Source organism: Staurois parvus, unplaced genomic scaffold (genome assembly GCF_062004578.1).
Source record: "Staurois parvus isolate SC_StPar_1 unplaced genomic scaffold, SC_StPar_1.0 ptg000704l, whole genome shotgun sequence".
Taxonomy (NCBI): Eukaryota; Metazoa; Chordata; class Amphibia; order Anura; family Ranidae; genus Staurois; species Staurois parvus.
Window position 1 is genome coordinate 7021514 of NW_028318500.1, and position 140650 is coordinate 7162163.

Sequence of the window (140650 nt, forward strand, 5' to 3'; positions counted from 1 at the left end):
TTAAATACCACCAAAGAAAGCTCTTTTTGCATGAATAAAAATTATATAAATTTCATTTGGGAACAGTGTCCAGGATCCTGTGGGGTTTGAAGACAGAAAAGAGAACGGGGACAGGGAGGGCTGTTGCTTTCTTTTATAGAATCATATTGGTCTTGTGGGTTGGAAGTGAGAAGAACAACCAACCATGATTATGCTTCCATGGATAAGCACTAGTAAAGGAACATTATGATAAGGTAAGTAGGTGTTCAATTCTCCATTTTGAGATCAGCCCAGCACAATGCTGACTTAATGCAAGACTGTGCTCTTTCAGCTCACTACACCCTTTCTTATCTCATGTTTGAGTTGTGCTTATCAGGTCCTGAACACCTTTGAAGCAATCTTTTTAATTGTTACCATACCTTTCATAGGGTTATTTACATTTTAATGATCTTTTTCACATACATAACAGCCATAAAAAAAAAAAAAATACGCCCTTCTTCATGTTTCTTTGTTACAGTAAAGAATCAAAGATCAAACTCTGATTCCTGCTGTGATTGTTCCTGCATAATCAGTCAGATCAATATAGGGATTCTCATTTAAAAAACACTGTTGCCTTGTCTATTCAGAGTATAATGACAAGGGCTTTCACACTGGTTTGGGGGCAATGCAGTGTATCTTCGCTTTTCATACAGGTTACCTGTGCTTTCCCATAGACTTATATTGTGTCCTGAATTCTTGGTGCGTTATCTGAAAGCTCACTAAAGATGCAGCATGCAGTACTTTCGGTGGACTTTCACAACACAAACTAAAAACACAGGACATAATTGCAGTCCATTTGAAACCATGGGCAACCCACATGAAAAAGGCAGGTGCACTGCGCTGCACCCACACTGTGGCCAAACCGCAGTGGGGCACTGTGAAAGCATTCTAAAGCTCACCCTATAACCTATGTATACTTGTTATCTTCGTGCTCCCATGTTATTCATTGCTCTGTTGCAGACACCACAAAATATTAGGCATTAGCTGGAGCTGAAGTTTAAAAAGGCCATGGTGTCATTTCTTCTGTCATGTGCAAGTTTTCAAGTATATTAATTAATTATTATGAGCACTGCATAATAGGAAATGGCCACAGACTCCCCCACACTCAAATGCACTGGGTATTTTGTGCTGCACTGTAAAGGGGAGTATAACTGAGTTGGGGTTGTGGGCTTTACAATGATGTCAGGATCTCTTTAAGCATTTACACTATTCAGTACATTGCACATGGTGGATATATGGACTCTGCACTCCACTCTCCTACATGCTGGGTGAGGGGGGCCTGGTGGCTGAACAGACTCTGCACCCAACTCTCCAACAGGTTGGACGGGGGTGTGGTGGCTGAACAAACTCTTTACCAGGCTGTGCAGGAGAGGACAATGGCAGCTGAGAAGACTTTGCACCCCACTCTCCTACAGGAACAGCTGGGGGGCGGGTGTGGCAGCTGAGTAGACTCTGAACTCCACTCTCCTTCAGGCTGGGCAGGGGAGGGACATGGCGGCTGAGCAGACATTGCACTCCACTCTCCTACAAGTTGGGCATAGGCAGCGTGGCAGCTGAGCAGAGTTTATACTCCACTCTCCTATAGGTTGGGTGGGGAGGGCATGGTGACTGAGTAGACATTGCACTCCATTCTCCTACAAGTTGGGTGGGGAGATATGGCAGCAGACAAGATTTTGCACTCCACTTTTCTACAGGCAAGGCAATGGGTAAAGTGATGGCTAAGTAAATATTGCATTCCACTTTCTTACAAGTTGGATGGAGGGGTATGGAAGCTGTGCAGACTTTGCACTCCACTCTCCCACAGGCAAGGAGTAAAGTGGTGGATGTTTAGACTTTGCACTTCAATCTCATACAAGTTGGGTGGAAGGGCGTGGTGGCTGAGTAGACTTTGCACTCCAGTCTCATACAGGTTGGGTGAAGGGGCGTGGTAGCTGAGCAGACTTCATACTCCACTCTTCTACAGGTTGGATGGAGGGGTCATGGGACAGAGCAGACTTTGCCCTCCACTCTTCTACAGTTTGGGTAGAGGTGTGGTGGCTGAGTAGACTTTGCATGCCACTCTCCTACAGCTTGGATAGAGGAGTGTGGTGGCTGAGTAGATTTTGCACTCTACTCTTCTACAGGTTGGGTAGAGGAGTGTGGTGGCTGAGTAGATTTTGCACTCTACTCTTCTACAGGTTGGGTAGAGGGGTGTGGTTGCTGAGCAGACTTCGCCCTCCACTCTTCTACAGGTTGGGTAGAGGGGTGTGGTTGCTGAGCAGACTTTGCCCTCCACTCTTCTACAGGTTGGGTAGAGGGGTGTGGTTGCTGAGCAGACTTTGCCCTCCACTCTTCTACAGGTTGGGTAGAGGGGTGTGGTGGCTGAGCAGACTTTGCTCTCCACTCTTTTACAGGTTGGGTAGAGGGGTGTGGTTGCTGAGCAGACTTTGCTCTCCACTCTTTTACAGGTTGGGTAGAGGGGTGTGGTTGCTGAGCAGACTTTGCCCTCCACTCTTCTACAGGTTGGGTGGAGGGGTCTTGGTGGCTGAGCAGACTTTGCTCTCCACTCTTCTACAGGTTGGGTAGAGGCGTGTGGTGGCTGAGCAGACTTTGCATTCCACTCTTCTACAGGTTGGGTGGAGAGTTGTGGTGGCTGAACAAACTTTGCCCTCCACTTTTCTACAGGTTGGGTGGAGGGGTCTTGGTAGCTCAGCAGACTTTGCACTCCACTCTTCTACAGGTTGGGTGGAGAGTTGTGGTGGCTGAACAGACTTTGCCCTCTACTCTTCTACAGATTGGGTGGAGGGTCACAGGGGCTGAGCAGACTTTGACCTCCACTCTTTTACAGGTTTTGTGTGTGTGTGTGTGTGTGTGTGTGTGTGTGTGTTTGTGTGTGTGGGGGGGGAGGGCATGACAGCCACACAGAGTTTGCACTCCACTCTCCTACAGGTTAGGTTGGAGGGGTGTGGCAGCTGAGCAAATTCTCCACTCCACTCTCCTACAGGCTGTGTGGGGAATGTGGTGGCTTAAAAGACTACAGAAAATACAGGCAATATGTGCTTATGAATTATATAAATGATGAAGCGCTCAACTTATATCCTTCAAAATTAAATAATAATCAATCTACAAAAATCTAGTGCAAAATCCCCCACATAAATTATACACCCCCTAGTGGTCAATAGTAATATTCAACAGAATGACACTTAAAACTGTGCAAAGTAATAAGTATTATACAAAATATAATGCAAGATCAAAATTCAAAATTATTAGTGATGCCACACTGTGTAAAATAATAAAAGTGTTCAATACACTGTGGTTATGATTTCACTCCATGCTGCAATTGTGCTCTTCGTGACTCTTGAAGTGACTCCCCTCATTAATAGCCAAAGTGCCCCCTCACCTTCAACATTCGACCCTTGCGGGTCACAAGGCTTTATATATATATAATATATATATCTGCCAGGATATTGATACTCCACTGCCTCCACCGACTTTAATCAAGATCCTCCTCCAAGCAATGGGTTCCTCTGAAATACCTTCCCTCACAATACGGGCTCAAAAACAGGGCGCATATGCAAGAGAAGAACAGACCTCCATAGTGCAACACTGTTTTAATGCACTCAAGGTTAAGATAACAAAAACGCACTCACATATCCTACAACAGAGAGAAGCAATTTCCCATGTGCTATGGGTATACTCAGGTGTACCAAGATGGCGTCTGAACCCGGAACCGGAAGTACGTCACCCCTATGACCGGAAATACGTCGACGCGTTGCGCCAGGATCAGGATCCTGAAGAAGCCACGTGATCGTGGCGCAACGCGTCAACGTATTTCCGGTCATAGGGGTGACGTACTTCCGGTTCCGGGTTCGGACGCCATCTTGGTACACCTGAGTATACCCATAGCACATGGGAAATTGCTTCTCTCTGTTGGAGGATATGTGAGTGCGTTTTTGTTATCTTAACCTTGAGTGCATTAAAACAGTGTTGCACTATGGAGGTCTGTTCTTCTCTTGCATATACGCCCTGTTTTTGAGCCCGTATTGTGAGGGAAGGTATTTGAGAGGAACCCATTGCTTGGAGGAGGATCTTGATTAAAGTCGGTGGAGGCAGTGGAGTATCAATATCCTGGCAGATATATATTATATATATATATATATATATATATATATATATATAAAGCCTTGTGACCCGCAAGGGTCGAATGTTGAAGGTGAGGGGGCACTTTGGCTATTAATGAGGGGAGTCACTTCAAGAGTCACAAAGAGCACAATTGCAGCATGGAGTGAAATCATAACCACAGTGTATTGAACACTTTTATTATTTTACACAGTGTGGCATCACTAATAATTTTGAATTTTGATCTTGCATTATATTTTGTATAATACTTATTACTTTGCACAGTTTTAAGTGTCATTCTGTTGAATATTACTATTGACCACTAGGGGGTGTATAATTTATGTGGGGGATTTTGCACTAGATTTTTGTAGATTGATTATTATTTAATTTTGAATGATATAAGTTGAGCGCTTCATCATTTATATAATTTGTTTGCACATATCTGGAGGTATAAAGAATAGGTGATAGCAGCTCACTTTTGATCACTAGGTTCTGTGGAGCGCAGGGGGATTTTTTGTATATTTAATATGTGCTTATGCACGCATCCTGTACCTCTGGTTGGCAAGCCCAGGGACATAAACTGACCGTGCAAGCGCAGATCTGCCTCTGTGCTCGGCGTGGTAAGTTTAGAAAAGACAAGAAGGGGGACTGGTGGGATCAACCAGGTGTTTCTGATAGATAGAGTCCATGAATATGTCAAACTACTGTTTGTGAGAAACACATATTATAGCTTAGATTATATAATTTAGATTTTTGAACTACATCTATCTCAGTACATTTCATGATCTCACGTATGTCATTCAAAAGTACTTCAAAATTTACTTTGCTTTTAACATTTGAGTTTGAAATGAATGGGCTTTCCTGAACAAAAAACACAAACACTGTTACAAATTTGTTTGCTCAAGAAAAAATTTCCAACCTGCTCCTTTATATTTTCTTGTCACTGCGATCAAAAACAAATGTTCATTTGACCCCTTTAACAATTATAAATGTGATTAAATGAAACAAAAAGTTTCAAACAAAATTCTACTAGTATGTGGACAGTTTTAGTAGACACAGGGAACCTTGGAACCAGGGAATCTTAGCAAGCGCAAAATATTCATTCACACTTTTAATGGAAATGCTGTTTTTAAAATTTGCACAAAATCTATAAAGCTCTTTCATTGAGCTTTAGAAATTCAGCACCAGCATGTCAAATTCCCTGTATACATCAATTCAGGCAGACGCTGGACCGGTTCTACATTATGCACTCGCACAGTCACCAAAATTCCATGCGCAGTAGTGGTGTTCTTTATGTTTTGACTACTGTTTCAGCTAGTGTTTTCCCTGTGGGGCCTTCAGTGGAACCTGAGCATTTTTTAAACATTGGCAACACGCTTGGTCATAGGAAACTGCAATGTTTTCAGCTGTAATGGCTTCATTCACACTAATGTGATTTAAAAATTGCACATTTTTCATTGCGACTTTACAGTGCGACTTTGATGCAACTTTAATGTGACTTTGATGCGACTTTGGATGAGTACAACTTTGGTGCAACTTTTGCTTTAACCAAGGATGATGGTTTGTGCTCTGCAAAGTCACACACAAGTTGCACAACATGTTGCATGTATATCATTCAGATGCGACTTTCATGCAACTTTGGAGGGTTTACATTGAAGTCTGTGGCCCTCAAGTCGCATGAAAGTCGGAGCAAAGTAGTGCAGGAACTACTTTCAAGTGGCTGCGACTTGAAGTCACACGGATATGAATAGTACTCATGGAGAAACATGGGGTGCGACTTGTCATGTGACTTTGGACCCCAAGGTTGCATGACAAGTCGCACAACTGTGAATGTGTTCTAATTGTTCATACTAGGTTGATTATCTTAAAGAATAACCCTACCTTTAGCACTCTGTTGCATACTTTTTTAGGAGCATGGTGCACTTTTCAGAAGAGTGGTAGTCCTTGCTGCAATGTAAATGAGCCCTAAATAAATAAACTATAAGTCCCGCTATCCAACGTGGCAGACAGACTTGTAGTTCTCAATGCAATACAAGTGCAGTAATCAGCGCACTCGTAGTCCATGCACACTTCCTCCAGTCCTCTAGCTCAGGGGTCTCCAACTTTTCAAACAAAGGGCCAGTATACTGTCCTTTAAACTTTAGGAGGGCCGGATTAGGGCCAGTGAGGATAGAAAATGTCCTGGCCCCAGCATCAATGAGAATAAACATGGCCTCAGGGTTGTTAGTAGGAGGAGGAGTAGTGCCCCACCATTGGTATTAGTGTGAAGAATAGTACACCATCATTGGTTTCATGGGAAGAAGTACTGCCCCATTGTTGGTCTCAGTTGGAGGAATAGCGCCCCAAGGGTTGGATAAAGGGTAGCAAGGGGCCACATCCGGCCCTCGGGCCGCAGTTTGGAGACCCCTGCTCTAGCTGAAAGCCTGTACCTCGGTACAGACGTAGAGCTGGATAAAGAGTCTGCAGGAGATTGGCAGTGCACCCGTGATCCAGCTATTATGGTTGCAATGCTTTGCAGGCCCTTTTTGCAAACAAATAATACTGTAGATGTGCATTGTTTTTCTGCAAATATACTGTATGTGTATTCATTATTATTATTTTTTTTTTTAAAGTCTTTAGTCATACTCAAGTGTCCGGTTCCTGATGCTGCCTCTCACCCATATCCCTCGACTGAAAAATGAAAGGAGCAGGGCAGGAAATTGTTGACTGAATCCAATCAAATGCAAGCACTGTTTGGTTGCCTTGGCAAATGGTTGTGCTGGCTGTCAGAATGCAATACCTGCATTCATCCACCCACGCTGTGTAGCATAAATAAAGGAATCTTTTTTTTTTTCCAGAAAAAAATCAATGTGTGTATGGCCAGCTTTAGGGGCGATTTGATAGTCTCCAGTATGTAGTATCTTCACTTAAAATTATGGCCTCATGCACGCGGGGCATCTGTAAAAGCCCCTCTGAACACAAGAACTCCTGGCAGGAAAATGCTACTTAAAAATGCGCAGCTTGCTATGAGAGTACCCGAGCAGGCTCGCTCCAGAGCCACTGCTCTGTGTGTCCATTCACACACAGACGCAGCTCGGCCTGCCGCTGCTCTCTCCTCATTGGCTCACTGGCTGTGATTGACAGAATCGAGATGGGGGGGCTGCTGCACACAGAAGGTAAAATTCCTGAGCCTTTACAACCACTTTAAGTTATTCTGACCATTGGAATGCATTAATGCTTAGAAACGTCTAGCATTTATGTGTTCTTAGACATGTTTAGGTTCATTCTGCTTTTTTTCTGTTCTTTGGCTCTTCTCCCGAATATGCCTTTGGTGTTTTTTCTTCTCTGCCTGTAAATGGTCTTCTAATACACCTGTGAATGACTATTTGTGCATGACACATAGGGGTTGATTTACTAAAGCTGGTGCAGCTCTGCATGGAAATCAATCAGCTTCCAGGTTTTAGCCCTAGTTCCACCGGTGCAATTTGTCATGCGATTTTACAGTTCCAAATCACATGACAAGGTGCACCTTATTGTCTTATTATTAGTCCCTGTGTGCATAAGGCTATGGGATCCACATGGTCAGGGGGACGTGAGGGGCCAATTGGAAATATACACTATATTGTCAAAAGTATTGGGACGCTTGCTTTTACACACACATGAATTTTAATGGCATCTTAGTCTTAGTCCGTAGGGTTCAATATTGAGTTGGTCCACCCTTTGCAGCTATAACAGCTTCAACTCTTCTGGGAAGGCTGTCCACAAGGTTTAGGAGTGTCTATGGAAATGTTTGACCATTCTTCCAGAAGTACATTTGTGAGGTCAGGTACTGATGTCAGATGAGAAGGCCTGGCTCACAGTCTCTGATCTAATTCATCGCAAAGGTGTTCTATCACGTTGAGGTCAGGACTCTGTGCAGGCCAGTCAAGTTCCTCCACCCCAAACTCACTCATCCATGTCTTTATGGACCTTGCTTTGTACATTGGTGTGTAGTCATGTTGGAACAGGAAGGGGCCATCCCCACACTGTTCCCACAAAGTTGGGAGCATGAAATTGTCCAAAATGTCTTGGTATGCTGACACCTTAAGAATTCCCTTCACTGGAACTAAGGGGCCCCTGAAAAACAACCCCACACCAAAATCCCCCCTCCACCAAACTTTACACTTGGCACAATGCAGTCAGGCAAGTACTGTTCTCCTGGCAACCGCAAAACCGAGACACGTCTAACGGACTGCCAGACAGAGAAGCGCGATTCATCGATCTAGAGAACGCGTCTCCACTGCTCTAGAGTCCAGTGGCGGCGTACTTTACACCACTGCATCTGACGCTTTGCATTGCACTTGGTGATATAAGGCTTGGATGCAGCTGCTTGGCCATGGAAACCCATTCCATGAAACTCTCTGTGGACTGTTGTTGTGCTAATTTGAAGGCCACATGAAGTTTGTAGGTCTTTAGCTTTTGACTGTGCAGATAGTTCACAACCTCTGCGCACTTTGCTGACTCCGCTTGTCATTTTACATGGCCTACCACTTAGTGACTGAGTTGCTGTTGTTCCCAGTTGCTTCCACTTTGTTATAATACCACAAACAGTTGAGCGTAGAATATTTAGTAGTAAGGAAATTTCATGGATGGACTTTGCACAGGTGGCAACCTATCACATTACCAGGCTTGAATTCACTGAGCTCCTGAGAGCGACCCATTCTTTCACAAATGTTTGTAGAAGCAGTCTGCATGCCTAGGTGCTTGATTTTATACACTTGTGGCCATGGAGGTGATTGGAACACCTGAATTCAGTGATTTGGAGCAGTGTCCCAATTCCTTTGGCAATTAAATGTATGTTAGGAATACTCATCCTTCTTCCATACTCTATTACACCTTCTCATAATGGCATCTGGTCTGGTCTTTCATCTAACTTCTCCCCTTACTTTATGGGAGGAAATGTTATATGAGGCCACTTGTTTGGATGTTGCCATTTCTTGAACACGTGATCTAAGCTACATTTTATACTAGATTCTAGAGAATTTGAGAACTCCCTTTCATCAAAGGTCTCTTCTGTATGCCTCCCCGCAGCCCGGATGCATATGATTGCACCTTGGTACTATCCATATTGTTTTTAGATTTGATGGATATGTGTCATACTTGAGTTTAATGTTTTGAAGAAGCGGTAGTTACCGGGAAACATGTTAACAAAAACAACAAGTTTAACTCTGTATTATGAACAGTTTATGCATTTTTATTGATGAGTTGTGCACATATGTGTTTTTATTGTATGTTTAATAAAAGTAAAGATTTTTCATACTGGATTCATGTTTGTATTTCAATGTTTTTATTCATTTATAAACAGTTTAAGAAGACAGGAGCAATAAAACACGCCCACGCAGGGGCCATCAATTGCACATAAAAAAATAAAGAAAACAGTGCTCTAACACCAACAGAGCAAAAGGTGCGCCCACGCAGGGGCTATCAATGGCACATAAATGATAAAAACATTGGTATAACACTGACAATAACTCAAACCAAAGGCAGCTATCCACTGCCACACCAAAAACAAACAAAAAAAGAAAAGGAAAGTGGAGTACAAAAGGAAAAAGATGACAAGACCAAGAGCAGGGTTCAGAGAATGGCAATACTGAGCAACATCACAACCCCAGACAAGCCAGGGGGAGCGTGGGAAAGGGATATTGCAACCACGGCTCCCATATTTTCAAGAATTTCCGTTGGGAGTCATTACAGATACTTGACATCTGTTCATTGAGCATCATAGTGGTCATACGGTCCCGCACCCCCTGAAGAGGGACAAACGGGGTCTTCCATGCCTGAGCAATTGTTCTAGTGGCTGACAAAAACAAATAGGAAGCCAACTTCTGCTGGTGAGCCAAGAGGCCCGGTATGGATTCATGTTTGAGAAACTGACTTCTTATATGTACATGTAGATATCGGTGGGTCACCCTAGAACACCCTTTTTTCTTTCTTTTTTCTAGCCTGAAATCTATGGAGCTGCTCAAAAATCACTTGTAAGGTATAAGGAAGCACTCACTATAAACACTTTTTCCACGCAAATATGCTTTGACACGTTTGTAAAATGTGTACAGTTCTTGGAAATTCTATTATATATTTATTCTTATATATTAGTATATCTCTAGAATGTTATAGCGCAGCTGGTATTAGCGGACAAGGCTGGGCAGGGAAAAAAGAACGTAGTGCAGTAACCAATATCAACCAATTCATAATTTCACATTTTATTCGTTGATAGAGAATCAGTGACTGTGTTACTTTTACATTTTAGTTTCCTTTGTTTAATATATATGTTCATATTTCTCCAACATGACAAATTAACTACTAAGGAAAGTTCAATGTAAAGAAAGTGATATATGTTTTTTTCATGCTTCCTGTATGCTTTCTTTCTAGCAATATATTATGTAAAAATACTGCTCACCAGATAGGTGTTATCTCACCCGGTGACATCTTTGCTGCACTCAATTACCTTTTTTTTTAAGGCAGACCAAGCTGATAGTCAATCAGTGGTGATACACCTTGCAATTTCTAACAGGATTGTGAAAAGTGACAAGCCATTGACACTGAAAAACAGAAGCAATGGCTTAAAGGGGTCTGTAAACGTAATTGCAGGTACAGATTACATAAAGACAAATTTGTAAAACTATGGTTGAATGGTTTACTACAAAACTACAAAAATGTTCATCAGTCACTCAGTAACTAGGACACCACGTGCCTTGCTCCGGGGTAGGGATATCACACATACGTGTTAAGAATTTACTATGCATGAATGAACTGTACTGTACATTTTGGACATTTAAAAAAAAAGCACTGAAAATATATTTTTACAATGTCTGCATTATCGTTTGCTTCTCATTTTGAGGCTTAATAAAGACCATAAGGAAAATGGTTTTAAGGAAATACATTTTTAAAAAGTAGGAAAAACTTCTCACATTGAGGTGGTACAAACTGCCCCGAGCTAGTCTTGTAAGTGGCCAGACCTGAAATGGTCATGCTTTTTAAACAGATTTTGGTTTAGATTTAATGTTAGACCAACAAATATTAACTGTATAATGTGAGGGTATAGATCAGCTTTTCTTAGCATTTTTACCCCAGTGGAGGTTTTACCAGCTGCGCTATAAAATTCTAGAGATGTACTAATATATAAGAGTAAATATATAATAGAATTTCCAAGAACTGTACACATTTTACAAAAGTGTTGAAGCATATTTGCATGGAAAAAGTGTTTATAGTGAGTGATTCCTCATACCTTACAAATGCTTTTTTTCCATTTCGCTTTGTGTTTTTAGCATTTTTTTTTTGGTAAAGAGGAAATGTTTTTATTGCAGGGCAGAGTAAAAACACAAAATGTAGCAAAAACACGGCAAAAATGCACTACATGTGTTTCAGCAGCGTCTCCATTGAACTCTGTTGTAGCTGCTTTTTGCGTTTAAAAAAATGCAGCTTCTTAAAAAAGCATAGATGTGAACGTGTTCCACAGGAAACCATGTTCATGGACTGTAATGCGTTAATGCAAAAAGCACATTAAAAAAAAACGCATTGGTGTTAACCAGGCCTCAAAATTGATTTTAGATCTAGGGGAACCCCTGCTAAAAAGTCCATCAAGTATAAGGCTTGGTTCACAAATATGCATTTTGTGTTTGATGCTTTCTCTAGTGCTTTTTGCAGCTTGTTTTGCGTTTTTCTACACGTTTTTACCGCATTTTGTTCAGGTCTTTTTTTTTTTTGTTAAAGTGGAATTTTTTTGTTGTTGCTGGGCAGAAGAAAAATGCAAAACATGGTGAAAACGTGGCGAAAACTCACTACCATGCATTTCAGCAGCTTTTCCTTTGAACTCTATTGTAGCAAAAATGCTGCTTTTTGCTTTTAAAAAAGTCCCTGACCCTTTCCAAAAACGCAGCAGCCCAAATAAGCATAGATGTGAACATGTTCCATAGCAAACCATGTTAAATGGACTGTAGTGCATTTTTGCAAAAAGCACTAAAAACGCATTGGTGTGAACACTAAAAAAGGCTTGGTTCACACCTATGCTTTTTGCTTGTGATCCATTTTCTAATGCTTTTTGAATTGAGCTTTGCATTTTTACACATGCGTTTTTGCCATGCTTTGCATTGTTTTTTTGTTAAAATGAAACATTTTTGGTTGCTGGGCAGAAAAAAACACACAAAAATACACTACATGCCTTTTTAGCAGCTTCTCTATTGAATTTGCTGCTTTTTGCATTTAAAAAAGTCCCTGACCCTTTCTAAAAACTCAGCCGCTCAAAAAAGCATAGATGTGAACATGTCCCATAGGAAAGCATGTTAAATGTTACCTATAACGCTGCCACCTCCTCTTCACTCCCTCTCTCTGTAGGGGTCCCTCAACGTTCTGTCCTTGGACCTCTTCTCTTCTCCATCCCTTGGTCCCTTGGTCACTTAATAAAACTCCCATGGCTTTAAGTACCATCTCTATGCTGATGACACGCAAATCTACCTCTCTACCCCCCACCTCACCCTTTCAGTCTCCATTCGCATCGCAAGCCTATTAAGTGACTTATCAGCTTGGATGTCATTCCACTTCCTCAAACTCAACCTGTCCAAAACTGAGCTCCTAGTATTCCCCCCAGCCCGTGCCACGTCCCCTGACTTCACTATAAATATCAATAACACAATCATCAGTCCATCCCCTCATGCCAGGGTATAAGGTGTAATCCTAGACTCCCATCTGTCCTTCCAGCCCCAGATCCAGTCGCTGACAAAATCATGTAGAGTTCACCTCCACAACATCTCCAAGATATGACCGTTCCTAACCCCGGAAACCACTAAGCAACTTATTCACTCCCTTGTCATATCACGCCTCGACTATTGTAACTCCCTCCTCATTGGCCTACCTCATCGCAGGCTATCCCCTCTTCAGTCTATCATGAATGCTGCTGCCAGACTCATCCACCTTACTAACCATTCTGTATCTGCCACCCCTCTCTGCCAAACCCTCCACTGGCTCCCAGTTGCCCAACGGATAAAATTCAGAACACTAACAATGACATATAAAGCCATCCACAACACTGCCCCAACTTACATAACCGATCTTATCTCTAAATATCACCCAAACCGTACACTCCGCTCCTCGCAAGACCTCCTACTCCCTTATCTCCTCCTCCCATGCTCGTCTCCAAGACTTCTCCAGGGCGTCACCCATCCTCTGGAACTCCCTACCCCAATCTATCAGACTATCACCTACCCTACTTACTTTTAGTCAATCACTGAAAACCTATCTCTTCAGGGAAGCCTATCCCACCCTCTGCTAATACTGGAATCCTCTACTCTTCCAACCACTCCATCCCCCACAGTTATTACCTATTGTACCATTCACCCCTCCCTCCTAGATTGTAAGCTCCAAGGAGCAGGGCCCTCAAATCCCTCTTGTATTGTATTGTTACTGTATTGTCTCCCACTATAATGTAAAGCGCTGAGTAAACTGTTAGCACTATATAAATCCTGTATAATAATAATAAATGGACTGTAGTGTGTTTCTGCAAAAAGCACTAAAAAACGCATTGGTGCGAACCAGGGTTCGTGAGAAAAATGCACCTTCCATTGAAGATCATTGGGAAGATTGGCTCTCTTACACAGGCGATTAGAATGCCACTCTTGAAGACAACTAAAAAGATCGTTGGTGTCATACCACTGGCTCCTCCATCGGTGCTGGCCCCAGAACTATGCTGGCACCATCAAATGGGAAATCAATCAGACAAGGAACTTGTAGCAACCTCTGGAGGAACCCTAGGGCTCCAGAGAACCCAGGGTGAGAATGGCTAGTATAGATGATCATGTGTCTTCCAAACATGATGTACAGAGAAATATTTTTCTGCCCCTAAACAATTCACGAGAGTGCAGGGACTGCCTTGGTACCTGGAAAATCATAATCTCTATAACCTTACAATGATATACTGCAATAGTCCATTCAGTTCTGACTGACCCTAAGCCAAGAGTTCAACTTTCTGTTAAAAGGTGCCCTTCTGTGCTGTACTTTTTACTATGTGAGTTGAGTGGATTATTGTTTTCGGGTCTTTACATAACACATTAAAAAAATGTGTCCTTGGCTTTATTAACCGCTTCCCGACTGCACTATAGCAGAAGTACTGCTACAGGGCGGCAGGGCTGCATAAAATCTATATTATATATATATATACGTGATTTTGTATTTCCGCGTAGGGGGCACAAGCCTCCTTCCTGCCCAGTGTCATTAGTACAGTGTCAGTGCTTTATATTAGCACTGATCACTGTATTGGTGTCACTGGGGATGTCAGTGGCAGTTAGTTCCCCCCAGTGTCAGAATGCCCGCTGCAGTCCCGCTATATGTCGCTGATCACCACCATTACTAGTATTAAAAAAAAATATATATATATATATATATATATATATATACCATGGTATATATACCACCATTTGTAGACGCTATAACTTTCACGTAAACCAATTAATTTACACTTCTTGGAATTTTTTTTAGCAAAGACATGGAGCAGAATACATTTTGGCTTAAATGTATGGCGAAATTTGATTTTTAAAATTTTTTTATAGCAAAAAGTCAAAAATATTGTTTTTCTGTTTATAGCACAAAAAATAAAAAATGCACAGGCAATCAAATACCACCAAAAGAAAGCTCTATTGTGGGGAAAAAGGACATACATTTCATTTGGATGCAGTGTTGCATGACTGCGCAATTGTCAGTTAAAGTAAAGCAGCGCTGTCTCGCAAAAAATGGTCTGGTCAGGAAGGGAGGTAAATCCTCTGGAGGGCAAGTGCTTATAATTGAATCTTAAGAAAAATGATTTCATACAGTATCATGAGCCTTTAAAATCACACCATACAATCACACACATCCTACTGATTAACTGTCTCCATCAATATGGACAAAGAGAAGGCAAATGTATTTAATACCTTCTTCAGTTCTGTGTATACAAAGGAGCATGGGGAGCTCTTGTCCATAATGGGCATGGTATTAACACAGCTCCAGATAATCCACATTGGCTCATAACTGATATGATCCAGAAATATTTAGACAGAATAAAGGTGAATAAAGCACCTAGACCAGATGGCATACACCCACGGGTCCTTAAAGAATTGAGCTCTGTCATTTCAAAGCCATTGTTTCTCATTTTTAGGGACTCTTTAATGACTGGCATAGTATCACAGGATTGGCGTAATGCCAATGTGGTGCCAATATTTAAAAAGGGATCAAAATCTTTACCAAGTAATTACAGACGTGTTAGTTTAACTTCTATAGTTGGGAAGATACTGGAGAGTTTAATAAAAGACCACATACATGAGTTCTTGCTGGAAAAAAATATTTTAAGCAACAGACAGCATGGATTCATGAAAGACAAAAGTTGTGAAATAAATCTGATTTCTTTTTATGAGGAGGTGAGCAAAACCTCGGACAGAGGGGTGGAGGTGGACGTGGTATGCTTGGATTTTGCAAAAGCACTTGACAAAGTTCCCCACACACGGCTAATGTGTAAGGTAAAGTCTATGGGCTTGGACAAATCCGTATGTAAATGGATAGAAAACTAGCTAAAAGATTGTATTCAAAAAGTAGTGGTTGATGATTCAAACTCTGAATGGTCTAGTGTCATCAGTGGTGTACCCCAAGGTTCAGTGTTGGGACCCTTACTTTTTAATATATTTATAAACAATATAGGTTCTGGGATTATAAATCCCATTTCAGTCTTTGCAGATGACACCAAGCTGTGCAGTGGAATAACGTCCTTATCGGATGTCTCCAATTTACAAGCCGACCTCAATGCACTGTTTAATAGGGCAAGTATGTAGCAAATGAGGTTTAATGTTGATAAATGTAAGGTTATGCACTTGGGGGCTAAGAATATGCATGCATCATACATACTAGGGGGAGTACAACTGGGGGAATCAATGGTGGAGAAGGATCTGGGAGTTCTGGTAGATCACAAGCTTAATAATGGCATGCAATGCCAAGCTGCGGTTTATAAAGCGAGCAAAATCCTCTCTTGTATTAAAAGAGGTATAGACTTCACTTTGATGTACAAATCATTAGTAAGACCCAGGGGCGGACTGACAACTCATGGGGCCCCCGGGAAATAGATCATGGGGCCCCTATGTCCTTGCCCAAACTCAAAAAAGCCTATGAAAAAGGTACCAGGGGCATCTCATGGGGCCCCCTAATGACCCCAGGCCCTCGGGCAGTGCCCGAGTTTCCAAATGGTCAGTCCGCCCCTGGTAACACCTCATCTGGAATCAGTTTTGGGCACCAATTCACAAAAAGAACATTGGGGAACTGGAGAAAGTACAGAGAAGGGCAGCCAAACTGATAAGAGGCATTGAGGAGATCACCTATGAGGAAAGATTAGAAGAACTGAATTTATTCTCTCTTGAGAAGAGGAGATTAAGGGGGGATATGATCAATATGTATGAATACATCAGTGGTTCATATAGTGAACTCGGTGTGCAGTTATTCATCCTGAGGTCATCACGGAGGACAAGGGAGCACTCTTTATGTCTGGAGGAAAAGAAATGTAATCTTCAAACACGGAAAGGTTTCTTCACAGTGAGAGCTGTGAAAATGTGAAATAGACTCCCTCATAAGTTGGTTCTGGCCAGCTCAGTGGATTGCTTTAAAAAAGGTCTGGATTCTTTCTTAGATACACAGAATATAACTGGATACTAACATTTATATATAACATTGATCCAGGGAATATCCGATTGCCTCTCGGGGGATCAGGAAGGAATTTTTTTCCCTGCAGGGGCAAATTGGATCATGCTTTGGTAGGTTTTTTGCCTTCCTCTGGATCAACTGTGGGTGTAGGATTATAACTTTTTTTTTGTTTAATGGTTGAACTGGATGGACTTTTGTCTTTTTTCAGCCAGACTAACTATGAAATATCAGCTGGCAACTATGTGTTTTTTTTTGTTTACAGCAAATCTATCAATAAAAATCATAATTCACGTGAACGAAGTTGATGTGTCTCAGCATTACTAAACCACATTAATATACTGAGTTAATAAGTACCACTCTTCTATTTAGCCCCCGTTCACACCAGTGCAATTTGTCATGTGATTTGACAGTTCAAAATCACATGACAAGTCACGCCCTTTTTGTGGCTATGGAATTGTTCAGATCGTTGCAACTCCGACTTGCACCAATTTTGAAAAAGGTTCCTGCACTATTTTTTAGTGATTTCATATGTGACTTGCATTAACATCTGTGCGTGACGTCACACAGATGTGGGCAAGCCGCACATGAAATCACACTGATCAGCAGCTTTGAAATTGAGCTACTTCAGCTGAAGTAGCACAATTTCAGAGCCACATTTGGTACGAGTACCGATACTTGTGCTCAAGTACTCGCCGATACCGAATACCAATACTTTTACGGTGCAATTTAAACCCATGCAAAATGAGTGGCTGAAATCATACCGCACCTGCATGAAAAACCATATATTACTCAGACAGGAATCACACTGCTACTTCAGCTGAAGTAGCAAGATTTCAGTTCAAATCACATGCGATTCTTTGCAGTGTGATTAGAGCGAATTCAATTTGTATAGGCTCAAATCGCACCACAAAGGTATCGGTTTCAGGTACTGGAGCATTTGCAGGCGTACGAGTACTATTGCAAGTGCTTAGTATTGGCACTGATACCAGTATTGGTGTAACACTACAAATAAATGACTTTGATTCATAATACTCGTGTAATTTGAAACCTAGGCAAAGATTGCATTATCTCTAGCTACCAGAGCATTGTGGTTGTTTCATATCTTTGAAGACTGCATAGAAACCTAGGCAAAGATTGCATTTTCTCTAGCTACCAGAGCATTGTCGTTGTTTCATATCTTCAAAGACTGCATAGACAGTTCTGGTTTGGTAGACTGGTAGTAGGATCATAACATCATCATCATTCTATAGTACTGAAGTGAACTGGGTTGGGCTGATAACTGATAGGGCTAGGAAAAGCAGGACAAGCACAAGACGTGAAGAACTCACTGAACTTCTGGCATACCTTAATGGTATGATATATTGGTATATTCAATGGAGAAGATTGGGGTACATAAAAAAACCAAACATCTATACTCACCTCTATGCTGCTGTATTGAAGTGATGCTGCAGTTGTCCCACATCAGCTCTAAGACTGAGAACTGAGTGATTACATCACCACTGATCACTCGGTTCTTAGTCTGCTCATAGCTGAGAGCAGTGACTGTCACTTGAGCACCGGGCTAGGAGAGGGGTAGGCATAGCTGGCTTTGGAGCCAGCTTTCATTCAGACAGCTGGGTGGATCCTGACAATATGATCAGGATCCTTGCAGAGCCTGGACTGACTGTGACGTTTGTTTTATAGCGATAGCCTAGCAATATCCTACTCCCTGGCTCTCGTCCGGCCCCTGGTTCCTACACAAGACCTCTGCGGCTGGAGAATTTTTGGATGGGACAATATACTCCTCATGCACAGGAGTGCCACATAACAGATTTTTGATTATATGTGCCATTTCTTCCACACCCATGTGAGTTGTCAGTTTTGAGTGTAGCTGCTATTGTTGTGTATGCTGCACTTAGTTTGTCCCCCTTTGGTGTCCCCTCAGTTTCATAGGTATATCCACCCAACAGCTCCGTGGACTACCCCCTGAACTGGACTCTGACTTCCTTCTGTCCTGAAACAAAATGATATTTTGACCGACAAATCGTTTGGAATTCGACCCATGTATGGCCTACATTGGCTTTCCTGGCATGCCAGAAATGTAACTTTTTTTTTAAATTGTTTAATCAATGGGTTTAGTTCTGCTTTACAGTGATAATAAACTTAAAAACGTTTTTTTACCTTAAAGTGTTACTAATCCCAGGACCCTGCATTCACTATATCTGGTCTCCCACAGTACACACAACATAGAAATGCAATTATTTTAGTAACTATAAACTGCTAAATATCTTTTCTCATCAGCAGTTAGAGCAGTCTTGTGACTTCAATCAGTGTCCAGCCGAACATTAGTTAAAGCTTGTAGGAGGAGTTTTCTTTCTGCTCTAGGATGCAGGACCCCTGACCTCTGTCTGGACAGTGCTGATTGGCCTTGTGCTGATCACTTGCACTCTCCCAAGAAAAAAAAAGCCTCTCTAGCAATACACATCAAACTGGGCATGTGCAGAGTGACTCCACAGGATATGTCTTATCAGGAGATAAGACGGGACACTGAAAGAAGGGGAGGATCAGAGAAGACAGGATCAAACAGCCTTTATACACAATGCAGAGGATTAACCCCTTAGGTTCCACAATGAGTATAATAAGCATGCTCTACTGCATATACAGCCTAATTTTACTGTTGTGGATTTAGTAACACTTTAATGCATTGCTTGCATTAAAGCGGAACTATACTCACCTCCAATCCAGCGATGCACCATCCTGGAGCTAAAAAAAAAAAATATTGCCTGTGGCGCTCGTTCACAGATATGGTGCTGTTGATGAATTCAGTAAAACAAATTGCTGGTGTTTGAGTAACAAAGTGGTCTACTCATTGACTGACCTTGGAACAACTTACCAACTTTCCCACCGCCCTATAGTAGAAGTACTGCTACAGGGCAGCAGGGCTGTGCAAAATCACATATATGTATATATATATATATATATACATATACATATATATATATATATATATATATATATATATATATATATATACATACAGGTGAAACTCGAAAAATTTGAATATCGTGCAAACGTTCATTTATTTCAGTAATGCAGCTTAAAAGGTGAAACTAATAAAGGAGAGAGACTCATTACATGCAAAGCAAGATAGTTCAAGCCGTGATTTTTCATAACTGTGATGATTATGGCTTACAGCTCATGAGAACCCCAAATCCACAATCTCAGAAAATTAAAATATTGTGAAAAGGTGCAATATGCTAGGCTCAAAGTGTCCCACTCTAATCCGCTAATTAAGCCATAACACCTGCAAAGGGTTCCTGAGCCTTTAAATGGTCTTTCAGTCTGGTTCAGTAGGAATCACAATCATGGGAAAGACTGCTGACCTGACAGTTGTGCAGAAAACCATCATTGACACCCTCCATAAGGAGGGAAAGCTTTAAAAGGTAATTGCAAAAGAAGTTGGATGTTTCCAAAGTGCTGTATCAAAGCACATTAATAGAAAGTTATGTGGGAGGGAAAAGTGTGGAAGAAAAAGGTGCACAAGCAACAGGGATGACCGCAGCCTGGAGGATTGTCAGAAAAGGCCATTCAAAAGTGTTGGGGACTTTCACAAGGAGTGGACTGAGGCTGGAGTCAGTGCATCAAGAGCCACCACACACAGACGGATCCTGGACATGGGCTTCAAATGTCGTATTCCTCTTGTCAAGCCGCTCCTGAACAACAAACAACGTCAGAAGTGTCTTACCTGGGCTAAAGAAAAACAGACCTGGTCTGTTGCTCAGTGGTCTAAAGTCCTCTTTTCTGATGAGAGCAACTCTTGCATCTCATTTGGAAACCAAGGACCCAGAGTATGGAGGAAGAATGGAGAGGCACACACTGCAAGATGCTTGAAGTCCAGTGTGAAGTTTCCACAGTCTGTGTTGATTTGGGGAGCCATGTCATCTGCTGGTGTTGGTCCACTGTGCTTCATTAAGTCCAGGGTCAACGCAGCCGTCTACCAGGAGATTTTGGAGCACTTCATGCTTCCTTCCGCAGACGAGTTTTATGGGGATGCTGACTTCATTTTCCAGCAGGACTTGGCACCTGCCCACACTGCCAAAAGCACCAAAACCTGGTTCAATGACCGTGGGATTATTGTGCTTGATTGGCCACCAAACTCGCCTGACCTGAACTCCATAGAGAATCTATGGGGCATTGCCAAGAGAAAGATGAGAGACATGAGACCGAACAATGCAGAAGAGCTGAAGGCCGCTATTGAAGCATCCTGGTCTTCCATAACACCTCAGCAGTGCCACAGGCTGATAGCTTCCATGCCACGCAGCATTGAGGCAGTAATTGCTGCAAAAGGGGTCCAAACCAAGTACTGAGTACATATGCATGCTTATACTTTTCAGAGGTCCGATATTGTTCTATGTACAATCCTTGTTTTATTGATTGCATGTAATATTCTAATTTTCTGAGATTGTGGATTTGGGGTTTTCATGAGCTGTAAGCCATAATCATCACAATTATGACAAATCACGTCTTGAACTATCTTGCTTTGCATGTAATGAGTCTATCTCATATATTAGTTTCACCTTTTAAGTTGCATTACTGAAATAAATGAACTTTTGCACGATATTCTAATATTTCAAGTTTCACCTGTATATATGTGATTTGCATTTCCGGGTAGGGGGCGCGCACGCTGTTGGCAGCTAGGGATGTCAATCACTGGGTACCAGCCTGCAATTTCCAGCCGGCACTCGGCAATTGTCGGGTAAAGCTGACAGGAGAGAGAGGCCTGTGTGTAAACAACACAGGCCTCTCTCCTGTCAGCATGGACATGCTGTTTTGTATCTCTCTACACAGCAGATAGATACAAAGCAGCATGTCTCCAAGGTAAAACAGCACAAAGCACAGTTACGCTTTGATCGCCCCTCGTGTTAACCCCTTCCTGCCCAGTGTCATTAGTACAGTGTCAGTGCTTTTTATTAGCACTGATCACTGCCTTAGTGTCACTGAGGATGACAGTGGAAGTTAGTTCCTCCCCAGTGTCAGAATACCAGCCGCAGTCCCGCTATAAGTCGATAAAAAAAATTAAAAAAATAAAAATTCCAGTATATATACCGCCATTTGTAGACGCTATAACTTTCACATAAACCAATTAATTTACACGTATTGGGATTTGTTTCTTAGAAAAGAGATGTAGCAGAATACATTTTGGCCTGAATTTATGAACAAATTAGATTTTTGTAATTTTTTTATTGGATATGTTTTATAGCAAAAAGTCAGAAAACATTGTTTTTTTTTCAAAATTGTCAGTCTTTTTTTGTTTATAACGCAAAAAATAAAAAACACAGAGGTGATCAAATACCACCAAAAGAAAGTTCTATTTGTGGGGTAAAAAATGACATAAATTTAATTTAAGTACAGCATTGCATGACTGCACAATTGTCAGTTAAAATAAGGCAGCATCATACTGCAAAAAATGGCCTGGGCAGGAAGGAGGGTAAATCCTCTGGACGGAAAGTGGTTAAAAGTAAACCCACATGGTACAATGTAACAAATTCTTCATACTGTAACACATGAGAATAAACATAATCCCAGAGGTAAGACTGTATAACTAGACATATATACAGACACATTAGGGTAGATTTACTAACACTGGTTCCCTCAGAATCTGGTTTAGCTGTGCATGGCAGCCAATCAGCTTCTAACTTCAGCTTCTTCAATTAAGCTTTGGCAATAAAACCTGGAAGCTGATTGGTTTGTATGCAGAAGTGCACCTACTTTTGTACTCTCCAGCTTTAGTAAATAAACCCCATTGGGACCAGGCTGCCGACTCCAATCTGGCTTGGGAAAACTAATATATGAAATGAATAAATGGGGAAGAGGAGAGAGGCGCCCAAGGAACCAATATAGTGTAGTATGTCAATTTATTAAGATTATTAAAATGACATAATATTGCACTCACAAGGGTGAAGGATTTGCAGGCATGTCATTATGACAGAAGTCCATAACCGCAGGCAGAGGGATGACTTGATCCACCGGAAACTGGATAGAGAGGCAGCCACTGGAGGTGCAGGGAGGATAGGCACCTTAGAGAGCGGAATGCAAAGCCAGAAGGGTAGCAAAAAGTGCAAGAGCTTCAGCCACTGTTTTCACTAGTGAATCAGTGGACCGGCCGCTCGCTGGAACCGAAAATTAGTTGGAAAGGACGGTCGTGCAGGAAAGGATGAGCAGCCTGGTAACACCACCGAGATAGTGTGTGTGATTAGGGAATGCATTTTCAAAAGAACAACAAACTTCCTGCATCAGCATGTCCCCATAGCAAACTGCTTGCTATGGGGACACACAAAGAAGAGGAGGAGCCAGGATCACCAGTGGGGGACCTGAGAAGAGGAACATCAGGGTCACTCCATGCAATACCACTGCACAGAGGAGGTAAGTATAACATTTTTGTTATTTAAAAAAAATGCCTTTAGCTACACTTTAAACACCTGCTGATCGTGCTGTAGCTGAATGGTGGCTACAGCGTGGTTGTCCAGTTTTGGGAGGTTGTCATTAGACATCCTCCCAGAATCACACCTCCACTGCAGCGCACACCCGATATGGTAAAGGGCCAATCAGCGACCGTTTACCACATGATCAGCTGTGTCCAATCACAGCTGATCACGACCTAAACACACTTGCTGGTTATCTGCAGTACTTTCCTCACGCTGTCACAACGTGAGGAGAGGAGAGCTGGTAAGTGTGAAAGGGGCCATCTAAATTGATAGTCAGGGCACTGATTATCAGTGCAGCCCCAACAGTGCACATCAATGCCAATCAGGGCCCATCAATGCTGCCAATCGGTACCCAGCAGGGCTGCCAATGACCATCAAGGCTGCCAATCTGCCTATCAGTGCTGCCAGGCAGTGCCACCTATCAGTGCCTGTCAGTGCTGCCTATTAGTGCCCATCAGTGTTGCATATCAGTGCAGCCTCATTGGTACCTCATCAATGCCCACCAGCACTGCCTCATCAGTGCCCATCAGTGCAGCCTATCAGTGCCCATCAATGCAGCCTCATCAACGCACATGGTGATTAAATACCACCAAAAGAAAGCTCTATTTGTTGGAAAACATTTATAAAAATATCATATGGGTTTAGTGATGCATGACCGCGCAACTGTCATTTAAAATGCAACTTCACTGAGAAAATTGGCCTGGGCAGGAAGGATGTGAAAGTGCACAGTACTGAAGTGGTTAAGGTAAGAAACTTTCAGACTTTAGAACCACTTTATCAGCTTGCCCTATAGTAGAAGTACTGCTACAGGACGGTAGGGCTGCTCAGAATCATGTATATTATTATACAGGATTTATATAGTGCCAACAGTTTGCGCAGCGCTTTACAAGATGAAGGCAGACATAACAGTTACAATACAATTTGGTACAAGAGGAAACAGAGGGCCCGGCTCGTTAGAGCTTACAATCTAGGAGATATACGTGATTTGCATTTTCGGATAGAGGGTGCCTGCGTGCACGCGCCATCCTACCCGCGCCATCATTGGCAATAAGGGATGTCAATCACCGGGTCCCAGCTGGCACCCTGCGATCATCGGGGAAAGCTGACAAGAGAGAGACCTGTATGTAAACAACAAAGGTCTCTCTCCTGCCAGCAAGGACATGCTGCTTTATATCTCTCTGCACAGCAGATAATTACAAAGCAGCATGTCTCCAAACAGCACACATAGTAAATCACACAAAACACACAGTTAACCCTTTGATTTCCCCAGATGTTAACCCCTTTCTGCCCAGTGTCATTATTACAGTGTCAGTGCTTTTTATTAGCACTGATCATTGTATTAGTGTCATTGGGATGTCAGTTAGTCAGTTCCCACCCAGTGTCAGAATGCCTGCTGCATGCTGCCATTACTATAAAAAAAAATAAATTCCAGTATATATACCGTGTGCAAAATCACGTATATATACACATAATTTTGCATCTCCAGGTAGGGGACACACATGTGCACTGGCCATGCGCACACCCTACCTGCGCCGCCATTCATGGCCGCAGCTGTCAATCACTGGGTCCCAGCTGGTGATTACTCGCCGGCGCCTGGTGATTTCCGAGGATCTCCGACGGAGAGAACTGTTTTGTTTCCTAACAGTTCTCCTCCCTGTCAGCTTGGGCACACTTCTTTGGATGGCTGTGCACAGCCATTCAGAGCAGTGTGATTACAGTGAAGCACACTGACACAGCCCCCTAGTAAAACACTCCCAGCACACAGATAACAATTTGATCGCCCCTCATGTTAACCCCTTCCTGCCCAGTGCCATTATTACATTGTCAGTGCTTTTCTTTTAGCACTGATCACTGTATTGCTGTCACAGGGGATGTCAGTGACACCAAGTCAGTTACCCCCAGTGTCAGAATGTCTGCCGCAGTTGGTGATCGCCACCATTACTAGTAAAAATATTTTTTTTCTAAATCCCAGTATATATATTGCCATTTGTAAACGCTATAACATTCAGGTAAACCAATTCATATACACGTATTGAGAATTTTTTTTTAAGCAAACACATGTAGCAGTGGCTAAGTGGTTAGCACTTTTGCCTGGTAGTACTAGGGTCGTTGGTTTGAATCCCAACCATGGCACCACCTACCTGGAGTTTGCATATTCTCCCTGTGCCTGCGTGGGTTTCCTCTGGGTACTCCGGTTTCCTCCCACACTCCAAAGACATACTGGTAGGTGAATTGGATCCTGTCTAAATTGGCCCTTGTATTTGAATGTGAGTCACGGACCTTAGATTGTACGCCCCTTGAGGGTTAGGGACTGATGTGAATGTACAATGTATATGTAAAGCGCTGCGTAAATTGATGGTGCTATATAAGTACCTGAAATAAATAGCAGAATACATTTTGGCCTAAATTTATGAAGTAATTTGATTTTTACAATTTTTTTATTGGATACGTTTATAGCAAAAAGTAAAAAATATTGGGTTTTTTTCAAAACGGACTTTAATGTTTATAGTGCAAAAAATAAAAACCACACAGGTGATCAAATACCACCAAAAGAAAGCTGAATTTGTGTGGGAAAAAAAGGCCGTAAATTTAATTTGGGTGCAGCGTAGCATGACCGCGCAATTGTCAGTTAAAGTAATGCAGCGCTGTATCACCAAAAACGGCCTGGTCAGGAAGGGGGGTGAATCCTCTGGAGGGCACGTGGTTAGGGACCACATATTTCTATGCTGCACCCAATATAAAGGAGGATTTCCAGATGCTAGATAGTAAGAGCCTGCATCACAGGTATTGTCCTGAGCTCCCCCACACCAGACTAGCCGCCTTCTACACAGTAATAGACGATGATACGGGAACTATGGTGCTCTGTTTATCTGCCCGCCGTGTGTGCGCACTTCTCCCGCTGACATCATGTGGGAGAGGGACAGAGAGCGTTAGCAGCGCTCCGCCCACTCTGATCACCTGACGCACTCCCCTCTCACAGCGCGTGCGCGCTCTTCTCCGTAGCTGTCGGGAGTGCGCTTGGTGTTCGCCAGTCACGAGCGCGCAGCCGCGGCCTCTCCGCCAGTGCAAGTTCGGTACCTGCTGGCCGTGTGTCATCTATGTGCCATGGGCTTACCTCTCCGGGATCTCAGCCCCTCCTCACCGTGAGGCCCGGACGCCATGTTGTGTGAGAAGCTGCATAGCCGCCGCGGATAGACCCAGGGCCCGAGCCCCGACCCCCCGGAGGAGCAGCAGAAGCCGCCGCCATGGCTGAGCAGACGTATTCATGGTGAGGGAGGCCGGTGCTGGGGGGATTTGTATGTGTGCGGTGTTATGTAGGACGGGGCCGCCGTGCTTTGTTCGGGCCCCGGGGGTGGAGGGGGATGTGTAGGGAAGGTCGTTGTGGCCTCGGCTCCCAGTCTCAGGCAACCTCGGCGGTGTCTGGTGAGGTGACCCCGGGCGGATGTGGTGGAGGTGGGGAGGGGGGTGATGGAGGGCTGTGGTGGGAGAATGGCGTCTGAATCGCACTGATCGGGATGTGGATTGGATAGGGCTGGCTGTGCGAGGCTGAGGCTGGGCTGATCCCTCACCGAGATCGGCCGATAGATTTGTAAACAAAGGATAGACATGAATGGATGAGCCGTGCCTTCTCCCCGGGGGGCTGCCTCCACACTGCTGGCCTCTCCTGGGGGGTGGATGGACACAGGACAGCCTGCTCACACACAGGCAGGGGGGCACACAGGATGGCTGTAGATTAGGAAGTGTCTGTGTATTTCTAGAACATGGAACAATGGCTGCCTCGGGTGATGGCACTTCATACATGCTGGATGTACATCCATCCTGTGCCCCATCAGACAGGCTGACCCTGGACAAGATCCTTGTTGGCTCAGGGGCCACACAGTCACATCACAGGACTGTATTCTGCTTCTCAGGGTCTTGAAGTGCAGTATCCATCACACCACAGGTGAACCTACCTGTCATACGCAGTACATGGGCTTACTTTGTTTATTGTGAGGTATAAAGCAGTATTCAATCTGTTATGTTAAAGGGATAATAAAGGCATATTGTTTTTCAAATACCATGTTATACTTACCTGCTCACGGCAGTGGTATCCGTATGGGGGCTCCAGAGGCCTGCTGTGCTGGCTCCTCCTGTCTGTCCGGTGCCCCCATAGCAAGCAGCTTGCTACGGGGGGCACCCTCTGCTCCCTGTGTCTATTCACTCACAGCCATGGCCTGGCCCCTCTCCTCATTTGCTCACTGTCTATGATTGATAGCAGTCGGAGCCAATGAGGAAGGAGAGTCCCTGGAGAGCCAAGGCTCTTGTTCGAATTGCTGGATTGAGATGGTGGTCTATTAAAGTGGTTATAAATGCATGAAGGTAAAAAAAAACTTCTGTGTGCAGGAGTTTCCCCAGCACCCTCAATACTTACCTGAGCCTCATCTTGTGGTTGTTCCAGCGATGTGAATAACAGCCTCGGCTGTCCTGGGTCTCTGCCTCCTCTTTGGCTGAAACAGCAAGCGGGAACCATTGGCTCCCGCTGTTAATTACAGCAAGTCAGCCAACGAGGGGAGAGGGTGGGACGGAGCCAAGCGTGTGTGAATGGGCACATGGAGCAGCGGGTGCCCCTGTAGCAAGCTGCTTGCTGTGGGGGCACCCGACAGGTGGAGCCAGGAGAGCCTGCGGGGGATCTGAGGAGTATGAAGGCTGCTCTGTGCAAAACCACTGCACGCAGCAGGTAAGTATAGACGTTTGTTATTTTACAAAAAAATTAACCGTTAGATTCGCTTTAAGTATTAGGGGTGGCTGTGGGGGTAGGGGGGCCGCACACAGGTTTTTTTACCTTCATACATAGAATACATGAAGGTAAAAAAAACCTTGAGCCTTTACAACCACTTTTAAGATTCAGCCCTGGGTTACACTGGTGTGATTTGTCATACAATTTGCCAGTTCCAAATCGCTTGACAAGTCGCAGCACATTAGTGGCAATGGAACTGCTCAAATAGCCACAAAATATGTCGCAACGACTTTGAAAAAGGTTCCCGCTCTACGTCTCTGTTTCATTGCAACTTGCATTGACTTAATTTACTGTTAAATGAAAACGCAAGCCAAAGTGAAATCGGTCATCTGCGGCTTTAAAATCACACTGAGGTAGCACTATTGCTATGAAAGCTGCACTGGTGTGAACCAGGGCTTAAGCCGTGCCAAAGGAACGTCCTATGGCTAGAGAGTCTTGGGTAAAGTTTGGAGGATAAAGCTGGCCATACATGGATTCACTTTCAACCGGTTTAGCAGGGACCCACCAAATTTGGATTCACGTGTGAGGACAGGGGTTGTACAGCAAGTCAACTTTTGTTCAACCAGCCTGTCGAATAAATGCCGTTCTATTATCGCCTCTAGCTATAAAACACAATAGCTCAGTGGGAGTGATTTCCTCAATCCATTTCCAATGTGTGGTTGGGGGAATCAGTTTTTTTCATTTAATCCGCTGGTTGAATGAAAGAAAAAAAAATAACAAATCATATTTGGGCTGCTTCGGTTCACCCAGGCCCATTCACAACTGAGCATTTCGGGAATGTGCATGGAGCTTGCAGTGTCATTAAATCTTACTGACACCCAAACGCAGCTAGCGCACAAAATGCACCAAGCTCTGTAAGTGAATGGGTGGCCTATGCTTTTGCAGGGAAAAAAACTCGCAAACACACATTCTCACCACATGTAGATGTGAATGGGGCCCTTGGATGGGGGTGGGGGAGAATAGTAAACATATTTTATAGTATATATTTTTGCAAAAAAATAATAATTCCCCCCAGGCAGGCATGGCCTCCAGCATTCTTACCTGTACCACTGTATGGGCTTTCTGTTGGAAAGCTGGAGAAAGTATCCGTGGACTAGAGTGTTCATCAGCACCCTTGCAGTCCATTGAGAGCTGCAAGTCATTTGACATGGCAGAGATGCACAAATTTTAAAATGTTACAGCGGCTACAGGGGAGAGGTGGAGCATGTTACCCCCTAAATAACAGGTGTAATATGTTCCAAACATGAACTTAGCCTGTAAGACAGCAGGGAAGGAGTACCTACAGAGGTCCATGTTTATTCCCACGATTTGGTGCCAGTTCACACAGTACAGAGGTACAATCTGATTGCAGTGTGTTCTTTAGCCACTTGCCCTCCAGAGGATTTACCCCCCCCCCCTTCCTGACCAGGTAATTTTTTGCGTTACTTTAATTAACAATTGCGCGGTCATGCAACACTGCACCCAAATGAAATTTATGTCCTTCCCCCCCCCCCCCCCACTAGTAGAGCTTTCTTTCGGCGGTGTTTGATCACCTTTGCGGTTTTTATTTATTGCACTATAAAAAAAAAAAGGCCAACAATTTTTTTACTATTTGCTATTAAATATGTCCAGTAAAAAAATGTAAAAAATCAAATTTTGTCATAAATGTCTATGCTAAAAATAATTTCAATACGTGTAAATTATTTGGTTTATGTTAAAGTTATAGCGTTTACAAATGGCGGTATATATACTGGGATTTTTTAATTTTTACTAGTAATGGCGACAATCACCAACTTATAGCAGGACTGGCGGATATTCTGGCACTGGGGGGAACTGGCTTGGTGTCACTGATATCCCCAGTGACACCAATACAGTGTTCAGTGCTAATAAAAAGCACTGACGCTGTACTAATGGCACTGAGTAGGAAAGGGTTAACAGTGTGCTGTTTTATTAGGGGCTGTGTATGTATGCTTCACTGTAAACCATGCAAAGCAGTGTGCAGGAGCTGACAGGGGAGAGAACTGTTTTGTTTACAAACAGTTCTCCCCCCATTCTGAGATGCTCGGCAATCACCAGCCGGGACCCAGTGATTGACAACTGCGGCCATGAATGGTGGTGTGGGTAGGGTGCACGTGCCCCCTACCCGGATATGCAAAATTGCGTGTGTGTGTATGTATATATATATATATATATATATATATATATATATATATATACAGTCATGGCCGAAATTGTTGGCACCCTTGATATTTTTCCTGAAAATCAAGTATTTCACACAAAAAAGGTATTGCATTAACACATGTTTTGCTATACACATGTTTATTCCCTTTGTATGTATTGGAACAAATATAAAACAGAGGCAGAAAAGCAAATATGACATAATGTCACACAAAACCCCAAAAATGGGCTGGACAAAAGTATTGGCACCCTTAACTTAATATTTGGTTGCACACCCTTTGGAAAACATAACTGAAATCAGTCGCTTCCTATAACCATCAATAAGCTTCTGACACCTCTCACCCGGAATTTTGGACCACTCTTCCTTTGCAAACAGCTCCAGGTCTCTCTTATTGGAAGGACACCTTTTCCCAACAGCAATTTTAAGATCTCTCCACAGGTGTTCAATGGGATTTAGATCTGGGCTCATTGCTGGCCACTTCAGAACTCTCCAGCGCTTCTTTGCCATCCATTTCTGAGTGCTTTTTGACGTATGTTTGGGGTCATTGTCCTGCTGGAAGACCCAGGATCTTGGACGCAAACCCAGCTTTCTGACACTGGGCCCTACAGTGCGACCCAAAATCCTTTGGTAATCCTCAGATTTCATGATGCCTTGCACACAGTCAAGGCACCCAGTGCCAGAGGCAGCAAAACAACCCCAAAACATCATTGAACCTCCACCATATTTTACCGTAGGTACTGTGTTTTGTTCTTTGTAGGCCTCATTCCGTTTTCGGTAAACAGTAGAATGATGTGCTTTACCGAAAAGCTCTATCTTGGTCTCATCTGTCCACAAGACGTTTTCCCAGAAGGCTTTTGGCTTACTCAAGTACATTTTGGCAAACTGTAGTCTTGCTTTTTTATGTCTCTGTGTCAGCAGTGGGGTCCTCCTGGGTCTCCTGCCATAGCGTTTCATTTCATTTAAATGTCGACGGATAGTTCGCGCTGACACTGATGCTCCCTGAGCCTGCAGGACAGCTTGAATGTCTTTGGAACATGTTTGGGGCTGCTTATCCACCATCCGGACTATTCTGCGTTGCAATCTTTCATCAATTTTCCTCATCCGTCCACGACCAGGGAGATTAGCTACAGTGCCATGGGTTGCAAACTTCTTGATAATGTTGCGCACTGTGGACAAAGGCAAATCTAGTTCTCTGGAGATGGACTTGTAACCTTGAGATTGTTGATATTTTGCCACAATTTTGGTTCTCAGGTCCTCAGACAGTTCTCGTCTCCTCTTTCTGTTGTCCATGCTTAGTGTGGCACAGACAGACACACAATGCAAAGGTTAAGTGAACGTCTCTCCTTTTTATCTGCTTTCAGGTGTGATTTCTATATTGCCCACACCTGTTACTTGCCCCAGGTGAGTTTACAGGAGCATCACATGCTTGTAACATTCTTATTTATCCGCAGTTGTGAAAGGGTGCCAATACTTTTGTCCAGCCCATTTTTGGAGGTTTGTGTGACATTATGTCGAATTTGCTTTCTTTCCTCCCTTTTTTTGTTTTGTCCCAATACACACAAAGGGAATAAACATGTGTATAGCAAAACATGTGTTAATGCAATACGTTTCGTGAGAAATACATGATTTCCTGGAGAAATATCAAGGGTGCCAACAATTTCGGCCATGACTGTATATATATATATATATATATATATATATAATGTGTGTGTGATTTTGCGCAGCCGTGCCGCCCTGTAGCAGTACTTTTGAAGCGGTTAAAGTAGTGCATGCACTACCTTTGATGCGATCCAGTGCAATTCAGCCTGTTCAAAAGAAATTGGTTCAAGTCACCCTACACTGGACCGCATGTGAATCGCACAGGAATGTGCAGTGCGTTCCTGTGCGATTCCTGGTGTAAATCAGTCCTTTCAGCCCAGCTCCAGGCATAGATCTCTCTGTATCTATCGCGTGTGTGTGTGCGTATATGTATGGAGATATATATATAATTTTTAAAGAGGACCTTCACACCCTGTCTATTCCACAATTGGACAGTTACAGTTATTTATTTAAATAACTTTTTGGGGATAACCTAACCCATACATTCAGATTTATTGTCATGCTGCCTCCTGGGATGCCTGTTATATCTCAGGGTGGCATTCTACAGTGCTTGCAGCACGGTGCATTAACAGGGACCCTGCAGTCCCTTCCTGGTTCTTAAAGTTGGCCCACTGATGACATACATGTACAGCAGCATGCAATCAGGAGGCTAGCTAAAAACCAGGAAGAGATAGTTGGCTCCAAGATGACATCAAAACACAGGTTACTGCAGAGCATTGCTGAGTTTGCTGGGCATTTGAGTATGTTTATGAAGGACAGCCCAGGAGAAAAGTTTAGGTGGGATTTAAAAAAAAAAACCGGAGGGGTCTGGGGTGGTGTGGCAGTTACGGTTCTCCTAAATACTCCCTACTGAATTGGAATGGGGTCTATAATCGACGACAGATCTGGTGTTGTGCCTCCACCCCCTTATGCTGCTGTGCCGTTCACAAAGCACAGCGCACAGTGATGACATTTGTGTTGTTTGGCACAGTAGAGTGAGGGGGTAGAGGCACAACACAGAAACTGGAGTCCATCATAAACCCCATTCCGATGCAGTAGGGAGTCAGAAGTGCGGTTCCCGCTTTACGTATCAGTAGTTATCAGTGTAGCTTACACACAGCTACTGAAGTAATTAAGGATTTAAACCATTTAAATAAAAATGTATTGAAATATAAGATGGCAAATGGTGGTATATATATTTTGGATTTTTTTTATTTTTACTAGTAATGGCGGCGATCAGCGACTTGGAGCGGGACTGCAGGGGGCATTCTGACATGGGGAGAACTGACTTGGTGTCACTGACATCCCCAGTGACACCTATACAGTGTTCACTGCTAATAAACTGACACTGTACTAATGGCACTGGGCAGGAAGGGGTTAACATGTGGGGCGATCAAAGGGTTAACTGTGTGCTGTTTTACTGTGGGCTGTTAGTGCTTTCAACTGTAAGCACACACAAAGCAGTCTGCAGGAGCTGACAGGGGAGAGAACTGTATTGTTTACATACAGTTCTCTCCCTCTGTCAGTAATGCTTGGCAATCACTGGCCGGGACCCGGCGATTGACAGCCAAGGCCCTACCCACAAATGCAAAATTACGTATGTATACATGTGATTTTGTGCACCCCTGCTGCCCTGTAGCAGTATATCTGCTATAGGGCGGACGGAAAGCGGTTAAAAAGGAATATCGTTTTCCTGTTTATTTTTTTAATCCCTTCTTACCTTGTTTGCTGGTTTATTCACAATAAACATACTGACATACCCTGCGAATCTAATGTTCTGTAGTAATCTGCTATTCCTTTGCTGCTTACTAGTTCCAGCTCTGCCTTCTCCTCTGACATCATCAGGAGCTGGCTGTCTCTTCCTGGTTTTTGCAGCTTGCCCCGTGATGTCACAAATGTGCAGCAACATTCAGCCCTATGATGGCACAGTGATGTGAGTATCCTAATGGACTGCAGTTTTAAAGAAGTATGGGCAAACCTTTTTTTTGGCTATACTACTCCTGTGGGTCATGGGAGTGCAGTTATTTCTGCACTCCTGTGACCCATTTTAAGTTAACAGTGGGCTAAAGCCTGTTGTCACCTGATGTCACAGAGCCGGCCCAAGCTTTGAAAAGATCCCGACCAATCCGCTGAGAGCTTGAGCTAGCTGCTCCTGCACCCTGCACAGCCCAGCGCTCCAGTGAGCACTGAAGGGGCAGAGCAGAGAGCCGGTAACTGACAGCACTCTGCAGGCTGAGGACCGAGAGATGAGCAATCAGCAATGTTTGATCGCTCAGTTCTCAATCTAAGGCCCGGGTCACAATTGAGCATTTTTTAGCATGTAGCCCGAAAATGCTCAAAAAACAAAAACCTATTGTTTTTCAATCGCCCTTGTTCACATCTGAGCGTTTTATCGCTTGTAGCACAAAACTTGTAATACAAAAAAAGAATATGCGTTACTTATCAGGCAGAAGTTATACTTTTTGTCCCCACAGGCTTCAGTGGAAATGCTTAAAAAGCACAAGATGAGAGTTTTTTGGGGTGTTTTTTTCAAGTGTTTTGCGTGTTTTCTGCTCAAACAGCTCTCCACCCCTTTTTCAGCAGCACTCCAAACATCTAGTTGAAAAATGCCTGAAAAAACACCTGACAAAAGCTGCAAAAAACTCAAAAACACATGAAATCATGACAGAGTCTGCGTTCACACATGGTATTTTTGATTTGCGAGCAGAATCGCGGCAATTCTGCTCACAGTTTCAACACGCTCTTAAAAAAGGCTCAGCTGCTGTTTGTACCGCCCCCAATAGCAAGTGTAAATAAGGTCCAAAGGCTGTATCTGGGCTTTTACAGAAGCCTACACATTCTAAAACTGCTGAACTATTTATAAAAGTTAAAATCTTGTTATACTGTGCTCCTAACGTTGAGCTTTGCATTTCATTTTCCATTATATGGTTCATTAGACCACTTTCCCAAATGCATCATGTGCAAAGGGTAACAAAGCTTTGATCTCTGACTCGATTGGTGTAATGTTGTTCATATTCTTTGTGTTTGATGTATTTAATCTCTTTATATTTTTTATATCAATTTTTAAATCGGTGTACTGACTATCTGAGATTCATCCCTATTCTATTCTCTTAGTTGTATTTTTGGAATATATGGTGTAACAAACAATATTATAAACCTTATTAATATTATTCCATATAGTCTTTCCTTGTAGTTCAGAGTATTGTACTTTTATAGGTTGCTTCTCAATACACTGAAGATATTGTATACTGGAACATTTTAGAATGTTTGGAGCATAGACCGTCTGCATCCTTTTTTATTTTTGTGATTTTTTTTTTTTTTTTTTTTTGTTTTTTAATCTTCGTCTCAAGTAGACTGTGCTGGTAATTTCTTAGTTCTTTTATTTTATTGGAGAATTTTTGTATCTTGCTCAGTGGCAGATCCAATTACACAGTCCTAGACAAATGTTTCATGTTCTTCTAAAAGCAAAACTTTTGGAGTAAAAGCGGAGAGGGGTTGGAACCAATTTTATTATCTGTGTCACCGAGATCTGTTCTCTCTAGTGGCCCTGATCACCAGTGCCATAGGGAATTAAGGTGGGGGGGTAAATGCATTTTGTGTTTCCACCAGAACAGAAATCAAGGAAAAAACTTTCAGTGGGGGCAATTGTTCCTATGAATCAGTCAAAGATTGCTCATTGCGTGGCCCTATCAGCTACTTCCAGATCAAAAAAAGTCTTTTTTCTGTCCATTCGAAGGAGCTTGGTTGGATCTTTATTTATATGCATGCAAGCACTGCTTGGGTATTCTGGCAGAATAAAATAGCCCAAAGTGGAAGATTCATCTATCAGTGCTGCTTAGCATGGTTAGAGAGGTCTGTATGTGGCAACATAAAGGATAAGTTCACCTTTAGAACATGTTCTACCCGTTTTTAGGGTAGAACATGAAACCTCTTTCTGCTTCTACATCTCCGATTCCCCTCTCCATGCGACAGTGGGCATGGAAACTTCTCCCCACACCCGCTGTCACAATTTAAAAGCAGCAGGGCTCTGCCCACATGGTCACATCATTCATTCAGCATCATTCATTCACAGTTTCCTGTAAATGCATAGCATACTAGTAAAATCAGCCATTGCGGCCGATGGATTGTAGTTCAGAGAACGACGAGGGCGCTGGTGAGCACTCTGGTAGTTCATTGATTCTTCCTGCACTCAAGTAACTGCCTTCCCATACAAGTTACAGGCAAACGGCTATCCTAAGAGTCTGCAGGAGCCTGAGCTTGCACCAGCAATCTGTTAATCGCAGGTGCAGTGCTCTGTATAGGCTCCTTAGGAAAAATTAGTAAATGCACATATTTTTACTTGCAAAAAAAAGTGCATTTATTTGTTTCTTTTCAAAAGGTGAACTTATCCTTTAAAGCTGAACTTCAGAAAACTAAAAAGTGCTCCCTTGCAGTTTTGCTGTGCCTGCACTGCACATGTTAACTGCTTGTTCAGTGTAGGGGACAGTAAGAGTACTTTTACTACCCGATCTTCCACTTCCCACTGCAAACAATGTTTCTTTCATTCAGTGGACTGTTCTCCATGTCCTGTCATCCAGTACAGGGCTATGGGTCCTGCATTGGCCTAAGCATCGTTAATGGAACTTAGACTGCTGGAGAGCAGGGGAGAAGAGGCTATAGGGACTGGTCTAGCAGAGGAGCCTGTGAGATCAGAGCATTGGGTAAGCAAAAAATTTTTTTCACTGTCAGGTGCAGTCCTCACAATATCCTCTCGCGTCCTCTTGAGTAGTCAGGACATGATGGGGAATAGCTTGGAGACACAAAAAAAAAATAGTTCTAATTGTCCTTACTCAATCCAAAATCGTGGGGTCCTTTTGGCATTAGAGTTAGAGCGCACTCAGACACTGGCACCCATCATACATACTCGGCTGATTTTTTTTTTTCTTCCTTTGTCTACATCCATGTTGGAGTTGAGTGCAGGCAGCCTATAGAAGTGAATGCAGATGCAGCGTGTGCACAGCACATCTCCATGTCAAAATTTGACACTTGCACAGTAGCAGGTGCAGTTGTCTCCTGTCCAAGAATTTTCATACCGTTTTAGGCATTCTAATTTTCAATGTAGCATGAGAATATGGAAAAATGCAATCATTCATTCGATTTACTGATAGTGTGAACTAGGCTTAGAATGTGGTGGTTGCATTAGTTTTCTTTTTTCAGGCTTTTCACTTTAACAGATTTACTGGCTGGATCACCAGATAAAAATAATTTCCAACTTCCTTTAAGTTTTTACACTGGACAGCGAAGATTATAATGGCCAGATTTTATTAATTTATGTAAAACCTTTTTCCCAAAAGAAAAACAATGACCTAACCTGTATTCTTAGTTGTATGAGAAGTGGGGATGGAGACTGCAGGGGGATGTGTCAGCAGGAGGCAGAGAGAGCAATTTCAGCACAAGTCTTGGAAGTTGGCGGACAGGCAAACTGTGCTCCCAGCACAGCCAGAAAACTGACCACAGAGATGGATCTGCTTTAATAAAACCATCCATCATGGTTCGTTTGAAATAGGAGAGCGGGTTACTGGTAGCATCACCAGGTATTTCACACAAAGCAAGAAATACAAAGAGAACAAAATGCTTTGTACACAAGTATGTGGTACAACAGACATATATCACAAATATGAAATGTTGCAGTAAGAAACACTAAGTTCATCAAACACTACCCTGCCCACAGATTGACAATGCTGCTGCCCAATGGTTCCTCCATTATTCCTCAAGTAGAATGGAGACAACCTAAGACAGGAGTGTTCTACTGGCTGAATCACTGGGTGGAAAAAAAGCCAAAAACAAAACAAATGAAGCCACTGCTTTTTAAGGATTAACAGGCTGCAATATATTACATTGTATAGTGCATCCAGAAAGTATTCACAGCGCTTAACTTTTGCCACATTTTGTTCTGTTACAGCCTTATTCCAAAATGGATTAAATTAAATTTTTCCTCAACATTCTACAAACAATACCCCATAATGACAACGTGAAAGAAGTTTGTTTTGAAATCTTGGCAATTTTATTAAAAATAAAAATAAAAAAAAAAAGTACATAATTATTCACAACCTTTGCCATGACACTCAAAATTGAGTTTTGGTACATCCTGTTCCCACTGATCATCCTCGAGATGTTTCCACAACTTGGAGTCCACCTGTGGGAAATTCAGTTGATTGCACATGATTTTGAAAGGTATAAATCTGTCTATATAAGGTCCCACAGTAACAGTGCATGTCAGAGCACAAACCAAGCCATGAAGTCCATCAGGGTGGATTTGATTTAAATCAAACTGATTTAAATCCTAGTTTTCTACATAGACTAATTCTTGCTGGTATAACTTTAATATGCAAGTAGATGAAGATTTTTAGAATAACAACTTTTCATATTAGTTTTTTTTATCCCCAGTTTAATAACATTACAGCATGTTATTTGCTTAAACAAACATCCATGTTTGTTAACTAATGTGGCTAAACAATATATATATTTTAAGAAACTTCGACTGTCAGCCCCTTCCTCCTCACACTTGGTTTCACTTTCTTCTTGTGCAGATCTATTCCACTCCAAACAATCAGAAAAATATTGTTTCTATTCACTGAACTTCTTGAAACTTAGCACTGAAGGGGTTGATTCTGTATTCATAGGTTTGTAGAAGTTAGGATGAAGGTCTTTTTCTTAACTCTGTTCATGTTATAACATTTTTGCTGTGAAGAAGAGGCATGTGATCTCCGCTGAGTCCAATTCAGTTTTGAGAACTGCAAAAGTAAACCGAGCATCTGTGATAATATCTTGTAGGCAGAGAAACTGCCCAATAATCTTACAAAAACCTCTGGAAGAGCATGACATTGTGAATGGATTCATGGAATTTATTTACAAAAAAATTAAACATATACAGCCTTATTCTACATAATTAAAAAAACTAATCTTTATTTCATGATGGAATAACCTTTGGATGGTAATATATTTTCCTCAAAAAGCATTTTATTTAAAAAAATCCGATTTAAATCAAAAAAATCCGATTTAAATCAAAAAAATCCGATTTAAATCAAAAAAATCCGATTTAAATCAAAAAAATCCAATTATTTATTTATTTATTTATTTTTTTTAAAAATCATTGATTTTTATCCACCCTGAAGTCCATAGATCTCTGAGACAGGATTGTATAAAGGCACAGATCTGAGTAAGGGTACAGAAACTTTTCTGCAGCATTGAAGGTCCCAAGGAGCACAGTGGCCTCCATCATCAGTAAATGGAAGAGGTTTGTAACCACCAGGAACCTTCCTAGAGTGGGCCGCCCGGTCAAAATGAGCGATCGAGGGAGAAGGGCCTTAGCCAGGGAGGTGACCAAGCACCCGATGGTCACTCTGAAAGAGCTCCAGTGTTTCTCTGTGTAGAGAGGACAACCTTTCAGAAGAACAACCATCTCTGTAGCACTCCCACCACTCAGGCCTGTATGGTAGAGTGGCCAAATGGAAGCCAGTCTTCAGTAAAAGGTAAATGGCAGTCCACCTGGAGTTTGCCAAAAGGCACCTGAGGGTTTCTCAAACCATGAGAAACAAAACTCTCTGGTCTGATGAAACAAAGATTGAACTCTTTGGCCCGAATGCCAAGCATCATGTCTGGAGGAAACCAGGCACCGCTCACCACCTGGGCAATATCATCCCTACAGTGAAGCATGGTGGTGGCAGCATCATGCTGTGGGGATGTTTTTCAGCGGCAGGAACTGGGAGACTAGTCAAGATGAAAGGATAGATGAATGCAGCAATGTATAGAGACATCCTTGATAAATATGTGTTCCAGAGCGCTCTGGATCTTAGACTGGGGCGACGGTTCAGCTTTCATCAGGACAACGACCCTAAGCACACAGTCCACATACCAGAGGAGTTGCTACGGGACAATTCTGAATGTCCTGAAGTGGCCCAGCCAGAGCCCAGAGTTAAACCTGATTGAACATCTCTGGAGAGATCTGAAAATGGCTGTGCACCGACACTCCCCATCCAACCTGATGGAGCTTGAGAGGTACTGCAAAGAAGAATGGGAGAAATTGCCCAAAAATAGGTGTGCCAAGCTTGTAGCATCATACTCAAAACGACTTGAGGCTGTAATTGGTGCTAAAGGTGCTTCAACAAAGTATTTATCAAAGGCTGTGAGTACTTATGTACATGGGGTTTATTATTTTTTAATTTTTTAATAAATTGCAAAGATTTCAAAACTAACTTCTTTCATTGTTTCATTCGTTGTCATGATGGGGTATTGTTTGTAGAATGTTGAGGGAAAAAATGAACTTAATCCATTTTGGAATAAAGCTATAACATAAAATGTGGGAAAAGTTAAGTGCTGTGAATACTTTCTGGGTGCACTGTATATGGGTTTAATACTGCTTGAACTGTAAAGGTTCAGACTGTTTGTTTTTCTACATTACTTTCTCAAAATATGTTGCTCAAAAACTGATGTTCCTGTATTTTGCCTTTACTGTTGGGCACTCAAGAAGACGTTTTTATTTCATTAAGCAGGACATTCCCATAGTTACTTCTCTTCTGAGGCTAGGGAAGTGAAAATATATACCCCAAAAAAAACACAAACATGCTTCTTCCTAGCTCTTGTCATTCTTTTTTTTTTTTTTTTAATGCAGGCGGCTTTTTATCCTGTTTTTATCTGGTGATCCTATCAGTACTCCTCAAAACTGACAGTCCTAGGTTTACATTGCATCTTTAGTGTTTGTCCATGTAGGAGCAGCATTGTTGCGCCTAGAATGCTTGCTACTTAGTAGCGTATACAGCCCATACTCTTCATTGTAGCCTCAACCTTAGGACTGACCACTAACAGCAGCAGCTGTTTGGAACAGGGTACATGTTGAGTAAAGGCTTACTGGCTGAACAAAAAAAAGGTATTTCCAGCTTAACACTACCCTTTCCAAAAGTTGACAGTGCTACTTTCAATAGGTGTCTGCGTTGCTTCTCCATTCAGGGTGGAGACATCCTTATGCTGTCCATACATTTATAGATATTCTTTTGAAATTTTCTAACCATTAGTGGGGTCAAATCGACATTCGTTTTCTACCGCAGTGATGGGAATATTCAAAGATGCAGGAAGGAAAAGTTCTCAGTTGAATGAATTTTCAAACTGCGTATGTGGTTTTCATTCAGTAATTACATTTGTTTTGAAATTGAATGTTAAAAGCAAGTGAAATTTTCACATGACTTTTGTCCATTCGTCGAATGTACAAAGAATTATTGTATGAATGTTCGTACCAATATTCTCGCCTGATTGATGATCTATACGTCTATGGCCAGAATAAAACGGCTGGATCAGGAGGTGAAAGTAAAGATAAGACATTCAGTAGTCTAAGAAAATAAAACAAATGCAGCCACCGCATTTAAGAATCAGTAAACTGCAATATATGACATTTTTGTTTTTGGGTTTAAAAGCATTTTAAGGTTGAAGCTGATAAGGCTCTGTGAATAGAAAGCTTTGTTTTAGCACTTGGAAACATCAAATTTTACAAAGTAGTCCCAGCCCTTGTGTGTCACAGGGTGTGAGATTTGTTACAGGAATGATGAGACTGCTGTGTTTGATGTGTAAATCGAGCTAATCTGTAGGTGGGCCTTCTTATTAACATAAGTGCAGGTAAATTTTGAGTAGCTATTAAGTCACCTCTTTAAAAAAGTAGTTCAATGGAAAGGTGGGTATGGTTATAAGGGTGAGGCAGACGTCATCAATGGATTATTAAAGTGTAATGTATACTGTTTGAAAGACTTAGAGCCTTGAAATGGCAGGTTTCTGTTAATTTTAACTTGTCAAAACTTTTGTTGCGTATCTCTTTCATAAAGTGTAGTATTAAAGTAGATCTAAACCTTTAATGGATGACATTTAGTTTGCTAAATCAGTTTGTATCATAAACAGTTGCTTTGTTTTCAGATTTTTTTCATCTCTGTGTCTGCACAGCCATTTACAGCACGTAAAATAAGTATTGAATGTGTCACCATTTCTCTTTGTAAATATATACTGCTCAAAAAAAAATTAAAGGAGCACTTTGAAAACACATTAGATCTCAATGGGGAAAAAATCTCACGCTGGATATCTATACTGATATGGACTGGGTAATGTGTTAGGAATGTAAAGATGCCCCATCGTTTGATGGAAATGAAAATCATCAACCTACAGAGGACTGAATTCAAAGCCATGCAAAGCAGTGTGCATACAATGAAGCACACAGTAAAACACACAGCACACGATTAACCCTTTGATTGCCCCAGATGTTAACCCTTTCCTGCCCAGTGTCATTAGTACAGTTTCAGTGCTTTTTATTAGCACTGATCATTGTATTAGTGTCATTGGGATGTCCATGGCAGTTACAATTCCCACCCAGTGTCAGAATGCCTGCCGCAGTCTCGCTATAAGTTGCTGATTGCCGCCATTACTAGTATATAAAAAAAAAAAAATCCCAGTATATACCGCCATTTGTAAACGCTACAGCATTCGTGTAAACCAATTTAATTTACACGTATTGTGAGTTTTTTGTTTTTTAGCAAGGACATGTAGCAGAATACATTTTGGCCTAAATTTATGATTAAATCTAATTTTTTTATTTTTTACTTAACATGTTTAATAGCAAAAAGTAAAAAAAATATTGCTTTTTGTTCCCCCTCAAAATTTTATTTATTTTTTTTTATTTATAGCGCAAAAAAAAAAAAAAACACGCACAGGTGCTCAAATACCACTGAAAGAAAACTATTCGTGGGGGGAAAAAATAAGGATGTAAATTTCATTTCAAAGTAACGTAGCTCCGTAATGCAAAAAAAATGACCTGGTCAGGAAGGGGGGGTAAATCCTCTGAAGTGGTTAAAGCAGAACTAAACCCTCCTGTCCTTTTCAGCCAAGGAAACGGCCACCTATTTGACCTGCAACTGCCATGGTGCTGCACATATGATCAGTTAGAACACCAGCCATTTGATAGTTTGACAGTTTGGTTGAGAACACAATCAAATGTGATCGTTGGCATAACTGGCATGGTAGGAATGTAACTTGATTTTGGGTTTTTTTTTTCCTGTTCAATAAGTGGGTTTAGTTCTGCTATAATCTTTAGACTGTCAGCAGATCGGCCTCTACAATTTTGGCACAGTGCCTAAAAATGCCTAAAATTAGAGAGCAACTGGGCATGAGCAGAGTGAGACAATGTATTATTGGATTTTAGAAAGCACAGACACTTATTTTTAATGTTTTACATAGCTATACCTGCAAAAGGGGCCATCTTTAATTAAAAAAAAAAGTAGGGCCAAAGCTCTTTTAGCCTTCTCCTATGGCTCACAGGAGCGTACTTAGTTATGCACTCCTGTGACCTGCATTCAGCTGACAGCTGGTCCAGACTCGGGAGGGATTCTGGCTTTAATGTCGGGATCCAAACACATGCCTGACCAGCAGCTGGCTTAACCTCTCAGCACGTCACTGAGAGCCTGAGCCAACCTACCCTGCCCTCTATGCAGCCCAGTGACACTAGTGGGGCAGAGCCAGAGAGTCACCAGCTCTCTGCTCACTGAAGACCAAGAACTGAGAAATCAGCGGTCTGATTGCTCAGCTCTCATCCTTAAAGGTGGTGGGGGACAGATGCAGTATCAGGCCAATGCTGCATCCACCTAGGTAAGTATGATTGTTTGTTTTTTTTTTTTTTTTTTTTTTAAAGCCTGCACTTTTTTTAATTTTAGTGCACACAAACACCACATAATTTCAATTTTTAATTAAATATAACAGTGTCAAGTAAAGAAATGGCAAACAAGGCAAGCCACAAAATTGTGTGTGTCTGAGAAATGGTAAAATACTACTATTCAAAAGTTGTCCATTGACGACACACTCATAATTTTGTTTGAGTTGTCACCTAAGCTTAGTTAAAAAACAAAAAAACAAAACTAAGGCTAATACTTCCATCAGTGTGATTTGTCCCTTGTCCTGCTGTCTCCTGATTTAGTAGACATCTTCTTCATCCTTAATCTTGTGGTTCGGTGGGGGTTAATAGAGCTAAGAGAGCAATGGCATGCGCTCATCAAGAGTGCTTGGCTATTTCTGCCCAGCCCCTCCATTCATAGGAGCCATGCTATTGCGTCTGAATGGAAAATGATCTATGATTGGTGGAAGATTGAAAGGTCAGTCTCCTACCATTCGTAGATCATGTTTCATTTCATTCAGCAGCTTGTAGAATGGATTTCGAAAATAAAATGTGTATAAGAATATAAGCTGGATAGTCAAGAATGTTACAATTTGGGGATGTTTGCTTTGTGGGATCTGTAGAAACAATCTAATGCTCTGGTAATATGAACTTTCTATAGCAATATGTAGATTGCATGTCATAGCATTCATCAAAATATACTTTTTATTTGTGAAACGTGTGCTAGACTAATTACATCAAGGGTTCACCAACTTTGGCAGGCTGCCATCCCTCATTTCGCTGAGGGCACTTTCTCTTGTCAGGTGACAAAGCAGTGCCCTCGAGTTCCTCCCTGAATGATACTGCACGTCAATATAGCATCCAGGAAGCAGCTTGGCAGCCATGGAATGCATATACAGTAATGGGAGCCATAGAGTAGAAGTGAGAAGAGTGTTTGCAGTGCAGGAGGAGCACAGACGTGATAGAGAGGAGACAGGGAGGTGTTTGATGTTGGTTTCTTACATTTATTCAGCTTGGGCTAGAATATTGAAGACATATCTACTAATTTATCATTTTTTTTTTGTATAGCTGCCCCTAGCAGCCGATCTAAGTATGTATGTGTTGTTGTCCTAATGCAGATCAGAAGATGAAATTATATGTCCTTTACATTTTGGCAGCATTAATGTTTAGAAGAAATTTCCAGCTGGGCTTTTTTTGTTATTAGGCTCCATGCACACGGGGCATTTTAATATTATTATTATTATTATACAGTATTTATATAGCACCAAAAGGTTTGCTCAGCGCTGTACATTATAGTGGGGGACAGTACATGAGACAATACAGTAACAATACAATACACGAGGGGTTCGAGGGCCCTGCTCTTTTGAGCTTACAATGTAGGAGGGAGGGGGTAGTGGTACAGGAGGAAGTGGCTGTGGGGGATGGAGTGGTAGGAGGCTTGGAGGAGATCGGCTGTTAGGTGAGGGTGGGGTAGGCTTCCCTGAAGAGATGGGTTTTCAGGGTGCGCCTAAAGGTGAGGAGGGTAGGTGACAGTCTGATGGATTGGGGTAGAGAGTTCCAGAGGATGGGGGAAGTCCTGGAGAAGTCCTGCAGTTGAGCGTGGGAGGTGGAGACCAGGGAGCTAGAAAGTAGGAGGTCTTATGAGGAGCGAAGATTACGGGTAGCGTGGTATTTGGGTATCAGGTCGGTGAGGTAGTTTGTCGCAGCGTTATGAATGGCTTTGTATGTCTGTTAGTAGTTTGAATTTAATGCGTTGGGCAATCGGGAGCCAGTGGAGGGAATGACAGAGGGGGGTGGCAGATATGGAGCGGTTGGTAAGGTGGATGAGTCTGGCTGCTGAGTTCAGGATAGACTGAAGCGGGGATAGCCTGTGTTGGGGTAGGCCAGTGAGAAGGGAGTTGCAGTAGTCCAGACGTGAGATAATGAACGAGTTGTTTAGTAGTGTCTGGGGTTAGGAACGTACGTATTTTGGAGATGTTGCGGAGATGGAGCCTGCATGAGTTTGCCAGCGATTTAATAACGCTGGTAACGTTAGCTGTGTAAAGTCACGTTAGCGTTTTTGCATTAGTGTTTAGTGATGTTTTTCTGTGTTTACGGTTTTTGGCGGGGTTTTTTTTTTTTACCAAAAAATAATTTTTTTGCTCAGAAATTCCAAATTCCATTTCGCCGCATTTTTCAGCATTAGAGCGTTTCTACAGCTAAAAAACTTCTTTAGAAACCCACTAGTTCTGGGGGGTTTTCCAGCAAAACAACGCTGATTACAGTCTGTGTGCATGGACACTAGGATAACATGTTGGGGAGTTTACTGGCTGTAGAAAGAAAAGCCAAAAACAGCAGCTGCAAAAAGTCCAGTCTGCATGAGGACTTAATATCAGTAGATGTGTTGTGGGGATGTTCTTGGCACTTGAAAGACAAACTCTTCTTTAACAAACAAAAAATGTCATATAAACTGTCAGATCCCAAGGCTGTCAGTTACAGTCTTGTCTGTCCATGGCCCATCCACCTTTCTGACGTTGCTGAAAGTGTAGACTTGCCAGTGGCAAAAAGTCTGTCTACATGCCTATAACTCTTCCTCCTCCTTAACCCTGCAGTGGCTATGGAGAATCTCTATAGCAGAAAAACGTTGAGTGCAAAAGTAGAAAACAAGCTACACATCTATGGCAAGCCATTGTTCACTGGCACACCCGTTGTCCAGTGCCTGGAAACATGACGGTTAGAGATCTATTTTTAAAGCCGAGAATGTGACTTTGACAAACAGTTACCAATGCAGAAGCAATCACTGCTCTTTAAAACACATGCACCTGGATGGTTTTTCACAAGAGAATGTTAGTGAAAGTTACTTTTTCTGCTTTATAAATGGGCCCCCGTGGAAAGGGTTACTGACTCCTGAATCATGTAATGCACACTGCTGTAAAGATTTTATTCTGCATTTTCCTGTTTACAGTATCAGATTCGTCACACATTTGGCATTTAACTTCCAACACGTTGAAACCTGGCTGCAAGGCTGTTGCTGTTATACCTGCATGGAGGAACTACTGCTGTTTGTGAATGTCTGAACAATGTGGCTCATGTGTGAAAACTCCAGTTAAAACAACATGAGCTAGTGAGATGAGTTCACGAAGACTGGAGCACATAGACTCTGGAGCACTTGTGCATGACAACTAATCTGCTTCTAGCTTTCAATTTCAAAGCTTAACCAGTTCAATACCGGGCAATTTTACACCTTCCTGCCCAGGCCATTTTTCACGTTTCAGCGCTCTCACACTTTGAATGACAATTGCGCGGTCATACAACATTGTACCCAAACTAAAATTTTATCATTTTCTTCACACAACTAGAACTTTCTTTTGGTGGTATTTAATCACCGCTGGGGTTTTTATTTTTTGCTAAAGTAACAAAAAAAAGACCAAAAATTTTGAAAAAAAACCCACGTTTTTCTTTGTTTCTGTTATAAACGTTTACAAATAAATAATTGTTCTTCATAAATTTAGGCAGAGATGTATTCTGCTACATGTCTTTGGTGAAAATAACCCAAATTAGGATGTATTTTTTAGTTTGTAGGAAAGTTATAGAGTTCACAAACTATGGTATAGATCTGAATATTGATCAATCCTGAAGTACTGACAGCCAATCTAATTTCTTTAGGTCCAAGAATGTCAGAATAGTACAGATATCCCCAAATGACCCCTTTTTGCAGAGTAGACAGTCCGACGTACTTCATAAGAGGAATGGCGAGTTTTTGAAGTTGTAATTTTTTTGTCATAATTTTTCGGAAAATGAAAAAATAAAAAAAAATATTTTCACTATTTTTTTTTTTTTACATACTGTCATCAGTGCAGTACAGCATCATCATATAACTGGCATGGCGGTGAACAGGGACACTGACTGGTGACCGTATGAAAAAAAAATATATATTTTTTTTTATTTTTAATTTTTTATTAAATTTTTCTTTTATTTTTAAATTTTTTTTTCATATTTTACTATGACCAAAGTAGTACAATGTTACCATAGTAACATTGTACTACTTTGGGGAAGTGATCAGTATTTTGTTTTTGTTTTTTTTCACAATTTGCTTATAGCAAAGAATTACTTTGCTATAAGCAAGCATTTACCTGAATGACATCGATTCATTCAGGTTTTTTTTTTTTTTTTTGTGCTTAGCTGTGATTTGGCCACAGCTAATCACATGACATGTGCATGTGACCTGCTGTGACCATTCACAGCTAGACACTAGTATACAATGGATGGCATGAATGAAGCCATCCATTGTATACAACTGTCATGTGACTTGCTGTGATTGGTCACAGCAGGTCACATGGTACCAGCAACGGGGGCCGGTACTCAGATCTGTCATCGGCCGTGTCCGAGGTACACGGCCGGTGACAGATCGCGCCGCTGCGTGGCTCTGCAACTGCGCATGTGCGGGAGCACGCCAAATGGCGTGCACCTGGAAAGCTACAGCGCTTTTGATGCCGCCAAATGGCTATAGGCCGGGCGGCTAATGGTTAAAGCGGAACTTTATCCAAACCAGTTTGATAACAACTAATTAAAGAACATACAATCCACATTAAAGTGATTATAAATTCATACATTTTTTAAAATAAAAATGTCAAACATGGTATTCTTACCTGCTCTGTGCAGTGGTTTTGCACAGAGCAGCCCTGATCCTCTTCTGAGGTCCCCCACCGGTGCTCCTGGTTTCTTCCCCAGCCCACGCTGAATAACCCCATAGCAAGTCCCTTGCTCTGGGGGCACTTGTGCGTACTTGCTCCCAAGTTCTGCTCTGTGTGTCAATTGACACACAGCGTGTCTCGGTTGTGAATGATTTCCTACCTGGAGGGCTTTTTGTACATATAGACTTCAGATTTTGGAGCAAGTCAAATGCTGGATGAAAAAAAACATGCTTTTTGGTGTTCTTGAACAGCAATATTGCGTTTGAAATGCATTTACTATGTGATATGTAGTCAGTTTTTACAGATAAAAGGGAAATTCATTAGGTAAACTTTGTATGATATTTTTTTTTAACTTGCATATTTTTAAACTGATGGTTTGTATATCTGTGTTTATATGTATGTGTTTTATTATACATTATATATTTTTATGCCAAACCCTGTATGCTCCTTTCACTATGCATGTGCATGAAGGCTTAATGAAATTCCAGTCTTGGTGCCCACAAATAGGCATTGGATCCTATCTTAGCTGGTGTTGAAGTGTTCTTAACATCTGCATTTGTTCCAGTTGTTGGTGAAAGTCAAAAACTGGTCTGTTTGGGCAGATTTCAGTGTCTAAACCAATCTGAACCAATGACTTGGCGTTTCGCTGAATCAGTTCAAGATTCTGTCCACTTTCTCCATGTACATTTAAGCTACAATAGAAGATGCATACAAAACCGACCATATAGCCATGTTTCTGTCTGTAGAGTTAGCCTTGTACGTGAAATGGGTTGTGTTGGAGCAAAGGTCCAACAAGGAACTGTTTGTCTGGCTGTCATGGGTCTTAAAGCGCTTGTTAAGTCCAAGATATTTTTTACTTTAATGCATTTCCTGCATTGGAGTTAAAAACGTCCCAGTCGCTGAAGCGCCCTCCCACCACTGTAAATATTTAAAGGCTGATTTCACCTTGGAACATGATACACATTGCACCTGTGTTTAGGGTGGAACATGTAACATTCTAGCTCCTGTCTCTCTCCCTGATCCTCCCCATCCCCCTGTCACTACAGTGCCTGTATACTAGGAACTAGTGGCCTGCGTAGAAACCCCCTGTACATGCACAGGTAAGCTGCTTAGTACTGTAGATGCATATGTGCACACACTGTTGTGTGGGGTGTCCTTTTTTTTTTTTTTTTTTTTAAAGATGCGTGGAAGAGGGTCAGGGACAAAGTTCCTCTTTAAGGGCTTGTTGTGATGTGTGGCAGACCTTGCTCCTTTCCACAATGGATTGGTTTTCAGAGGGCATTGGATGGGTGGAGAGGTCCCGATAGGATAAATATGCTTGGATCCCTATTAAGCTGTGTGAAAGTCTTCGTTCATAGTTTCTGCTTAAGGAGAGGTACAGCCAAAGCTCCTTCGGCTGTACTTCTGTGGATTACAGGAGTGCAGTTCGTTCTGCACTCCAGTGTGAAGCTCGTTGTCGGCTGATGTCACTAAGCTGGTCCAGGGCAGGGAAAGACCCTGACTTTAAAGTCGGGATTCATCCCAGAGTCTGGAGTGGCACCTGGTTCAGCAATCTGACTGAGCCAAAATGCTATATACTGCTGATGAGAAAAGCAGTTTTATATTTGCTAAGCTATTTGCATTTCTTTGTTCTTTGTACTGTGGGAGACCAGATATAGTGAATGGGTTTATTAACACTTTAAACTCCATTATATATATTTTCTTTAATTGTTCCCCAGGAGGTGTACGCCAGAATGTGCCAGAATGTGCAGCATATTAGCCCATTTTGACATTTGCCTGTCAAATGAAGCCCTCCAGCTGATCCTGTGCGCTTCTATCTACTCCTGGTTTTATGTATGGCTCCTACTTGTCAGTTTTTTTTTTTTTTTTTTTTCAAAAGGTGTGTTATTCAACTTTTAAAGGGTATGTAAACCCTAACAAATTTTGTCCCTTGTGGTCTGTAAAATAAACCTTTGAAATTGTTTATATCTGCCTGGGTTGCAGTATTTTTAGTTAAATTGCTAGCCAGTTGCTATTGCCATCCAGTCATAGACTAACACCCATGCCAGGCGACTTGCAAATCGTATGCCAAGTCGCACCCTATTGTCTGCTATCAGTGCGGTTCCGACTTCATCCGAGCGACACTGATTTCTAAAGTAGTACATGTACTACTTTTGTTGTGATTTGCATAGACATCTGTGTCAGATGTCTTGCAAATCACAACTGAAATCGGCATATTACCCGATTTTGAAATCATGCGACTTCACTGTAAGTGTGACTTTGATGTGACCGGGGGCTTAGGGCTAGGTTTACATCTGTGCAGTTGGTTCTTACTTTTGGTCCCCACCTGTTTCCGCAGCCACCCGCACAGAAAAATGCTCTGGATGCAGGTGGGTGCCATTAATCCTAGTGGCATGCTGCTTGCACTGGAAATCGCTCCTGCAGTTTCCAAAATGCTGCAGGGACCTTTACCTGCGTTTTCAGGAAGCCCAAGCAAAACACGGCTTGCAGAGCCGCATATGGTGAACGATTAGGAGATACTCATTTTACCTATAGGTAATCTTTATTAAAAGCTTACCTGTAGGTAAAAAAAAAAAGTTTACTACCACTTTAACAGCCCACTGCCCACCACAGAGCTTTTTGCCTGAAATTGTTTTTCTAGTTTTTAAAGTAGTTTTAGCACTTGGCATAACTTATGGTTCTTGATGGACAGACAACAGGTTGCGTGCATTCAAACTAATGCACTAATACAGAAAATATCCTATTTTATTTAGAAAAAGTCAGAAACCGAAGGCACAGTGGGCCCACATTTTCAGTTGCACTTGGAAGATCAATATTTATGTCTACAAAATAAATTGATGGTTCTCAAAACTAAAGTAAAGTTTGGTAAATGATTTAGTCTGAAGTGTGGTGAGTTTATCAGGCAATTTCATATGTTTGTTTTTTTTGTTGCATCGATCTCAAAGCCAATTTACAACATGATTTTAGAAGCTTGTGTGTAGCTTCAGTTAACATCCTACAGGCCAGACATAGCACATTAAAAGCTGGCCATACTCTATATGAATTGAGGCAGATTTCTGATGAACCGTCCATAGCTTTTGTAGGTGACTCTCAAGCCTCCTCCTGCCAGACATCAATCCCATGGAGCTCTATTCAGGTAGTTGCACTGTTGAATGTTAGCAAACAGTGGAAATGTAGTCCTTGAGGGAAGTGTGTATCTGTGGAGGGTGAGGTAGGTCAGGAAAAGGCGACAAAAAAGAAAAATGCCTTTTGTTTAAAATTTAGCTTTACAGACCATGCTGTGGCAGTCCCACCACCCCACTGATCTTTTCTCCATGTCCTGCCCCAAGCACACACATCTTGCTTCCCATAGCAGCAGAGACATGGCCCCTCTGGTATACTGACCTATCCTTGTTTTATAGCACCAAAAGCACACTGGATACTATATAAATGAATAATTCCGCTTTATACCCTGAGTGAGTATAGTTCAGTCTTGACCGGTCTGTTGCGTTCATTTCCTCCTACTTGCTCTCCTTTATAGGCAAACTCCTGTTACCTGTCAGCTTTATTGGAAGCTTCATGCATACCATCAGCTTTTTACATTTATGGTTCGTTCAGCCCATCTCTCTATCTGCTTGCCTCTCCGTTGTTGCACTTTCTTCCACTCTTGTCTTAAAGTGTTACTAAACCCACAACAGTAAAATCAGTCTGTATATGCAGTAAAGCATGCTTGTTATACTCACTGTGGAACCTAAGGGGTTAATCCTCAGCATTGTGTAAAATGCTGTTTGATCCTTTCTTGTCTGACCCTCCTTTTGTTGAAATTACTGTCTGATACAGACCGAATCCGTAGTCACGTGCACATGCTCAGTTTGGTGTGTATTACTAAAGAGGCTTTTTTTTTTTCTTGGGCGAGTGCATGTGATCAGCACAATGCCAATCAGCACTGCCCAGACAGAGGGTCAAGGGTTTCACATCCTCCTAGAGCAGAAAGAAAACTCCTCCTACAAGCTTTAACCAGTGCTCAGCTGAAGTCACAAGACTGCTCTAACAGCTGATGAGAAAAGGTATTTAGCAGTTTATATTTACTAAAATAATTGCGTTTCCATGTTGTGTGTACTGTGGGAGACCAGATATAGTGAATGCAGGGTCCTGGGTTTAGTAACACTTTAACATGACATTCTCCTGCTCCAGTCAGCTACAGAACACATCTACCAATCACAGACCAAATACTTGGGTCTCATACCTCAGAACACAGCCAGAGTGTACTCTTTGTGCCTTTAGTTTGTATCTCATGGATATAGGGGGGGCATGGTCCTCTGATGTCTGCATGAAGAGAATCTCGCCTTCTAAAAAAAAAAAAAAAAAAAAAAAAAAGTGCCCTGTCCTCCCCACACCTAACCCATATATCTGTATATTGTGTATGCTATCAACACCACCACCTTGCCCCCAAATATTGGGTACACCACACTCATACACATACTGTCTATCATTCCAAACAAAAAGTGTATTAAGCAGCGCTTGTGGCCCAGTGCAAAAAAAAAAAACGAATCTAAATTAATAAACCATTGATTCTGCAGGTGCACCTTATAGTGCTACAACTGTACAACTCATCTCTAATATTGTGGCAACACTAGAGATGTCAATTTTTTTTTTTTTTTTTTTTTTTTTGGAAAAAGATGGAAACTTTCTGAAAAAAAAAGTAAACATTCAGTGTGGAGTAGTTTTACAAATAGTCATTATACTGAGAAGGTGAAATGCTGTGTATATGAAAGTATTATGTTTGAAGTAAACATACAGTGTATTCAGTAAATTAAACTTGCTTTTTAAAATGTTGCTTTTATTACAAATGGAATAACAAGGACTGTATATTTTAAGAACATTTCACCTATCCATGAAAACGGGTAACCAACCCCCTCAAACTCTAGATGTTCTCACCCATTTATTCAGAGGAGGAAAAGAAAACCCAATGAACTGAGCAGACTATAGGTAAACATTATGCTGTGATGATTAACATTTATTGGAATCATTTAGGGTCCATGCACACTGTATTACAAAAAAAAAGCCAGTTCCCTTGCCATTAAAAAAAAAAAAAAAGACGCAATTCAAAAGGGTTTTTTCTGCTGTTAAAACATGCGTCCAAACGTCCTAATAAAGCCTGAGAGGACAGAAGTTTACTGTATCCAAACAGTCTCCCAACTGTAGGAGATAAAAGATGGAGCCCACAAGCATACTAAACTTTCCCCTGCAATAGCCCTAATGGCAGAAGTGCATATTTCTCTTGCTTGAGAACTGCATTGAGAAGTACAGTGTTACTTGAACTGTTCGTCAGGATTTGCTTGTCTTTAGCTGAGAGAACTTGCAGTAATTTAAGACTTTACATAAAGTCTCAGAAATCTTTCATTAAGATCTTTGATATATAGTTTGAATACATGTCACATATATTTATCATTGTAAAAGAACATATGTCCCCCACCCCTGAAAACTGCCTTTGGAAAACAGAAAAAAAAAACTTCCATGCAAAGTATTGTGCTCCGTGGTGCCCCCTTAAATATTCCAACTCGCCAGATGCAGATGACCCCTTTGACTGGTATGGGTCTATTTATGCCTGATATTACACAAAGGTCCCAGCACTTCTTCACTGCAGGAAAAGGGTCCCAACAGCCCAAGAGATGAGACTCTCTGCCCCCAGGTGCACACCACACTCCTCCCTTGCACAGACTATTGTTATACCCTCCTAACCACACACTTACACATATTGTAATACCATCTGTCTGCGATCCTTCCTCAACCATCTTACAATCTTTACACCTCCCTGCACATACTGCACACCTATTTTTACTTTTTTTTTTCCCATTTCTCAACCTCTGCATTTAACGTTTGTGTTTTTACATTACGTTCCGGTGCCATTTTCTCAGAGGCTTCCTCCTGGATGTGATTCTTCATCGCATGCTCTGCCATTAAAGTGGACCTGAACTCTAAATGTGAAAACTTGCTATCTTTTAGACAACATTTAGAGCCCCAAAAATATCCAAATCTGACTTTGTATCAACCTTTGTATTACAATGTGAAAATGTGAATGGAGGTAGCAGCAGTAAAAGTCAATCGGTTCATGTGCTGGCAAGAAACATGCTGATAGGAAGACAAAGCAGAGTGACAGAGAAATGAGCATTAATCACTGTGCTGCTTCTCTTTTTACTGTCCAGTCACAGGCAGGTCCAGGACAGCCTGGGCTCAAAGAAAGTGCATTGAATGATGCTTGCCATCAGGTTGAAGACATTTAGCAATGGGAGATATCTCTAGATGCCACACAGATAAAGAGGCACAGTAAAGGTTTCTTTCTGGCAACTCGACTATGTACTGTGCTGTTTAAAACAACCACACTGTCTTTTTTCCAGAGCAGCCTGTATTTCTCCTAAGGTTACTTGTGGGTTTTTCTTTGTATCCCAAACAATTCTTCTGGCAGTTGTGGCTGCAATCGTTCTTGGTCTGTCTTGAACAGTACTGATTGGCATATTCAAGGCTTTGGCTATCTTTTTTCTTTATCTTTCTATTTTCTTCTTTTATCTTTCCATCTTTATAAAGTTCCATTACCTTGTTATGCAGGCCTTTTGACAGTTCTTTTCGGCTTTCCATGGCTCCATATTTAGCCTTCTTAGTGTATTCACATGAAAAGAAACAAACCCATTGACTATTTATACACACACTAATATCAATTTAAATAGTCATAGATGTGGGAAATAACCTTTAACTGCCATTTTAACCTATGTGTGTCACCTTGTGTGTCTGTACCAAGGTCAAATATTCCAGGGCCATTTGGGTGATTTCTGTTGTTAAGATTTCAAAGGGAGCCAAACAACTGTGATAATGGTTTCATACGATCACTACCCTTAAATATAAAACCGTTTTTATGTCATGATCAGTCATATTTTCAATATCATTGCCAACAATTCACAACTTCTTCCAGGGTATGCAAATGATTAAGCACAACTGTAGCTAGTAACAAGGATGACAGGATGTTTGCTGTTCTTGTGATTTAAAGCTTTGAGAAGTGTTTTACGCTAGGTCCAAACCTATGCATTTTGTGTGTGCACAAATGAATGCGCTGCTGTACTTGTGGGAAGCGCAGGATAAAGGACCCTGCATCTTTTTAAACCTGTAGGAAGATAGCATAGCACTTTTGCACCATGGGATTTCTCACACCCGCAAGCGCACTGCGTGATTAGATGCATGGGGTTGCCATTCAGAATGAATGGCAGCCATGTGCGTCTTTTAGGCCTCATGCACACAGGACGTTTTTGCGGCCACTTTTAAGGGCATCAGGCTTCTGCTTCCAGATGGCCCTCAATGTGTATCTTATGTGTTCATGCTCACATAGACTTTTAGAAGCTTTTAATAGCAGTAGCATTTACCAGCAGGGAAAAAACCCAGGGCCAGTGCGTCCAGGAACAGCAGCGTTTTGGCAGAAAAAAACGCTTGACATGTCTAAACGTGCTTAAAAGTGTGTTAAGCGCTTGAGCGTCAATTCATTTCAATGGCTAGAATAAATTATTGCAGCCAATAAAATGGATTGACGCCTGCGAAAGCACCTAAATGTTCGTAAAAGCGTTATGCACTTTGACAATCGTCATGTGTTTTTTCTGCCAAAACGCTGATGCCAAGAGCAGAGTTTTTAAAATGTCCTGTGTGCATGAGGCTTAAAAGAGCAGTGCGTTTTGGCTGCGGGTTTGGGAACAGCTGTGATGCCCACTACCACACAGACAAATGTGAACCCCTTACCTGTGAATGGGTGGGGATGCCAGAAATTGTTCCATTCATCCAGTGTACTGTGAACACTTCACTTTACAAGGGCAATTTTTATTTGAACTTTCAGGTTGCTGACAGGGCTGCTATAAGGCCTCGTGCACACAGGGCGTTTATCCTTGGTGGTTGAGGGGTCCCACATTTAGCTGCGGCTGAAGGGCATAGGTGCACCATCCCAACCAACTGCTGGCAGCCAATCAAAACCTAGGAGACTGTGGCAGCTGCAGGGGCTGAATGGTGCACAAAACGATACTTACGTTTAGGGCAGTATGGACCTGGGGCTAATACCTGGAATGTCAGGCTTCCATCCCTGGACACATACTGCCCTAAACCTATGTAACTCTAGGAGCACCACCCAGCCTTGTCCAGCTTTAGCAACTGTCACTCTCAGGGTTGCCAGGCTGCCGGCAGTGGAGATGGTGTGCATATGTCTTCCTTCAGCAGCTAAATGTTGGAGTCTCATAAAGTGGGCCTAAATGCCCAATGTGCATGAGCCCTAAGTCTGCCTAAATTTGTCAGTCTCTATCTCTTGGACTTTTTAGTAGTTTTGGGTTATGAAATTTTACTTATTGGTACGGACTACTTTTTTTTAACCTCCCTGGAGGTATTTCCGAGTGTAGCTCGGGGTAAAGTTTCAGAACCACAAGCAGTAACCCCGAGCTACTCTCGGGAATACCCTGCAGCGTTGCTCCACGATCTCTTCACTTACCATGTCCTGCGCTCCCGCGATGTCCCTCCTGCAGTGTCCCTGGCAATGTCCTCCGGCCGATGCCGGCATCTGTCTTCTGGGTTCCATCCCCTACGACGTCAGGATGTACGGGGAAGGAACGGCGGAAAATGTAAAAATGTGAAAAAGTGACATTCACTAAAAACACTAAAGCATGTGCAGAGTGTCTTCACACATGTCTTACCAGGAGATATGAGGGGGACACTGGAAGAAGGGGAGGAACAGAGAAGACAGGATCAAACCCCATTTTTGCACACTGCAGAGGATTAACCCCTTAGCTTCCACAGAGTATAACAAGCATGCTTTACTGCATATACAGACTGATTTTACTGTTGTGGGGTTAGTAACACTTTAAAGTGGTTCTAAAGACTACACGTTTTTCCCTTAATGCATTGCCTGCATTAAGGTAAAAAATGTCCCAGTCTTTGTATCGCCCCCTTTCCTGAGTCCTATTTTGGTCCAGCACTGTGCTCGTCTGTAGTGGTCCTCTCCTCTCTCTCTCTGCTCAGAGGCAGCAGTGGCAGCCCTAGCTCCTGCTGTTGTCAATCGAATTTTGTGAGCAGAGACTGGGAGGCAGGGTTGAGTCTGTCTATGTGTGGAGGGATTTCACACTTTTTTTTCTTTTTTTTTGCTACGCGAAAGGGAAGCAAAGGGGAACTCCTCAATAGGACCTAGATGGCAAATAAAGAAACAAGGGTTATAACCCACTCTTGTTCTATCCAAAATAAAATAAATACAATGTTGCTGTTGGTTGGACTCTAATCTGCAATGTTAACATGTGCCAAAAAAAATTAAAAAAATCGATTCAAAGTGAATTTGTGAAGGTTTTATGTTCTTGCATTGTGTTGAGGGACGGAGGGGGAGGGGATTTGGTTTGCAGAGCTGAATAGTTAAAATGCTCATTCACACACATTTGAATGAATATAAGCAGTGACTCATTACATCCCCCTAATAAACCTAAATGATACCTATAGTGGTTTGTTGGTATAGACTTCTTTCACACTGATATGGTTGTGGGTGTAGCACAGTGTATCTGTGGTTTTGGTGTGGGTTGGTTGCCTTTTTATGGTCCATGCGTTCAGTGCGCTTTCTGAAAACACACCAAAATTCCTGAATTGAGGTCGTCTTGTCCTAGGGTGGCTTCTCTGTAGAGCTGCAATCGGGACACCATTGGACAGTGGTATTGTCAGTCTTTGGAGAGGATAGTGATAGATACATCAGCAGATTTAGATGCATTTGACTAACCAAGCCAAACTCCTGCTGATGTTTTTATAAAGCCATTGATTTATTTTCAAAAATGGTTACATCGAGGCTGCATTCGTACTTGTGCAAAATCGTGTGATTTCACGCGCATCTACAAAACCTGCAAAACAGTTTGTCATGCTTGTGTTGTTTATTGTTAATAGCACCCCAAATGTGACAGAAAAGACACGTATGTTGCCTGAAGAAAAGCATGGCATGGCAAGATGCTTTCCTATTTCAAACTGACCATGCTAGGCATGAAAGCACATCATTTCCAGCTTGGTCAGTTTTCTGTCTGTGCTGGGAGAACATCCTGCTTTTTCTCCAATGATTAGACTTGTGCTGACAAGCCCCCTCACGTCTATTCACTGGGAAAATCTGTGTACTGCTATTTCTCGACCCCTAATACAAAGGGCAGTAGTTTGACATTTATACACTGCTCAAAAAAGGAACACTTTTTAATCAGAGCATAGCATCAAGTCAGTTAAACTCCTGGCATATTGATCTGGTCAGTTAAGTAGTAGAGGGGGTTGTTAATCAGTTTCAGCTGCTTTGGTGTTAAACAGGTGCACTAGATGGGCAACATTGAAACAACCCCCAAAATAGGAATAGTTTTACAGATGGAGGCAACTGACATTTTTTCCCTACTCTTTTCTTGACTGTTTTTCACTAGTTTTGCATTTGGCTAGGGTCAGTGTCACTATTGGTAGCATGAGGTGATACCTGGACCCTACAGAGGTTGCACAGGCAGTCCAACTCCTCCAGGATGGCATAGTAATACGTGCCATTGCCATAAGGTTTGTTGTGTCTCCCAGCACAGTCTCAAGTGCATGGAGGAGAGTCCGGGAGACAGGCAGTCACTTTAGGAGAGCTGGACAGGGCCATAGAAGGTCCTTAACCCATCAGCAGGACCGGTATCTGTTCCTTTGTGCAAGGAGGAACAGGATGAGCGCTGCCAGAGCCCTACAGAATGACCTCCAGCAGGCCACTGGTGTGAATGTCTCTGACCAAACAATCAGAAACAGACTTCATGAGGGTGGCCTGAGGGCCTGACATCCTTTAGTGGGCCCTGTGCTCACTGCCCAGCACCATAGAGCCCGATTGGCATTTGCCATTGAACACCAGAATTAGCAGGTCCGCCACTGGTGTCCTTTGCTTTTCACAGATGAGAGCAGGTTCACCCTGAGCACATGTGACAGACGTGAAAGGGTCTGGAGAATCCATGGAGAACGTTATGCTGCCTGTAACATCGTTTTGGTGGTGAGTCAGTGATGGTCTGGGGAGGCATACCCATGGAGGGACACACAGACCTCTACAGGCTAGACAATGGCACCCTGACTGCCATTAGGTATCGGGATGAAATCCTTGGACCCAGTGCCCGAGTTTCCAAATGGTCAGTCCGCCCCACATTTGCAAATACATGCGTAAGCTACAGAGCCTTGTCATGGCACTCTGATATTCTGTACTTGCTAACCCTACAAATTTTGAGAGCCCCCATAGTAGAGGCACATGTATTTAATGGATAGACCAAGAGCAGGTGGACCTGAGGGAGCCCACTCCTCCTTGAAGGTATAGGAGCGCAATGGACGCCCAGCATGTAGCACAATGGCAGCTGAGGGGTCCAGTGCACTCCCTCACCAACAATTTAAAAGCACCAAAAATGGCCACTGCCCCAGTGGCCCTCTTTCTTTTGAAAGAGGATACATTTTTGCAAGTAAAAAAGAAAAAAAAAAGTGCATTATGAGTAACAGTTACTGGTATTACCTTATTAACGAAGAGATCACATGGAATTGTATGAGAATGAAAGAAACAATCTGTCAATACAGGTCCTTGGACAGTAGTTTAGCGTTTTTGCTACCGGAAACTGTTTTTTTTTTTTTTTTTTTAAACTTTTAACACTAATACTTATATGCAGACATAACTTTGACCGCATTATTTTGGCACATTCTCCTTATCACAGTGATAACATCTTTGTAAGGAGATTCGGTACCTTATCACAGTGCACCAATTTACTGAAGACAAAATAAATGTTCATCTGCAGACTAAATGATTTAAACCGTCCATGTCCTCCCAAAAAAACGTTTTTTCATAGTTTCTAGATAGAACAAGGATGAGAACCATTTTCTGGTTTGTGCTGCTATCCCAATGGTAAATCTGCTTGTAGGTTACCAGCATGCACCAGTGACCCAGATGTGTTGGCTTTAATTTGTTTTCCTTTGATAAACCAGCACTCTAGGTGTCAGCAGAGCGCTTCTTTCTCTTCTCTTTATAGGCTAAACATTGGCGTTTAGCGAGTTGGTGACTGACATCAGTGGTGGTTGCGCCTGCATATTCAGCTGCCTCATGATGTCTTTTTGTAATCCAGGTTCATCATATCCGTGTATCTTTTTGGAAGGAATACTGCTCCATACAGCATTGGCTGTTGCATTGCCAGTTGCCTGCAGGTGTAATAATGTTTGACCCATGTAAAAGAGAGATAAAAGGCTAGGCTTGAACAACTCCAGCCAATTCATCTTCAACTAGCTTTTGTTTCTTTGGGATTTTGCCTGTTTGGACACACAAGTGCTGTTAGGCAGTTGTAAATGTGTGTTTATGCTCATTGTGTGCCCCGGGGTGACATGCTCGAGTTGGTCTTGGTTTGAATGTAGAAGGTGACTGCAGTGGGAGCATTGACTGTTGTGGGAAACAGAGGGGAATGTGTTCATTGTCCTAGCTCACAGAGCTCCCTGTGTTTTGGCCTGGCATTTCTGAAGCTGCTCAGTGGTGGAACCCCCTGCCTGCAAAATCGACACAAATAACTCTGAGTTGGCAAACTTGGTATTAAAATTGATTTGGTCTCAGAGCTGTAAGTTCAGAGACCGTATCGGGTGGTGCTTTTGTCTGTGAATAGCAGATTCAGTCTGAGTATGTGGGTGGAAACTGAAGTAATTATGGTACATATCTATTGCAGACTTGTTTACTTTGTTTCTCCTGGATGGCTGAAAATATACACATTTTGTAACATTTAGGCCTCATGTGCACTGGGCTTTTAAAACTGGCAGCAGTGTTATCTGTATAAAGTTGCAGTAAAAACACGTTTCCCCGCGTTTTTGCATTTGCGTTTAGCTACGTTTTTTTCAACATTAGCTGTTTTTAGCATAAAAAAAAAAAAATTGGCTCAAATGTCGGTTTGCCGCATTGTACTGCGTTTACCGGCGTTAGTGTTTTTACAGTTAAAACCCTTCTTGAAACCCACTAGTTCTGGGTTTTTTTCCAGCCAGAAAACACCCATGCCAAAAAACGCTGATTAAAGCCTATGTGTGCATGGACACATAGGATAACATGCTGGGGAGTTTACCAGCTGTAGAACAAAAGCAGCTGTAAAACCACCCACTGTGCTCGAGGCCTTAAAGGCCTCTATTTTTAGGCTTTTTACAGTTTTAAAACTGAACTTGAGTCAAAGCAAAAGTGATGAACAGAACTGTAGTAGGTGCATGCCTTTTTTGCTGCTTTGAGCAGAGAAAAGTATTGCACCAAACATTTTAAATAGAACCCAGTTGTTATTTTCCCATATAGTTTAGAAAATGAAATGAGAACTTGCTGTGCCAACAAAGTAACATTTTCTGGTTTTCCTTGTGTACCTTGTTGTTCCTTGATAGTACTGAAATATTCATGAAGCTTGGTAAACCTTACAAGGGTGTAGCTGTATCACTGAACTTCAGCTCTCACATGTATACATTCCCTATGGACTGGAGCAATTTACATTTCTATTGGTCAATTGAGTTATCAATGTTTTATTATTATATATGTGTAACTTTTCTATGAACAAATAAAACAAATCAAACCAAAATATAGAAAATTATGTCCAAAAGTCCCACCGTGTCCAAAAAACAAAAATAAATAAAAATACAAATAAAAATAAAACAAAAAAAGTCCCACAAAAAAATAATCCTCACAAGTGTAAACTCAAAACACTTAAACTTTTTCTTCTTCTTGCATCACCACAAACCTTCTTAATACCCGCAGATCCTGATATTCATGCACCTCAAAAAGAAAAAGAACTGGACATAGTGTCATACCTTAAATAATGTAAACACACGTGCCACTATATGTGCCGCATGCAAAATCAATGTGTATACTCCAACCAAGTGTCAGAACACATAAGAGTGAAAACACATTCCCATAGAATGTCATATAATGTGTGAGAAACCACTTCCCAGATAAACTGCCAGTGTATCACACTACACCCTATGTATATGTAAAGTGGAAGCCAACACCCAAATCACCACTCTCCAACTCTAATAAGGATGGGTAATTACCCTATAGAAGAATCAGCAGGGCAGATTAACCACTCAGGGTTACAATCTCCTCTCATTGATTTTCTCCAACGGTTAGGGTCATCTCCTCCACTTAACTCCAGAAAACCAGTCAAAATAAAAAGGTATTCTTCTTTATTAATAACTCACATAACATTCCGTGGTAACAGCTCCTCACATAATATTCCGTGGTAACAGCTCCTCCTCACAAGCAGTGTGTACATGGACAGGTTCAGGGAAACATAAACCGCATGTTCCCACTTCCAAGATGGCCGCGATCGCACTTCCGGTCAACGTCGATGCGTATGACGTCACGTGTCCCTGACGCGTTTCGTCACTTCCTTTGACTTTTTCAGAAGGGTCCCCTTCTGAAAAAGTCAAAGGAAGTGACGAAACGCGTCAGCAAAAACGCGACGTCATACGCATCGACGTTGACCGGAACTGCGATCACGGCCATCTTGGAAGTGGGAACATGCGGTTTATGTTTCCCTGAACCTGTCCATGTACACACTGCTTGTGAGGAGGAGCTGTTACCACGGAATATTATGTGAGGAGCTGTTACCACGGAATGTTATGTGAGTTATTAATAAAGAAGAATACCTTTTTATTTTGACTGGTTTTCTGGAGTTAAGTGGAGGAGATGACCCTAACCGTTGGAGAAAATCAATGAGAGGAGATTGTAACCCTGAGTGGTTAATCTGCCCTGCTGATTCTTCTATAGGGTAATTACCCATCCTTATTAGAGTTGGAGAGTGGTGATTTGGGTGTTGGCTTCCACTTTACATATACATAGGGTGTAGTGTGATACACTGGCAGTTTATCTGGGAAGTGGTTTCTCACACATTATATGACATATTCTATGGGAATGTGTTTTCACTCTTATGTGTTCTGACACTTGGTTGGAGTATACACATTGATTTTGCATGCGGCACATATAGTGGCACGTGTGTTTACATTATTTAAGGTATGACACTATGTCCAGTTCTTTTTCTTTTTGAGGTGCATGAATATCAGGATCTGCGGGTATTAAGAAGGTTTGTGGTGATGCAAGAAGAAGAAAAAGTTTAAGTGTTTTGAGTTTACACTTGTGAGGATTATTTTTTTGTGGGACTTTTTTTGTTTTATTTTTATTTGTATTTTTATTTATTTTTGTTTTTTGGACACGGTGGGACTTTTGGACATCATTTTCTATATTTTGGTTTATTTGTTTTATTTGTTCATAGAAAAGTTACACATATATGGTTTCACTGGCCTTCAAGGGTGAAGGTATACCACTTTTCTGGGTTATTATAGGTTTAAGTGTTGTGATATTTAAGTATAAATGTTTTATTATTATTATTGGTACTTGTATAGCGCTGTCAATTTACGTAGCACTTTTCATATATACTGCATATTCACTTCAGTCCCTAACCCTCAAGGAGCTTTCAATCTAGTATACACACACCATTTTAGACAGGAGACAATTACCTACCAGCATGTCTTTGGAGTGTGGGAGGAAACTGGAGTACATGGAGGAAAGCCACGCAGGTACAGTTTTAAAGTAGAACTATAGGCAAAACTTTTTTTCATTTTGGCTAGAGAAAGGGAGGATTTTAACTCCGTCAGTTTATTTTTTTGCAATGTGTCCCATTGGGGAGATTTCCCTTCACTTCCTGTCTAATAGCCAAAATAGGAAGTGAGAGGAAATCCCTGTAAATTAAGGGAATTCCCCTATTCCTTTTCTGAGGACTACCCAAAGTTTGGGATTTTATTTTACTTTCAATGATCACGGTAAACAGGACGAAGGGGATGAATCGCCCTAATGGGGCACAGACAGAAATGAAAACCGGACAGGTGTTCTTTAAAAAAAAAAAAAAAAAAAAAAAAAAAGTTTTTTGCCTTTAGTTGTACTTTAAATAATGACAAAGTTATCTATTATGAAAATGTAACAATATATTCATTTACACATTGTATTTCAATTAGCCTACTTCTATTCGTCTGAAAGATGTTGAAGTTTGTAAACTTTGTGAAGATCCCCACACATCTACATCCTTGAATTCTGTGACAGGTACTCACTATGCCCTGTGAATAGGAACTGCTGCGTCAAACGTTTCACAGAGCCTGTCCTCTGAACCACAAAAAGGAGGAGTTGCAGGAGGCAGGGTTAGTACATGAGTCTCACAGCCTGCAGGCAAGTACATGGGATATGTAGTCCTTAGAAATTGAACGTAAACTGCAGAGGAGAAGCTGCAAAATCATGCAGGGAATGCAGGAAGTTGTGGAAAGAGATGGGCAGAGGACAGGCAGTACTTTCAAAAGGAACAATGAAAGTCCTTTCTGTCTCAAGAAGACACTTACTGGCCAGTGCCTAATGCTTACTGCCGGTATAATGGTGCTACATAGCCCCCAAGGCTACCTACGGTGACAAAATGTATGGAATTGTACGCTTGCAAACATGGTGCAGTTGGGGAGAAACACTGTAAGCACTTGCACAGGTAGATGCCAGCACAAAAGCAGTCGCCGTTTAACACCAGTATGGCCGCATACAGCAATTCACTTGTATTGGCAGCTGTATGTGGCAAGTGTGAATCCTGGATACAAGAGAGTGCTGGGATTTTATGCTAAAGAGCTGCTAATGGTCTGTGTGGATGAGCACTAATTGTGGACCTACCATAGAAGAGGGGAAGGCGTTTATTAGGGCTGGTAAGTTATTAGGGGGTTATATATATATATATATATATATATATATATATATGTGTGTGTGTGTGTGTGTGTGTGTGTGTATGTGTATATATATATATATATATATATATATATATATATATGTATGTTACTTGGCCTATTCCGAGAGTTGGATCAGATGTCTAAATGATTACGAATTCCTCTACAGATTCTCAGTTCCTTTTCTGTTTTCATGGGTGGTTAATAACAGAAAAAGTACCACCTATAGTAGTGAATATCTGCTGTTTTTTGTAATTTCAGGCCTAATTTTAGTTTTTTGCTGCTACCAAATGTCTTGGTGACAGCAGGAGCAGGTAGCTTGTATCAAGCTACCTCCCTAAGACAAGGGACTCTGTCATGCATTATATATATATATATTATTCTAAGTCCTGTCTGAAAATCTACAAAATAGTGTTTTTAGGTCTTTATTTTTTTTTTTGTCCTTTAAATAAAATTTTGATCTCAGAGTCTGATATGTAACAGATTCAGCCTCTAATAGTGTGTATATCTTAACTGTCTGTTATTCTCAGAGTGGGTTAGGTATTTTGTTCCCTAACCATATAGCCGGCTATTTATAATTACCACTGCATATGAATATTCAAGAATAGATTTTTTTTTTTTTTTTTAAATCTCCCTATTAACTAAATTGTACACCACACTTTTTTTTATCTGATTAAACAATAATAGTTAGTTTCAGCCCTAAAGGACAGTTTAATTGGTTGTCCATTGGTGGGGTCCCTTAATACTCCAGTGGCGATGTCATAAGGGGCAGCAGTAAGGCTGGTTGGGGGTGAACTGCAGTGTTGGATCGCTGGTCTTCTCTAGCAGAATAGAAGTTGGGTTAACAAAAAATTTGTAAACTTTTTTTTTTTTTTTTTTTGGTGGATGGGGAAGGGTTGTGTGTGGTAGGGATGAGGACAGAGGTTTGGGCAGAAATGGGCTTTAAAAAATAAAAATAAAACATGCTATAAGTGAAATATGTTCAGCATTGCTTACCCTAAGAAAATGTCAAATGTCTAGCTGTTGAATTGTTCTCCTGCCGTTTTATGTTTTAACCCATTGCTGCTGACCTCACACATATATGCAGCGCCATGGAGGTGGGCCTTCCATGGCCCCCGCATGGTTTGTGCTGGATGCATGTTCCATAGTGTACACCCAGTAACAAAATCAAACTGTCTCCAGCTGGCTTTGGTTTTGTTCTAATAATCACGAGCCGGAAGGGCTGGCACCCGGTCACATGATCACTATGAGGAAAGCCTGTGGTGTGTGGTGGTTTCTTTTTTTTTTTGTCAGTATGTTTTAGGTAAGCTAAAAAAATGCACACTTTTGTTTCTTGGCCCTACTATGGGTATAAACAACAAAAAATGTACACGTGTGATTTTTGCCTTTAAGATCAAGGATAGAGAATATAAAATGAATTCTACAATATCTTTTACTATTTACCACCAAATGTAGGTCCCGTTTATCCTGAAGAAAAACAAGGTATAATTCACATTAAAGAAGAACTCTGTGGTAGGGAAAAAAAACACCCATTGGTATACCTCCTACACAAAACACTAAACCGTTAATAACATTTTGAAAATCCTTACCATTTCGGAGAAAAGGCTAATTGAATTTTCATGACCTCGTCTCTGTAATTCAAAAGATAACCACATCTGCTCTGAAAAGGAGGAGGTGTAACACAAGGGATTACATTATATCATATCCTCTCCTCTCTCTGTAGTAAAAGGAAACTACAGTTCCCATCAAGCACAGGGAATTGTAGTGAATGTGGGTACACTAGGCACTGTGAATGTGTCTGAGATTCTCTGAATTACATCACTGCTTCCTGGAGAAAGAACTACAGAAGCGATTGCCAAGACCAGTAGCTGGGGGAAGAGAAGGCTAGCTAGGGTCTTACAAACAGGGAACCAAAGAGAATTAACGGTTTGATTTGAAAATGAATAGGCTGTTTAAGAGCAATTACTGAGTGAACCAGAAGATGGATGACTTCTACAGTAAAGGTAGGAAATCAACAACAAGGACAGACATTTTTGCCTGAAGTTATGCTTTGATTTGTTTTGCTTTGTGCCATACATATGTTAACATAGTTCACTGGCATGCATGCAACAAATGAAGTCAGAGCTTTTTTCACACTAGAATGCAGTGCAGAGCTGTTAAGCCTTGTTCCCATACCGCATTCCAGTCACACTGCGCTTGCGATTTGTTGCAGCCGTCAGTGCAAAGTTAACACCCCAAACACAGGTTGCAAAAAATGTTTGCATGCATCGGATCTCATGGTACAAAAGTACCATGTAATTTGGTTGCCATGCATTTCAAAAAGTCATGTATGTACTACGTGCGTTGCGATTTCAGCCCATTCAAAATGAATGGGGCTGAAATTGCACTGCATGTGAAACGCACAGGAACCCCTAGTGTGAAAGGGTCATGAGCCACAATATATGTCTAGATCAGCAACTCTGATTCAAGTGTGAAAACCAGGGGGAAACCGTATGGCAGCCTCAGAAGCTTTCAATTTGCAGATGTCCAGTGCTGGCAACCCATATTTCTCCCATGGCAAGCTTCTTATTTATATGTCCTGTACTGAAGTTCCACCAACTATCTGCATTGAGTTTGTGCGCTCTCCTCATATTATACCATTTGAGTTCATTCACACCATAATGTATGCGTTGAGCGTATGTAAGCACACGTACGGTTGCGCTGTATTGGTCTGTTGGTTTTTTTTTTTTTATAAATGTAAAGGAAATATCAACAGACTTTTGACTCTTGCACATCAGCGCAATGCACTAGTATGAACTGCTCATACTGTAATGTGTTGTTCAGTGCATGCCAATGCATTTGTTGTGAATGGACCCTTACAAACTGTGTTACTTTACACTACAATCATGAAACCTCCTTTCTCTCTGTGTGACTGGTTTTCTGAAGTTTCTTCTCATTGCCACTCCATCAGTCAAAGACACTCTGATGTCATCCGGTATAATACAGTGCAGTCCTGCATTGTAAATGAAGACACCTGGAGCTTTAGAGAGAAGATGGGAGTTCTTAATTTTTTTATTACTTTTTTCCTAATATTCAGAATAGGAATAAAGTAAAAAAAAAAAAAAACAAAACTGTTTGTAACCTAGACATAATGAATGTTATCCTTACATTTACTTCTTTGTATTCTGTGACATGTATTCACTATGTCCTGTGAGTAGGCACTGCTGTGTCAGAAAATTCATAGAGCCTGCCTTCTAAACTAGATTTCCTCAACCGAGGTGCCGTCTTAGGTTGTCAGGGGTGCTGCGGCATCCTGGTTGAGAGGGGCCGTATTTCCGATGTACAGTTTGGAGCTCTGTTGGTCAGCCCTGGCAGCAGTGCAGGTACACTGTGTGTCCCCGTATATGTATGTGAGTTTGTGTATGTCCCTAGGTTACTTTTAATCCTGACCCATAATCTTGTACAAACAATTTGCTTTTCTAAGATAGTATTTGTTCTTTTTCTAGGGCTTGTTCACGATGGTGGAAAGGACATAACAGGCGGTGAGGAGACGATATATTGCCTCCGCAGTCTGTTTTAGCCCACAGATGCAGTACCACTGTGCCATAACAACTGGGAAACTGTGAATAAATGATGTGGCTGTGTGGGGGCTTAGCTGTTCGCATATTGCAGTGTTTCTCAACTCCAGTCCTCATGGACCCCCAACAGGTCATGTTTGCAGGATTTCCCTCAGATGAAACAGCTGTGGTAATTACTAAGCCAGTGAAACTGATCAAATCACCTGTGCAAAATAATGGAAATCCTGAAAACATGACCTGTTGGGGGTCCATGAGGACTGGAGTTGAGAAACACTGGCATATTGTGACAGCGGGGAGAGGATCCCCCTCCTGCTGTCACAGGGAGGGGGATTGGAGAGTAGAGGCTGCAGATACTGGAACACGTTCCACCCTAAAAACAGGTGTAACATGTTCCAAAGCTGAACTTATTTAATAAAGAAATAGCAGTTGCTCACTTGGCTCAGTGAATAAGGTGAAGCAACATGCCAATTATGTATGCTTGTTTTTAATTTCCCTCGCTGTGATTAAGTATTCAAAGGGATCCCCGGGTCACCTTATTTGCTAAGATTAACTGCAAAGTGAACAAGTACAAGTGAACATGAAGCATGTTTTTACAGGCATTTTTGCTGCCCATAAATGCCACTCTGTTAGCCTATGTCTATGCACACATGCGTTTTAGAGGAGTTTAGGGGCATAAATCTGAACACTCCAAAATCTCATTCAGGAGAGGACTGTTTGGGCAGAAGAAACACCAGATGCGCCTAGATGCCTATTAATTTCAGTGGCCAGAATTAAATTAATATTCTTTGGTAGCCAGTGAAATGAATAAACACCCAAACATTTGACACATCTAAACTCTTTTGAAAAAAAAAAAAAAAAGTTGAAATTAGGCGGGTTTTTAATGCTGTTTTTCTCCTGTTAGGAGAAAACGTTCAAAAGAGCATAGTGTGCATGAGGCCTAAGGCTGAATGGGTGCAAGTTCCCACCAGTGCTTGACTGGAGTGCTCCTCTCATTTAGATTATACAGTGTACACACCTTCATACAAAAATGCATTTGCATCACCTTTGACATGATAGCCCAAAACAATTTCAGACAAAATTTTCACCTTCTCTATTAAAATAAAGATGGTGTTGTGATGTTACAGTCAAGTTCTAGTCTTAAAAAAAAAAAAAAATTTTTTAAATGGGGGTAATAAGAGTGATGATGTCAGTTTGAAAACATGTAAGGCTCCATGTACACTGGAACATTTTTCTGCTGGCAGCAGAAAACTGCTAAACGCGGCAAAAACGTATGTAAACATAGTACCACGTTTACCACTTGGATGCTTTGCCATGGAAATAAACGCCCTAAGTACTTAGGCGTGTTTAGTAGTTTTTGGCTAAGAAATTCCTCTCCTGAACGTGACTCTTCTGTGCTCAGGAGAGGGATGTTTAACTGACCCTAAACTCTGCTGCTGTTTAACTCTGATAAAAGTTTGTGTGCATGGATACATTTACTTTAGTGATTTGAGTTCAGGGGCTTTAGCAAAAAATAACTCCAAAAGATCTTAAACTCATGTTTATGAGCAGCAGTGTCAGGGTGGATTTGATTTAAATCACTAGTCAGTAAGGCTGATTTAAATCTTAGTTTTCTACATAAAGACCAATTCTTGCTGGTATAACTTTAATATACAAGTAGATGAAGATTTTTAGAATAACAACTTTTCATATTAGTTTTTTTATCCCCAGTTTAATAGGTTAATCATTCATATTTGGACAACTTTTCTGTTGTACTTCGGAAGGAGAAAAATAATCATTCCCTTAATAACAATTTAAATAGATTTATTCATCTGAAACAATAACATTACAGCATATGTTATTTGCTTAAACAAACATCCATGTTTGTTAACTAATGTGGCTAAACAAAATATATACTGTATATTTTAAGAAACTTCGACTGTCAGCCCCTTCCTCCTCACACTTAGTTTCACTTTCTTCTTGTGCAGATCTATTCTACTCCAAACAATCAGAAAAATATTGTTTCTATTCTATTCACTGAACTTCTTGAAACTAAGCACTGAAGGGGTTGATTCTGTATTCATAGGTTTGTAGAAGTTAGGATTAAGGTCTTTTTCTTAACTCTGTTCATGTTATAACATTTTTGCTGTGAAGAAGAGGCATGTGATCTCCGCTGAGTCAAATTCAGTTTTGAGAACTGCAAAAGTAAACCGAGCATCTGTGATAATATCTTGTAGGCAGAGAAACTGCCCAATAATCTTACAAAAACCTCTGGAAGAGCATGACATTGTGAATGGATTAATGGAATTTATTTACCAAAAAAATTAAACATATACAGCCTTATTCTACATAATTAAAAAACTAATCTTTATTTCATGATGGAATAACCTTTGGATGGCAATATATTTTCCTCAAAAAGCATTTTATTCAAAAAAATCCGATTTTAAATCAAAATCAGATTTGTTTTTTTTATTTTTTTAAATCATTGATCTTTATCCACCCTGAGCAGTGTGCATGAGGCCTTAGGACCTGAAATGCATGTTAACTGCTTTCCCTTTGTATGTAAAATATAGTTAGTGGAACGTAAAGTATTACTAAACCCACAACGGTAAAATCAGACTATAGGCAGTACAGCATGCTTGTTATACTCACTGTGAAACCTCTGCATTGTGTAAAAAGGCTGTTTGATCCTCCCCTTCTTCCACAGTCACCAATCCATCTGCTGATAGTACAGAGCCCTAGGAGACAGTCTGCACATGTTGAGTGTGTTGTGTTTTGCTAGAGAGGTGTGTTTTTTTTTTTTGTTTTTTTTTTCCCTTTTTGGGGGGTGGGGTGTGAGATGGGAGAGTGCATGTGATTGGCACAAGGCCAATCAGCAGTATCCAGACAGTGTCAGGGGTCATGCAGCCTCATAGGACAGCCAGAGGAGAATGTAAACTCCTACAAGCTTTAACATGTGCTCTGCCGGACACTGATAGAAATCACAAGCCTGCTATATACTGCAGATAAGAAATGGTATTTAGCAGTTTATATTTACTAAACTAATTGCATTTCCGTGTACTGTGGAAGACTAGATATAGTGAATGCAGGGTCCTGGGTTTAGTAACACTTACTTTAAGGGCCCTTTCACACCGAATGCATTTGGATGAATTTTGGACTGCACTCCAACTGCATACAGTCCAAAATCCAGGCTATCATATGGGCATAGTTCACACCATTGCAGGAAAGTGCAGCATGCTGTATTTTTCCACACCACAAATGCATGAAAACGCACTGCAACGCAAAAGAAGAGGGTGACCTCACAAGATAAATGCATTTAGAAAAAATGCTTGTCAACTGCACATTAACTGCATGTAAAACGCGCATCAAATGCATTCATAGGTACAAGGAATAAAATGCAGTTACATGCAATTTCTGGAGTGAGTGGGCCCTAAGTGAAACTACCCATCTACCCAGATGCTTGGCCTTTTCTATTAACGCATTACAGAGATTTGCTGAAACTGGAGAGTGCAAAATCTGGTTCAGCCCTGCAATTACCTTCCAGGTTTTTTTTTCTGTCAAAGCTTAATTGAAGAAGCCAAAGTTAGAAGCGGATTGGGTACCATGCACAACTGCACAAGATTTTATACTCTCCAGTTTTAGTAAATCACTAATCTGAAACAAGTGTGTACAGTGTGAAGTCCAAATTTTTTTATCTTCATACTTTTGCTTTTTTAGTGATTCCGAAATCACTATAACCACTGTACTAGCATAATGGCCAAACAGAATACAGGCAGCCAACTGTTATTTTGCTACTGCAAGTCAGATCTGGTTTTACAGGTTTTAGCATTTATTAGGGCTTGTAAATACTTGTCCTAAAAAGAAAAAAAAAAAAGCTGAGAGGTTTTAGATGGGAAGAATTTCTTCACTGTTACTCTGATGCTCCAACCAAGAAGTCCTTCACTATCTGTTACACTCTGATGCTCTGGGCATGGTTTTTGAAACTCCTACTTTTTTTTTCTCTAGTAAATACACTGTTAACCATTAGCCGCCCGGCCTATAGCCGTTGGGCGACCGCAAAAATAGTTTAGCTTTCTGGGGTGTACGCCATTTGGCGTCCTGCCACACATGCGCAGTTCGCGCGGTTGCAGAGCCGCGCAGCGGCGTGATCTGTCACCGGCCGTGTACCTCGGACACGGCCGATGACAGATCTGAGTACCGGCCCCCGTTGTCGGTACCATGTGACCTGCTGTGAGCAATCACAGCAGGTCACATGACAGTTGTAAACAATGGATGGCTTCATTCATGCCATCCATTGTATACTAGTGCCTAGCTGTGAATGGTCACAGCAGGTCACATGCACATGTCATGTGATTAGCTGTGGCCAAATCACAGCTAAGCACAAAAAAAAAAAAAAACCTGAATGAACGATGTCATTCAGGTAAATGCTTGCTTATAGCAAAGTAATTATTTGCTAAAAGCAAATTGTGTAAAAAAAAAAAAAAAAAAAAAATACTGATCACTTCCCCGAAGTAGTACAATGTTACTATGGTAACATTGTACTACTTTGGTCATAGTAAAATATGAAAAAAAATCTAAAAAAAATTAAAAAAAATTAATAAAAAATTAAAAAAATATATATTTTTTTCATACTGTCACCAGTCAGTGTCCCTGATCACCGCCATGCCAGTTATATGATGACGCTGTACTGCACTGGTGACAGTATGTAAAAAAGAAAATAGTGAAAATTTTTTTCATTTTTTCATTTTCCGAAAAATTATGACAAAAAAAATACTTCAAAAAACTCGCCATGCCTCTTATGAAGTACATCAGACTGTCTACTCTGCAAAAAGGGGTCATTTGGGGATATCTGTACTGTTCTGACATTCTTGGACCTCAAGAAATTAGATTGGCCGTCTGTACTTCAGGATTGATCAATTTTCAGATCTATACCATAGTTTGTGAACTCTATTACTTTCCTACAAACTAAATAATACATCCTAATTTGGGTTATTTTCACCAAAGACATGTAGCAGAATACATCTTGGCCTAAATTTATGAAGAACAATTATTTATTTGTAAACTTTTATAACAGAAACAAAGAGAAACATGTTTTTTTTTCAAACTTTTTGGTCTTTTTTTTGTTAATTTAGCAAAAAATAAAAACCCTAGCGGTAATTAAATACCACCAAAAGAAAGCTCTAGTTGTGTGAAGAAAATGATAAAATTTTAGTTTGGGTACAATGTTGTATGACCGCGCAATTGTCATTCAAAGTGTGAGAGCGCTGAAACGTGAAAAATGGCCTGGGCAGGAAGGTGTAAAATTACCCGGTATGGAAATGGTTAAGCTGCACATATAGGTGAAATCCTGACCTGGTCACTCAGTCTGCCATATAAAGCTTGATGTGCTGAAAACTACATTGCTGATGAGCTTTAGAAGAACCAAGGCTTTACAGCACAGGCTTCAGATGTCCCTTTCGACACAGTACTTTAGCACCATGCTTGCTTATAGGAACTTGAAATTTCCACATGTATACAACTGTATATGGATTTTGGCCGTTTTGTTATTTCACAAGATATCTGTTTTTTCTATCTACAAAGACACCAGGGGCTCCTATGTTGGCTCACTTTTTTTTTTTATTCAGCTATAAACGCAGGTTGTAGAAGAAAGCAAACTTTTATTCTAGAAATATGCTATATATAAAATGTGTACACAAACCCCCGTGATGCTTTACAGCTGAAAAAAAATGCTTTGAATTGTTTATTTTCTGAATTCAGTGTGAAAGCAATGTTAAAGTACACCCACTTGGTACTTTAATAACCTTGCTGAGTTTGCTGCAATAATAAAACACAGCAGTCCAGAGGTGCCTGGCTGTAACCTTAGATGTCTCCTTGAGCACCTTAGGTATGTGAATAACAAATGCTGTGTTTTTGGCGAGAAAAGGCTGTGTTTGACCTGCTTTGCCTGCTGTTCAAGTGTGCCTCAATTAGGAGATGCTGCTGCCAAATAAATGCATCTCTATGCTGGTCAAACGCAGAACTGTTGTGTTCTGTACTGCTCAATTAAAGTCCAAGGGATTTTACAAACCTACGTTTGACGTGCATGACAAATGCAACAAAATGCCAATTGATACAAGCGCTTATTTGTTGTTTGAATTGAGGAAGATCTGAGATTATTTTAGAACAGCTACTTTGCCTAGATAATCCATGCTTCCGTGACTTTTCTATGGCTTTTGATCTTTAAGTCGTTCTTGATGAGTATAAAAACATTTAGGGCTCATGCACACACCATATCTGTTGACCTGTAGAAATCTGTATAGGCTGTTATGCTGAACCCTTTTACTTTTGTGCTTAGTGTTGCTGACCTGGAACAAGAATGCATATTGGAACTTCAGATTTTATTAGAAACTACTGGTGGGGTAGCATAACAGGGCAGCAACTAGCATTCTTAGTAGGTCAACAATAGCTGCCATATTTTATCTTATGGCAGGTTATTTTTTTTTATATTTTGCCATCTGTGTCCCATAGGGAAATATTTCCTTCACTTCCTGTCCAAAACAGGCAGTAAGAATAAGTTCCTCCAAGGTGAGGGAATACCAGTGTCACCAGAACTTGTGTCCTCATTGGAAGATGTCCCCTCTATTACGGTTTGTGTAAATCCAAAATGTTTCTTTTACTTTCTCTTGGCTAGATATACAAGCAAAGGAAGACATTTTGAATAAAAATGTAACACGAATGTCTGGTTAAAGTGGACGTAAACTCCCACTGGACACTTGTACCTACAGGTAAGCGTATAATAAAGCTTACCTGTAGGTACAAGGAATATCTCCTAAACCTGCACTATTTACGGAGATATACAGTGTCCCTGCAGCCCTTGACATCATCGTTGCATACGCTCTAAAGGAACGGCATACACATGCTATTCCTTCTGAGTTCTGTACCGTGGCCAAGACTCCTGTGCGCATGCGCGGGAATTACATCATCGCGGCTTGGCCAATCAAGTGGCAAAAGCCCGCAAACCGAAAAGGAAGACTGGGTGAACATGAAAGCCCTGTCAGCGATAACAGCACACCGCTGGAGGGCTTCATTCTAATGCAAGTCTTTCATGTGCCTACTAGCACATTTTGCAGGGGGAATTTTTTGGGTTTTCTTTGTTTCTTTTTTTGGCTGTTTGCTACAACTTCAAAGTATCTTGTTTACCAGGTTTTTACTGGAATTATGTTTAGCTGAAAGATTAAGTCTATCAATATTTACATTACGTAACATTTGCTTGTAGTTTAATATTTTAATACTTTATTTTTCAGATACATGCAAAACTTTACACTGAACTTTTTTGGATTTTAGCCCAGTTGCAGTGTTTACTTGATGGCATTAACCTCCCTGGAGGTATTCCCGAGTGTAGCTCGGGGTAAAGTTTCAGCACCACAAGCGGTAACCCCGAGCTACACTCGGGAATACCTTGCAGCGTTGCTCCGGGATCTCTTCTTCACTTACCTTGTCCTGCGCTTCCACGATGTCCCTCCTGCAGTGTCCCCTGTAATGTCCTCCGGCGGATGCAGGCATCTGTCATCTGGTTTCCGTCCCCTGCGAGCGTCGGGATGTACGGGGGACGGAACTGGCGAGAAATTTGAAAATGACAAAAAGTGACATTCACTAAATACACTAAAATCACTTAGTAAAACATTACTGTATCAAAGCATTTCACATACATTTTGTCCCTACTGCTTTGTCCTGTGCCCTGCCTGCATTTTTACTGTTCTTTCTGCCTGAAAACTGAGAAATGTCCATGGCGTCCAAAAAGTGTCCCTTTAGGTCAAAATCGGTTTTAGACCAGCTAGAGAACAGCGATAGTAAATTAGAACTACTTGCAGAATTGAGTGATAATGATTCGTGGGAAAATTCGTCATCAGACACTGAAAACGATTCTGCGACTTTGCTCAGTGATGTGCGAACTTGGTGCTATATTTCAAATTTCAGTGATTTTGGTTTGACTATATTATTGAATTAAATGTATTATATTATTGTTTATGATTATTTATTATATTTATGATTTCGTGTTTCAAATTTTAACATACCCGAATTGTTTACTAGACTCTTGTTCGGACAGATTTCAGTGAGTTATTCCTAAAAATTACAGGCCTACAATAAAAAAAAATACATATTTCAATGCAAAAAATGTACCGCTTTGAGCACAGATATATGGACATAATCAGACCGCTAGGGAGGTTAATAGCTAATTGTTTGCTTTTATTTGTTTTTCTTTTTTCTTTTAAAATGACCCTCCTCATTTTTGACAGCTCTCATCTTAACATCTGTTTGTGCTATCTAAAAAAAAAAAAGGTTTGCCTTTTTAGTTCTACTTTAAATATTTAGTATGTAATTTTTCTATTAAGCTGTTTGTGTTTCTTTGTTTTTTATCTAAAGGGCATATTCCCTGGTGGACTCTAGTCAAGTCTCCACGTTTCTGATTTCAATTCTTCTTATAGTCTATGGCAGTTTCAGGTGAGTACCATCATGGATATTCATTTTGATCCAGAAATGAAAGGCTAATACTACTTCATGCCTGATAGCATATGATGTGTGTGAACAGCTTAGTTTTTAAATCCCATCACATATGTAATTAGGAAAGCAGCCTGCAGTTCCTAGACCTTGTGAATGAGCACCAGATAAAGTACACTGACCCCAACTTTTGACTCTTAACACTAACCCTGACACTGATATAGATCAAACCCTGATTGTTATTTTATTTCTGTTCCTTGTTTACATTTTTTTTTTCTAGCAAGAATTAAAATAAGATACCTTGTACCTTCTCCATTTAAGAGTAGAAAACACTCACAGGGGCAGGTTGTACAGTGACCAGTCAGAGGCTATCACAGCGATCAGGTGATCGGGAACTGGGTCTCCCAGTTGGTACAAAACATGGGGCTCTCAGTGAAAGTCCGGTCTCTGTGTTGGGATTGTGCTCTCAGCACAAATGCAGGTATCCATGTCTGCAGCCCCACAAAAGAAAATCCACATATGTGAACAGTGGGCAGGAAGGTTAAAATTGTTCCTTTCATTTTCAGTCTAGCACCAGAAGAAATAAAAAAAAATTTTGTCATTTGATTCTACACACAATGCACACTCCATTTCTTTTCCCCCAAAATCAACTCCTATAAATGGAGGTTTTACTGGCTTGCTGCAGCAAATGTGAAACCAAAATCAGATCTTGGCAATTTTTAATTTAGACTCCATGCACACTAGCCTTTTTAAGCTCCTAGAAGCTATTATCAGTATATTTTTTTTTTCTCCTAGAAGCTAAATTATGTTATCCTGTGTGTCCATGCACACTCCTTTAGGCTATTAGCATTTTTTGAGCTTCAGCATCTAGAAATAGGAAAAAAATATTTTTTGTAGTTTAAGTGGTTTTCCAGTAGAAAAACTCTAAACGCTCCTAACAGGTTTAGTTTTTGTCCCTCTACATGCATTCCAAAACCTCTAATAAAATGCTAATGCTTCTGAATACTACCTAAAAGCGGAGTTCCACCTGAAAAAAATAACTAAATAAAAGCAGCTACAAAAACTGTAGCTGCTGACTTTTAAAATAGAAACTTACCTGTCCCTCGGTCCAGCGATGCCCCCACCACTGCTGGTTTAACCGGCCGTCATCTATCCCTGGCACCGGCATCTTCAGTTTAGGCACCTAGCTGTGACAGCTTGCGGCTTCACAGCCGGGTGCCCACTGCGCATGTGTGGGAAGCGCTGCACTTTGTGAATGGCTTTGTAGTCTTCTGGGACCTGTCACGTCACAAGAAGACTACAGGGAGGGAGGGGGAAGGGAAACTTCTGCTTCTGATTGCCTAGGCAATCGCAGCGGAAGTGGGAGCTGGTACCTGTCGAATTTGAGTTTCAGCTTAAAAAAAACTAGTGTGCCTGGAGCCTTCAATAATGATACTGCTTCAGAGTATACTGTAATAACATTGCAATGAAATGCAAAAATGCGTAAAGTGTATATTACTTTAACTGTATTTTGTAAGAGAAACTTTATTTCCCGCTTACAGTACATCCCCTTTACCTATGTTTATTCCTTCTCTCTATTTTTTAAGGTCTCTTAATATGGACTTTGAAAATCAAGACAAGGAGAAGGACAGCGGTAGCTCTCCAGGAACGTTTAGTGGGAACAGCACCAATAATAGTAAGAAATAACTATAACACACATTTTACGGTTTCCTTTAGGATAATTGTACATGGTTTCCTGGAGCCACACAATGTAAAATTGGGGTGTATTTTCCAGTCCCAGAGCCACAGATTTGTGTTTTGTGTTTTACGTCTGTATGCATAAATGGGTTCATGCACGTACCATGGCATATACTGGCACAGCCGCAAAAAGTCATTTAAGTACATGGGGCAGCTCTTGCAGTATAAGTGGCTCCCTGGTGGGAAATACACCCACGCTTTATGTTGTACGACTAGAGGCGGCTATGTGCATAAGCCTTAAAAAAAAAAAATAAAAAAATCTCCCACCACTATTCAGTAGGTATAGGATTTGATTACATTCTAGCAGCAGTTTATCTCCCTCAAGCTCCTGGTATTTTCTGAAATGTCATGCATCTGCTGTGCTTTCCCAAGCAGCATTCAATGAACAGGGGACAGACAAGGCCATTCTTCTGTTTTGTATGTACACATTTGTTGGTACCCTTCCACTAAAAGGAATAACTTCCGATTTTCTATGAAACAACTTAAAACTGACAAAAAAATTGCTGTCCATCGTATATTGCGTATTTGATCAAAATCAGACTTTGACTTTGATTCAGCAGATAGTTTAAATAATAAAACAAGTAAAAATGGCATGAACAAAATTGATGGGGCCATTAGCCTAATATATTTTGTTGGAAGACCCTTAGCGGCAATCACTGCAAACAAGTAAATTCTGTAGCTGTTGTTGAAATTCTGCACCTGCCAACGCGCAGTTTGGCCCACTTTTCTTAAGCAAACTGCTCCAGCTGTCTTGGGTTTGAAGGATACCTTGTCCAGACTGCATGTTTCATAATTTTCCATAGACGTTCAATAGAATTCAGATCAGGGCTCATAGAAGGCCACATCAGAATATTTCATTGTTTTGTTTTTCGTCACTCTTGGGTGGTCTTGCTTCATGTTTTGGGCCCTTATCCTATTCCATTACAATGACCTGCAATAGCTTCCTGTCCCTGGGCAGTCCCTTTTTGCATCAGAATTCCTTGTTAGACTTAAGATTTTATTGTGCTGCACAGGTTCAAGGTCACCCAGTGCCATAAACAGCAAAGCAGCCCCAAAACATACCCGAGCCACCTTTTTACATTTTTACAGTAGGTATCACTTTTTCTTGAAAGCTTCATTTTTTTGTCTCTAAACATAGATCTGATGACACTGGTTATTTTTTGGTCTGCTTTTTATTGTTCCATGGTTACACAGATTGTTTTACGTATGTAACAAGACCTATCCTGTATACGTACACTTAAATGCTGTTACTACTTTTTTTTTTTTTACTTGGCTCATTGAAAGCAAACAGCTGAGGTGACTTGTCAATAAACTCATTTTTTTTTTCTTTCCAAAGGATATTCTCCTAAAATAATTGTGGCTTGTCAATGTGTATTTTGTCAAATTCCAGTGTGGCTCTGTCTTCCTTTCAACAGTACCTCCTGGCCCTTCTTCCTGTAAGCCCACTGCCGCTCAAAAAGCGACGGATGGTGCAAACAGATGCCAGTGTACCTTGGAGTTCAACTTGGGAAGTTTTCCTTTGTATTTTTTTCTGCAGTTCTCACTATCCTTTTGTACAGTCTGAGGTCAAATGTCCTTTCTCAGCTATGTCCAGGGAGGTTGGCCACAAAACTTTGTATTTTGCAACTGTCACCGGAACCTCGAGGTGCTTGGAGATAGTTGTATAGCTTTTTCCATTGACATGATGGTCTCTAATTTACATTTGTCTTCCTCAGACAACCCTCTCTTTTCTTTGGTCCTTGTTCAATGTGGCTCACTTGAGGATTCTAATCACCAGGTTGACTAGCTTAAATAGGCTGAATGATTATGAGGTTGAAGATTATACTAATTACAGAAAACTGTTTGAAATGTCACTATGATTGAGTTTTTTACAATAATTTCTAGGGGTACCAACAAAACTGTTCAGGAAATTTTAGAATATTTCTTTGCTTAACCCCTTAGTAACTAAAGGGTAAAACGGATGTTAAAGGATAAGTTCACCTTTTGGACAAAAATAATAAATGCACATTTTTTTGCAGGTAAAAAAAAAATGTGCATTTATTTTTTTTGTCCAAAGAAGCCTGTAAAGCATTGCACCAGCGATCAGTAGATCACTGATGCCATGCAGGTCTCCTGCAGACCTGTCAGATTATTTGCTTGCCGTACGGGATATACCATCAAGCAGATATTCTGCCAGTGAGCTTCAGTGAACTACCACGGTGCTCCACTACAAGCAGACAACCGCTAAGGCTGCCGGGACTTGTAGCCACTCATTCACAGAACTCTATGAATGAATGACTCGGCTGTGTGGGCTGAGCTCCGCATGGCCACGCTGTTTTCAAATTTGACAGATAGTACGGAGAGAAGTATCCCCTTACTGTCTGCTGGGGGGGCTGCGGCGGTAGCAGACATAGCTGCGGCTATGGGAACATGTTAAAACAGGTGGAACATGTTCCAAAGGTGAACGTATCCTTTATTGCCTGAGCAAAGTTTTGCAACGTTGACATGTTAGTAAAACTGTGCATATCATTGCAACTACTTTGTGCATCCAGGTGAATTATATCTTGTATTTTTTCAGGACAAATTGGACTTTTTTTGGCAGTAACATCTCCTGATCTTTTTTTTATTTATTATCAAAGGAAAACTGGCCCAAAATAGCATTTTGCTTTTTAGGTTTAAAAAAAAAAAAAAAACAGGCACTAATTGACACTGATACTAATTTAACACCTTCCCACCCCGGCCTATAGCAGATCGACAGCCAGGTGGGACATTCGCTGTTGTGACTGGGCATCATATGACGTCCTGTCAACAGCCTCGGGGCCGCACGGTGGCGTGACCTGTCACCGGCTGTGTCCACTCCGATGACATATCACTACACCAGCCCGATGCCAGTGTCATGTGACTGCTGTGACTAATCACAGCAGATCACGACAACACAATTATATACAATGAATGGCATGACAGGAAACCATCCATTGTATATAATTGTGTTAGCTGTGATTGATCAAAGCAGTCACATGGTACAGACAGGGCCAATCACAGCCCATTTATCATGTGACGAGCTTTGCCCAATCACAGCTAATCACAACAAAATACTGAATTAATCAGTTTCATTCAGTAACAATGATTGCAACTATCAATCAATGAAATACATTGGTATTAGCAATCATAATGTGTGTGTGTAAAAAAAAAAAAAAAAAATCCCGATCACTTGCCCAGAGTAGTTCAATGTTACAGTGTGTTGAAAAAAAAATGGTAAAGTAGAGAAATTTGAAAAAAATAAAAATTTGATTTTTTTTTTTTTTTTTTTAAAACATACTGTCACCAGTCAGTGTCCCTGATCACAGCCACACCAGTTATATAATCATGCTGTACTGGACTAGTAACAATATGTAAAAAAAAAAAAAAAACTTTATTTTTTTAAAACTTGTACATTTTCCAAAAAATTGTAACAAAAAATGACAACCTCCAAAAACCTCACCATGTCTCTTACTAAATACCTTGGACTGCCTATTTTCCAAAAATGGGTAATTTGGTAGGTATTTGTACTATACTGATGTTTTTGGGCCTCAAGAAATGAGATTGGCTGTCAGTACATTGATCGATTGATATATATACCATGGTTTGTGGACTCTATACACTAATTTGGGGTATTTTCACCAAAGAAATCTAGTAGAATACATTTTGACCTAAATTTTATGTAGAAGTGTTATTTATTTGCAAAATCTTTTAACCACTTCCCGACCGGCCGTTGTATATAAACGGCCGGACGGTGGCACTGCAGGGTCGGGTGGCCGTCTATAAACGGCCTCCCCGCACCCTGCTTGTGCGCGCTCCCTGGGAGCGCGCAGCACCGCGATCCGGTGCCCGCTGTGTCCTCCGGACACAGTGAAACACCGATAGTCGGACGGGACCTCTGTACGAGGTCCCGATCATGTGATCACTGATTGGCCAATCAGTGATCACATGCAAAGTAGTAAGCAAGATGTCACTTCTGACATCATTGCTTACTATGTGTGAAATCTGTGAATGATCACAGAGGTCACATGGTACAAGGCTATTCACAAAAGCCTTGTACCATGTGACAAGCTGTGACCAATCACAGCTCACTCAGTTTTTCTCAATGAGTGCATGAATGCACACAGAGAGAAAAAGAAATGATTGCTTTTACATCCTATATGGGTGTAAAAGCAATCAGTGTAAAAAAAAAAAAAAAAAAAAATCTTCATCACCCCTCACAAGTAGTAGTGTCACCATGGTGACACTGTACTGCTAGGGTGACAGTATGTAAAAAAAAATAAAAATAAATAATATAAAGATGTAAAAAAAAATGTTTAAAAATTATAATTTTTGCTTATAAACTAATTTGGATTTTTTTTTTTTACTAAAAAGATAACGGAATAAATTTTGGCTAAGATTTATGATGAAATATTATTTATTTGCAAAATTTTATAAAAAAAACACTTTTTTTCAAACTTTTTGGACATTTCATTTACATAGCAAAAAAAAATACAAATTGCAGTGGTGAATAAATACCACCAAAATAAAGCTTTATCGATCTAAAAAAAAATGGTAAAAAATTAATTTGGGTACAGTGTTGCATGACCGCGCAATTGTCATTCAAAGTGTGATAGCGCTAAAAGCTGAAAATTGCCCTGGTCAGGAAGGGGGTAAAAGTGTCCGGTCTGGAAGTGGTTAACAGTGAAGAAAAAGGAGGTTTTTTTTTTTGGTTTTTTTTGTTCCAAGTTTCAGGTTTTTTTTGTTTAGCGGGAAAAAAAAATTGGTGATTGAATACCACCAAAAAAAAGCTCTATTTGTGTGAAAAAATAATTTTTTTTATGGGTACAGTGGTGTATGACTGCACAATTTGTCAATCAAAGTGTGACAACACTAAAAGGTTAAAATTGGCCTGGGTAGGAAGTGTGTGTACAAGTAAGTGCCCAGTTTGAAGGAAAAAAAAAATCCTGCCCCAAAATATACTGACTCTGACCTTTAGCCCCCTCTTCCCCCCCTTACTTGACCCAAACATTAACCCTGGCACTGATCTAGGTCAACTTTTGTTTATTTACGCTCTACCTGCAATTCAAGGTGCAATGTATCTCTCCCTCCATTCAGAGAGAGAAAATGCAGGGGCAGGCTACACAGTGACTGATCATTGTGATAGCCAATCAGAGGCTATTACAGGGATCAGGTGACACGAAACCAGGAGTCCTGGGTCCCGATCGTTAGTATGGGACCTGTGAGAGCCCATTGTCTGTGCTAGAAATGTGCTGTGCGGTGCCCTTCCCACCCGGCAGAAAGACAGATACGCATATTTGCGGACCCACGGATAAAGGCCCACTTCCGTGGGGCCACATATATGCATACTGTCAGTGGGAAGGGGTTAATGCTGACATAGGGCATGCAGGTATACATAAGGCAATTGCTTTTAGTTTCATTATCTTTCAGAAATAATGAATTATCCTTTTAAATACACTGTAAGGGCACCAACAAATTTTTCCATGGCTCTAGGTGTTCTGCATATGTGACCTTTTACTAGACTCGGGGAGATTCATTGAGCATAGTGGATTACTGTTTCTGAAGACGTACTTGCCTAGCTAGCTGTTCAGTCAGTGTGAACCACAGACCTAGTGTGCTGTAAACAAATGTCAAACAATTAAAATTCATGTTTGCTATATTTGTTCTGGGTTAGAGACTCAAAGTTTTGAAACCAAAGCATCTGCATGATAGCCAGGAACAAACATTCTCACAGTAAAAGTCATTAATTGGAGACGACATAATGGCAAAGCAGCGTTTTTGTGTTTTTTTAGTCTGTTTTTAAATAGGCTGCATAGTTCTTGTGTTAATTGAGATTACTGTCTTTATGGAACACTTGAGCTGCATTTTGACTTTGTGGAAGAAGCAACATTAAAATGTTTGTAGTTTATTTTTTTTTAATGTGCTGCTAGCAGTATTTTTAACATGAAATTTTGCCTCTGCAGGTATCCAGACTATTGACTCCACTCAGGCATTGTTCCTTCCTATTGGAGCCTCAGTGTCTCTTCTGGTTATGTTTTTCTTCTTTGACTCAGTTCAGGTGGTGTTCACTATTTGCACTGCAGGTGAGTGTGGTTTATTTCCATCATTGTGGATGTTAAAGTTGGCCTTTGTAGCAAAGTAATGGTCCGTTCTAATGCTTAATTTTCTCTTCCAGTTCTTGCAACAATAGCTTTTGCTTTTCTGTTGCTCCCTATGTGCCAGTATTTAACCCGACCCTGCTCTCCTCAGAACAAGTGAGTATATACTAGTTGGATATGCATGACGAGATGCTTCATGTAAACCCAAATTAAAGATGCTTATTTCCTCTGTATCTCACGGTGTTATTGGGAGGGGGGAAAAAAGATGAAAATACCAGTTGCAGTTAAAGCAAAGGAACCCTGGAGGTCTTGGCTATGAAAACTGGAAGAAAGAAGCCTGGTGCAGAAATGGAACTTTTGCCCTTAGCAACCAATAATTTGTCATTCATTCTTAGGGGAAATTATACAAAATAATTTTCTTGCTATGGACAGCAGTTTTATTTTATGCTACAGATGTAGTTTTACCTTTTATAGATCTGCTCCTATTTATTACTATTACTATTATTATTATTATTATTATACAGGGTTTATTACCATATTTATCAGCAAGTGCTGTTGCTTATTTAAAGTAAAACTGGGCCACAGTTTCTCTGAGTATTTTGTTAGAAAAGGGTGAGTCTGCAAAAATGATTTGGTTACCAACCCTTCTGACCTAACAAGTATGTACAAGTTACAGATATTGCGTGCCAGTTTGCTAATCAGTTGTTTAGTAAGCCTTATTGTTTGCTTTCTTTGGGACAATTTTTAGCTATTTTTTTTATCAGCCAAAACGTTTTAGTTTTAAAGGAAAGATAGGGTTACAACCTCTGTCTGTATTTTTTTTTTTTTTTTTTCCCCTGTCTATACTATTGTGAAAATTTTCCTTCACTTCCTGACTCAAGGATGCAATAGGAAGTTAGAGTAAGTCTCCCAAAATGAATAGACAGTTGTCTTTGGAACAGGTGTCCCCTTTGGAAGATTTCCCTTAATCGCTTCTAAGGACCACTCTAAAATTTTGGATTTCCCCTCTCTTTCTTGCTGAAAATGTTCATCAGTACAAATAAGAGTGGAAAATTTCCCAAATGGGAACTTGGCAATGAAATTTGATATGGGGTCTAACCCAGCCTTTCTCAACCTTTGTATCCCAGAGGAGCCCTTGAAATGTATTAGGTCTCAGGGAGCCTTGCTGAAGATTATACCTACAATTCACAGTACATTTTACATGATCAGTAAGTTGTAGAAAGTATAAAGAATGCCCGCTGTCACACCAAGGGGGAACTGGCTGCAGGAGCTGGAACAGGTTACATGTTCGCAGGCCAGAGTACTAGGTGTCATCCTAGACTCCAACCTGTCTTTCCAACCCCAGGTCCAATCACTGACAAATGCATGTAGACTCCACCTCCGCAACATCTTCAAAATACGTCCGTTCCTAACCCCGGAAACTACTAAGCAACTCATCCACTCCCTTATCATATCACGACTTGACTACTGTAACTCCCTCCTCACCGGCTTACCTCACCACAGGCTATCCCCGCTTCAGTCTACCCTGAATACTGCGGTCAGACTCCTCCACCTTACTAACCGCTCCGTATCCGCCACCCCCCTTTGCCAATCCCTCCACTGGCTTCCGATTGCCTAACGGATCAAATTCAAAATGCTAACCTTGACGTACAAAGCTGTTCATAACACTGCCCCAAACTACATCACTGACCTGATATCCAAATACCACCCTAAACGTACTCTCCGCTCCTCACAAGACCTCCTACTCTCTAGTTCCCTGGTCTCCTCCTCCCATGCCCGTCTCCAGGACTTCTCCAGGGTTTTTCCCCATCCTCTGGAACTCCCTACCCCAATCAATCAGACTATCACCTACCCTCCTCTCCTTTTAGACGCACCCTGAATACCCATCTCTTCAGGGAAGCCTACCCCGCCCTCAGCTAATTGCCAATCTCCTCCACTCTTCCTACCACTCCATCCCCCACAGCTATCTCCTCCTGTACCACTATCCCCTCCCTCCTAGATTGTAAGCTCCAAGGAGCAGGGCCCTCGAACCTCGTGTATTGAATCGTATTGTTACTGTACTGTCTCGTGTACCGTCTCCCATTGTAGTGTACAGCGCTGAGCAAGCCGTTGGCGCTACATAAATACTGTATAATGTTTGATGCTAAAAATGGATGGAACATGTTACATATTCAAAAAGGTGAACTTAACCTTTAGCTACTTAGTGGGGTATTCATTTCAGTAAGTGGTGTCTGAAACAAAGTTATATTTTTCATTACCCCTTACCTTATTTATTTTGTTCTAAGCTTGTTCCCTTTTTTCCTTGTAGGATATCATTTGGGTGCTGCGGTCGGTTTACAGTTGCAGAACTGCTCTCCTTTTCACTCTCTGTAATGCTAGTTCTTATTTGGGTGCTGACAGGCCACTGGCTGCTCATGGATGGTAAGTGATAAGCTTTAGGCTACCAGACAGCCATTACCACTTTGTACTTTTGTTAATGTAAACATCACAGAATTCTACTTTGCTACTCAATGCAGTTTGAGGTAGGTCATGCATTAAAAGAAAGCTGTACAGCTTTCTTTTAAGTCCTACTTGTGTGTGTATATAGTTTGTGTTTATCATGAAATGTTCAGTGACCACTACTGTGCTCTGAAGTCGCTATTTGATTTTGTGGCCATTGCATTTGTTCCGAACTGAAAACTGCTGTCTGATCTTTCAGCCCTTGCCATGGGACTCTGTGTGGCAATGATTGCCTTTGTGCGCCTGCCTAGCCTGAAGGTGTCCTGTCTGCTCCTTTCAGGGTTGCTCATATATGATGTATTTTGGGTAAGTAGAGATGATGGTGTTTATGTACAAATGTAAAATTCTTTTATAGCTAACTATTCTTCCATATTTTGCTTGCCTTGTGGAGTTTTTTTTTTTTTAATTTCCTAAAGTACCTTATTACAATATTCTTGTCTCTTTGGCCTGCTTAAAGCAGTTTGCAAGGGGTACCTGCATTGCTGTTAAACAATTTTCCAACAGGATCTGATAGTAGTCTGTTTACATCCTCTTGTCTGCAGCAGCTAGACAGAGCTGAAGGGTAGGCAGCAGAACAACTGATCCTCCACCCCATTACAAAGTTTGTGTCTTCTCAGCCTTCTTTATTGATAGGTAGGAGCACTTGCTGCACAAAAAGATAAGGGGAACAGGTTGGAGGAAATGCGAGTTTTTCAGGAAAACAGGTACTTCTTGTAATTGCCTTGGATAAAGAATTAGAGGTGACAATGCACTTATTTCTGTGTCACTCTAACCAAAAATAATTTTTAAGGAAACAATCTAATCTTTTGACCAACTTTGTCTTTTTCTTCTTAAAACTTTGCTTATAAACTGGTTTTTAATTACTTTTTATTATTTCTATGAAATCCTTTTAATAAAAGAAAAAAGTGATGCATTCTTGCTTCAGTTTGTACAGTGCTTGCTGGGCGCTCTATTAAAATTTGCCCCACCACTTGCATGTACGTATCTTTCCTTTTAGGCCCCATTCACACTAGGGCGATTTCTAAACGCCCTGCTAAAATGACAGATTGCGGAATTGCGTGTTCACATGCCATTCATTTTAATGGTACCTGAAAACGCGGTGCGGGTCTGCTGCAATTGTTGCATGATGCAGTTTGCTGTGCAACTGCACTGTGTTTTCAGGTGCCATTAAAATGAATGGTGCCTGAACATGCGGTTCAGCGATTTGTCACTTTAGCAGAGCAATTCTGCCCATGATTCAAAACTCCCTACTGTGAATGGGGCCTTACACAGGGCTGAGGAGACTTTCGCTTCCCTGTGTGACAGCACTGAGACTTTAACCACTGCAGCCCCGTAAGATTTCCCCCTTCCTGACCAGGCAAATTTTTTTTACTATTCGGCACCTCATTATTTCAACTGGTAATTGCACGGTCTCTCATTACTGTACCCAAACAAAATGTGGCTTTTTTCACACAAATAGAGCTTTCTTTTGGTGGTATTTGATCACCACTGGCTTTTTTTTGTGATATAAACAAAACTATATTTTCTACCTTCTGTTATAAAAAAAATATCCAATAAACTCAAATTTAGTCATACATTTAGGCCAAAATGTATTCTCCTACATGTCTTTGGTAACAAAAAAAAAAAATCCCAATATGTGTATATTAATTGGTCTGTGTGAACGTTTTATAGCATCTACAAACTATGGTGTGTGTGTGTGTATGTATGTATATATATTTATGCAACTTTTGCTTTGACTGCCTCACAAATCACATTTCTTGAGGTGCTAAAATGCCAGGGCAGTACAAACCCCCAAATTGCCCTTTTTCTGGAAAGTAGACTCCCCAAGGAATTTGTTGAGAGGCATGTTGAGTCCATGGAAGATTTTATTTTTTTGCCACAAATTTTTGGAAAAATATGAAAAATATTTATTTTTTACACAAAGTTGTCACTTAAATGAAATATTGCTCACACATGCCATGAGTAAATTTAATTTCAGTGACTTTGTGTAAAAAAAAAAAAAAAAAAAAAATTTTTGTATCATTTTAAAAAAAAATTTGGCAAAAAATAAAATCGTCCATGGACTCAACATGCCTCTTAGCAAATTGCTTGTGGTGTCTCCTTCACATAAAGGGGTAATTTGGGGAGGTTTTTGTACTATCCTGGCATTTTAGGGCTTCTGAAACAACTGTAATGGGTAGTGAGGAAGTGACTTATGCCCTTTGAAAGCCTGAAGGTGGTCATTGGATTTTGGTGCCTGTCATTGGCTAGGCTGCCAAAAAGTCTCTTACATGTGGTATCTGCATACTCGGGAGAAGTAGCAGAATGTATTTTTGGGTGTTATTCTACATATACTCATGGCATGTGTGAGCAATATAATGGCGACAAACTACATACATTTTTAAAATCCATAGCCATTGCTTTAAAAGCCTGTACAGGTTACCAATTTAGATCTAGTGCAAGAATTACTTCCCTCGATCTGATGTTCATGGTGATACCTCACATGTATGGTGCAATCTCTGTTTACATACCAACATGCCTTTGCAAGTGAGCACAAGGGTGGGTTTTTCTTCTATAACTTATTTTGCTTTATTCATGCTGTGATAGCAAGAGCCAATGACAGCTACTGTTTTCTGAGAAATCTGGGGTCTCTAATAGAAAAAGCATCCACTCATGAGTAGCTAATTTTTTTTTTTTTTTTTTTTACATATTCTAACACAACATATTGTGTTTAACAGAATATATCACTTAAATCCTCATGTACTATGTAGTTAACCCCTTGGTGCTGGTACCCTCCTGGCCCTTTAAGGGGTTTAGGATCATGTGACCACCATGATTGGCTGTCACAGCAGTCACTTGAACAGTAAGCCTTCCTTTCCGTGAGGCGCCGATAAATGTGCCAGGAGTGCACTGGGTTTGGGTACGCAAATATGCGGCCTCTCGCCGTCAAGGCCCAGCCGCATTTTTACGTACTGTCGGCGCCAAGGAGTTAAGAACGATATGTTTATTAGGGACCACATAAATAAGTGAAGATAAGTTTTATGGTATACTGAACGTTTATAGTTTTTCCTGTCATGTTTATATCATGGTCTCTCTCCCCTGCAGGTGTTCTTCTCTGCCTATATATTTAATAGCAACGTGATGGTCAAAGTGGCAACTCAGCCTGCTGACAATCCTCTGGATGTATTATCTAGGAAGCTTCACCTTGGTCCCAATGTTGGAAGGGATGTACCTCGGTTATCACTGCCAGGGAAACTAGTATTCCCTAGGTAAGTGTAAGATAATGACTGTACTTCTTATTGCCTATAAACTGTATATTTTATTATATATCTGGGCTTTTGTAAAGCAGAGGATAATTTGGTATCTTTTTAGCAAGTAAAAGCTTGGTTATACTGCAGTAAGCTTTAATGCTTTCATTATAGTCAATTATATATATTATATATATATATTAACATTATGTTTTTTGCAGTTCCACAGGGAGCCACTTCTCTATGCTTGGGATCGGAGACATTGTGATGCCAGGTCTACTTCTGTGCTTCGTTCTGCGTTATGATAATTACAAAAAACAGGCAACCACTGACTCTTGTGGTGCACCAGGGGCTGCCAATATTTCTGGGCGAATGCAGAAGGTCTCCTACTTCCATTGCACACTTATTGGGTACTTTGTGGGTAAGTAGGCAAATGCAGAGCAAGTCAAAATGTTTAACTTGACAAACCTACTGGTCTATGGTGTTTTCGAAAAGGCTATTAACAAAAGAAAGATGAAAGGTCATCTCTTAGTTACATATGAAACACACATTATATCTATATATACTATTCACATATTTTATCGGTTCCTTCATCTATGGCCATGTTATTTCAGTAATTGTAGTGGCTGTTCTCACATGGCTCTTATTTTTCTTAGGACTGTTAACGGCAACAGTGGCTTCGCGCATTCACAGGGCAGCCCAGCCTGCTTTGCTGTATTTGGTTCCATTTACTTTATTACCGCTTCTCACTATGGCCTATTTAAAGGTAGGCACCACATTTATTACCAAATATTTGTGTGTTGTGTTAGTTGGTTTCATATTTTCATTGCATTTCGCTTGTAATATCTATCTTGAATGTTCCTGTCTTTATTTTCCTTGTGGTCTATTTTCTGGTTTCAGAAATAATTTTGTATTTAATGTTAGATTATACTGAAAAAAAATAGAAATGTCAGATACTACACCATATACTGCAGGTGGGCCCCTTGTTTTAATGATTTGAATAGGCTTCTAGAAAGGGTTTTGAATTGTGACAGAGCAATGGCACACCGGTTTGTCAGATCACCGCTTTAACCACTTGTCTACAAGGAGAGTTTTAAAAATTTTCATACACCATTAAATCTGAATTATTTATTTATTTTTTCAATACATTACTTGAAACCTCTAACTTATATATTTTTGAACGCAGAAGCCCTGTAAAATAAAATGGTGTCAGTAGCAATTTTTTTTGCTGCCTGATATTTACGCAGCTGCAAATACCATGCAACATTTCTAAGATGGGGTAAAATGCAAATGTTTTCATAACTGGTGGAATTTTGTCTACTGATCACAGCAAAATCTGTCAATTGCAGCACAAATGTGTGGTCCTTGGAATATGATTACTAAATGGATTTAGGCTGAGATGTGTATGTAGTTGTGTTTGTGAAATCAAATACCATTAGCCAGAATACTTTAGAGCAAGAGTCTCCATACATTCTAAGCACAGTACCAGTTTACTTGCCCTCAGGCTTGTGGAGGGACGGACTGTGGCTAGTGGGAGTAGACAATACCCTGACATCAGTGCCCCATCATTGGTTTTCATGGGAGGAATATTGTCCCATCAATGAGAAGAAAAGTGCTTCATTAATAGTGTCAATAGGGAAAATGGTAATCCATCATTGGTGTCCATTGGTGGAATAGTACCCCAAGGGCCACATCTGGCCCTGGGCCCCAGTTTGGAGACATTTTTGTCTTCAACCCTCGCTCCTTACCCAATACCTTTTTCACAGTGCAAGCAGAATAAAAGGATAAGCCTTCTTTATTCAGTCCATAAAAGTATTATCCCAGGGCACCGATCTAAGCGTAGCTTAAAACACATCAGTTGGCAACTTACACAGTCACCGATACAAACTACATGACTTAGCTCTTCTAGGCTTGCATCTCTCTCATCTCCTGGGGCTGTGTGTTAATCCAGGCCAGTAAGCATGAAACACTACCACAGATCTATCAAACCATCAGGAAGTATGGAGACTTTATGGAGAGCAGCAAGGAGATGACGTCACATGCACAGGGGGATGAGGGGCTGAGCCAGGTGCCGCTTCAGACTCTGGGGTGGATCCTGGCTTTGAAGTCTTTCCCCAGCCTGGACCAGCTGAGTGACTCCATTCAGCAGCGAGCCTTAGCCTGCTTTTGGCTGAAAACTGGTCACAGAAATGCAGAATGAACTGCACCCCTGTGATCCACAGAAGTACAGCCAAAAGAGCTTTGGCTGTACTTCTCCTTTTTAATAAATGCGTTGTTAAGGTATACTTAGATTAGTGCCCTCTGGTGTTCCCTTTTTAAATGATTGTAAACCCATTACATATACCCAGTGAAGTGACTGGCCTCAATTGGTACACAGAGATTAAACAAATCTACATAAGTTGTACCCATTTATCTGTAGACCTATGTCCTGTACAAACTTTCAAAGTCCAGAATTTACACAAGATCTCTCAGCTCTGAAGAGCAGGGGGTGTGGAGCTGGCATTACACTCTGCAGAGCTCAGAGAGCTGATTGGAGGGAAGAGACAGAAACACCATTCACAAACGCATACAGGAACAAACCTGAAGCTGTCAATCACAGGTGTGTACTGGAGCCCCCTCCCCTATCACCACCTGTTGGTGTCAAGAAAACATGTCAGAAGTGACTCATGCAGATAGCAAAGGAATGAGGCAGTAGACAGAAATGACACTTGGTGCTCTGGATTGGGACAAGTACAAACTATAGAGGGCTATGCTTTTTTGTTGTCTGAGGTTTACAACCACTTGAGAAGCTGCAGCAAGTGTATCAGATGGAACAAAGTTAACCCCTGGTGTACCTATATGGAATTTTTAGGGACTACTAGTCCTATATCTCTATATAACTTATGCATTGCCTAGCCCATATCGTACATCTTGCACCATTTTTTTCTATTATTTCTCTGGTTCGTCTACCTGATATTATTTTTTGTTTTCTAGGGTGACTTGCGGCGAATGTGGTCAGAACCTTTCCATACCAAGGCCAGCAGCTCACGCTTCCTTGAGGTATGATGGGAGCAGAGGACAAGAGGCCAAACTTGGCAGGATTTCTTCACTTTGGCTTTCTGTACCCTGGATAAACTTGGTGTTTAACAGACACAGCTACAACTGAAAGACCTCAAAAGAATGGAATTTGTGTAAAATAAAAAAGCATAAACTTTTTTTCTGGCGAGTCGACCATGTGAGCTCCTCCTAATCCCTCGAACAGGCCCTCAACATCGGACTCATTTCCTATAGGAAGAGCGGACTAGAATCAGGGTGGCAGTGGGATCATAAGGAAACCTGGAATTGTTCAGAATGGCCTGCTTGCAGCTCAAAGTAGCATGTGATGGTAAAGGCCTGTGAGCTATGGACTATTACAGCTTGTTGGAACCTGTGGGACCAGACCCCATGGGGAGCAGTTCAGCCCTCTTACCAGCTCTCCTTCCTGTTCTTGTTTTTTAGTTTAATATCTTCTGTGGTGTGAAGTGACTTTTTAGATCTAAGCCAGTGTGAGTTACTCGCTATATATCCCATAGTCTATCGTATTTAATTCCATTTCTCCTGTTTCATGTTGCAGAGGGCAAGTCTAGGATGATATATATATGTGTATATATAAACGTATACATATATATGTCCATGGGTGGTTTAAATATTCACAGAACAAGGCCAGATCAGGTCAGGCCTCTGTTCTGTCGCATGTCCTGCACTTTCATCTTTGGCTTTATATGACTAACCCATCCCAGCAAAGTGAAGCCTCAGTTCAAATCCACTGTATCGTGTGCTCGTTCTGATGTATTCATGGCCTGTTAAGTGACTGTATTTGGTTCTGATCAATGTAGTGACCTAGGGCAGTTGAAATGTTCCGAAACCCCTTGTCTTCATTTGTGCGCAGCCTTTTTAACGGTTTCCTCGGACTCTTGCATGTCAAACTTGCTGCGCTCATCGCTCCCTCCATCAAAATAATGTTAACTTTATGTAAATACATATTTTCTTTTTTCTATTTTTTGTATTATAGTATTTTCATTTTGTCCTGTATTTCTGAACATCTCGCGTCTCCGTCAACTGTCGGGGAAGAAAAAAAAATTCAAATAAGGTGCTGAATGCCTGTAATTCACTCTGTTGTGCATCATACGAATTTTGCACTGGTGTAATTTTAGAATCCATAAGCTGCTAATGTGTAAATATCTGTATTGTATTCTAGAAAATGAAAGTTCATGTCAGGCGGTTTACAAAGAAAAGTCATTCTGGCTAGTGCTGCTGTTTTGCTAGCTCCCTCTTTTGGGTACTTGAACCATTACATAATCTGACAAAAACTAATTTAGGATTCGGTTGACTTGGTCACAAAGCAAGCTGTCAGTGGCTTAAAGCGGAACTTCACTTTCTCAATCCACATGGACTAGTTTTAATTCTTATGTTGCATCAGTAAATAGAAAGTATATCAGATTTGCTTGTTTTCATTTTGTTATTTACATTCCTTCAGTTACTTCCTGGTTTCCAGGCCTGTGCAAATGATGTCATACATCCCAGGAGTCTTCAGGAAGGAAGGGGGAGTTTTGTCAGCTAAGCACACTCTCCTTCCTGCCTGCCTGAACTAAGGGCAAATGGATTCCAGGAAGTAAATGCTACACGAATCACTTGCCATTACTCAAGATGGCCACAACCAGAAGTGCTGGGGGGTATTTTTCAAAGTTTAATTCTCAGCAGATTTATGTATTGAGATGTGGATGGATAGGTGAGTTTGCTTTGCATATCAAATATGAATTCAATCGTGTTTTTGGTTTGTGGTACTCAGATGCGGTGTAGTTCTGCTTTAAGCAATGCTCTGTTGGTTAGGGTTTCTTATTACTGTCAAACAATAATATTAAACTATACCCAGTCATCAGCCCCATGCATTCACTGGACTTACAGGACAAATGCAAATAGTTAATAGCATAGGAATCACTCAGGTGTAACTTCTCAGATGAGACTCCATTTGTAACCACAGCCATTATTATGCTGGATACCAAGTCCAAGTCTCCCAAACCACAATGACAAGTTGCTTGAATCTAGGTGGCTGTCTTCTCACAAAACTAAAAAATGGGTCTTACTTTGCCTTTGCAGATAATAGACAGGACAGTCTGTCATTACAGGTCTGTCTGTTGCTTTCCCAGCATCTCTCTGGTTCTTGAGTGCTCACCTAACCCTCCCAGAACATGTGCCCCCCTCCTCTTATCCAAACCAGCCTGTGCCCCTAACAGCTCTGTAATGCAGAGATATTGCAGACTGGACTCGGTGCAATGTGTTGTTCTCAATTCTGCATGATTTTAGGAGTAGGCTGTACATCTCAGTGTGATATTCCTTCCCCCCCCCCAATTTCAGGTTTACTGGTGGAGCACTTTGTTCCCGTTAACTGCTTCCCGTCCGCCCTATAGCAGAAGTAATATATATATGTATGTGTGATTTTGCATTTCTGGGTACCCTACCCGCGGCGCCATTCACGTCCGCAGCTGTCAATCACTGGGTCCCGGCTGGTGATTACTCACTGGCGCCCTGTGATTGCCGAGCATCTCCGACGGGGGGAGAACTGTTTGTAAACAAATGTCAGCTCCTGCACACTGCTTTGCTAATTGTAAATTTCAATTGTCAGTTAAAACAACGCAGCGCCTTAATGCAAAAAATGACCTGGTCAGGAGGGGGGGGGGGGTAAATCCTCAGGAGAACAAGTGGTTAATGTGTTCACAAAGCAGTCTAGTACATTGAAACTACGCATAAATATAAACACTAATATGATTTATTAACACTTTAGGCACTCATGCAAATGGAAGGTTATTTTGCTCAGTATATCCAAACTGGTCCACCTTGTCTACTTTATAATTCTTTTGGAACAAGCCAAGAACTTGTTATGTTAGGTCATTCCACCAGCACTATCATTACAAAGCATTGTAATTGTCTGACAGACTCCCAAGTTATGCCCACAGTGACACCCCAGCCCTCTTCTATTTCTCTACCTAAAGATCAGTTTCGCTAGTCAGCAACTTTGAGTTGATGTCTTACTAAATGACCTGGTCATATTTTAGGTTTAACAGAACTGCTGTAATGTAAATGGTGATTTAATTCTACTCGGCGCTTGATCTTGGTTGATTATCATCCCACTTCATTAACCACTTGAAGACCAGGCCTTTTCTGGCACTTTTTGTTTACATGTAATAATCAGCATTTGTTGCAAAATATTTCTTAGACTCCTCAAGCATTATTTTTTTTTTCTTTCAAGCAGAGGTCCTAAAGAATAAATTGGTGGGTACTGCAGTTTTTTTTTTTCTTATGCCACGTGGTATTTGCAATTTTTTTTGTAAAAAATATACTTTTTTTTTTTTTTCTTTTAATTTTAATGAAAAGCAAACCATGCATAACCCACTTTTTTTTTTGTCTGTTTTTTTTTTTTTTTTGTTACGCCGAGTAAATGGATACCAAACATGTCAAGCTTTAAATCTTGCGCATGCCTGTGCAATGGCAACAAATGAAAATTTTACCATCCTTAGGCGCAACGCATTAAAAGTCTTTACAGGTTACCACTTTAGATTTACAGGGGTCTAGTGCTAGATTTACTGCCCATGACCTGACATTCATGGTGATACCTCATGTGTGGGCTGATCGCTGCTTGCATGCATTTTCCTTTGCACACTAGCATTGGGGGCACGTTTAATTTGTTTTTTTTCCCACTGTTGCTTTAAATTTTTGGGTTTTTTAAAATCACTTTTATTGCTATCACAAGGAATGTAAATGTCTTATGACAGCAATTGGCATATGAAAGGTACTTTTTTATTTTTTTTTATTATATATATATGGAGAGATCTGGGGTCTGGAAGGGGTCTAGATCCCTCCTCTGCCCTTAAAAGCATTTGATCACACCAAGAGCAGTGCGATCAAATGCTTTTTTTTTTCCTTTTTTAAAAATGGCGCTGTTTATATCGGGGTAAACAAGAAGTGATCACTTCCGGTTCCCTATATCATATAGCTGAACTGAGTGGTTCCAGTATTTATTCGGCTCTATGATCCATCAGCGGAAGTGCTGGCTGTCCTGGTGGGACAGGATAGCCCGTGTAAAGCTGTGTCGGCTCTAAATGATGTGCATGATTTGGTGTCAAGTGGTTAAGCAGCTGAACCTCCTTTAGCCTGGGTTCACACTGATGCGGTACGGAATTCGCAGCGGTTTCCGTGCATCAGAATTGGCGTTCATGCAAACCGCTGCGGGTGTGTGTTAACAACACCCCGAAATAGGTCCGCAAAACACAGTGCGATGTGCAGAATCGGATCACATGGGTGTGAATACCCATGTGATCTGATTCTAGTGCAGACCAAAAAAAGGTCCTGCACAAAATGTATAGCTCCTGTGCGAATCACATGCGATGTATCGAACCGCATATATGTGAACCCAGGCTCAATGTCTTTAGCATGGTCAGCCTCAAAGTGCCTGAACCGATGTACACAAATATATCAATCCAAGTTGTTCATTATGGCCTCATTCACACAGGCATCTGGGGGTGGTGTGGTAAAAAGAGGTGTTTGAGCTGCGGTTTTACTGCTCACGTAAAAATGGCATACAGCTGCTTAGGGTTGTACACATACGCTGGCATAAATTATACCATTTTGTGGCCAAATGCTTGGTTGCAGTGTGGTATTTAAATACAAAAGCCCTATTTGGGTGTCAATAAATGGCCATTCAGGAGGTGGCAGTATTTCCAGACCTCTGAAAAGTGATTATTCATAGATTGCTTTACCCAAGGACTGCCACCTGTGTAAACAAGCCCTAATAGAGTTCACATTGCTGGCCAGTGTCAATGTTGGTCATTTTGTCTGGGTTACATTGCAAATACAGATAGTGTTGTAGGGGCACTGAAAAGGCTTCACAGGCATGTTATGTACAGTGCTGTAAAAAGTGTTCGCTCCCTTCCTGTGTTTTGTTTTGCATATTTGTAGCACTTAAATGCTTAAGATCAAATGAATTATAACATTACACGAAGATAACCCTCAGTAAAAAAAAAATGCAGGTTTAAATTTCATTTATTAGGAAAAAAGCTGTCCAACCCTGCCTGGCCCTATGTGAAAAAGTAATTGCCCCCTTAACCTAATAACTGGTTGTGCCACCTTTGGCGGCAACAGCTACAATCATGCGTTTGCAATAACTGCCAATGGGTCTTTCACATCCCTGTGCAGGAATTTTGGCCTACTCTTTGCAGAATTATTTTAATTCAACTAGATTGAATGGCCTGTTTAAGGTCATGCCACAGCATCTCAATCGGATTTAAGTCTGGACGTTGACTAGGCCACTCCAAAAACTTAGGTGGACTTGCTGGTGTCTTTTTGATCATTGTCCTGTTGCATAACCCAAGTGCACTTGAGCATGAAGTCACAAACTGATGGCCGGACATTCTCCTTCAGGATTTTCTGGTGCAGAATTCGTTCCATCAATTATGGGAAGCCGTCCCGGTCCTGAAGCTGCAAAGCAGCCCCAGACCAACACACTACCACCACCATGTTTGACTGTTCTTTTTATTCTTTATTATTTATTTATTTTTATTTTTTGTTCTTTTTATGAAATGCTATGTTAGTTTTACACCAAATGTAATGGGATGCACACCTTCCAAAAAGTTCAACTTTTGTCTCACTAGTTCACAGAATATTTTCCCAACAGTCTTGGGAATAGTCAAGATGTTTTTTGGCAAATGTGAGATGAGCCTTTGTGTTTTTTTTTTTCTTTAGCAATGGCTTTCGCCTTGGAACTCTTATGGATGCTATTTTTGCTCAGTCGCTTTCTTGCTGTTGAATCATGAACATTGACCTTAACAGAGGCAAGGGAGGCCTGCAGTTATTTAACTGTTCTGGGTTCTTTTATGACCTCCTGGATAAGTTGTTTTGTGCTCTTGGAGTAATTCTGGTAGGCCGGCCATTGCTGGAAAGGTTCTCCACTGGTCCACTTTTTGTCCATTTGTAGATAATGGCTCTCATTGTGGTTCACTGGAGTCCCAAAGCCTTAGAAATGGCTTTGTAACCCTTTCCAGACTGATGCATGTCAATTTGTTGCTTATCTCTCCTTGAATTTCTTTAGATCGCTGCATGATGTGTTGCTTTGAGATCTTTTAGAGTGCTTCACTTAGCTTCTATTTAAGTGATTTCTTGATTCAACAGGTCTGGCAGTAATCAGGCCTGTGTGTGGCAAGTGAAATTTAACTGCTTTCCAAAAAATGTGGTTAATCATAGTTCATGATTTGGGGGAGGGGGGAGGAATTACTTTTCAGCAGAGGTCCAGCTTGGACAGCTTTTTTCCATAAATGAATGAAATCGTTTTAAAACTGCATTTTGTATTTAGTCAGGCTATCTTTGTGTATTAATAAAATTTGTTTGATCTGAATCATTTGTGTGACAAATATGCAGAAAAATAAATCAGGAAGGGGAAACTACTTTTTCACAGCACTATATATCGTTCAGTCAGGTATCACAAAGCCTTTGTTAAAGTGTAACAGCCACCTGCACACCTTAGAGAATCTACGAAGAGGTGGGCAGGCTGAACCAATACTCATTTTGAAATTGTTAGAGCAATGACCCTCCACCCTGGCCTTCAAGGTCACTATCCATATTACCAGTTAGGGACATAAGTGTAGTAATTGGCAACTTAAAGTGGAACTTTAAGTCCTGCTATATCACTTCATGATGACCCCTTTTCCTGGTATAAACAATATAGGCACCTAATTGCAATGTTTTTTTATATATCAAAATTCCAGTAATACTGTCTCCCCTGCTCTGCATTGCTCTCTATTTTTAGGCACTGTGCCAGAAATGTAGAGGCTGATCTGCTGAGAGCCTAAAGAGTTACTGCTGCTCAGAGGCTCTGGGATTACAGTACACACCAATATTAATGTGGAATGTATATTCCCTGCTAAAGAACATTTTTTTTTTTAAAATCACGTTTTGGGTAAACTTCTTTAAAGCTAGCCATGCAGTGTCAAATTTCGTTGAGGATTTTGTCAGATGAACCAAATTTTAAAGAACGTTACCCAAGCATTTTATATTACTTATGTGTCTGTTGTAATGTGTACTTATGTTAAAAGGTATCCTTTTCTCTTTGCATTTATTCTTGTGCATGAAATACCTGGTGTTCCTGCCAGTCTCCCTGCTTTCCTATTTTGAAAGGACCATGCTAGGCATGAGAGCATGTCCATCTTGGTGTGGTCAGTTTTCTGGCTGTGCTGGGAGCACAGCCTGCCTCCACCAATAATCAGACTTGTTTTGATATGCTCCCAACAGCCATTCACTGGGAAGATAGTGTGCTGCTGTTTCTCCACTTCTCAAAGTCCCCTATGCAGCTGAGACCAGGTCATGTAATCACTTAGAGGGGAAAAAAAAATGTTTTTTATTTTATGTATATACTCATACACAAATGTTTTTGTTTCTATTTTAAACTGAATGTGTTGTTTTCCAAGGGAAGGGTTCATATATTCTTTAACTGCCTCCCGCCTGCCGTATAGTAAAATGACAGACACAAGGTGGTTCTCGTTCTGGGAGGACGTCATAGGACGTCCTCCCATTCTAACCGTGCATGCGCGGCTCCGGGAGTGTGAGGTGATTGGCGGTGCGCTGTGTCCCTTGGACACAGCGGATCACCGGTCAACGGAAAGAGCCGAAGATGTCTGCTTGGTCATGTGATCAGCTGTGTCCATTCACAGCTGATCGCATGTAAACAGGGAAATGCCGGTTATCGGCATTTCTCTCCTCACGAGCTGTCACGCTGACAGCTCCAGAGGAGAGCAGGTAATCGGCATTACTCAGAGGGGACATGTGCCCTGATGATCTGTGTAGCCCCAGCAGTGCCAGCTGTCAGTGCTCATCCATGCCACCTTTCAGTGCCTACCAGTGCACATCAATGCTGCATATCAGTGCCACATATGAGTGCTGCCTTTCAGTGCCCATCAGTGATGCCTGTCAATGCCCATCAGGGCAGCCTCATAAGCGCACATCAGCGAAGTTGAAAAATCACTTATTTACAAAAACTAAGAAACAAATGTTTGTTTTTTTTCAAAATTTTCAGTGGTTTTTGGTTTAAGTAAAAATAAAAAACCCAGAGTTGATTAAATACCACCACAATAAAGCTCTATCTGTCACAAAAAAAATAAAAATGTCATATGGGTACAATGTTGCATGACCACACAATTGTCATTCAAAGTGCAACAGCACTGAAAGCTGGAAATTGGCCTGGGCAGGAAGGGGGTATAAGTGCCCTGTAGGCTAGCGGTTAAAGTAGTTGTAAACTGACATGAAACATTGTTAGTATATAGTGCCTGTTGAGTACTACAGTAACATCCATTTTTGGGCTAATTCCCTGGTGCTCATCTGATGCTTTATGGCATCTCTGCAAAGTGTGGTCCCCAATGCTACACTATCTGACATGACATATGGGAGATATACACTGATCAGCTATAACATCAACTGTAACCTGTTGAGACATGGACTCTGCTAGACCTATGAAGGTATGCTGTAGTATCTGGCATGAAGCTGTCAGTAGCAGATCCTTTAAGCCAGGGGTATTGATTTAAAATTCAAGGAAGCCCGGTCACTAAAATTTCTTCTGGCTGAGGTCCGAATAGGGTGTTCCCATCAGTGTGCTTCCTTGCATTATGTGTTGTCATCAGAGTGCACCTTTACATCATGTATTCCCATCTCATTGCCACCTTAAAGCAGGTGTTCTTGTCAGAGTGCCCCTTTCCATCACGTTCCCCCTTAACATAAAATGTGCCCATCAGAGTGCCCTTAATATAAAATAAGGGGTATGCTGCAGAGCACGTTATGTTGATGGGCACATTCTAGGTTGTGCCCATCAGCTTGCCCCTTAACATTCAATGTGTCCATCAGAGTGTCCCTGTAAGACTACACCCTACCATGAGGGCAGACGGGAGCTGTGCTGGGATCCTTGCTGGACGCTTGTGTACAGGCAGGGAGTGAGAGACTGAGCTGAACGGGGTGGGGTGCACACGTGATGTCATGTTGCCGTGACGACCACCCTGCTCAGTGGCAGATCTGTCTTGGCGCTCTGGGCGGCAACGCTGCTGGGGTGGTCGCGGTCCGCCATTTAGTGACCACTGCTTTAAGCCCTGTAAGTTGTAATGTGGGGCCTCCATGGATTGGATTTGTTATAACAGTACATCCCACTGATGCTCAATTGGATTCAGATCTCTTGAATCTGAAGACAGTCAACAGCTTTAACTCTGTTCTTCGATATAGTCTTGAACCGTCTTCCATTGTTCCATGACTCATTTCTGATACTAATGTGCCCATTGCAGCCACAACAACATGTACACAAACTGAGATGGTCTGTGTGTTCTGACACCTTTCTAGTTCAACCTTTAACTTCTGCACTTTGAGCTACAACAGTGCTTCCATTGGATTAGCCTACATGGACCAGCCTTCACTCCCAAAGTACATCAATAAGCTTTGGCCACCCATGACCCTGTGGCTGGTTCTCCTTCTTTGGAGTACTTTGTGATTCTTCAGGCATGCAATTTGGTGATCAACCTTAAAAAAAAAAAAAAAAAAAAAAAAAAAAATATCTGTTCTCCAGCCTTCACTTTGCCTTGGGCCTACATCTAGACACAGCCCATGCAAAGGTCTTCCTTCCAGGACAATTCTGCTCTTTCTCAGGAACTTGTGCTGGGGACTTGACATCGGAGACAGATTCAAAATGTGGATGGAACTACAAATCAAGCACCTATTAAGGCACCATCTCCATCATGCTATGAGAAAAAGAGAATTCCTTTGTCCTCCTAAAAAGCTCCCAGGGGGAAGAGGAAACAATAATCATGGGACTTTTAAATGTGTTAAAATAGGAGTAAATAGCAGAATATTTATTACAACGATTAAAAAGCATTTCTAAAATGTGTACAGTTGGCTGTCATAAGCCATATCTGGGCTGTTTTTAAAGACTTGCAATGTGCGTATAATAAAGGTCTAACACCCCGGTCACATCAAGCTCGACTTTAAAATTGTGCAACTTACAGTGAAGTCGCATAATTTCAAAGTCGGTGTGATGCCGATTTCAGGTGCAATTTGCAAAACATCTGACACAGCCGTCTGTGCAAATTGCACCAAAAGTAGTACATGTACTACTTTAGAGATCAGTGCGGCTCTGACCAAGTCGGAACCGCACCAATATGACCGCTCTAATTGCGGACAGTAGGGTGTGACTTGGCAAGCAATTTGCAAGTCGCATAGCATGCAAGTCGCATGCCAATTTCACCCAATATGACCAGGATGTAAAGGATTGATGCGTTTCACACAACTGTTTCTTCAGGATCTATGCTCATATATAAGGAGTTAGTGTTACTAAATCCCCAACAGTAAAATAAATCTGTATATGCAGTAATGCATGCATGTTATACTCACTGTGGCCCCTAAGGGGTTAATCCTCTGCATTGTGTAAAAATGCTGCTTGATCCTGACTTCTCTGATCCTCCCCTTCTTCCAGTGGGCCCCCCTTATCTCCTGATAGGACATATCAGTGTGGAGTCACTCTGCACATACTCAGTTTGGTGTGTATTGCTAGAGAAGTTTTTTTTTTTTTTTTCCTTGTGAGAGTGCAGGTGATCAGCATAGGGCCAATAAAATAAGCACTGTCTAGACCAGGGGTAGGCAACCTGTTGCTCTCTAGCTGTTGTGGAACAACATTTCCCATGAGATATTGCAACATTACAGAACTGACCGTCACAGCTATGACTTGCAGAGGCATGATGGAACTTGTAGTCCTGCAACAGATGGAGAGTTGCAGGTTGCCTACCCCTGGCTTAGACAGAGGGTCAGGGATCCTGCATCCTCATTGAGCAGAATACAAATTCCTACAAGCGTTAACCAGTGCTTGGCTAGACATGGATATATGTCACAAGACTGCTCTAACTGCTGATGAGAAAAGGTATTTAGCAGTTTAAATTTACTACACTTGCATTTCCCTGTTGTGTGTACTGTGGGAGACCAGATATAGTGAATGCAGGGTCCTGGGTTTAGTAACACTTTAATATGGCTGTACAGACAAACATAATTATGAACATAGCAAAAGGATCAACTATGTATGCATTACACAGTATTTACATATACAAAATCATCCAAGGCCTACAAAAGAATGGTGGAGAGGGACAGAAGAGAAAAAAAAAGTTTTTTGTTTTTCTGCTCCATCCCTCTCCACCATTCTTCTGTAGGCCAAGGAGTTATTAGTAAAAGAATAATCAACTGTGTATACCTTACACAGTATTTACATATACAACATTCATACAGTGGGAGAAATAATAATTTGATCCCCTGAAGATTTTGTAAGGTTGCCCACTTATAAAGAAATGAAGGGTTAACAAACAAACCATTGGTAACACAATGTATCACCATGGATTGAAATCCTGTAGCGCCCACAAGGTCCCCCTCAAGAAGGCATATGTCCAGGCCCTTGTGAAGTTTGCCAATGAACATCTTAATGATTCAGAGAAGGATTGTAAGAAAGTGCTGTGGTCAGATGAGACCAAAATTGAGCTCTTTGGCATTAACTCGACTTGCCGTGTTTGGAGGAAAAAATGCTGACTATGACTCTAAGAACAACATCTCTACAGTCAAGCACGGAGGTGGAAACATTATGCTTTGGGGCTGCTTCTCTGCTAAAGGTACAGGAAGACTTTGTCGCATTGAGGGGCCAATGAACAGGGCCCTGTATTGTAAAATCTTGAATGAGAACCTTCCCTCAGTCAGAACACTGAAGATAGGTCATGGATGAGTTTTTCCAGCATGACAATGATCCAAAACATACCACCAAGGCAACAAAGGAGTGGCTCACGAAGAAGCACATTAGGTTCATGGAGTGTCCTAGCCAGTCTCCAGACCTTAATCCTATAGGAAATTTATGGAGAGAGCTAAAACTTCAAGTTACCAAGCAAAACCAAGAAACCTTAAGGATTTAAAGATCTGTAAAGAAGAGTGGACCACAATCCACCGAGATATGTGCAAACCTGGTAACCAACAACATGAAACATCTTGCCTCTGTGCTTCCCAAAAAGGCTTTCTCCTCCAAGTACCAAGTCATGTTTTGTTTGGGGATCAAATACTTATTTTACTCTCTGAACTGCAACTCAATTTATAACATTTGTATCATGTATCTTCTGGATTTTTGGTTGATATTCTGTCTCTATCATTTAAAATAGACCTATGATAAAAATCATAGGCCCGTCATTTCATTGTAAGTGGGCAAACTTAACTAGTTGCCGACCGCAGATAGCTGAATGATGGAGGCACTGCGGCCGGCCAGTTCTGGATGGATGTCATAAGATGTCCTCCCAGAATGTGCTCTCCTGCACACCCCCGACGATCTCTGTGATCGCTGTGTCCTACGGACACAGCTGATCACATGATATGGTAAAAGGGCAATCACAGCAGAGGGATTCTCTTTTTCTCGTATGGAGATCAAAGACCTCCTCTGTGAGTCTCCATGAGAGGGCTGGGCCTTTGAGACTGTCCCATTCACCCTAGAAATTCTAAAGAACCCTCTGCACACTGGTATATACCCTTTCAAGCAGACTATGCAATAAATAGGGATATTTTGTTCACACATATTGCAATACATGCTTAAGCTGGCCAACTGCGTCAAAGTAATGCCTCTATGGCCAGTCCTACTCTGCTCTGCCTACGCAAATGCTACTGTGGACACAATGCTAGCATAGGGGAAAAGACACAATGGGGAGAGCTACAAGGTTCAGGTCTGGCTGCTGACCCAACAATACAACAAACAAGAGATCCCGTGCTCAAATCCCAACAGCTAGTGCATGCATTTATCCATCAGGTGCTAAAGGGGTGTAACCACATATTAACACTAGAAATTCTGAAGGACCCTCTGCACACTGGTATATACCCTTTCCAGCAGACTATGCAATAAATAGGGATATTTAGTTCACACATATTGCAATACATGCTTAAGCTTCTTTATTTAAGACCTCTTCAACACATTTTACTGGCATGGAACAAGTATGTTTTTTTCTTTTGACCTACCTATGCTTCTGTACAGCCAAGCAAGGAATTCCCTAGCTTTGTGAGTATCCAACCCAGCCTTGACCATGCAAGTTATTTATGCCATAGCACTGGACAGATGCTAGTCATTCAGGTTGAGGAGGAGTGATCCAAGCTCTCATAGTTAAAGTGGTTTTAAACCTCAGACGTAACATATGAACAAAGTATATCCCTCTATAGTGTGTACTTGTCTCAATCCAGAGCACCAAGTTTCATTTCTGTCTGCTGCTTCTTTCCTCTGCTATCATCATAAATCACTTCTAACAAGTTGTCTTGCCATAAAGAGAAAAATGGTGAGGGAAGGGAGTTCCAGCAGACTGACAGGCTCAGGTCTGTTCCCATTTGCTGTGTGAAGGGGGTGTGTCTCTTCCCTCCAATCAGCTCTCAGAGCTCACCTAACTGAACGCTGAGTGTAATTTCAACTCTCAGACAAGCTTTATAAATTCAGCATCTTAAACAGATGTAGAGTAGAGATGACAAACAGGTACAACTTACAGTGAGCATAAAAAATAAATCACCCCTCTTTAAAATAATTACAGTTTGTTGCTTTGCAGCCTGAAATGAAGACAGACACAATTTTTGTTTGATCCAGCTGTATTTATTCAGTGCAACTTATAACATCCAAGTAAAAGATATAACACCATGTCAGAAAAAAATTCAAAAACAGAATCACAGAGTTGGAGAAAGGATCATCCCCTCCTAAAATGACTTGTAAACTCCAATCAGATGTAGCTAATCACCTTCTCAGTGGCACACAAAGCCATTTGACTTTCAACTGTAATTAGCTGTGGTCATTTTGATTAGCTCAGCATGAAAAGAGCTTTCCTGGAGCATTTCAGTCCATGGTAGTGCAACTGAAGCAAACAATCAACTATGGGTGGTGAGGCACTGGCAAAAGATCTCTGGGATAAAGTTGTGGACAGACACAAGTCAGGAGATGTATACAAAAAATTCAAAGCATTATCAATGCCTAGAAGCACAGGGAAGTCTATTATTAAGAAGTGGAAGGTATTTGGTATACAGACCCTCACTGGATCAGGACGTCGCTCCAAACTGGATGAAAGAGCCAGGAGGAAACTGGTCAGAGAGGCTACCAAGAGGCCTACAGCAACTCTGGAGCAGTTGCAGGAATTTATGTAAAAGAGTGGTCATTGTGTGCATGTGACAACAATATCACAAATTCTCCACAAATGTGGCTTGTATGGGAGGGTTGCAAGAAAAAAAGCCGCTCCTCCAGAAAGGCCGCATGCAGTCACTGCTGATCCTTGCCAAAACACACCTTGAAGATTCTTGAGGCCACATGGAAAAAGGTGTTATGGTCAGATTAGGCTAAAATTTAGTTATTTGGCCTCAACACTAAATGATATGTCTGGCAGAAATCCAATACAGCTCACCATCCAAACACCACCATTCATAGTTACATAGTTAGTCTGGCTGAAAAAAGACAAAAGTCCATCCAGTTCAACCAATAAAAAAAAAAAGTTGTAATCCTACACCCACAGTTGATCCAGAGGAAAGCAAAAAAACCCAGCAAAGCATGATCCAATTTGCTCCTGCTGGGAAAAAATTCCTTCCTGATCCCCCGAGAGGCAATCGGATATTTCCTGGATCAACTTTACCTATAAATGTTAGTATCCAGTTATATTAGGTGTATCTAAGAAAGAATCCAGGCCTTTTGTAAAGCAATCCACTGAGCTGGCCAGAACCAACTTTTGAGGGAGTCTATTCCACATTTTCACAGCTCTCACTGTGAAGAAACCTTTCCGAGTTTGGAGACTAAATTTCTTTTCCTCCAGATGTAAAGAGTGCCCCCTTGTCCTCTGTGATGACCTCAGGGTGAATAGCTCTACATCGAGTTCACTATATGATCCACTGATGTATTTATACATGTTGATCATATCTTTCCTTAATCTCTTCTCAAGAGAGAATAAATTCAGTTCATCTAATCTTTCCTCATAGCTGAGCTCCTCCATGCCTCTTATCAGTTTGGTTGCCCTTCTCTGTACTTTCTCCAGTTCCCCAATGTTCTATTTGTGATTTGGTGCCCAAAACTGAACTGCATATTCCAGATGAGTTATTACTAATGATTTGTAGAGGGGTAAAATTATATCTCTCTCTGGAGTCTATTCCTACAGTAAAGCATGGAGGTGGTAATATCCTGTTATTGGGGGGGGTTCTCTGCAGCATGGACTGGAGCACTTGTCAGGATAGAAGGTTAAACTGGATGGGGCATAATATTGTCACATTTGTAAGGGAAATCTGTTGCCCCAGAAAGTTGTCAAGGGGAAGAAGATTTACTTTCCTACATGACAATGACCTAAAGCACACAGCAAAAATGACCATACAGTGGTTGAAGGAGAAAAAGGTGAATGTCATTGAATGGTCTAGTCAGAGTCCAGACTTAAACCCCATTGAAAATCTGTGGAATGACTTGAAGACTGCAGTCCACAAACAGTCACCATCAAATTTAGCGGAATTTGAGAAGTTCTCCAAAGAGTGGGCAAATATTGCAAAGTCTTTAGAGACATATCCCAACGGACTAAAGGCTGTAGGTAAAGCAAAAGGTGGTCCAACAAAATACGAACACAAGCGGGTGATCCTTTTTCCAACTCAGTGATTTTGTTTTTGAATATCTTTAATTTTTTTCTGACTTGTTAATGTTAAATCTTTCACTTGGATGGTATTAGTTGCACTGAGTAAATACAGCTGCATGAAACAAAACATGTATCTGTCTTCATTTCGGGTTGCAAAGCAAGAAAATACGATTATTTTAAAGGGGGTGATTCTTTTCTATACCCACTGTATGTAGGATTTGTTTCATCTCTGTGTATCACCTGAGGCCAGCCACTTCACGTGGTCTATGTAAGGTTTTACAACCACTTTTAAGTGCTGGTTCACATATATGCGGTTTGGATGCCGTTTGAAGCACATCCAATCCACATGACGTGAAAAAACATTGCTTCTTATGGTGCCTGTTCACATATTTCCGGGGCACTGGCAGTGCGGATTCATTGTGAATTTAGAGTCATGTCCGATTTCTGTGCAGTGCGGTCCAGTTTAGGTGTGGATTACAGGCTATTGACTTCTATGGGAACCGTTTCTGAGCCTGGGTTCACACTTGTGCGGTGCGGCATATCACATGTGATTCACACAGGAACTATACCGCATTCCTGTGCAAATCACATGGGAATTCTGTGCAGTGCATTTTGTATGGCTGAAATCGCACAGCATCCGCACCAAAAAGGTGCAGGACCCTTTTTTTGGTCCGCACTAGAATCGGAATGCATGGGTATTCACACCCATGCAATCTGATTCTGCACATCGCACCGCACTTTGCAGACAGATTTCGGGGTGTTATTCTGGTAGGGCGTCATATGACGCCACGCTGTGGCGAGATCTGTCACCAGCCGTGTACCTCGGACATGACAGATCTGTGTACTGGCCCCGTTGCCAGTACCATGTGACCTGCTGTGACCAATCACAGCAGGCCACATGACAGTTGTATACAGTGGATGGCTTCCTTTCATGCCATCCATTGTATACAAGTGTGTCTAGCTGTGAATGGTCACAGTGATCACATGCACAGGCTGGCCCAATCACAGCCAATCTGTGTCATGTGATTAGCCATGGCCCATCACAGCTAATCACAAAAAACCTGAATGAATCGATTTCATTCAGTTAAATGTTTGCTTATAGCAAAGAAACTCTTTGCTATAAGCAATCAAATTGTGTAAAGAAAAAAAAAAAAATACTGATCACTTCCCCAAAGTAGTACAATGTTACTATGGTATCTCCTGTGCACAGCCCTCTTCAGATCACCCCACAGATTTTCGATCAGATTCAGGTCTGGGCCATTCCAAAATTTGAATCTTCTGGTGAAGCCATTCCTTTGTTGATTTGGATGTATGCTTTGAGTCGTTATCATGCTGAAAGATGAAGTTCCTCTTCATGTTCAGCTTTCTAGCAGAAGCCTGAAGGTTTTTGTGCCAATATTGACTGGTATTTGGAACAGCTCATAATTCCCTCTACCTTGACTAAGGCCCCAGTTTCAGCTGAAGAGAAACAGCCCCAAAGCATGATACTGCCACCACCATGCTTCACTGTGGGTATGGTGTTCTTTTGGTGATGTGCAGTGTTGTTTTTGCGCCAACCATATCTTTTGAAATTATGGTCAAAAAGTTCAACCTTGGTTTCATCAGACCATAACACATTTTCCCACATGCTTTTGGGAGACTTTAGATGTGTTTTTGCAAAATTTAGCCGGGCTTGGATGTTTTTCTTTGTAAGAAAAGGCTTCCATCTTGCCACTCTACCCCATAGCCCAGAAATATGAAGAATATGGGATAGTGTTGTCACATGTACCACACAGCTAGTACTTGCCAGATATTCCTGCAGCTCCTTTAATGTTGCTGTAGGCCTCTTGGCAGCCTCCCAGACCAGTTTTCTTCTCGTCTTTTCATCAGTTTTGGAGGGACGTCCAGTTCTTGGTAATGTCACTGTTGCACCATATTTTCTCCACTTCATGACGACAGTCTTCACTTTGTTCCATGGTATATCTAATGCCTTGGAAATTCTTTTGTACCCTTCTCCTGACTGATACCTTTAAACAATGAGATCCCTCTGATGCTTTGGAAGCTCTCTGCGGACCATGGCTTTTGCTGTAGGATGCAACTAAGAAAATGTCAGGAAAGACCTACTAGAACAGCTGAACTTTATTTGGGGTTAATCAGAGGCACTTTAAATGATGGCAGGTGTGTACTGACTCCTATTTAACATGATTTTGAATGTGATTGCTTAATTCTGAACACAGCTACAACCCCAGTTATAAGAGGGTGTGCACACTTATGCAACCACATTATTTTAGTTTATGTTTACTCCCCCCCCTAAAAGATTTCAGTTTATTTTTCAATTGCATTGTACAGTTTATAGGTCACATTAAAAGTGGAAAAAGTTCTGAAATGATTTATCTTTGTCTAATTTTTTTTACATCACAGATACCCCGGCATTTTAACAGGGGTGTGTAGACTTTTTATATCCACTATATAATGCGCTGGAGGTTTAAGTAATTTAATGGCCAAAAATAAAGATTTTTACATGTGTGCAAAAAAAAAAAAAAATTAAAACAACTGCTCTAATGCTGAACTAGTTAAGCAAAATTTTAGCTTACAGAACACAATAGGTTGCACAGCAATTTTGCAAGAATGTCCATTACATTTTCCATTTACTTACACTCGTTACAGTGATTGTAAGAGCCATTCCTGGAGTACTGAGTTATCATGTAAGTGCTTCTAAGCTTGTGAATCCCAGTTTCTTTCAGACTAGCATTTCCAAGCCAAGATTACAAATGTTAGTATCTGAAACCCTTAAAGGACGACACCACATACACAGGTGGGGTAAACACTGGTGTTGACTGTATCAGGGTCAAAAATATGCTATGCTAGGCACATATGGAGGGCAAACATATGCATGAACCTAATAGCAAATAAAAAGAATAAATAAGAGGGTCATATAAAAAAGCCTGAGAAGGCAAGAGGGTGGGGGATGGCATAGAGAGTTGAGCCCAATGGGGCTTTGTATGTATAGAGGATATTCGTAGCAGGGGTAGGGAAGAGGTGGATGATCGATAGGGAAAGTGGCTGAGGTCAAACTAAGCAACCCTGGGGATATAGGGAATGGGCTAGGGCTTTTATTTTATGGAGAGCGAGGTGAGCATTAGAAGTGGGGTCCTGCATTATTACAGTTCCAGTGAGATTTGAATTTTGGTGAAGAAATATATCCATTCAGAAATACCAGGTAGACCAGAATTTTGTGTGCACCCTTAGAATAACTGGTCAGATTTTCTATAGTTCTAATGTAATTCATCCTATCCAGTGGTCCACCATTGGGGAAGGTTGTTTCCACAGCGTTGGAATACATGCATGTGCAGTGTTCATCATGTAGATAATAATTGGTCATTTTTAGGTATTAATGAAATGGTGTTATGATAAAGTAGAAATAATGACTCTTTGGGAATCAGAAACTCAGAGAATTTCTGGAAATAGTGTGTACCTTATCCTGGAAGTGTACAGAATAGAACCAAAAGATATAAAGAGAAACTGGAGAGGAGACACATTGCCCACATTGGTCTGAATAACTTGTGAATGTGGAACAGAGTGTTTGAGCAATCCTCTAACACTTGATCTGAAGACTGTATCCCCGATTCTTGATATCTAGTTACTTATGGTTGATTTGAGGGACATAGTAAAGTTTAAATTGCTCCTCAGAGGTTAAGTGCATGTGGAGGCACTGTTCTCATTTGTTTACACAGGAGAGAAGTACCGGGGCAGACCGTCCAGCACCCAGGTCAAGGATCCAAAATTCCCCCCCACTGTTAATACATGCCATAAAATGGGTGCACCACCCTGCATCTATTCTTTGCCTCCTGGCTTCTCTGCACCCAGGACAGCCGGCCCTCCTGACCACTCCTTTTACCGACTCTGTAAGGGAGTGAAAAATTCCTGGCCAACTGGAGGAATTTTTAGCAAAAACATTGTGTTTGCCTGAACCACATATTGTGCATTCTTGCTTGAAAGGTAATAGAGGCTGGTCAAAGGGGAAACCGGGAGCAACTGCAAGAAGTATACAAGCTGTCTCAAATGGGCCAAATCCAGAACGGTCAGTATATTTTGTGCCTATCATGAAATGTAGGGCACGGTATTTATTGGAGCATATTACCAGTGCAAATGCTGGGTCCTGAATGCCCAGAGGGAAATAAAGGGTCCCCATGGTCAGGGTTAGTGGGGGCAATATTACCTCTTCATTGGAGGCAGTCTGAAATACAGGCCAAGAGGGTCAAATTGTTGGATGTTGTTTAATTGTAGGCATTACAAGCACTCTGCACCAAAGAAGTACATTGAGAGGCACTGAAAAGAAAGTTTTTTTTTTTTCCATTCCTGCACTAGTCCACTATCCTGGTAAGGACAGCAGCATGGTATAGTGTATGTCTGTTATCTGCATACCCCTATCTTGTTTGGCTCTGCAGGATATCTTCTGTTTCACTCCAGGCAGCTTGGCCACGTCTTCACTACAGGTTTTATTGTAGACCAGAGTGACTTTATATCGGTCTATACAAAGAATGCTGGACAAAGCATATTAGTGCTGAATAGTGATGCAGGAGGGCATGACTTACTATATTTACAGCAGAGAATATTACCTTTCTACCACAGCTTTGTATATTATTCAGTTTACAAGCCAGATCATTTTGAAAAAAAATAGAAAAGCCTTCTAAAACAGATTAAAAATTCTGCAAACATTATTTGTGCAAAGTTCTTTGAGTGGTCACTTTGTGATGATTATCTTTGTTCATTAAAGTATTTCTTCTCCCCCAAAAGTAATATTTCAGAAATAAGGCTTTGGTGAGTCATTCACACTGTAGTATATTACTGCTGGTATTCCTTCAGTAATTGGTTGGCTATCACCAGTCTCTGTATTTCACTAGTGCCTTCATAGATCTCAGTGATTCGAGCATCTCTGTAGTGACGTTCAGCTGGCATCTCAGTGACATATCCCATCCCTCCAAGGATCTGAATAGCCTAAAAAGATGAGCAGTACAAAAATCAGCAATATGTCAGCTCAGAACATAACTGGCTGCTAAGAAATTAAAACATTATGATGCTCAAACTTTGGAATGATTGAACTGGACGGACTTTATTCTTTTTTCAGCCAGACTAACTATGTAACTATGACCAGGCATAGCTATGGAATATCCTGCAAAAAAGGCAGATCATGCTGTATATGTATGCAAGACCAGACAAGCACGTTATCTAGAGTCTGAAATCTGGATGAATTATACAGGTCTCACAGAAGGGCTTTGTCAACCCTACAGAGAAACTTGCCTGCTGGCATTTAGATGTATAGAGCACAACACCCCTTTCCATGGGCTTTTTATTTATAACTTGCAATTCTATACTGCAAGGAAATGCTGCTTTTTTAGTACCTAATTTTATACAGTGGATCTGCATTTTTCACAGTGCTGCCAGACAAATAATAAAAAGGTACCTGATGGGAAATCAGTGTTGCAGCTTCTGATGCTGCTAGTTTGGCCATTGCTGCCTCCTAGAATAAATACATGAAATAAATTAATGAAAAGAACAAAAGCAAGACATTCAATCACTGGGTTAAGGCTTTGTAGAGGTCAAAGCTCACCTTAGTATAAGGTTTCTTATTATCCTTTAGCATTGTAGCTCTCCACGTGAGGAGTCTGGCACTTTCCAAAGCAAGGGACATGTCCGCCAACTTGAACTTGTTCAAAGGGAAAAAAAAAAAGAAAAAAAAGGAGGGCGTAAGGCAGCTGCATACCTAATTCAACATTATTTTCTATGTAACGCTTCTACCTGTATAGCTTGCAATTTGGTGATAGGTGCTCCAAATGCTATTCTCTTCTCTGCATAATCCACTGCACAGTCAAGAGCTGCCTGAGCAATGCCCAGAGCCTGAGATGCAATGCCAATCCTGCCAGCATCCAAAGTTTGCTAAAGAGAAACAAAAAAAGTAAGAGAAGAAGTGTACACAGAGTTATAAATTGCCAACACCCTGTTGCAGTCACCATGGCAATTTTGAAGCCCATTCCAGGTTTTCCAAGAAGATTCTCATGTGGTATCCGGCAATCTTCAAAGATTAGATTTGCTGTGGAGGAAGCCCTGATCCCCAGCTTATCTTCCTTCTTTCCAAGTGAAAGGCCTGGTGATGGCATCTCAACCAAGAAGGCACTAATACCCTGCAGAATAAAGCAGTGATACTAGTGCTGGCATTCATACAAATATATAAAGAGAGTAGCAGTAACATCTGTACTAAATTGTCCATATCTATCAGACTTGGCCATGACTGTGGATAGTCAAGTCTGCTGCATATTGAGTTACCTAGCTGAGCAGGAGAACCACCAAACTGGCCAAGCTGTGAGGATATGGAGAGTTTATACTGTAGAAACAAATTTGATCTAATGGGAACAAAAAATCAAGTTACACTTACGGTAACGTCTTTTCCAGGAGTCTTTCAGGCCAGCACTCTGAGAGACCTCGGCTCCTCCCCATCTGAGGAAACACTTCCACCTAAAATAAAAAAGCTCCACTCCCCTCTGACCTGTTCTCCAAGCATCCTCCGGTCACCTGGGGAGACACAATGCGAGACAACATAATCGTAATAAGCCATCTTCACATAACAAATATCAACAGTGGGTGGGAAACCGGTGCTGGCCTGAAAGACTCCTGGAAAAGACGTTACCGTAAGTGTAACTTGATTTTTCCCCTACCGTCTTTCAGGCCAGCACTCTGAGAGGATAAGCGAGTACTCACCCCTCGGGCGGGCTAACTGCTTGCAAGACCTTACGACCAAAGTCCTGCTCCTGCACCGAGACCAGGTCCAGTCTGTAATGCTTGGCAAATGTGTCATAGTTGGACCATGTTGCCGCTCTGCAAATCTGCCCTGGGGAAACCCCTGCTAGCTCTGCCTGGGTAGCTGCCACTGCTCGGGTGGAATGCGCTTTGATACCCTCCGGGACCTCCAGGCCCTCCGCCTGATACCCTCCTGCAATCGCCAGCCAGCTGGCCAGCGTCCTTCTAGACGCCTTCTTGCCTCTTCTAGCCCCCTTAAAAAAAACAAAAAGGGATTCGGTGCTTCTGAACTCCCTAGATTTCTCTAGATACTGGAGAACGCACCTTCTTACATCCAAACAATGTAATCTTTCCTGATCTACCCCCACCGGGTCAGGAAAAAACGAGGGAAGGACAATGTCCTGTTCCCTCTGGAAACTCCGAGCCACCTTCGGAATGAAGGACGGGTCCGGTCTGAAAACAATTCTGTCCGAAAAAATACGGAGATAAGGTGTTCTGATCGAGAGGGCCTCCAGCTCACATACCCTCCTCGCCGTGGTAATCACCACCAGAAAAGCCGTCTTAATGGTGAGCTCACTAATCGGGCAGGACTCCAGGGGCTCGAACGGGGCCCTAGTCATCCCCCCCGAGCACCTTGGCCAAATCCCACACCGGAAACGGTCTGGACCTCGGAGGCCTCTGCCTCACCAGAGCTTTGAAAAATCTACTCACCAACGCCTCCCTGGCCAGGGGCATTTCTAGGAACACACTGAGGGCAGATACCTGGCCCTTGAGCGTGCTGACAGACAATCCTTTGTCTGCCCCCGCCTGCAGGAATTCCAACACGGAAACCAAACTATGGGTTGCCACTGATGTCCGGTCACACCAGGCTGTAAAGCAACCCCAGACCCTACCATAAATGGCCTGGGTCTCCTCCTTCCTACTGGCCAGTAATGTCGCCACTACCCTAGGCGAGAACCCTTTCTCTAAGAGGAGCTGCTGCTCAGAAACCAGGCCGTTAACCTTAATCTTCCCACGCTGGGGCAAAGAACCGGCCCATGTGTTAACAAATCCTCTCTCGGCGGCAGCTCCCAGGGTGGACGAGAGGCTAAACTTTTTAGGGTCGCAAACCACGCCCGCCGTGGCCAGAAGGGAGCTATCAGGATTAACGAGGTCCCCTCTGTCCTGAATTTCTTCAGGACCAGGGGGAGCAAAGGAACCGGGGGGAAGGCGTAACAAAGCCGGTAGTCCCACCTCTGACCTAATGCGTCCACCGCTCTGGACCCGTCCCTGCGGGATAGAGAGAAGAAATTTGGGACCTTGTTGTTCCTTCCCGAGGCAAAAAGGTCCATATCCGGGGATCCCCACCTCCGCACAATCTCCTGAAAGACATTGGGGTTCAAGGCCCATTCCGACTCCCTGAGCCGAGTCCTGCTCAGGAAGTCTGCCTTCTGGTTCAGCTCCCCTTTTAAGTGTATTGCAGACAGGGACGCCAAGTTCACCTCTGCCAGGACAACAGTGTCGCCGCTAAGGCTCCGAGGGCCTTGCTCCTTGTCCCTCCCTGCCTGTTTATATAAGCCACTGCCGTGGCATTGTCTGTTAGGACACGCACGTGCTGGCCCGTGACCCACGCTTGGAAGGAGTGCAGAGCCTCCCACACTGCCCTCAATTCCTTCCAATTCGAGGATTCGCCCTTCTGCCCTAAGGACCATTCCCCCTGAGTCACTAAGTCTCCCAGGTGGGCTCCCCAGCCCCTGGAGCTGGCATCCGTAGTGACCTCCTTGGATATCGGAAAGCACCACAACAGCCCCTGAGTTATGCTGGACGATCTCCGCCACCACCATAGAGACCTCTTCACACTGGGGGGAACCAGGACCCTGTGTTCTAGGGAGTGACTCCTCCTGTCCCAAACCCTCAGGACCCACAACTGGAGGGGACGCATATGCAGACCTGCCCACTGAACTGCCGGATTGGACGCTGTCAGTAATCCAAGTACCGACATGGCCTGCCTTATGGATATTGACCTGCTCCCCTGCAGTAATCTGACCCCGGCCTCCAACTTGGTGATTTTCTCCGAAGTCAGGCTGGTCTTTTGGTCTACCGAATTTAGAGCGTAGCCCAAGTAAACCACTTTCTGAGAAGGCACCAGACAGGACTTCTCTAGATTCAAAATCCACCCCAAGCTTTCTAGATGGCCCCTCACTATAACCAGATCTTGCCGTAAGTGAGCCTCTGAATCTGCGAAGAGCAGCAAATCGTCCAGATAGGCCACCACTGAAATCCCCCTTAAGCGAATAGAAATCAGTGCCTCCGACAGAACCTTGGTGAATACTCTTGGCGAGGAGGAAAGGCCGAATGGAAGAGCCCTGAACTGCCAATGTCGAATTCCTTCCTCCCCTCCCACTGCCAACCTGAGGAACCTCTGAGAGGCCTCCGCCACGGGCACGTGTAGGTAGGCGTCCTTCAAGTCTATGGATGCCATGAATGCACCTGGTGGGATTAGGGACCTGATTGTAAAGATGGAGTCCATGCGGAACCTCCGGTAACGCACTGACTTGTTCAGGGGTTTCAGGTTCAAAATCAGCCTGAACGCCCCAGACGGCTTTTGAACCACAAACACATGGGAATAAACCCCCTTCCCTCGTTCCTCTACCGGAACCCTGGAGATGACCCCCTGGGACTCTAGAACCTCCAAAGCACCCACCAGAGCCGCGTCCTTCGTCGGATCCTTTGGACGGGTCGTCACCAGAAATGTCTCGGGTGGCGGCCTTAGAAACTCCAACCGGTAACCCCTCCGGATGATATCCAAAATGAAGGGGCTGGCGACCACGGCTTCCCACTGTAGGAGGAAGGCCGCCAATCTTCCCCCCACAGGAGGAACCAAGTCACCTTGGCTTCTGGGGTTGCTCAGAAGGGCGAAAAATCGCTCCCCCTACCTCTCTGCCCAGTAGACCTACCCTGACCAGGTGGTCGCAGGCTCAGCCTTTTTGCCGGGCTGGCCTTCCGTGTCCCCCCCTCCTGCATTTTCCTCTTGAGGGGGAAGGACTTCTTCCTGTCAGCCGTCCGGTCCAATAATTCCTCCAACCCAGGGCCGAACAGACAGTCTCCTGTGAGGGGGATGCCGCACAACCTAATTTTAGAAGTGATGTCCCCCTGCCACGTTTTTAGCCACAGCGCCCTTCTGGCTGAATTGGTCAGGGCAGCAGACCTGGCCCCCAACCTCACCGACTCTGCGGAAGCGTCCACAATATACCCAACTCCTTGCAAAAGGGTCTCAAAAGAGGACAAGATTTTTTCCTTGGGAGAGTCTGCCACAATATGGGCCTGTAATTGTGTAAGCCAGTATTCTAAGTTTCTGGCTACCACTGTCGTAGCCATGGCCGGCTTCAGGTTGTACAAGGTCGAGTCCCAGGCCTTCCTAAGGAGAGACTCCGCCCTTCTGTCCAATAAGTCTGGTAAGACCCCCATGTCCTCAAACGCCAGGTCAGTTCTCCTGGTCGTTTGGGAAAAGGCCGCGTCTAGCCTAGGGCTTTTGTTCCAGACTGCCTCCGGGTCTTCCGAAAACCGAAACCTCCTTCTCAATGCCTTAGAGAAGAACGGCTTCCTTTCCGGGTCCTGCCACTCTTTCTTAATAGTGTCCACCAAAATGTCATGCACAGGAAATATTCTGTGCTGGTGCTCCTCCAACCCCTGATACATTTGGTCGTGGAGAGATAAGGCCTTAACCTCCTCCTTAATGTCCAGGGTTTCGTATATAGCCCCCAGGAGCTCATCTACCTCCTCTAGGGTCAATTTGTACCGGGAGGGGCCCCTACCTTCCTCCGAGGGACCCTCCCCCGCCGATTCCTCTTCAGACTGGGAATCCCCCACTGGTTCCTCCCCGGTCATAAGGGGTTCCCGACGACTCACAGAAGCTACCTGGGGGGGGGGGGGGAAGTGTAGGTAGTGGGAGGGCAAACCTCTCCATGAGGGACTTGAAGGAGTCGAAGGTGGTAGCCAACTCCTTCACTGACCTGGCTAGGTCCCCCTGTTCCGGCTTCTCCTCCCTCACCAACCCCTGTATACATGGCCCACAAAGAACCTTTCGCCAAGATTCTTTCAAAACTTCCTTACAGGAAGGGCATCTCCGCTTGGGCTCCTGGTACCTAAGTTTAGCTCGGGCCTTGCCCTGAAAGACACAAAAGAAAGGGGGAGGAGGGAAGCCTGAGAAGACCAACACCAATCACCCCCCCCTGCTCCTTCCCGGCAGAGCCTAAGGGCCTGCAACACCGCAGACCCCCTGCCCCACCTTCCCATATCCTAGGGGCCAACAGGTAGGGGAGGCCTCCACTGAGGCACCTTACCTGTGACTGGCTGGTGCTGGCATCTCCTGGTCCCGGTGCCTCCGACATCCCGTACCGGAGGGTGGTCGCCTGGTGCTGGCCTGTCCCCGCAGACCCCCTGCCCCACCTTCCCATATCCTAGGGGCCAACAGGTAGGGGAGGCCTCCACTGAGGCACCTTACCTGTGACTGGCTGGTGCTGGCATCTCCTGGTCCCGGTGCCTCCGACATCCCGTACCGGAGGGTGGTCGCCTGGTGCTGGCCTGTCCCCCAGGCCGCTGTCCACCGCACTGCCTTTTTTGAATTTCGCGCCGCCGTGGTGCGAGGGCCGCGACCGGAAGCGGAAGTCGCAGCCCTGGGCGAAGCCCCGCCCCTTCCGCCGGAAACCGCCGTCTCCCGACGTCCGGCCCGGCAAAGTCCTCAGACCGCCAGCATGGGAAGGAGCGGAACTCCCCCCGATCCTCCCCAGATCTCACCACAGCCACCCCGACGCCCCCCCTCGCCGGAGAGGGTCGGGGGCGAAGCGCAGGTACGTGCCTTGTCCCGTCCCCCGGGATGCACGCCCACTGCCCGCAGCCTGCCCAGGAAGGATATGCAGCCGGACACTCCGGCCTTCACTCCCGGCTGCGTCGGGCCTCTCAGCCGGCTATCCGGCCCTCAGCTCCCCTATCGTCTGCCGCCTTGCGCCTCCTCGTGTCTCCCCACCGGAGGAAACACCTGAACTGAGGTCAAAGGGGAGTGGAGCTTTTTTATTTTAGGTGGAGGTGTTTCCTCAGATGGGGAGGAGCCGAGGTCTCTCAGAGTGCTGGCCTGAAAGACGGTAGGGGAAAATAAGCATAAGAAATAGGCTGTCATTTTAATTTAATGTTTAAAGTTCACTTTCAGGAGTCAAAACGCTAATTATACTTTATATGGTTATTTATTGAAACATTAAAGTAGGGGTGGACAAATGAATGTAGCAGCCAGAAACTAACAGGTACTTTCATGTCTCAGACAACATATGTTTCTATATACAGTACAATAGAAATGCCACAAAAAATTGGACGTCAACATAAATGTCTGCATTGGCTACCTGTTTTTGAAAGAAAATAAATGGGATCCACGGGTAACATGCTATGTACCTCAGTTCACACTAGTGCTGTATTGCAGGTCATGGCACAACAGCCTAATTATTTGAATGGGCCGCTGTGCCTCGCAAAATACAGAGAAAAGGTCCCTGCACCTTTCCTGAAATCACAGCCCAAACTGGGAACCGCATTGCAGTTGTGGTTCCCAGTGCGGGTGTGACTTCTAGTGCTGCGGCATGCCATTAAGTTTAATGGGTGGTTCAGCTGCAGGATAAAGTGCGGGTCCTTCAGCGGCTTCCACCTGCACTAGTGTGGACTGAGCCTTACTGCCCTATGACTTTCTGTAAGTATTAACTTTCATCCCACAAGCTTTATGTGAAGGATTAGCGCTAATTACTATTGGTGGACCAAAATGAAAATTCTGGACGGAAAATTCATCATACAGTTCGAAAACCAAAACGAACAGTTTAAAAAAAAAAAAAAAAATTATATATATATATATATATATATATATATATATATAAAATTGTATTATAGTTGACTTTTTAATTAATATCATGAATATGAAAAAAAGTACAATCCAGAAACGTAAAATAACTTTTATTGAAAGTAACACAAGAATTGGACAGAAAATAAAATTAAATATATAGAATTCAAAAACTTAAAACTTAAATAGAGGTGTTTTTGCATTGAAGTCAGTGGGATGTGATTTTGCACTGAAGTCAATTATCATTATCAGCACCTTTTTTTTTCCTATCTGCAAAACGATGATAACCCTGTTTTCAACCGATATTTTCAGTGGGAGACATATCGGTGTATCACTAATTAAAGTGATTGCTTTAGGTAAAAGGGAGAAAAAAATAAAATAAAATAAATATATATATATATATATATATATATATATATATATATATATATATATATACATATACACACACACACACACACAGGTGTACCTCGGTTTACGAAAGCCTCGGTTAACGTAATTTTCGGCTTACGAATGACTATCCATTGAAAATAATATCTCCATTGAAAATAATATCAAATTTTTTTTCGAAATACGAAGTGTATGTCGGTGCCATTTTTTTAAAAGCAATTGCCGGCTTTTTTCTTCTTCACTATAGCTCACAGAATTAGCTGTCATTTTCCCTGAGCTAAAGGATACTTTGTTTCTTTTATTTTGGGAAACAAACTAAAAGGAAACATTGTTTCTTTTAGGGGAAATAAACTAAAAGGAAACTTTCTTTTAGGTGGGGGGAAAGTGACAGCTGATTCTCTGAGCTATAGTGAAGAAAAAAAAAAAAAAGTTGGTAATTACATTTAAAAACCGGCACTGACCTATAGTGACAGCGACTTTTTTTTTTTTTTTTTTTTTTTTTTACACACACACACACACACACAGTTAGGTTGCTATATATTTGGACACAGGCACAATTTTAGTTTTTTCAGGTATTTACCAAAACAAGCTATAGTTATATAATGGATATGGGCTGAAAGTGCACACTCAGGTTTAATTTGAGGGTATGTGCATCCAAATTGGAGGAAGGGTTCAGGAATTACAGCTTTTAAGAGTAGCCATCCCCCCTTTTCAAGGGACCAAAAGTAATTGGACAGTTGAATCAAAATCTGTTTCATGGCCAGGTGTGGGCTACTCCTTCGTTATTTCTTCATCAATTAAACAGGTAAAAGGTCTGGAGTTGATTGTAATTGTGGTATTTGCATTTGGAATCTATTGCTGTGAACCTACATCATGCGGTCAAAGGAGCTGTCCATGCAAGTGAAACTGGACATTGTAAGGCTTCAGAAATTAAACAAATCCATCAGAGAGATAGCAGCAACATTAGGGGTGGCCAAATCAACAGTTTGGTACATTCTGAGGAAAGAAGAACGCACTGGTGAGCTCAGCAACATAAAAAGGCATGGATGTCCATGGAAGACAACAGTGGTGGAAGATCGCAGAATCCTCTCTATGGTAAAGAAAAACCCATTCACAACATCCAGACAAGCGAAGGACACTCTCCAGGAGGTGGGCATATCATTGTCAAAGTCTACAATCAAGAGAAGACTTCACGAGAGCAAATACAGAGGCTTCACCACAAGGTGCAAACCATTCATAAGTCTGAAGAATAGAAAAGCCAGATTAGACTTTGCCAAAAAACATCTAAAAAAGCCTGACCGATTCTAGAAAAGCATTCTTTGGATGGATGAAACTAAGATTAATCTGTACCAGAATGAAGGGAAGAAAAAAGTGTGGAGAAGGCTTGGAACAGCTCATGATCCAAAGCACACAACGTCATCTGTAAAACATGGTGGAGGCAGTGTGATGGCATGGGCATGCATGGCTTCCAGTGGCACTGGGTCATTGGTGTTTATTGATGATGTGACAGAAGACAGAAGCAGCCGGATGAATTCTGCAGTGTTTAGAGATATACTGTCAGCCCAGATTCAGCCAAATGCAGCAAAGTTGATTGGACGGCGCTTCACAGTACACATGGACAATGATCCAAAACACACTGCAAAAGCAAACAAGGAGCTTTAGAAGGAAAAGAAGTGGAATATTCTGCAATGGCTGAGTCAATCACCTGATCTCAACCCCATTGAGCATGCATTTCACTTGTTGAAGGCAAAACTAAAAGGCAGAAAGACTCACAAAGGACAAATGAAGACAGCTGCAGTTAGAGCCTGGCAAAGGTTCAGAAAGGAGGAAACCCAGTCTTTGGTAATGTCCATGGGTTCCAGACTTCAGGCAGTCATTGCCAGTAAAGGATTCTCAACAAAATATTAAAAATGAACATTTTATTTATGATTATATTCAATTGTCCAATTACTTTTGGTTCCTTGAAAAAGGGGGGACGGCTACTCTTAAGAGCTGTAATTCCTAAACCCTTCCTCCAATTTGGATGTACATACCCTCAAGTTAAACCTGAGAGTGTGCACTTTCAGCCCATATCCATTATATAAATATTGCTTGAATATGTTTTGGTAAATATCTGAAAAAAACTAAAACTGTGCCTGTGTCCAAATATATATGGACCTAACTGTATATACATACCTACACACACACACGTTTTCAAATAAAAAGTCTGCCTCCTTCATAAAGCAGTTGGATGACTTACCTTGTGTTTCAAGGACTTGTCTGTTGTTGCAAAGACAACAGCTGCAGAAGCATCCCATGCATTTGTGATCCAGGATTTAGTCCCATTTAACACCCAGTGATCCCCATCAAGCCTGGCAACTGTGCTTGCTGCTCCAGCATCGCTGCCGTTACCTACAGATAATAACTATGTTAGTAAGCAAGATAGAATACTTGGGGACCTTTGGTGAAACAAAATATTTCTTGTCATTTTATTTATTATTGCATTTTGATTTGATCTCTGTGACAGGAAATTTTCTGGTACACACACTGCTGGCTGACCTCTCCAGTTTCTGTCTGTAGCCTCACTCTTCTTCCTAGCTTGTGTTCCATGGTAAGATTATTAGCAGCACTCACAAAATAATTTTTCTGTGTACTTGTCAGATAAATCATTACAAAGAGGGCATGATCACTACTAACAACATTAATGAGTAACTCCTCAAAACATTCCCCTATAAGTGATCTATGTACATTGCAAGGATTTAAACAAACTTTGCTACAGATCCCTACCTTTTGTTATTCTGAAAAAATAGCTGTGTGTTTGTCTGTGTCCATGTGCAGAGTGAATGTAAATGGGAGTGACTTTCTAATTATCAAACAACTGCGGCACATGCAGGGTTCTAATGAGTAAAGTGGCAGTGTATTACCTTCAGATGTGATTGCACTTTGGGAGCATCCCACCAAAAGTGAAATTTTTGTTGCAGAGCCTACCCAAAATCTGATTTGTATTAGTGCAGACTTATGGAAAAATCAGTATGGAACACCAACCATTGCCTACATTTACTCCCACTATCATGGTTAATAGGAAAGACCAAGGCAGTGCCTAAATATTTGTTTCCTCACAGCATTTTCACATACCCGGTTCACTCAGCGCAAAGCAGCCAATCTTATCTCCATTGCAATATGGAGTAATCCATTTCCTTTTCTGCTCTTCTGTTGCATTTTTCAGAATTGGTCCTAAATAAAGAGACTAAGGGAAATAATAATAATCCTAGTTTATTCTTCTAAGAAATAAGTGTCTGAAACTTAGAAAACAGTTAAAAGTGTTACTAAAGTCTGAATTTTTTTTCACTTAAAATAACAAACATGTTATACTCATATGGATCTACAAAGCATTGTAACCACAACTTTTCCCAGCTGTCCCATATGGAAGAAAAATATATTTGAAATATATTTTAAAAATATTCTTCCCAAATATATTGACATATATTTGAAATGCTACAATTTTGGCCATATTCAATATATTTAAAAAAAAAAAAAAAAAATTATTTATATATATATATATATATATATATATATATATATATATACACACACACATACACATATACATATATATATATATATACACACACACACACACACACACACACACACACACACAGCATGTGTGTCATATATTACAAAATATATGAAAAATATTTTTAATAATACATTTCAAATATACTGTATGTCTTTAAAAATACAAATCTACATTTTTGGAATGCATTTACAAATATTTGTAAAAATATATGTTAAAATTACTTTTTTATATGTTAAAAAAAATCTGAAGAATATATTTTAAAAATACACATTTTTAAAATATGTTCTTCACACGTGATTGGCCTTTTACCACATCACGTGATCAGCTGTGTCCGTAGGACACAGCGATCATGGAGATCGCCGGGTGCGCGCCTGTTCTGGGAAGACATGTGATGTCCTTCCAGAACTAGACAGCCGCGCCGTAGCCATTATTCGGCTATAGTGCAGTTGGCAAGTGGTTAAATGGTGATAGTAATGGCTCAACATGTTTCACGATGATACCGCCTTCTTCAGGAGCTATAAGATTTTTAAATGAAAGGTATAAAATTGCATTGATGAACAAATCAACATCCTATGTAAAATACTTACAACGTACACATATCAGAACAGATGGTAAGAGAACGGATATAATAATTCAAGATACATATATCTGCACACAGGCAATGAAGGGAAGCGTCAATAACAAATCCCACTTTAGAACATTTTCCATATTGGATAAAGTAAGAGGATTATAACCCGTCACTTTTCTGCCATCTGTCTCACTGAGATTTACTTTCACTTTCTGTCCCATAGCCAAAAGTGAAAGGAAATTCTCCAAAGTGAGGGAATCCCTGGTCATCACTATTTATTTATTTCAGGTACTTGTATAGCGCCATCAATTTACACAGCGCTTTACATATATATTGTACATTCACATCAGTCCCTAACCCTCAAGGGCCGTACAATCTAAGGTCCCTAACTTACATTCATACTTACACATACTAGGGCCAATTCAGACAGGAGCCAATTAACCTACCAGCATGTCTTTGGAGTGTGGAAGGAAACCGGAGCACCCGGAGGAAACCCACACAGGCACAGGGAGAACATGCAAACTCCAGGCAGGAGGTGTCGTGGCTGGGATTTGAACCAAGGACCCTAGTACTGCCAGGCGAACTAGTGTCCCCATTTGAAGTGTTCCCCTATATTCCTGTTCTGTTGACAACCCACTTTAGGATTTTATTTCACTCTCAGTAATAAATGTAAACAGGACAAATGAGGACACAGACAATAAAAACCTGACAGGGGTTCTAATCCTCTCCACTCTATCTAAAACTTACAAAAAGGAGAGATTTGCCCTTAGGTATACTTTAAAGTGAATATTAATTATTTATAATATTAACTTTTTTGACCCTGCTCAAATAAATGTATTTTATATTCTCACATTATTGACACTCATGATGACTCCAGTGGATGCACATCCACGGCTGATTTCTTCCACAGCAATTGAATAAGCCAAGTAATCCAAACCTGCACCACCCAACTCCTCTGGGACATCCACAGCCAGCAATCCCATTTGCCCCATTTGTCGGACCTAGAGAATAAAAAAGAGAAGGTTAAAGCCCATTTAACATTGCATATTTTCCTAAGGACCAACAAGCGCCTCCTGACACCCAAGGCAAAAAGAGTACAGTAGGCAAAACACAGGATGCATAGCAATGCATTCACTTAGCACTGCATCGTCATGCCTCAAAATGAAAGCAGACCCATTGTCTGAAATATATAGTGTAACTCACGTCCATTTTAACAGGTCTGATTCCACCAGGAAAAATGAATATGAGGACAAAAGCTACGGGTGCATTTAAAACCAGTCCCTGAGTACGTGAGATTCTTAAATGGGAATTTAATCTTTTAGCACTTCAGTTGTTCTTCGTTAAATAGGTATTAAAACATTTATAACAGGGATTGTATGGTAATTTAATCTACAGTCAAGAAGCTTCAACAATGGGGATATTTAATGCGCAACTCCATGGAATATTAAATTTAAGTAGATAGTGAATTATGTACCTCTCATTGATGTGTGCTGCAATCACCTCCTCCTTACACATCTTGTGCGCCACTCCTTTCAAGTACTAGGGTCCTGTGTGTGCAATTTATATCCTACCATAAGGATCTACAAATTTCCACTGCTTATTTCTGAGGGTGACTGTCCCATAACCGCCCCACTGCAGTTCTACAGCTGGTTACATAAACATGGCAGTTTGGATACATTGTGCACGCCTTGCCTATTACAACACTGCCTCTTGCTACCTATATACTCCTCTCCTTTGATGCCAGACCTCCCTCATATTCCTGATGAGGTTTGGGAACTACCCATTGGATACTCAAACGTGCCCACTATGTCAATCCCTTCTCATGTGTTCATGGTGAATGCAGTCTTAATGTGTGAGGAGGAAGCCATTGGAACTGATGTGCGTCTGGGCACAGAACCTTCCCACGTCGGCTTGGGAACTGGCCATTGGATACTCAAACGTGCCCACTACTTCAATCCCTTCTCATGTGTACATGATGAATGTAATCTTAATGTGTGAGGAGGAAGCCATTGGAACTGATTTGCGTCTGGGCACAGAACCTCCCCACGCCGGAGAAAATGCAACAGGCGCATCAATATGACATCCCAATACTGGTACAAAACAAAAAACAGTGAATAACATTCTTCAATTCTTGTGATAATAGTTCATGAATGTCCCAATCCAATCTGCGTGATTCCAATGTATATATCCCACCACCTTTCCTCCGATGCACTCACCTCAAGATTTGGACCTAAAAACTTATGTTATCAGGTCTGTATGAGCGTTTCCCCCCCAAGGAGGAGCTGGGTGACGCTGACCCCGCAGGGGAGTTGGATCGTGGCTGCACAGTACACTTTTAAAGTAGCTTTTACTATTTAAGTGGTCTTGCATGCCAAGACCACTTACTGGTAATCTCACATATATATTCTTATTATTATAGCCAAATGTACCACCCTAACTCCTCCCACAGTTTTTACACTACATAGACAATAATATACCGAAAAGTGCGGATTGTTCCCGATTGGTGTGCTATTACTATGTGGAACATTTCGCCGAATGGTTCACGAAATATCAGCGTTTTTGTGGTGAAATTGGTCCCATAGGAATGAATGGCGGAATGTTCAAAACTAGAGTGGGAGCTGACAAAAGCTAGAGTGTGAGCTGAAAAATCAGGACATGATTTCTAAACTGCCATTACTCCCTCATTTTCAAGCCCACCTACACTATTTTATATCAAAACGTTCAGCTATCCCTGCTGCCACTAAAAATGTCCATGGCTAAGCCATAGTCCTGATAGTTTTCACAATATGATCATTTGTTTGCAACTCACGCTGCCCATTGACATTCATTGAGACTCCACTCTAGCCACCACAAATTTGAAGGGCAATTTCTAATCTGCAACTGTGCCTTTATTTTTGTTTCAGAGACATACTATGCATCAAAATGTAGGTCTGGGTCTTGTGATTCTCACACTGTAGGATTTATAGTTTTTAAAACTACGACCATTTGAAGACGACAGTGAAGTGAGCAATTTGGAGCAGTTTGTTTTTAACCGCTCTTCTCTGCCCTATTTGAAATCTAATTTTGAATTCGTGACAGTTTGGCCGGCTTCTGGTTAAAGGTTTGGAAATAAGTTTTCTACAGTAGAGAGTATATGAGGTGATAATGCTGCTAATGTTTTTATAAATGTATGTTTTAATGTAACTGTGAAGCACTTTGGGCAACAACATTGCAATTAAATGTGCTATATAAATAATTAAAAGTTGAAATGCATTTCTCACTCTATCAAGCTTGCCATGTGCACTTTTTAAATTTGATCAATTGTTTAGTGCAATGTTTACTATCTTTACTCACTCCAGTTACTCTGCCCAGTCCAACCTTTTCACAGTTACTCAAGCCACTCCACCCAGTTACTCCACCCACTCCAGTTGTAGACTACTGGTGGAGGAAAGAACACTTCACACAATTTCCCCAGAAATTGTAGCTTTTCTAGTTTATGTTGTAAGTGCAATACTTTAAATAAATACTTGAAATACTACACTATGAGAGGCCACTCTATGTTTGTTTGAGCATATTGGCAGCAAAGAAGGAAGAGGCCTGGGGCCTCTTAAAGGGATACTCACTAAGCGTAAGTGAGGAAAAGATGATCTCCAAGGCTATGTGGGAAGGGAGCCGATGTTATACATACATCCCCTGAGGGGAAACCGCCCATACAAACCTAATACCAAATTTCTAGGTCCACATTTTCAGGCGAGTGCATTGGAGGAAAGGTGGTGGGATCCACTTTACATGTTGGTGTAAAATTTGTATTATTGAGCACTGAGTGGAGGAAGATACAGTGGGGCATAAAAGTATTTAGTCAGCCACCAATTGTGCAAGTTCTCCCACTTAAAAAGATGAGAGAGGCCTGTATTTGGCATCATAGGTAGACCTCAACTATGAGAGACAAAATGAGAAAAAAAAAATCCAGACAATCACATTGGCTGATTTGGAAAGAATTTATTTGCAAATTATGGTGGAAAATAAGTATTTGGTCAATATCGAAAGTTCATCTCAATACTTTGTTATATATCCTTTGTTGGCAATGACAGAGGTTAGTCGTTTCCTGTAAGTCTTCACAAGGTTGGCACACACTGTTGCTGGTATGTTGGCCCATTCCTCCATGCAGATCTCCTCTAGAGCAGTGATGTTTTGGTGCTGTCGCTGAGCAACACGGACTTTCAGCTCCCTCCAAAGGTTTTCTATGGGGTTGAGATCTGCAGACTGACTAGGCCACTCCAGGACCTTGAAATGCTTCTTACGAAGCCACTCCTTCGTTGCCTGGGCAGTATGTTTGGGATCATTGTCATGTTGGAAGACCCAGCCATGTTTCATCTTCAATGCCCTTGCTGATGGAAGGAGGTTTGCACTCAAAATCTCACGATACATGGCCCCATTCATTCTGTCCTGTACATGGATCAGTCGTCCTGGTCCCTTTGTGGAGAAACAGCCCCAAAGCATGATGTTGCTACCCCCATGCTTCACAGTAGGTATGGTGTTCTTTGGATACAACTCAGCATTCTCTCTCCTCCAAACACGACGAGTTGTGTTTCTACCAAACAGTTCTATTTTGGTTTCATTTGACCATATGACATTCTCCCAATCCTCTTCTGGATCATCCAAATGCTCACTAGCAAACTTCAGACGGGCCTGGACATGTACTGGCTTAAGCAGGGGGATACGTCTGGCACTGCAGGATCTGAGTCCCTGGCGGCGTAGTGTGTTACTGATGGTAGCCTTTGTTATGTTGGTCCCAGCTCTCTGCAGGTCATTCACTAGGTCCCCCTGTGTGGTCCTGGGATTTTTTCTCACCGTTTTTGTGATCATTTTGACCCCACGGGGTGAGATCTTGCGTGGAGCCCCAGATCGAGGGAGGTTATCAGTGGTCTTGTATGTCTTCCATTTTCTAATTATTGCTCCCACAGTTGATTTGTTCACACCAAGCTGCTTGCCTATTGCAAATTCAGTCTTCCCAGCCTGGTGCAGGTCTACAATTTTGTTTCTTCACCATAGTGGCATTTGGAGTGTGACTGTTTGAGGTTGTGGACAGGTGTCTTTTATACTGATAACAAGTTCAAACAGGTGCCAATGATACAGGTAATGAGTGCAGGACAGAGGAGCCTCTTAACCACTTCCCGTCTGGCCGTTGTATATAAACGGCCGGACGGTGGCACTGCAGGGTCGGGTGGCCGTCTATAAACGGCCTCCCCGCACCCTGCTTGTGCGTGCTCCCTGGGAGCGCGCAGCACCGCGATCCGGTGCCCGCTGTGTCCTCCGGACACAGTGAAACACCGATCGTCGGACGGGACCTCTGTACGAGGTCCCGATCATGTGATCACTGATTGGCCAATCAGTGATCACATGCAAAGTAGTAAGCAAGATATCACTTGTGACATCATTGCTTACTACGTGTGAAATCTGTGAATGATCACAGAGGTCACATGGTACAAGGCTATTCACAAAAGCCTTGTACCATGTGACAAGCTGTGACCAATCACAGTTCACTCAGTACTTCTCAATGAGTGCAAGAATGCACACAGAGAGAAAGAGAAATGATTGCTTTTACATCCTATATGGGTGTAAAAGCAATCAGTGTAAAAAAAAAAATCTTCATCACCCCTCACAAGTAGTACAGTGTCACCATGGTGACACTGTACTGCTAGGGTGACAGTATGTAAAAAAAAAATAAATAAAAATAAAAAATATAAAAAAATAAAATAAAAATGTAAAAAAAAATGTTTAAAAATTATCATTTTTGCTTATAAACTAATTTGGATTTTTTTTTTTTTACTAAAAAGATAACGGAATAAATTTTGGCTAAGATTTATGATGAAATATTATTTATTTGCAAAATTTTATAAAAAAAACACTTTTCAAAATTTTTGGACATTTCATTTACATAGCAAAAAAAATACAAATCCCAGTGGTGAATAAATACCACCAAAATAAAGCTTTATCTGTCTCAAAAAAATGGTAAAAAATTCATTTGGGTACAGTGTTGCATGACTGCGCAATTGTCATTCAAAGTGTGATAGCGCTAAAAGCTGAAAATTGCCCTGGTCAGGAAGGGGGTAAAAGTGTCCGGTCTGGAAGTGGTTAAAGAAGAAGGTACAGGTCTGTGAGTGCCAGAAATCTTGCTTGTTTGTAGGTGACCAAATACTTATTTTCCACCATAATTTACAAATAAATTCTTTCCAAATCGGCCAATGTGATTGTCTGGATTTGTTTTCTCATTTTGTCTCTCATAGTTGAGGTCTACCTATGATGCCAATTACAGGCCTCTCTCATCTTTTTAAGTGGGAGAACTTGCACAATTGGTGGCTGACTAAACACTTTTTTGCCCCACTGTATAGGTAGGAATCACGCATTTTGGATTGGGACATTTATGAACTATTATCACAAGAATTGATTCTCTATTCACTTTTTTTGTTTTATATTGTTATCCACAGACTATTGATGTTTGGTTATATACATATATAATACACCTGAACAATCCAGCGCTTGCCAAAATAGTGCAAATGTTTCCAAAACCAAATAATCCAATAAAAAAAGCTCAAAATAATAATACAATTTAAAGTGCATCAAAAAATCAACCTAGTTGTTTCTTACAAACCAAAAACACTGGCTAACCTCGGTGCTAGCTGATAGAATCAATGTTTGAACACATTTGTCATCGGTCGCCATTCTCCTCCAAACTTACATCTACTCTCTATTCACAACTGAATAACCTCCAAAATCCTAATATCCACACTTATGTTTCCAGATGGGAAAGTAACCTTAAAAGCACTAAGGACTAGGGTAGCTAGTCACAAATTTGGATCACACTGACTTCCTGTCCAATTAACATTCTCACTAATGAATCGGCCTTTAAAACTGTCACAAGGTGGTACCTGGTCCCATCCCGTTTGGCACACCTTCACTCACCTGCTCCCGACATCTGTTTCAGGGGTTGCTTTGCTTTGGGAGACATCCTCCACATATGGTGGACATGCCCTATGCTCTCCCAGTTCTAGACAAAAGTCCTTAAACTTTTACAATCATTATTAACCTACCCCATCCCCAGAGATACGTGGCATGTCCTGTTGCATTTGAAGCTTCCAGTCCTCACCAAATATCAATTCAAACTGGCTGCTTATGTACTACTGGTGGCAAAACAAACAATAGCAAAAGCTTTGAAACAACAGTTTCTACCCTTTACAGAAGTTCGCCACCGATTAAGACTTCTTTTTTATTAATGAGAAGCTTTCCAGTATCCTTCGTAAAATATGGACCCTGTGGATCCAATATGCCCACCCTTCTATATCAACAGCCACTTACACATCAGTATGAACGCTGAGACTCTGGTACAGGCACATTGCTTTCATCTTCTGTTATTCATATTGGTTCTCTGCTGAAGTATATTTAATGCACCTTTTAACATACTGAACGTTTTGTTGTTAAAATGTTTCTATTCAATGTACGATCGACTGCTTTTGACTTGTAAATTGTCGACCTTATGCTCTTATCTATAAAGCTGGCACAAGCAGTATTCTTGAAAACTCTTCAATAAAAATGTATTGAAAGTGAAAAAATCAACCTAGTTGCTGCAAAATGTATTCACGACATGGTGTAGTGATGTCAGGAAGTACGGGATCGGCCATTTTACCTACTGGAAGCCAGACAGACATTTCTCTCTAAGGGGGTAATCTTTGTTATGATTGAATAGGCGATAATTCTTTGGGCACTGTGAGTACATTTTGAGCATCCTTTGTTTTTAATGGGCTACTGCACTGAGATATTTCCATTCTGTCCCCTAATCATATAATAGGACCAACCGAATGATCTACTTGTGATCGTGAGATAAAAGTTGTTATCCATATGATTTTTGAAAAGGAGGTCTCTGAGACAATTTATATTGGGTCATTGCGTGGAGGTAGGCAGCAGCATTGAGCACAGAGTGGTGGTCATTGGGAGCACTATTTGTGTTTATGTATGAGGATACTGCACTGCTGACACTTTATTGGAGCATGGGAATATATGGTTTCTATCCTTTTAAGACGATGAGGACTTTATGAACACTTATCATTCATATTTATCTTTAACGTATGTATTTTGCACTGTTAGTGTTCTGCATTTTTGATGTTATTCACTATACAGTAGCTGATATATTATTGTATACATATATGTCTGATTTTATATGGTATAAGTGGGTTAAACAGCTGGCTGCTAAGGTGCAGGCACTTGCAATTACACCACAATCAAGGATGAGGAAGTCAGTATGCCTGTAACTATTGACTTGTGCACTTACTTTTGTCTTTTATTTAATAGCACCTCTTAAATAATGACCATGACTTGGCCTGAAATAAACAACTTATGAACAGGTTCTAGCTACCTGGTGACCACACAGAGATCTGGTGCTCTAAAAGGGGCTCCCGTTGTCACCTCAAATTTCACAAACTTCAGTTCCCACAAGGTTTTCCAAATTCAAGTCTCCTATGGTTAGATAGGCAGTATGTATCTGATCATTTTGCCCCTCATAATTTAATTGGCAACTGAAATGTTACCCTATCACTGATCCAAAAGGTTGCGAGGGTCAATGACGATGTCAATGCCACAAAGAGGTGGCACTGAAGCAACTGCCGAGTTTCTCCAGTGGTTTTGAATATTCGAGTTGCTGTGAATTCTAATGGAAAACAGGAGACATTTGCTCAAGTAAGGTATTTAAGATGAGCCAATAAAAAAAAAGTGTGGGAGTTGCTGCTTCATAAATATTTGTTTTTACCGTAACAGGTACACGCTTCAGGGCTGTCATTCGGATCCTGGCTTTAAGCCCTGGATCACACTGGTGTGATTAGTCATGTGATTTAACAATTCCACATTACAAGACAAGTTGCACCTTATTACCAGCAATTGAACCACTCATGTCGCAGCGATTATGAAAAAGGCTCCTGCACTGCTTTTTGCCGATTTAGGTGTCCGTTTAGGAAACATAGAATAGCTGTGATTCCGAGGATAGCAGCTATTCTCAGGTCATTCACATGTTTATGACACTCAGGAGATCAGCGGAGAACAAGTTCAGCCCTTCATCGGAGATTGGTGTTCTCCCTCCAGATTCTCCAGCCCAGAGCTGGAGAATCGGAGGGACTGCAAACTAAGCAGCGATAATTTACCTCTGTTTAGTAAACTGATCTTTTACTGTAATCTCACGAGATTATAGTAAAATCAGCCGTTTTCCAGCGTTTGTAGACCGTTTTCCAGCGTTTGTAGAGCGTTCTCCCTTCGTTTGGAGAACTGATCTACACCGCTTCATAAAAGGCATTCACAGGAGATATGTGCTCACCGAGAATGCCGTAGAACTGAGCAGGGATCTATTACCGCTGCTTCATAAATGGACACCTTAATTGCAACTTGCATAGACTTCTGTTATATGACGCCACAAGCTGCAATTAAATTAGCAGTGAAAATCGCACAGATATGCGGCTTTGAAATTGCGCTGAAGTACCAGGAAGCTGCCACCTGTATAGGCCAATCATCTGCAGCCGCGGTATTCCCTGCCCCACATGTACACAAGAAGCAAATATATGTGCAACTGTGAGGCGGGGAATGCCCCAGCCACAGATGACTGCACCGTACAAGTGACAGCTTCCTGGAGGGCTCACACATGTGGATTTAGAGCCTAGTCCAAACACGGCCAAGCTCACCGCTACCGATATCTTCCGTTGACTTTTTTGTGTTGGGTAATGGTGAAAGGATCATCTACAGCCTTAATTTTGCCGATTGATCAACAATGTAGGTAAAGCTACACGAGGCACAAAAACACTTTAAAGTTATATTTTTCACTTATACCTACCTACAGGTAATCTTCTTCTGCTATACAGGATCTGTTTTTACATTCATTGGCATTTTATTATTCATACTGTCGTTCTATCTAACCTGTTTTGCTAATATCTCCCATGTGGTGGCTTAACGTGTGTGTGGATGATAATCAGATGATATTGTTCTAATTGTAGTAATATATGGGCACATACCATTTAGATACAGGTTGTTATATATTGCTAGCATTTAGTTTATATGGAGAAGGGGAGGTCGGGTTGGTTTGCTTGGGATCAAGTGGGGATTTTGTGTTATTTTGGGATCATGTCGGCAAGGGAATAGGAGAGGGTCGGGGATATGGACATGGTGTTGTGACTTTTTAACTTTTTTTGGGGGGGGGGGGGGGTTATTATGATTTTTTTCATGATTTGTTATAATTTGATAGGATTTTTCTATATTTCACATTTAATACATTTTTGATTCAGTAGCTTCTAGTTGGTGTCTTTTTCCACGTCTTCTTTGGTTTGGATGAGATTTTTCTGTGACGACACCCACCATGATTGTTGTGCATAGAATTATGCACATAGGGTTAGCACCAGAATCAATTTTGTGGGCTCTACAGCTAAGCCTATAATAAGTCTTACTTGTAGGTCCAGCAAATACTGTATCTCCTAAACTTACACTGTTTAGGGAATATGGACATTCACAGGAGCTGATTAAGTCACTGTGCATGCGCAGTGTGCTCTGCATTCAGGGCACACCAAGCGTGTCTTCAATGCAGAGAGTGCTGTGCCGCAATTGTGACACCATCATGGCGCCTAGACATTCAAATGACTGGACAGCGCAAACCCGTAAGGAAGACTGGGTGAAGTTGGAAGTCCCTGGAGTGGAGACTGCCAGAAGGCTCTCCTTGACAGGTTAGGCCTGCTATATGTTCAAACATGATCCATACTAGCACATTATGGCATGACACTGCAGGGGCCCATTTACTCAAACTTTGTTAGCAAAGTTTACTATGTCTTTAAAGAATACGTAAACCCAACATTTTGTATTCCAGATATGTGCCTGCTGTATCATTTACTTGTATGAAACTGTATCCTGTTCTCTTTGTATTGCTTCCTGTGTGTGAAATCCCTGGTGATCCTGCCTGTCCCTCCGCTTTCCTATTTAAAACTGACCACACTAGGCAGGAATGCACAGCATGGTCAGTTCTCTAGCTGTGCTGGGAACTTAGCCTGCTTTCCTCCAATGATTAGCCTTGTGCCAACCCCCTCCCATGCACACAGCCATTCACTGGGAAGACCAGCGTCCTGATTCTCCTCCCCCAGCTCTTATGCGGCTGAGAATGTGATAATTTCTAAAGAAGGGGAAAAGGTATTTCTAACATTTATTTTTCGATCTATACACAAATGTTTTGCCTTTCATTTCTATTTTAAATGGAATGAGTGGTTTAACAAGGTAAGGGTTTGCAATCACTTTAACGTGTTACTAAACCCACAACAGTAAAATCAGTCTGAATATGCAGTAAAGCATGCTTGTTATACTCACTGTGGAACCTAAGGAGCTAATCTTCTACATTGTGTAAAAATGTTGTTTGATCCTGACTTCCTGATCCTCCCCTTCTTCCAGTGTCCCCCTCTTATCTCCTGATAGGACAGAGGTTTGGTGACACTCTCCACATGCTCAGTTTGGTGTGCATTGCTAGAAAGGTTTTTTTTCTTCTTCGGAGATTGCATGTGATCAGCACAGGGCCAATCAGCACTGTCCCGACAGAGATCAGGGGTCCTGCATTCTCCTAGAGCAAAATGAAAACTCCTCCTACAAGCTTTAACATGTGCTCTGCAGGACACTGATAGAAGTCACAAGACTGCTATATACTGCTGATGGGAAAAGGTAATTAGCAGTTCATATTTACTAAAATAATTGCACTTCCATGTTGTGTGTACTGTGGGAGACCAGATATAGTGAATGCAGGGTCCTGGGTTTAGTAACACTTTAACCCTGAAGAATTAGGAGTGGGTAGAAGGTCATGGTGACTGGCTCTCCTGGTAATCTAACAAGCCTGCAGTGATGACAGAACACATTGTAACAAGGAGGCCAGCACTTGGTCTGTGACTAGGTGAAAGGGCACAGAGTGGGGGGAGGGGCAGCGCTGACATTGCCAGGCCTCCAGCACACCTGATCCCCGGGGTAGCGGTGCTCTCTGTCCAGCTGGGCGGCTATAGGCTGCAGCTCCCTCTGGGCAAACTCCCGGCATGTCTCCCGCAGCATGCGGTGTGTATCGGGCAGCTCGGCGCTCTGGTAGACAGTGTGCAGGCAGCGGGCGGCTGTGGGAACATAGAACACACAGGTCAGCCGGGCTCCGGCGGTCAGCACAAGGTCACAGGCCTCCCTCCATGCTCACCTGAATGAAGCGGCCGCCAAGCACGACCTACAATCATTACCCCACGGATCATAGCTACTGCACTCTATCCCTACACACCGGGAGGACGGCCACTCCGGATGACGTCTGCTCCTTAGTCCGCCTACAGATGACGTTCCGGAGTAGCCCCGCCCCATACACAGGCGTACAGCGTGTATCACGTACCAGTTGTAAACAAATTGCACGTGTTTTCCTGCTGGGCTCCGCCTACTTCATAAATCTGCTGGAATATTTCTGCTCAGCAGCAGTTTATTCAGTAATAAATCGCCTACAGCAATTACCGGGCGTATACAAAAAAAGGGAAATGCTGCCTGATAGGTAGAAGCACGGTGGGCATGGTGAACCTATTTGCCCTCCTGAGGATTTACTCCCCTTCCTGACCAGGCCATTTTTTGTGCTACAGCGCTGTGTTACTTTAACTGACACTTGAGCGGTCATGCAACACTACACCCAAATGAAAGTTATGTCCTTTTCCCCACAAATAGAGCTTTCTTACAGTGGTAATTGATTGCCTTTGTGGTTTTAATTTTTTTCTATAAACAAAAAAGGCCAAAAATTAAAAAAAAACCATTATTTTTGACTTTTTGCTATTAGCCCGCTTTCATACTAATTCGCCTAAAAAACGCTTGAAAAATTACTAGCGTTGCATTATAATTAGCACAACGCATGAGGCGTTTTTCAAGCGTTAGCACTCCCCCCCTTTCACATCATGTGACTTTTTACAGGCCTTCGCATTGTGCAGTGCATTTTTGAAGTGTTTTTGGAGCATTTTTTAGGCGGCTACCATTGATTTCAATGGGAAGAGGCATTTTTAAGGCGTTTTTTTTAAATTTCCAATCATGCCTCAAAGATGCTCCAAGCAGGAGTTTTTACACCACACCCCAACACCTCAGTGTGGAAACATACATAGACATACATTCACATACATAGGGAAGCAGTTTTCTTCAGCTTTTCAGATGCCTTTTTTAACGCCAAAACACGTATAAAATTCTTCAGTGTGAAAGCAGCCTTAAACATGTCCAATAAAAAAATTTAAAAAATCAAATTTCATAATAAATTTAGGCCAAAATGTATTCTGCTACATGTCTTTGCTTAATAAAAATCCCAACACATGTAAATTAATTGGTTTACGTGAAAGTTATAGCTTTTACAAATGGCGGTATATATACTGGATTTTTTCTAGTAATGGCGATCAGCAACTTATAGCAGGACTGCGGCGGGGATTCTGACACTGGGGGGGAACTGACTTGGTGTCACCGACATCCCCAGTGACACCAATACAGTGTTCAGTGCTAATAAAAAGCACTGACACTGTACTAATGGCACTGGGCAGGAAGGGGTTAACAACTGGGGCGATCAAAGAGTTAACTGTGTGCTGTTTTACTATGCACTGTGTGTGTGCTTTACACTGTAAGCACACTGCTTTGTATGGCTCTGCTATGCAGAGCCATACAAAGCAGTGTGCTGGAGCTGACAGGGGAGAGATCTGTATTGTTTATACACAGGTCTCTCCCCCATTGGTAATACACTGAGATCGCCAGGTGCCAGCAGGGAATCACCGGTCGGGACCCAGTGATTGACAGCAGAGACTGTGAATGGCGGTGCTGGTAGGGCACATGCGCCCCCTACCTGGAAATGCAAAATCACATATATATACCTGATTTTGCGTACGCGTGCTGCTATAGGGCGGGAGTTGGGAGCATGAAATTGTCCAAAAATTGTCCACAAATTGTCCAAAAATGTCTTGGTATGTTGATGACTTAAGAGTTCCCTTCACTGGAACTAAGGGGCCAAGCCCAACCCCTGAAAAACAACCCCACACCATAATCCCCCCTCCACCAATCTTTGCACTTGGCACAATGTAGTCAGGCAAGTACTGTTCTCCTGGCAACTGCCAAATGCAGACACATCCATAGGATTGCCAGACAGAGAAGTGTGATTCGTCACTCCAGAGAACATGTCTCCACTGCTCTAGAATCCAGTGGCGGCGTGCTTTACACCACTCCATCTGACGCTTTGCATTACACTTGCAGAAGTGGTTAACCGACTGAAGGAGACAAAAGGACATTGAGCAGGACTGTGATCCGGAATAAACTGCTGAAAAGTGGCTGCAGACCTCAATCTCAGGCCCGTGAAGACTGAGATTGAGCTCTGCAGTCACTTTTGCAGCAGTTGTTTTCT

The 140650-nt window shown here is 41.7% G+C and overlaps 2 protein-coding genes across 2 annotated transcripts; one reads left to right on the forward strand and one right to left on the reverse strand.

Moving 5' to 3' along the window:
- The first annotated feature begins 26222 nt into the window (after positions 1 to 26222).
- SPPL3 (signal peptide peptidase like 3) lies at positions 26223 to 94439 on the forward strand. Its single transcript, XM_089653282.1, has 11 exons — positions 26223 to 26514; positions 76792 to 76869; positions 78453 to 78541; positions 84564 to 84683; positions 84776 to 84854; positions 87007 to 87119; positions 87397 to 87503; positions 90282 to 90445; positions 90646 to 90845; positions 91081 to 91190; positions 93398 to 94439. The coding sequence occupies exons 1-11, from the start codon at positions 26492 to 26494 to the stop codon at positions 93467 to 93469; spliced, it is 1155 nt and encodes a 384-aa protein (XP_089509408.1). The 5' UTR covers positions 26223 to 26491; the 3' UTR covers positions 93470 to 94439.
- An 18895-nt stretch (positions 94440 to 113334) lies between these two features.
- Positions 113335 to 138591, reverse strand: ACADS (acyl-CoA dehydrogenase short chain). The gene is made up of 10 exons (XM_089653283.1): positions 138452 to 138591; positions 138226 to 138374; positions 127089 to 127238; positions 125225 to 125336; positions 124350 to 124501; positions 115083 to 115253; positions 114871 to 115008; positions 114683 to 114778; positions 114536 to 114592; positions 113335 to 114069 (listed from the first exon to the last, which is right to left on the reverse strand). The coding sequence occupies exons 1-10, from the start codon at positions 138501 to 138503 to the stop codon at positions 113917 to 113919; spliced, it is 1230 nt and encodes a 409-aa protein (XP_089509409.1). The 5' UTR covers positions 138504 to 138591; the 3' UTR covers positions 113335 to 113916.
- Between the last annotated feature and the right edge of the window lie 2059 nt (positions 138592 to 140650).

Coding starts and splice junctions, on each gene's coding strand:
- SPPL3 (XM_089653282.1), top strand. CDS start 26,492: ATGGCTGAGCAGACGTATTCATG. Junction 84,684..84,775: donor GTTCACTATTTGCACTGCAG/GTGAGTGTGGTT, acceptor TTTCTCTTCCAG/TTCTTGCAACAATAGCTTTT. Junction 91,191..93,397: donor TCACTATGGCCTATTTAAAG/GTAGGCACCACA, acceptor TTTGTTTTCTAG/GGTGACTTGCGGCGAATGTG.
- ACADS (XM_089653283.1), bottom strand. CDS start 138,503: ATGATCCGTGGGGTAATGATTGTAGGTCGTGCTTGGCGGCCGCTTCAT. Junction 114,779..114,870: donor CCAAATTGCAAGCTATACAG/GTAGAAGCGTTA, acceptor CCTTTGAACAAG/TTCAAGTTGGCGGACATGTC. Junction 114,070..114,535: donor CAACACTGATTTCCCATCAG/GTACCTTTTTAT, acceptor TCATCTTTTTAG/GCTATTCAGATCCTTGGAGG.